Genomic DNA, 144179 nt, shown 5'->3' on the forward strand with positions numbered 1-144179 from the left:
AAACCCGAGGTGGTCACTAGGGGGCACCGCTCACGCGCGGGTGTACTCATTAACCCCGAGTGATGCAGAGAACGCTGACAATGTGGTGACAGGTACGATTTCAGTTATGTCACATAATGTTGCTGTGTTATTTGACTCAGGTGTGACCCACTCGTTTGTATCTCAGGGATTTGTTATAGTGTGCAGAGTCGAGACTTAGTTGTTAAGGGTCGAGAGTGTGGTCATGCCAATAGGGTTGATTATTGTGTGCAATAAGGTGGTTGGAGACCATCCAGTGGAGATATAGGGGAGGAGGTTACCTGCTAGACTAATTGTTCTTAAGATGTAGGGATTCGATATTATTTTAGGGATGGATTGGTTAGCATTCAACTTTGTGAGCATAGATTGTCGAAAGAAGGTGGTAGTGTTTAGACCTCTTAGGGAGCAGGAGTTTAAATTCGTCGGGTCGTGTGTGTGCTCTGCGCCACAGATTCTCTTAGCAATGCAGGTGAGAAGGTTACTCCTGGATGGCTACCCGGGTACCCAGCGTGTGTGTAAGTGGTACCAAAGGAGGGACTGAAACTAGAGGATATTCTAGTGATACGGGAGTTCTCGAACGTGTTTCCTGAGGACTTACTAGTATTGCCTCCAAATCGTGAGGTGGAGTTCACTATTAAGTTAGCACCAGGGACGACACCAATCTTCAAGGAGGTTTACCGAATGGCTCCAACTGAACTAAAAAAGTTAAAGGAGCAACTACAGGAACTTCTAGATAGTGGTTTCATCAGACCAAGCGTATCACCTTGGGAAGTGCCGGTGTTGTTCGTGAAAAAGAAGGATAAGTCGATGAGGATGTGCATCTACTACAAAGAAATTAACAAGGTGATAGTGAAGAACAAATACTCGTTAACACATATTGATGACATGTTTGACGAGTTGAAGGGTACTCAGGTTTTCTCTAAGATCGATCTATGATCTGGGTATCACCAGTTGACGGTGAAGTCAAAGGATGTATCGAAGACAGCCTTTCGAACGCGATATGACCATTATGAATTTTTGGTTATTTTGTTTGGTTTGACGAACGCACCTGTAGCATTCATGGATTTGATGAATAGGGTATTTCACACGTAGTTAGATCAGTTCGTGGTGGTATTCATTGATGACATCCTGATTTATTCGAGGAGTCCTGCAGAGCATGAAGCTCATTGAGGCAGGTACTTCAGGTACTCAGAGAGAAGAGATTATTCGCTAAATTCAAGAAATGCGAGTTTTGGCTAGAACGGGTTGCATTTCTAGGGCATGTAGTGTCCAAGGTGTGAATGTCAGTGGACCCAGGCAAAGTAGAGGCAATAGTTGATTGGGCGAGACTGAAGAATGACATGAGATTAGAAGTTTCTTAGGTCTTGTAGGGTACTATTGCCAATTCATCGTGGGTTTTTCTAGGCTGTCAGGTCCTTTGACACAACTTACAAAAAGAATAGTAGGTTTCACTGGACTAGTGAGTGTGAGCAAAGCTTTCAAGAGTTGAAGCAACGTCTAGTCATGGCCCCAGTGTTGACTATTTCATCAGTGACGCATCCTAGAAAGGGCTAGGGTGTGTTTTGATACAACAGGGAAAGGTTATCGCTTATGCTTCCCACCAACTCAAGGAGTACGAGAAGAACTACTCTACGCATGACTTGGAGCTAGCAACTGTTGTTTTTGCATTAAAGATCTGGCGGCACTACCTATACGGTGAAAGGTGCGAGATCTTTACAAATCATAAGAGCCTTAAATGTTTCTTTACCTAGAAGGAGTTGAATATGAGGCAACGTAGATGACTTGAGCTGATTAAGGACGACGACTGCACCATTAGTTACTACCTAGGGAAAGCTAATGTGGTAGTTGATGCATTGAGTCGAAAGTTAGTGGGTGCATCAGTTTCAGCAGTTGTTGTACATCATCAGATCATGATAAATCTAAAGAGGTTGGGAGTAGAGTTGGTGGATAGGGATCCATAGGCATTCATTTCCAGTTTAGTTATTTAGCCAACCTTGTAGGAGAGAATCAAAGCTGCTCAGATGAGAGACGCAAAGTTAATGAAAATCGTGGAGAAGGATCGGAGTGAGCCGCAGACGAACTTCAATGTTTCTGAGGATCAAGTTCTCAAATTTCACACCTGACTATGTATGCCTAACGATGCAGAGATTAAGATGACGATTCTAGAGGAAGCTCATCGCTCTCTCTATACTACTCATCTAGGGAGTACGAAGATGTATAGAGGTTTGCGGGAATCGTTCTGGTGGAGTAACATGAAGAGGGAAATTGCTAGATTTGTGGAGCAGTGCCTGACATGTCAGAAGGTTAAGGCAGAGCACTAAAGGCCAATAGGACCACTTTAGCCACTTGACATTCCCAAATGGAAGTGGGAGCATATCTTGATGGATTTTGTAACAAGGTTACCTGCAGTGGTGAATGGGCAGAATGTCATCTGTGTTATAGTGGATCGGCTGATGAAGATTGCATATTTCATTCTTGTCAGAGTCAGCTATTCCATGAATAGGCTAGCAGAGCTTTATGTGTAGGAGATTGTATAACTCCATGGCATCCCGATTTTTATCATTTCAGATCAAGACCCACGATTTACCTCTTATTTCTAGAAGAGTTTGCAAGATGCCATGGGATCGCAGCTCACATTCAGTACCTCGTTTCACCTGCAGATGGATGGACAATCTAAGAGAACTATTCAGACTCTAGAGGATATGTTGTGGGTGTGTGTGCTAGATTTTGGGAACAATTGGATTCAGTATCTACCACTTATGGAGTTTGCATATAATAACAATTACCAGGCCAGTATAGAGATGACACAATATGAGGCTTTGTATGGTCACTGGTGTTGATCTCTATTATACTAGGATGAGGTGGGCGAGCAGAAAATTTTTAGACCAAAACTAATTCAGCAGACCTCTGCAAAGGTCGAGCTTATTAGGGAGAGGATCAGAGCAGCACAGAGTCAGTAGAAGAGTTATGTAGATACTCACCGATGGGAGTAAGAGTTTGAGGTTGGAGATATGATATTCCTAAAGATCACCCCAATGAAAGGGGTGATGAGGTTTGGGAAGAAAGGGAAGTTAAGCCCTTGGTACATTGGGCCATTTGAGATCCTAAAAAGGATAAGTCTAGTTGCTTATCGAGTGGTGTTACCCCCAACACTATCCAGGGTTCATGATGTGTTTCATGTATCAGTGCTGAGGAAGTACATGTCAGATACTTCGCATGTGCTAAGTTATGGACCTCTAGAGATCGGAGATGCGTTAGCATATGAGGAGGTACAGGTTCTGATTCTGGATTAGAAGGTACAGAAGCTACGTACTAAGGAAATACCATTAGTGAAAGTGTTGTGTTAAAACCACACTGTAGAGGAGGTTTCTTGGGAGTTGGAGGCAAAGATATGATAGAAATACTCATAGCTTTTCAGAGAAGTTATGCCAAACAGGTAAGGCATGTTGTATAGTTTTAAGTGATTTTCAAGTATCTAGGAGAGAGTTTAGTATGAGATTGTAATCTCCCAAGACTTCATGTTGTAACCACGATCTTCCTCTACCATAAGTGAGGATAAGTAATAAACTTGGGCCGGAACCGCTATGTGGGTGGCTGCCGACTCTTTTGTAGAGTTGAATTGTGAGTTTAGAGTATGTTCAGTAACAGTTAGCAAATTTCAAGGATGAAATTCTTATAAGGAGGGGAGATTGTAAGAACTCAAACCCGAAAAATAGAAGAAAATAAATATAAAAGAGAGGGATAAAAGAAAATAAAAGAAAAAGAAGGAATTTGGTAAGTCAGAGCCCAAATCGGCGACGATTTTTGCAAGCTAGAAGAAAACCGGCACCGATTTTGGGTCAACTGGGTGAGTCAACCACAAAACCAGTGACGACTTTGTGGGAACACAGGAAACCGGCGCCGGTTTCTCTTGGGCCTGCTCACCTATAAATAGAAGTGAGCTCATTTTTTTAAGAAATTCAAAATCCTCCTCTTTTGAGCTCTGCTAAGGTTTTGGGTTTCTTCCGTCAAAAGGCTCCGACGGGCTCCCTCGTGCTCCCGGATCATTCTCTTCTTTTCCGGCTTGCCAGATCTTATAGTTTGACCGGTTCGAAAAGCTAGGGTTTTAAGTTTTCAATCTATTTCGGTTCCTGTTTGGAAAACAAGTAAGGGGATTAAGTTAATGTAGCATTTTAGTGACTTTGAACTGTACAAAATGTTTTTGGAGTAAGTAAGTATATTTATGTTTTCAGTTATTCTTTTGAAAACCGACGGTTCCAAAATGACCTTTTTTTCAAACCTAGGATATGCTATGATATTTTGAGTAAAAATAAACGGTGGAAAGCTCGGTGTGATCCTACAACCATTTATACAGTGTTCTTCTTGTTTGCCTACGGGTTATATTTTAAATATGGAAAATTGTGTGGCAGGTGAATACTATTGTGAGAGTTATGGTAATACCAAAAGTGAGAATATTTGTGAAATACTGAATTGTTGGAGAAATGTATTGGAACTATTTAAGAAATGCACGGACCTTTATGAGAGGGTTAAAGGCCGAGTTTTACCAGACGACCAAGGGCCAAAGTTTTATTCAGAGGCTGAGAGCCGAGTTGTAACAAAGGGCCAAGGCTCGAGTTTGTATTAAATGGCACCAGGTTGGGGTTTATAAAATGACAGACTTTATATGAAATGAGTTTAAAGTACAGTTTTAATTACTTAAATTGCATGATATGCTCTAGGAACCCTAAGGACTCAATTGTTTTGAGCATGGTACCGTTGCTAGAGAGAGTTTCACCAGTTGACCATGTGTGCTCACACTAGACTCAAGAGTGGTGTTGGGTGGTCCAGCCGATTGACCAAGGTAGGGGTGTTACCTTCCCTGAAAGTACGTACCCGAAGTGGTAAGGCAATTGGACCCGCAAGAAAGCTTGCAGAAGCTTGCAGACATAGTTAGCAGAGAGTGACTTGGTATGGGTTGATCTCCCAGGTTTTAGTCCAACCTTCGGGCAACACAACCCTAACCACATGGGTTTATACGTGGCGTTTAGTTCCAGGGAGAGTCTTTTGTGCATATCTATATATTTATGTAAATGATGTAATTGTTTTTAGTACTGATTTATAGTGTGAGAAATGAGCAATGAGTATACATTCTATTTTCAGTTAAAAGAGAGATGTATGACTTTGTATACACTGAAATGCATGTTGACCACTCATTGTTATTAACTTAATCTTCCTTACTGAGAGGTGTCTCACCCCACTATACAACATATCTTTTCAGGGAGTCACCGAGATCGAGTTTAGTAGGAACCAAGGGGTGAAGACTAGTATAGTTTCTTTTTGAGAGTGACTGTAAGAACTCATATGTGAGTAGTTTATGTTATAAGCCGCTGGGCTTGTATTGTGGTCGTATGGATCAAGTTAGTTGGCTTATTATTCTGAGATGTACTATGAGAATGAAAAAACCTTGATGTATGTTGATGGTTAGACTCTGGTAATAGATTATGGAGAATGTTTTATTTATTCCGCTGCATGTTTTATATTATAAGATGGTATCAGTTACATAGACATCACTAAAGTAGCACCTTGGGCCCGAGAGGGGTTCGGGGTGTAACACCCCGACCCCGAGGGGCCTGGGATATTAACTCTTTACTACTGATTTACAGCGGAAGCAAATAAACTCGATTCTTATTAAACCAGAGCACTAATTATTCATGTTACAATCACTTATTTCAAAAGAAGAAAATTACACAAACGTAAATATCTGAAATCATACTAAAGTTTCTAAGTAAATCTTTATTTTTCTAATCCCCACCCGCATGCTTGCTAAGCCTGATTTCCGACATGTCCTTCAGAGTTATCTGAAATAAAATATGATTGGGGTGAGACGACGCTCAGTAAGTAAATAAGATTATTATTAGTGTGTGGCCAAAATGAGCTTTTAAAGAATTTCGTAAAATAATATTTAATACTATAACTTCAAGACTGCTTTTAGAATAAACATAAATTTAAAAATTCCTGCATAAAACTTTTGTCATCAATTTTAACAGTAAATTTTTACAATCATATACTATAACTGTTAAATTAAACTTTTAACTTTAAAACTGTAAAAATATTTAATGATAAACATACATATACTTTTCCTTATACGTTTTCCTTAGATCGTCATTTAAGCACCAAAATGATCCTTTTCACGTAAACTTACACTTTCCCTTCAAATCATCAGTAACTTTGTACACGTAATTAAATATGTATAAACATATATTGTAAAAACCACCCTTAGGTCTGTTTGCCGTAAGTCATGTTTACCCCCATGACTGGGTTGTGCGGTCCGAAGACTGGACTTAGCTGGCTGGCCGACCAAACTAAATCAACGTACGTAAACTTTAAGTGAGATTTTCCTTATTAAGTCCTGGTCCGGAACCAGGTGTGCACTCAGGAGAAATCCACTAACATAAATAACCACTCTGTAAACAGTGTGGGTGCACTCTGATCCGTATAAACTTTAAGCTGCGGTACCGAGCATCTGTAACTTTAAACTTTCGTTGCCATAAGGGGTTTTCAAATCATCTTGTTATAATTTATGCAATTTAAAAATAATATCGTGAAAATCTCATCTTTACTCATATTTTCATAAAAATGCAACGTATAAATAAACTCATGCCACACAATTTTTGTGTTAAAAATATATATAATTTTATTTTTGAATAGAAATAAATGCTGAAAATTTACCCGAGGGGATTGGAACATTTCTTAACCCAAAAATAGATGCAAGTATATTAAAGATAGAACTGGTATAATTAAATATGCGTGAAAATAAACTCATGAAAATTTTGTGGAACTAATTGACATAATTAAAATTTACGTACAAAATAAACTCGGGTATGAATTTAAAATAAAAAGAAACTAACATAATCAAAATTTACTTACCTTCTTCTTTTACCGCGTGCTACGAACACAATAACTATCTTTAAAAAATGAGATCGGAAAGAGTAGGTGATTGAGAACTTATTTAAAAATTCTCTCTCCACCACAATTTCTTTCACTCACTAATCCTTCTCTTCCTTGGAAAATTGTTGTGAAAAATGAAGGTTGAGAGCTCCCTATTTATAGGAAAATTTTGGGGAAGAAATAGAATTTATAAAAGTGTGGGGAGATGGGTGAAATTATAATTTTAAAAATTAAAGAATGGGCAAGGGATGGGCAAGGTATGGGTTGAGTGGAGGCTATTTGGGAGTGCTTGCCACCATTCTCACTAAATAAATTTTTAATTAATTACTTACCTTATTAATTAATCCATTACCTAACTAATTATTTTATTATTTTATTATTTTTTTTAATCATTATTATTATCATTGTTATTAATTTTAAACTATATTTAGTATTTATTTTATTTTATTTTATTTTTGAACAAGAATTAAATTTAAATTTTAAAAACTCATGTGGGCCCCACATGGTCTTGTGGGCCCCATGTAGTCTTGTGGGCCCCACACAATTTCGAGACCCAAATGGATCGTATGTAATTCCAATAACTCTTATACGATTTTATGCATCCTGCATAGTTTTGAGACTTGTGAAAACCTTCATACGGTTTCGGGACTCATGTGGGCCCCACACAGTCTTGTGGGCCCCGCATAGGATACCTATATTATTATTATTTTATCATATATTTCTTCAAATTATATCAGTTAAAACATTGTTTTATGTACTCATTTACGTATATAAACAATGTCTTGTGGCTCCGGGACTCATGTGGACCCCACATAGTCTTGTGGGCCCCACATATGATACCTATATTATTATCATCTTATTATGTATTTCTACAAATTATGTCTGTCAAAACACTATTTTATGTATATATACTTATTTACGTATACAAACAGTATCTATCCTGTTTATCCTATGAAATTCCATTTTGACCAGGCCGACCTCCAGGGAGCGACTGAGCCGCAATGGTCTCTGAGCACTCGCTAAGACAAGGTCTTTCTTAGGCATCAAACATGGAATCAAGGACCCTACAGAAAAATACTTCTGTATTGATATTAACTTAATGACTATTTTTATTATTTTATTATTATTGTACTTTAATCATATATATATATTTTTGGGTCATCACACGGGGCATTACATGGATGCTCCCCATCATGTGCTCCTACAACAAAATATGTTTTAAAAGTATGAATAAGTTAATGATAAAGTCAGGGTCTGTTCCTTACATGCGTTTAGTAATTTTTGTAGTCACCACTGTCATGTGTAAACTTGCGGTTCTACTCATGCAGCGAATCATGATGGGCCGGTACCGATATCATGATGGGCTGGTACCAATCATTATATCTATATTTCGCTTATGGAGTTGTATGCCTAGGGAGTGGAAGCTCCCTCAGTATGTAGATGACATTGTCCAGTCTATGTTGCCACATCTGGACGGTAAGCTCGCACTTATTGCGCCAGTTGATTTGATGACTGTCGCACTGATCACAGTTGTGTAGATCCGAATTATGGTTTTCGAGGTCGTAACCTATTTGAACTGGACAAAGGATCTGCTACCTCAGCCCAAACTGTCGCATTACACGGTCTGAAAAGTGTCACTCCATGATCCGAAAGCAAATCATAGGAGTACGAACAAGCCAAACTTGTACACCTATGAGGCATATAGGGGGGAGATTCGCGTAGACATCCCGCAGTGTACGACATCCATATAAACTGCTAACAATGAATTTATGTCAGAAAATTACTATGAATAGTAAATTTTCCGAACCCATATTGAACGATTCAAATGCAATAAATACAGTATTACTTGGTCCTCATGCATCATATCAATGTCATATCGATATGACCGCAGAGTATGCTGAGGGACGTGCGCGGCATGAAATGAAGCTCCCCAACTAACTGCAAGTGGGAACAGGCCATCGTCGACATCAGCAGGTAGATGTGGTAGGCCAACTCTGATTGGAGCAAGAAAGGGCATACACTCCCATGCCCAAACCTGCAAAAGAAATAGCACACCTCCAACTGATTGCGCCTGCCCACGACCAACCTGGCATATCTCTCCATACAGTCATACAAGGGCAACGCTACCCCACCTATACTTCAACGCCCTCTCCAAGTCACTTAGCAGCGGGAGGAACATCAGCGACGCAGAGTATTATGACTTGTTCGTGAACAACAAGTCGCACATCAGACGTAGTATGTACCCTTGAGCATACTACAATACAGCCTCCTCAAATGCTTCATCAGCAAAATTAGGTAAGTTCCCATCCATCCATGTCATAGACAAGGATGCGCCATTTCATCTACTCCGGCCAGTTGGGGGTTGCATCCAAGTAGGCTTTGACACAGCATCTCCCAATCGTGTTGCATCGTGCCCGTAACAGCGTCGCCATTAATGGATAATCCTATGATTGCGACATGCTGCAATGTTATCGTCGCCTCACCACAAGGGAAATGAAATGTGTGCTTCTTAGGCCTCCAATGATCTAACAATGCACTAATTAAATAATAGTCTAAGTGAATGTATTGAATTTGGTACAGTGGATAGAACCCTACTCGTTGAATCCATGGAATGCTTCTAGGATGGACATGCCACATCGTCTCTAATATGCGCACACAGTGATGCCCTTTAAAGGCATCAAAATGATCCTCCTCCTATGCCCTGTAGGAAGGATGTACAGTTCCCAATGTCAATATAGATGAATCAAGTGGACCAAACTCCATTTCTATGTATTAAATATAGTGGGAAGTGTGTAGAAAAAATAAGTATTTATCAGTTAGAGGTTAGTTGGAGGATGATATGAATATACATAGACAAAAAAATTTTAAAAATTTTTACACCCCTTTACATACACATGGTCGTGCCATACAAAACCACCCCCCTCCTTTCTCTCTTCTCTCTCCCCTCTCCTGACAACCATTAATGACATATCCCCTCACCCCATTTTTTTGTGTGCATGCAGACATCCCCCCATCCCCTCTCTCTCTTCTCTCCCCTCCCCTCTCCCCTCTCTTCCGGTTTCCCACTAACGCAACTAACGCGTGCGTCAGCCTTGTCCCCCACTCCCCATTTCTTTTTTCTGACAGATGTGACTCCCTTTCCCTCTCTCTTCCCCCCTACATTACTGACTCCCCCAACCCCTCTTTTTTTATCCGGCTGACACACACATTTTTTATAAAAAAATAAAACTTAAAATGACTTCCTAAAAGTCGATCGGATATAATTTTGGAGTTTTTTCCTATTTTATTATTAAAAATAAATAAAATATTAAATAATACTCTTATTGGGAAAAAATTTTCCACACTAATTGTTGACCTTATAGGTCAAACCTAGTTTTGATAATGACAAATACCCTAGTATTTGATAGCTTTCAAGTTTGTGTGCTGGTTTATATTATCAGATCATATGCTGACACATGAGAAGACTTGAAGACTAAAGCCTTTTGAGACTAATATTGTTTTGTAACTTTAATACATTATTTTGGGGTTATATAATTAGTAAACTAGGTTATACGGTCTGTTAATATCTCTGCATTGTCAATGCACGTAGGTATTAATTTGAAGCTCTCAAAAAAAGGGGACCGTAGTTTGACCATTGGGACCGAATGACTTCAGGCACTTCCCCCCCCCCTGGTCACTCGATGCAGATTTTTGGGCGTTACTTAAAAAAAGACCTAGCGTCCACAGCACTCACTTTGCCAAAAAAAAAAAGAAAAATCCCCATTATAATTTACTATTATTCCACATGGAATTAAAAATAGGATTTAATATTTTACAAAAATGGAACTTACTTCTTCCTGTAATGAAAATATTATAAGTATTCGGGCGACTGAAACCCCACCTTGCGTTTTTTAAAAATCCTTCGGGGCAACGAACCCTTGAACAAGTCACTTTGTTGGACTTTTCGTCGGCGCCACCGACTACATTTTGAGCGTATTCTCCTCGGGCACCCGAAAACCTTTAAAGGACACTTTCACCCAAAAACCCGGGAGGGGGGGAGAGGGGGGAGAAGAGATCGAAACCTTTTAGTTTTCAAAAAATTAAGACCCCCAGGCGACAAAAAACATAAGAGGGAGTTAGGGCTATCAAACCGGCAAAAAGACAGGGCAACCCAAAAGTCAAGAAACAAAATGTTTCCGAACTTTGTGATTCGGGAGTCGAAACACGACATAGGGCGGATTGAACTCAATTCGTGGAATATCTTTTAAAAGCTGTGTCTGTTTGGCGACCTGAACCTAGGTTCAGCCCACCGACCTCGGTGGGCTATATGCTTTTAAAAAGTATTAAACGCTCTAAAAAACACAGGTTTAAGTTGGGGTTATTTTAATGACGCTTTCAAAACATTTGGGAATCTTTTCTAATTATTCCCAACACAGTTTCCCCCCCATGGCGGTTATAATTAACCTTGCTATTAATTATGGGTTCATTGGTGGAGGATTAGCAGAGAAATTCATTACAAAATCCTCTCTACTTCAAAAAATTCCTATTTCTTGCCCAAATATTCTCAATTTTCTATTCCCCTTGTACATTCTAGTATGTGAGAGTATATTGGTTGTACTCGTATTGGCTAATAATCCAAATGTGCTTGTGTCGATTGAAGTTTATTGGTGGCGGAGTTTTAGCTTTTAGGTTTATCCACAGATTTTCATAACTCTAAATCTAGTGTTGGGATAACCTTAGTAAGCTTAAGATAAGAGATGTGCAGTGTTATTTAGTACAAATTGTCCAATTTTTAGCTTAAGCCTTGGATTTTGCTTGTGCCAAAATATTTTTCAAAAACAAGCAAAACTATTTTCAAACTAGTGTAATTATTGTGCTTTTATTTTCATTGGAGGGGGAAAATCCTTTTTGAATTAGTTTTGATTATTGATTTGTATACTTGGAATATTGATGTGCTTATGAAATGGTTTTTGATTCCCAAGGATTACTGCTTGTTGTGAACACTCTTGAGCCATATTAGCGATCATATAATGGTTGAAGTGTAGGGCTTGCCACAAAAATACACACCACTGAACTTAAACATTTCCTACAATGTTGATGTGTTGGTTGATTAAGTATTAATGGTAGCGTATTGGGTACATATCTGTTTACATGGGGGAAAGCATAATCACACTGTACCAATGGTTTGATTGAGAAAAAATATTGTAGTATTTACCAGGCACGGGCTTTTTTGAAGCGGGAGACTAGCGCTTTTGATGAAAAAATGTCTCGGGATTTGGATTTGAAACCCGGTTCAGGAAAGTCAAGGTGAACCATAATGGTAAAAGGGCAATTTTGTTGGTTGAGGTGGTTGCCCTCTTTTTCTGTTTTTTTTTTAATTTTATTGACCTAGTTAAGGTTGATGGTTCAGCCTGTTTGGGTAATTGATTCTGGTTGTATTTAAGATGCAGCTCCACCCGTTTTTTGTTAATTTTAAACGTTAGTTAATTTTTTTTATTTTTTTTTGTTTTATTAGTGAAGCCATATTAGTTAGAATTCTCGGGATTGCGAGCTAAGAGGCGGGGCAGTAACAGAATAGATACAGGAGGTAGGGGCGGCACATTTGCCTTGGGCGATTAACATTATCGTGTGTCTATTTATTTTATTTTGGTTCTATTGGTATTTCTGCAACTTTTTATATTTACCGGCCACGTGTATGTTATGGTGTGAATGATGCGTATTTTTTAGTGAATTTTAATTTTCACATCCTATATATATCTGTTGCATTTGGGAAAACAAAAAATTGTCATATAGTAGACAGGAAAAAAACCTTAAGGTTGTGTAAATAAATGCCTTTCTGGATAAGATTTAACATTAGGGGAAAAAAAAAATTAAATTTACCAAACCAATTCACACCCCCTCTTGGGAATTAACACCCCAACAGGCTAAAACTTACTGCTCACGTATTCTCCCAAGCTGATGGTTGCGAGTCGATTATTTTTGTAAAAACCGATGGGTGAGTGGGGAAGGGTTTTTAAGGCATGGGCACGGAAGGCTGATCAAATCTGCCGGGAGCGGGGGGGAGAAAAGCTGGTGACGCACAGTGGGGCAGGGGGCTCAGCAAAGTCTCGCCAGCACCAAGCTGCTGGAAGATCTTAATGTTCCAGCATTTGGGGGGAAAAGGCGACACGAGGCCGAAAAAAAAATCCTCGGGGCAGCCACCGAAAGCTGCGAGAGGCGTTGGTGGTGGGCGTTGGCGTGGTGTGGGGGGTGGGGTGTTAGCGTGTTTGGGTGGGGTATTTGCTGTGGGTTGTGGTTCGGGGGGGAGGGGTGTGGTTGGTCGGTTTGTGTTTGAAGGTCTGAGGGGTTGGGTGTTGTGGGGTGTGGTGTGGGGGGGGGGGGGGGTGGGTGGGTGGTGGGGGTGGGGTGGGTGGGGGTGTGGGTGGGGGGGGGGGTGGGGGTGGGGGGGGGGGGGGGGTTGGGGTGGGGGGGGGGGGGGGCGGGGGGGGGGGGGGGGGGGGGGTGTGGTGGGGGGGGGGGGGGGGGGGGGGGGGGGGGGGAGGGGGGGGTGGGGGGGGGGGGGGGGGGGGGGGCGGGGGGGGGGGGGGGGGGGGGGGGGGGGCGGGGGGGGGGGGGGGGAGGGGGGGGGGTGGGGGGGGGGGGTGGGGGGGGCGCGAGAAAAGGGGGGCCTCTGTCTCTTCCTCTTTTTCGCCCACTTCGTTCACTCCGCCCTCCTGGGGCCTGTCTTCCCGTTCGTGGTTTCGATTTTCATTTGGGTGGGTCCTCACCCCCAAATCTCATACCTACTCCCCCTTTGCGGGGTGCCGGGTTCTTTCTTGCTCGTACCCCTTGTTGGGCGGGGGTCCCCTGGTCTGGACTCCCCCTGTAGCCGTTTACGGATCCGGATGATTGTCCTCCCCATCACTACCGGCTTTTGTCCCTGGCCCTCCTTGTCCCTCGGGGCCGGTCGGGGGGCCTCCTGTTGTGGGGTCTCCCGTTCTCCGATTGGGTGTGCCCCTAGTTGGATCCCTCTCTGAATATGGTTCTTTTTGGTTTGTTTGTGCCTCTACTGGTTCCCTTCGTCATCCCGCGCTCTCCATTCTTGTGCTCCCGGGTCTTGCGTGAGGTGTTGTGGCAGTTGTGATAAAATGGAGAATCTCGCAAGTCTAATCCTGCAAAATTTGCTTCCGTGTAGCTCATTCTCTTCCCTAAGTGCTTCAGGGGAAGAAGACCATTTGCAAGGAGGGGAGAAAACAGAAGGCAAATGCAGGAGAGGGAAGGGTGATTGTTCGCGGCATGGTTGCATGGGTCCAACGTTTCGCGTCTTGCAGGGGTGGACCGTCTTTTGGGCGCAGGTGACCGTCAACGGCGGGAAGAAAAAAAAAGAACAAAATATTAAGGAAAGAAGGACAGATTGGGGGGGTAGGGGGGTAGGTATTTTTTATTAGCAAAAAAACGTGAATTTCATTTTTACTTACTAAGGTCGAATTTGTTGCAATTGAGTTGGAAATTTATTTTCATATAAAACTTGGTTTTGATTTTTTCGGTTTCATTGCTTGCATCTGGATGAAGGTTAGTTTTACATTTATTGCTTTTTAGATATATATTTTTAATGTTCTGCCGGCTTTCAAATTTATGTTCACATACATTAATACTAGGAAAATATTTTTGTAAATAATTTAGTAGGTGTACATGTATATCTAATATTTGCAAGTTAAAGTACTGCTATATTTGGCATGGACATACATTTTGCGCAAATTCGGATTCCCCAATCTTCATATTTGTTGCAACAATTAATAATATTAATAAAATGTTTTTAATTTTTTTAAAAAAAAATAAACTATTGAAATAAAATAAGAATGTTTTTGTGATTTTTAGAGAGATGGTAAACTCCTCCATAATCTATTTTGAAATGTTGGAATGGCATTTTTCTGTCTCAAAGGTTATTTTCATTCTTCATTGATTAAATGGTTGTGTGCCAACTACCGTACCTCAAACTCCCAATTAACTTCAACGCCAAAAATTAAAACATAGTTTCTGTAATTCAAGTAATGGAGGTATATTATTTGATGTGTTTTGGGCCAGTCACACCTTTGGATCCCGACCCAACTGGACATATTATTTGGGGGCGTTGATAATATTTTTTGTTTTATTTATTGAAACGTTGACTACATATATTTTCTTTCTTATTATTATTCTTAGTTAATAAAAATAATTTTATAAATGGATGGACCAGTCACCATGTTCAAAACAGTCCTTAGTTCTACGGCTCTTTACTAATGAACATTAGGCAAATAATTCAATTTCAAACGACACTTTGTATTTAATTAATAGCTGCACCCGACCCGCCAACGCCCACTGAACGGCACCGCACAAAGGAAAAGCGGTATGTAAAACACGATTTATTAATTTATAATATAATAATAATAATAGGATGATGGATTTTTTTGATTATATTATTATATTAGTATTATTATTCCAACTAAGGGTTTACCGTTTTTCAAGTATAAGGATGTCCCTCCACAAACTAGAGCAATTTTCACTAACATTACCACATTTAGAGAGAAAAAATAAAAATAAACGGTAAATGGCTAGGCAGTTTGCCTTTGCGTCAAGTAGTTAAAATTAGAATAATAATGCACTTGGGAGTTTATATTTATATTTTCGGGTCATTCTCGACGGTATGGTTGTATTATTAGCCAATGTCGAATTTCTTTATTTCATCTTTCACAGCAGAAAGAAACAATTATTGCTATTTTATATATAATTTAACTAAAAATATATCTAAAGAAATGAGCAAAAGTGTAAAGTATTGTGTTGTACTGAACCAACATCACAACTCTCTTCATGCTTATTTGTCAATCAGATAAACAAAACACCCTTGTGTAATTGTAATAGCCCAAATTTAGATTTATCATTTTTTTTAAAAGGTTTATTGTTATTTGACCAAACTCATAATCAACTTATCCATTTATTTAGAAAAATATGTTGTAAAAGAAATATTATCATTGTCATCATTTTTAGTTACATAATTAGCAAAACTCTTTCAAAAAAGGTATAACTATGAATAATGCGTTGTGTTGTGCTTCAAAGGGTTAGCTAGGGTTCGTAAAAAAAAAAATAGTGTTTCAATTTTTGTGATTCATATTCTCTAACACATGATTTTTTTTTATCACCATTACTTTGTCAAACATTTTCTTATACAAGTAGTATTAGGATAGTCACTTTTAATATAAGTATTAAAAATACGTTGTTATCAAGTGAATAAGTCTTTTTTCTTTCTCGAGCGCGAATTTAAATGTCTCCCGCATGGATGATGCAGTGATGTGAATTGCATGCTGGTAGATATTATAGGTTCTCACATGCTCAAACTACTGTTATTACATTGCTTGCAAACGTTTCATGGTCATTGTAAAAATGGGTAAATGTTCAAATTACAGACGGCATGCTGCCGAAATTTCGGCAGGACTTTTTCCAGAAAAGTCATAAATGCATGCAAAAATATTTTTGAAGTGACGAGTGAAACATTTAGGGAAGATTGCATGCACATGAACGTAGTGAAAATAATTCTTGATTACTATTGACTTAGCATATCACTTATACATACAATTGTTGTTTTACGTAGGTCTTTTATCTTTCTCGAGCATCGATCTAAATGGCAAGAAGTTCAAACAGTAGTCCGGTGATGGTATTGTTGTACATAGGGGGTCACATTATAACTGGACCAACCGGTGTTAGTTATAGTATTCCCCCAATTCGACTTATTTGAATTGGCCATAGGTGTAAATTAACTAAATTGTATACGAAGATATATAAGTATTTGCATATTGATCCAAATCAATATGCATTGCGGGTAACCGCAAGATACCCGATTCAAGGGCATCATGATACAGTCCTCTATGAGGCTGTTCTGGTAATTGATGATTACGGTCTGCGCATTGTGTTGGATGCACACTGCGTAGGGACGACATATTTGACTGTGTAATTATATGTCGAAAACATTCCTAACATGGGTGTCGTCGCGGATGGGCAGACGGGAACATCTATTGAGCATGTAGTTGAAGCGGAGGAAGAAGATGCAGGACCATTCATGAGTACAGATGTTGGTGGGATGCTGTTGTGGATATGAACGAATGTTCGGGATCGTCGTTTGAGCCGCACACGTACGAAAATACCTATTATTGACATAGATGATCATGGTGTTTGCGAAGAAGTTCTAACAAAACGACTAGGATTGTTGTTCGCCATTTGTGATGTTTATTTACAAGAAGATTCATACGAGCAAGAAATTGGTGAAGGGACGAGCGAGTTCCCCGATGATGTCGACCCACCCCCCCGTGAAACGAATAATGACACATATAATGCCCAGTTCATGGACGAAAATCCTGTATGGTGTAATTGACGTAGATGCTGCAGATTTGTCACGTGGTGAGGAGCTTCCTATATGGGTAACTCGTTGGGATGGATCGTCAGAGTTGAGTAAAGGGATGCCATTCAGGTCGAAAGATCAGTTGATAGCAGCTGTGCGAATATAACACGCTCGAACGCACCATGACTTCCACGTCGTGCAGTCGACCCCACTATTATGGGTTGTTAGGTGTAAGAACTTTGATTGCGGTTGGAGAGTGCGTGCAATGTATCATCAAAAACACCGATTTTTCAAAATCACTCAATATGGTGGTCAGCACACATGCTTGAACGAACTTCTCGCAGGACCATAACCAAATCACATCATCCCTCGTTGCTAGGGAGATCGTGAATATGATAAAGGGTGATGCGTCGATATCAATCGCTACATTGAAAGAGTTCATAGATCGTCATTTCGGCTATTCCATCTCATATAAGAAGGTTTGACTGGACAAACAGAAGGCAATTGCCCAAGTATTCGACAATTGGGAGATGTCTTATCAGACTTTGCCTAGGTGGATGGAAGCAATATGTGCGTATAATCCTAGTACTGTTGTCAAGTGGAGGTGGACTCCCATACTAGGTAGTGATCAGACTGCAACATTTATATCAGTATTTTGGGCGTTCGCAGCATCTATTTAGGGTTTTCCCCACTGTCCTCCTATTATATGTGTATATGGGACACACTTGTACGGTAAGTACAAGGGAAAACTCCTTATTATGACGTGTCCAGATGCAAATATGCAAATATTTCCCTTTGCATTCGCTATTGTGCAAGAGGAAAGTTTGGACACATGGAATTGGTTTCTGTGTTGTCTTTGTTCCATTACAGACAGGGACGACATTTGCCTTATATTAGAAAGGCATCCAAGGATCCTCGCTGCAGTGCATCGCAATCCCGATTGGCAACCACCACGTGCCCACCACCGATTCTGCCTTCAACACGTGGTCAGCAACTTTAGCACGGAAGTGCACAGTGTCAATCTTAAGCGTATTGCTTAGCGAGCGATAAGGGAGCATCAGGTAAAAAATTTTAACATGTGGATGGAAAGGATATTCGATGAGGGTGGGGAACCCGCGAAGACGTTTTTTGATTAGATCCCTCCTCATATGTGGACTCAGTGCCACGACGGTGGCAGAAGGTATGGGAACATGACGACTAACCTAGTTGAATGTTTCAACGCCATCTTGAAGGGCGCTCGTAACCTCCTAATCATTGCCCTTGTGTAATTGACATTTTATCGCGTTGCACATTATTTTAACAGCCGACGGGAGGCTGCTCATAACGCAATATCGGGAGGAAATGCATTCACTCCTTATATATTGCTAGCAAAGGAAAAAAAGGAAGTTAAAGGCGACCGGACATCGCGTGATGACGTTCAACCGGTCTAGGGGTACTTTTAGCATCACGACTGTGCAGTTGGGACCTCATAAAGGAAATAACGTGCAAACTCTGCACATTAAGGATATGCATGAATGCTCGTGTGTGAAGTGGCAAGCATTACACTTTCCATGCTCCCACCTCTCGCTGCATGTGCGGAGACACGATTGAATGTTATATAGTACGTTAAGTCATATTGGAGCACCGCCGAACACTATGCAACATATGCGGTGGATTTTCATCCCATTATGCACAAGGCGTACTGGCCAGCATCCTCGTTGCCGACTATACAGGCAAATCCAGCGTATGCTTGACATAAAGGTCGTCCTAGGAGCTCTCGTATACATAATGAATGGACGCAAGGGAAGGTAGAAAGAGGAGCACGTGCAGTATATGTCATCAAGAATGACATAATCGCATAATGTGCCCGAGAAGGACCCAACCTGGGGATGAAGCTAGACCGTTGCGTTGATTTCGTAGGTAGTTTGGGAATCATTCAGACCCTTCTTCTTTTGTATATACTTATTCTAATGCGATGCTGCATTTTACAGGATTGATCTAGGGCTGTCTGATCCGAGCGTATTGATGATGGGCAATGATCACAGGGCCAGCCGAGCATGGGCTGATGGGCACGTCAACCCCTTGTTCTGTCGAAGGGGCACGCAGTTTGCGGAACCCTGGTTGGAGGTAGACCCCCACATCATCTGCCTGATACGCGATGCAGGATTTTATGGCATTTATTAGATTGCCCATATCCAGCTCGATTGGCATCTCGTAATAGCTTTGGTGGAGCGATGGAGACCCAAGATGCACACATTCCACCTACCTCATGGCGAGGCGACAGTCACACTATAGGACGTCGCTGTTTTGTTCTGGTTGCCGATTGATGGGCAAGCAGTGGCTAGTCGCATTGCCGGACCAGTGAAGAGACCTACAGACCGTCAGGGACGACTTGCCCTGTGTACTATGTGTGAGCATTTGTTAGGGGTATTTCCACTTGACAGCGAGTTGGTTGGTGCACGCATCCGAATGCGGTTCCTCGAGGGAGATGCGTTTTGTTAGCTCCCGGCAGATGCAGATGCACGGACAATAGCATGGCACGCACGAGCCCACTTATTGTGTTTGATCTATGAGGTGATATTTTCTTATGTTTCGGGCAGTTATGTGCATCTAATGTTCCTTCCACTCCTTGAGGACTTCGAAGCGTGTCACTTGTACAGTTGGGGATCCGCTACTTTGGCGTGGCTGTACAGGGAGATGTGTTGCGCCGCTCACCACTTAAAGACACAGATTGCAGGCCCCTTTCGCCTACTCCAGGTTTGGGCCTGGGAGAGATTTCCTTCCTTCGCGCCTACGTGGCGAGGTTTCTTGTAGATTCAGAGGGGTCAAGACGGTTGTCCGGTTGATCCACTCCCACTCGCATACCAGTTAGTACCAACATCATTTATCCCTCTTCATTCACTCTATAAGTACTACGGATACTAATTCGTAGTACGTACAAGTCGTTACATTCGGAAACTTACGTTTCAACTTATACAGATGGAGGGACGACTTGAGGGCACTGATGGTTGCGCTTCACACATTGCCCTGGTATAGGTTTGAGTTGGACATGCACCGGAAGCATGAGGTATAAACCAATTAAAGTACAGCACATGGTATTCTTTTTTTTTTTTTCAATTATTATAGTTCGCTTAATTTTTGTTTATGTCTAAGTCCAGTTTCTATGGATGCCCTACACGGCTAAGATTCTAGTCGACCTGCCGCCTAACTATGCAAATAGGAGTGACCTGTGGGTAGCCCGAGTGCCACTCATATGCTTTCATATTATTGAGTGGTATCTCCTCGATCGAGTCATGCGACAGTTCGGGTATCGACAGGGCATTCCCGATCGATTTCTAACGTCGGGGGTAGATATAGTTGGGGATGACCTCCACGACATGGATGGGCGCGGTCGAGGGGTCACAGATTGGTCAACTACGCACATGACATTAGTCACTGCGTGGGAGCATCGGCGAGACTACATCGTACTAGAAGTGGCGGAGGACGGTCCGATGCGTCCAGATGACCCATACTTCACTTGGTAAAGGTCTATCACGCGCCGCTTCGTCACAGGACCGCTGTTGTATATTTGAACCTCGTAAGAAGACTTTAACCCACAATTCATTTTGTTATGTATACATTACGATTTGCATGCGTTAATCAAATATTTTCATATCCTGCAGGCTGACATAGTCATTGAGGCAGACCAGATCTCGTTCGATTCTACGATCCACCGATTGATGAGTGCTACATTGAACTCGTCCACAAGGACGGTCGACGGATCCCAACACGAGGAGGTCGACCTGATGTACCAGCACGAGGAGGTTGACTAGTTTCAGTATGAGGAGGACAACATGTCTCCTCTAGTCATCCAGTGACCCCCTTCTCCTCGCCACCAGTTGTACAGGTAGAGTACGTGTTCAGCCCATCAGCACCGTATACGCCTTCCACTGCAGCTGATATTGCCGCACTGTCGAGTAGACCGATTGATGCCCCATCCGACTCTGCTGCTACCCCATCGATGTCATTTTTATTGGACGATCTTTTCGATGGGGTGGAGGTCGATGCACCCGCTATGCCGCCTCATTCTCGTCCCAAGACATCATATCAGTTCTCATCGCGTGCACTCCGCATGGATGATGATTATGCAGTACTTCTTGGCGGAGATGATCCACATCCAGGACGACGAGACAGGACACTTGATGCATATGACCAGCAGGGAGAGGGTAGACGCAGACAGCAGCCACCACGACCTCGGAGACGACCTCGTTGCAGCATGGAGTAGTTTAACATTGTTTTCATTGCATTTCATTTGTATGTATATCATTGATTATTTTGATTTCATTTGTATAGTATTGATTATTTTTATTTCTTTTGTATATATCATTGATTATTTTCATTTCATTTGTATAGTCATGTGTCTTGTGCACACTTCATACTCTTGAAGTGTATTTATATAATTTTTCAAATTAAATTGAGATAAATAAAATAACATTTATTTAACTAAACAGTGAAAGATTCGACCTTTGCTCCAAAGAATTAAATACTGCCAAATGTAAAAAATGACACATAACAGTTATATATATGTTGCAACATGCAAAGTGTGGAAACCTTCACCCAAAATGACAATGGATAACAAATTTTGGTTATTTTAAGTTTGAATGGTATCGCAACATCTACAAGTGTCTGAGATTGCTGGAGGTCATAATAATCACTTTAATTTCATAGAATCGGTACCACCCTATTATTATGCTAAATGTATTTAGATCACTTAATTACTACTTGTTGATTGGTTTGTACACTAATTATAAATTCGGTTTTAATTTATCTTGACAATATAAAACAAATAATAATGTGATCTTTTTATGAGTTTATGACAAATAATATATAAAAAATTATTTTCAAAAAAATAGGAGTATGAGCTACATATATATATATATATGTATGTATATATATATATTAGATCGAGTGAAGTATGATTTTTAAGGATTTTACCCACTCAGATAAGTCGAAATAATTTTTTTTCATTTTTATTTAACTACGGCTAATTTAGTAAGTCAAATTAGATTCGTGATTATCTATCAATATCTTCTAATTTCTTTTTTTATAATGTTTGTAAATATCACGTTCTTTTTATTAATACTCCAATTTTACGATAATAGTTTGTCATTATGAATAAATTAGTTTGCATCGGTTGATTGGTTCTTATTTTTAGTCTTGTTGAAGAACATTAATAGCATAGTAACTTTGGTAAAGTCAGTGAAATTTTAGTTTATATTTTTTTTTAATACTATATTTGATACATTACTTGACTCTAAAAATATTAAATTATATTTTATTTATTTTATAATGTGTTTAATTGTTAATTTTAAATCTTACATCCAATAAATGTTTTGCAGCATTATAATTACTAGGCATTTTTATAACTTATTGAGAAATTTTATTTTTTCCAATTATATTTTTAAAAAATTTTGAAATAATACAAATTATTTTGTCATACTTATATTATTAGTTGACCCAAAACATCAAAACAATAAATTCAAAATTTTTGTTCCGTCCCTAATCCACTTATTTGACTTTAATTATTATATTAATCATATATATTTTTTTACTAAATTAATGTCATTTTAAAATATCATTCTATTAAGGACAAATTTTGTTATTCCACATGCACTTAATAGTTGACTAACAAAATATTCATTCGTCAATAAAATTAAATTATAAGAAATTTTTTAGTATTTTTTTGAAAATTCAGGGGTTAAAGTCATATTTTGAATTTTTTTTAGATTTTATCAAAATTTTTATGACAAAATACTTGTCTATAATTAATAAATTCTTTTATGTGAGAATTTTTTTTATTTTATTAATCAAGTTGCATTTGGTAATAATTAATTATTGGATAATCACTTTTCTTATAATTGAATGTATACAAACATTTTTATAATAAAATACAAATAAGTACTTTTTAATATCATAATAATATGTTATTTAAATTTAAATTTATAAAGAGTAAACAAAGCTGGTAAATCTTGCAGGATTAACCTGCGAGATTTACTCAGTGTCACGCGTCACCACCCTGTTGGGTTGAACCTTTAAATCTTACAGCTTCATGCTGCGAGATTTTCTTTACAATTGTGCTACGCATTAACTTCTCACTCGCTGGACTTTTAAATCTCGCAGCACCAAGTTGCGAGATTTTCTTTGCAGCCATGTCATGCGTCAACTTTTTATTCGTTGGACTTTTAAATCTTGCAGCACAAAGTAGTGAGATTACGTGAGTATTAGTTTGTGAATTTTTTTCCCAAAATATTATTTAATATTTTATTTTTTTTAATAATAAAACGGAAAACATTCTATAATTTTGTAGTTTTTTCTCATTGTTTATGTTTTTTTTAATATTTTTGTAAAAAACCTCCACTGTAGACCGTTCTCCTCACGACGCGGAATCTTTCCTCATCAGCATGACAAAAGGTAAAATAAATAAAATGAAAACGTAAAATCGTATCAAAGCTTCCTCACCCCCCATCCTCTGTTCTATCGTTGAGATTCGAGAGGAAGATCCAAGTTTCTCTATCCAAGTTTCTCTTTCTCTCTGGGAATTTGCAGCAATCAAGGAGATGAAGGGTCTAAGAGATTGAGGATTCTCCAGACCGCGGCTACGTTTTGCCTCTCACCATGGCTGAATCCTCCAAGGAAGAGTTCATACAGCTGATCAAGAGATTTGGGGCTTCTATCACCGTCAAGATATCCAATCTCGTCTCGATCTCTCTTCTCAATGTGGTTTTTATCTCACCTTTTTTTTTTGTTTCTGGTCCTTAGATTTTTTTGCATAGATTTACGTTATGTGACGGATCTGAGAGTCCCATAATGTTAAAATTGCTCCTTTGCGTACGCTCTGTGCTATTCTTGTGTGTGCACTTCTGATGCATTTTGCGACTGTGTGGTACTATGGTTTTGAATTTAAAGTTGTTTGAAATATATATATGTAGCAAAGTGTAAGTAGTACTTATTTTTAAGTATACTGTATACCTCAGTAATAAATCAAAAGCCAAAGTAAGCTTTCAATGAAAAGGAAGGGGCGGGGGAGGGGACGGGGAAAGAATGTTGTTTCTCTTTTCTTCCTGATATATAATATGGCTATTTGCTTTGAAATAGATCGATGCAAATTTTTTAGATGCAGAACTTGAAATGTACAACATTTTCACCCATCTAGATCTAGAACTACACCGATACGAAAGATATAACGTTTATTCAATTCTTCAGATTTTTCTCCTTCTAGGTATTGGAAGGCAGTGGTGTATTTTAAGACCTCAAGTCTTTCCCAGGGCACACCTGTTGATATTTCTACCTAATTCCATTATTGCAGGTTATAAGCATCAATTGACACAGTTACAGTTTTTATTTGCTGTCTTCATCTATGTTTGGAGGTCTTGTAACAGTTCCAAGCAACAGTCCACATCAACGGAAGTCTGGAGGCAGGCCTGTTGCCTCTGATCTAGGTGCTGGAGTTTCTAGTGTTTTGACCTTTTTATCTGCTGAACACTTCCTCATTTTGTTGAATATATTTTTTTGTATACACCTAATAGTTGTAAATATCTTTTAGGTACAAGTGAACCAGGAAATACTGTTGAAGAAGGTTTGTTGCATCCTGTAGAGGTTGATGAAATGAAGGTTGCAAGTACACCAATTAGTACGGCGGTGATATTGCCGTCTCCTATTTTTTTGTGGAGATTCAAGGTTTCTTTTCTTGTCACTTACTAAGATCATTTGTTACATATTTTCCATTATTTTTTTAGTTTTGATGATTTTTTTTTATATGCAGAGTTGTCCTGCACCTCCACATTTTGATTAATCTTAGGCCTCTTTCTGTTTAATGAGATAATTGGAACATTCAGTCCTTGCATTGGTGTCTTCTTTGTTGTACTCTCATAGAACTCCATAGTCATTTAGTCGGGATGAATGGTTAACCAATCCAAGTCTGTCCCTATTGTGATCATATTTATTTGGATTTGGAAAATTGGGACTTAAAATTTTGGATGCCTTCCAAGCATACTGCAGACCTGGGCTGATGATGGTCAACATCCCTAAATTAAAGATGCCAAGCAATAGAACCCTTAAGTGAGCCATCGCTGTTAACTTATTTAATTTGATGAACAATAGGAATTTCTTTTGACTATGCTTTGGAGGACCATCATTTCTAGTTAATGAAAATCTAGGAGGACTCCTTGTCATGGGTCACTACCTCTAACAATCATGTTCCGAAGTTATAGGAATCTTAGTTAATTTAATGGAGTTTCCATCTTATTTATTTTAGGAAAAATAAGTAACAAATAAAGCTATTTTTAACTCCAATACATGGCAAGGCATCCTACTGGGAAGTCTCGATGAACTTTGGAAGAGCCCATTGAGCACTCAATTTACTATTTCGGTCTTATTTATGTCAAATTGGTATTTTTAGTCCTCATGCAAGAAAAAGCTAATCACTCCAAGATTCCAACACAAGCTAACACAAAACATCAATATTGTACCGTGGCTTGATACCATGGAAGGCTTGAGTTGAACAAACCATTGCAGTTTCAAATTAATAAACATAATCAACTCTTGCACCATGGTTAGACACCAAAAGACACTGGAAGGCTTGAGTTAGAGGAAAAATGGGAAATTTAATTCATGAATAATATCAAAATTAAACTAGGAGACTAAAATAAATGCAGTAAAGTGATTTGGTCATGTTTTTCACTGTGGTTAAAATCCCAAGTTACTTATCCTCTTTTTGAATAGGATTTTAAAACTTGAATCGGGCTGTCTGGCTGGACTGGAATTGGTCGGTTTACTGGTCTAGGTATAGTGAGCAACCCAGATTTTGAATGAATTGGGGTCAACCCAGCCAAAATGGGGAAACCTCACCTAAATCGGACTGACCCATTGGATCAGCTATCTTGACCTGGTCCCTTTGACAAAAGTAATAGGGGAAATGTTGGGGAAGAGTATCTGAACCCAAGGCCTTAGATACAAGGAGAAAGAACCTTACCACTAGAGCTAAGAACCCTGTCTTGTAACTGTTTAACAAATCATACATACACACACACGCGCGCGCACACATTTCACACATACATAATAAATCATATATATCTATATGTGTGTGTGTGTATGTATATATATATGTATATATATGTATATATCCCCAACATATATTTTTTTTACATATTATACACACATAAAACTAATCAAGTTATCAACTTGTGCATCCTTGAGTAAATTTTTTTATTGAATAAGAGATTTTCTCACTACTTAATATTTGTATGATTTGAAATTATTATCAATAATAATATCGTAATCATTATTATTGAAGAAAGTTCAATAATATTTTTTAAAATAATGAAGAAAATAATACAAAAATTATCATAGGTGTCGCTATTAATTATTTTTATTCTAATCAACTACTAGATAATAATGAGTGAAATGTGTGTCATGTGTTCGATTATGGTCTTAAATTTCCATGAAATTGTTGAAATTTCCATTTTCTACCATTTTCGAAATCGAAAGGGCATTCAATTTCCGTTCTACAAAATTTCCATCGAAATTTCCATGACTCATCTAAAATTTATCAAAATATTGAAATTCAATGAAAATTTTCAAAATGCAACTATTGAGTGAAATCTATCACTTAATTTATCTTCTTTTTATTGAGATAAAGATTGTTTCAAGAAGGTTATGAGTATTATTAGGCTTCAGAATTTTGAAATTTTTTGAAAAAAATAAAATGTAACTTAGATATTAGCTATAACATTTTACTTGTTCATCTATGTCTAAATTATTTTTATTTTTATAATAAACAAAATTTAACTGATTTATGAATTTCATTTATATTAGTTGAATATGTTTAATATGATTATTATATTACAATTATTGCACCTTATACAACACATATTAGTCCTTGATGTAATTTACTTACAAGATTTGAGGGCCTAGATTTAGTATTGTCATGTCTACTGTTAATTTCAAAAGTTTCCTAAAAGAAATTCCATGCTTTAATACAAATTCCCATCCTTTAAAAAAAAAAAAAAATGAAATCGAAATTTACATCAACATCAAAATTCCAATTGAAATATCTGTGTTTGAAGCCTCAAAATTTTAGTTGAAATCAAAATTTAAAACCTTGGGTTTGACCCCTGGTTTGACCCACTGGGTTTAATTGGACCAACCATTAGTCTGTGTTTTAAAATCATGGTTCAAAAGTCCCCATGAGAAGGGAGCCAAGTTCACCAAAGTTGGGACCATAGTTGTCAAATCGAGATTCAAATCATGAATTGAAATTCTAATTTTGTGAATTGAAAATCGAGATTGGAATCGAATCGTATGATTCAGTATAAATTTCCAAAATAAACTCTAAATGACGTGCATATATTGATATACAAACAACAAGCAAAATAGTATAACACATTTAAATTTTGACAACAAGAAAATCATATCATTTGTATGCGTTTCCCTAAACAAATGAAAAGTAAGAGAATGAGTTGGGAAATATTAATAAAAAAATGAACTTTGTGTTGTTTAAGAGTAGGAATCAAGAAAAAAAATGATAAAAAATTAAATTTTTGGTATTTATCAACAATTTAAAAACTAATAATGTTGCATGCATATTCTTTCTCGGATTAAAAAAGAAAAGAAAAGAAATTAACCAAAAAATGATAATAATTGAACAAACTACTGAAAAAACCAACTAAATCATAACAACACAATGAAACAAGAGTATCACCATAGCAGTGAGTGTTCGGCCACTTACCATAGCAGTGAGTGTTCTGCCACTCTAAATGGCAGAACACTATACTCCTCCTTGAGTGAAGAATGATTTTTTGAAGACAACATGAGACCTAAAATTCTATTTTCTCCTCTTTTTTAGTACAAAACTGACAGACAAGGAATGGTGATGGTAATTGTGTAAAAATAAAAGCAATAAAAAAAGAAAGAAATTTTGTTTTGGGGGTTTCAAACTAGTTGGGCCTGTTATAAGATATGATAGGTTTAGAATCTTGTGAATCGATAGAGTCCAATCAAATCGTTAGATTCATAAGGTGAACTGATAGATTCGACAATGATTCAGTTGTATTTAGATTCGCTAGTAAGATTCAAATCGATTTGGTGTCGTAGTGATTCAAATCGTATGAATCGAATCGTGAATTGTAAGAATCTAACAACTATGGACGGGACACATCAACCCATGAATCCAACAATTCAAAACAAAAATCATGGCAGACAAACAGATGTGGATTATGATAATGGGATTGCACTAGGAATAGTAATTCTAGTTTCTAGAGGGCGTAGGCCTCCCAAAAGGTAACAGAGGCGTACAAAGGTTTTCTCAGGCCGGATGGAGATTGGCACTCGAGTGCAAAGGCAGAAGGGATCTTGACTGCAACACCCACCCGCCAAGGATTAACGATGAGGATTAACAATAATGGGATTGCACTAGGAATAATACTTCTAGTTTCTACAGGGCGTAGGCCTCCCAAAAGGTAACATAGGCATACAAAGGTTTCCTTAAGCCAGACAGAGATCCAAAGGCAGAATGAATCTTGACTGCAACACCCACCTGTCGAGTAGGGACGAAAGTTGCCTACCTATGTGAGTACGACAGTGAGGAGAGAAGAGAAGCAAAAGAGAGAGAGAAAGAAATAGACGAAGAAAGAAGGAAGGGGAGAAGGAGAAGTGGTGGAGAGAGAAAAGGTGGTTGGACAGTGAGGAGAGAAGAGAAGCAAAAGAGAGAGAAAGAAATAGAGGAAGAAAGAAGGAAGGGGAGAAGGAGAAGTGGTGGAGAGAGAAAAGGTGGTTGGACATTAGAGGGGGAGAGACAAAGAGCGTAGGGGCAAATTCAGTAGTCAAAAAAATTGATTCTCTTACATTCACAAGCCTATATTTATAGGAAAATAAGAAACAGTGGAGATAAAATAATCAAAAATTACAAAATGACCTCAAAGTAATTAAAATATCAAAATAAATGAATTCTTTTTCTATCCATGTATATATCAAAGTCCTAATTTCATAGACTTATGCCTTATAAAAATGTTTGAAAGGCAGCTCAAGCGACCTTGTTTATCATGTTCATTTGATTAAAATGAACTCCACTTTAGGGACTTAGATTGTAAATACCACTTTAACAGATTAGGACAAAGGACACGAAAATCATCCTTGGAATCCAATCTGCATATGAAGTAGGGTAAATGTTCCATTGAACTTGGTACCAAAAAATACCTTCATCACAAGAACTCACAAATTCATCATCTAAGTTTTGGATGATTATTAAGCCCTAGTGTCTATATTCTATGTTCTTCTGCTTCTTGTGCTACATCAAGTGGGATGCTGAAGCGTGGATGTTTCTAATTTGCCCTTTTCCCTTTTCTCTTCTTTTCTCCCTGCTGTGCTACTTCATCTTTAGGAATATTCTAATGCATGTTGATGTATTATATGTTAAAATTTGTCAATAAAATAAATTCAAATAATTTGAAAGTATTGATCGGCTGCATTGTCCAGAAGGGGGTCTTGGATCATTTTGGAGAGAAACCTCCAGAAGTCTATCCAGATTGAATGCAAGGTTTTCAAGCTGCAACTGGAGAGAGTTAGAATAGGGGTTTTCTTCATTTGCTGAAGAAGAATCTGAGATGGCATCATTGGCTTAGGGACTCACTGTTGGCAACCAGGAGGATTTGTGAGACTTTTTCCTCTGTTTTCAGTTTTTTGGAGAGATTTGATCAGAGAAGGCAATTTGGGAGGCTATGGTATTGGGTGGTGGATCAATGTGCTTGTTTAGGTTGATTTCTTGAAATTCGATTAAGGTTCAACAGCAAGGGCATATTATTTTATTTTTGGGGGGTTTGAATGGCATAAATTGGAGTTTACTTGTGCTACAAAGAGGTTGATGCTGGATCTGGAGGATGTAAACAAACTAGTTTGCAATTGACGACAAGCAAGTAGGCTTCGATGATCGTGCAATGTTGTAAAAAGAGGACAGGGCAGGAAGTGAACTAATTGTTGAGCAACAGTGTTGATTTTGCACATTTGTGACGTTTAGCAGCATTTTAGGGAGAGATCTAAGAGAGAATATGGTTGTGGCAGTTAGGTGTGAAGCAGATCTAGGGTTTATTGGGTTTCATTCATTGAAGATGACATTGGTGTAGGAAGGACCAGAGACTAGTAATGGGCTGCCAGTTCTGCAGGCTCTAGGTAAATGGATAGTCTTTCTAAACAGGCTGTTGGGCCCACAAGTAATGAGCTGAAGTTCAAGTGGGGCTCTGGGTAATGATTTGTGGGCCTGCTAGTAAAGTGAGAGGTTTATTTTAATCTTTATTGATTTGTTTTGACTGGTGGAATGCTACTGCCTACTTGCTGATAGGGGCACAAAATGAGAGCAATTCGAATGCCTTGGTTTGGGGCCCAACATTAAGAAGGTAAACGCATGTAATGTTGGCCCACATACAGCTAGAGGATGGACCATCTGGCACATAATGTTATAAAAAGTAAATTTGGCTTACATTCTAATGGGTGGGATATTTGTTGGGGTTTAAGATGTTCATTCGGGTGTTCTCTGAAGAGTATTGCTCAGATTATTCCTTGTATAAACTATGTTGTGGGAAATAAGGCTCAGATCCTTTTTCAAGAAGAGGTTTGGGTAGGCAATTGTGCAGTTTCCATTTGTTTGCCTTGTTTGTATCATCTCTATTTAGCGCATAATAATGTCATTGCTTCCTTTGTCAATTCAAATGGTCAACTACTAGAAATTTCCTCTTTTGTAGGCCTCTAAATGATAGGAAGCTGGGGGAACTCTCTTCTTTGTTGGTTTTGTTGGACTGTCATCTCTCATGTGAGAGAGATGGTTGAAGTTGAGTTTGGAATTCTACAGGTTTCTATGCTTCAAAAAGTTTCTTTGAGCATTTGACCATGTCTTCAAGTCATTTACCCTTCATCATTTTATTTGTAAAGCTGAAGTCCCCTCTAAGATAAAGACGTTACTTGGTTTGTTGTTCATAGTAGAGTTAACATGAACAATCTGTTGCAAGGTAGGAGGCTTTCAAAGGTTTTAGCTCCAGACTTTTGTTTCTTGTGTTTTGATAGCTTAGAATCTGTATTGCATCTTTTTTTCTGTTGCTATTTCCCTTGGGGGGGATCTGCAATAAGTTATTTGCTGTTTGGGGGTGAAATGTGTTTGTTCAAATTCACTGAAGGATTTATTACATATCTTTTACCGGATTTGGGAAGAGTGGAGATGGTTTTGTCTTGTGGGCTTCTGGCATGTTTGCAGTTTGATGGAGAACTTGGATAAAAAGGAATGCTCATATCTTTTCGGGTAAGAGGAATTTTGGTACTTTGCTTTGGTATAGGATTCAGTACTTGGCCTCTCTTTAGGCTTTGGAAGCAAGCTGTTTTAAAGGGGGTGCCATTCTCAAACCTCTAGAGGTTGGAAAACGTTTTTATCTTAATAATTTTTTAGTCCATTTTGGTTCTTCTTTTCATAGGAGGTTCTCATTCTCCTAATTTTAAATTCTTTCCTCTATCTATATATATATATATATATATATTCTATAAAATTTTTTTTTTTTTGTTTTTGGTTTTTTCAACTGATAATCAAGAAACCTTGGAACTATACAACAAATAGATGCAAATCAAGCTTCGATGGAAGAATTCCTCCCTTGTCAGGTATCCCCAATCTTGCTTTCAACTCTTGATTCAGATTTTCAGCAATTTCTCAAATTTTTTTTTTTAAAAAATAAATATTCTTGCAGCAATGCTACAAAATGTTGCTGTGTACCTTGGATCATTTCTACTTTGTATTTAGAAAAATCTTGCAGCAACAGTCAATCTCTTGCAATACAAATGCAACTTCTCTTCAGTTTCTTCAAATAATCGCAAGCTGGATCAAATTATTGTGGGGTTCTCATGCCAGATTTGAGTTGGGAAATCAACATCTCTGCTTCTCTGGCTAAATTGCTTGATCTGGTTTTAAGTGAAAATGGCTAAGTTGGTTGAACAACAACGAAACAAACCTGGTACTCAAGAAGGCTTGAGGCTGTGATGGAAGGCTTCTAGACAGTTGAAGGGCTGCAAGCATGGGAAGCTAGCACAAAAATTTCGATTTGGATAGAAATTTTAAGGTTCTCAATTTGCGGAAATTTTGATGGAAATCTTGATTTGATCAAAATTTTAATTTCAAATAAAGAAATGTTGGAAACTTGTAATAAATTGTGGAAATATTAGAATAGAAGATTTTGATTAATTTAGAAACAAAATAAACCCAAAATTTGCTCCTTTTCACTGTTTTTGTTTTATATTTCCAAAATTTTGACTGATGTACCTGAAATTTTGGCTAGGATATTGCAGAAATGACATTGGAGCCCTAATTCATTTTGAACACTCCTAAGATTTGAAATTTGGGGAAATTACTGAAACTTAACAACGTGATGGGAATTAGTGAAGACAAATTGACAACTGGTAGAAGTGGTTGCAATGTTTTTCTTTTTTATTAGTAAAAAAGAATGTTACTAATTGGGCATCAAGGGGATGCCAACTCAGAGTACATGCAGTCAACCACCCTGCTGGGTGTAACAGCAATCAATAATTAAATTAGGGTCATTCGCTACTTGCCCACTATGGCAGCTGGGAAACCGCAGCAACCAACTGTTCTTTTCTAATATGTAGTGGTGTATTTGAATTTTTAAAGGCTCTCAGCACACCAAAAGATAGCAAGAGGGATGAAAGGCAGAGACTTTCTCTTTTTGGTTGCCAAATCCCTTTCCAAGCAGAACTCCCCTTCCACAGAGCTAGCAGTAGCCCATTGTTGTCTGGTCAAGGTCAGAGCCAGGTTCAATGGGTTCCTGGTCCAGAAGTAGTGAAGAAGGATGTGATCAACTGACTCTGCATCAGCCAGGCAAAGAAAGCACCTGTTGGCAATGGTCAGCCCCTTTTCTGCAAGTTGTACAACGACAACAACAAAACCAAGCCTTAGTCCCACTAAGTGGGGTCGGCTATATGAATCCTTTTCCGCCAATTTATGCGATCATGGACCATTTCTTTTGATAGATTCAAGGATATTAAATCCTTACTCACTATCTCCTCCCAAGTTATTTTAGGTCTACCCCTACCCCTTCTACTGCCCCCCACAGTAACTAAGTCATTCTTCCTCACAGGTGCACTATAAGGCTTACGTCGCAAGTGTCCATACCATCTGAGTCGTCTCTCCCTTATCTTATCTTCTATAGGAGCTACACCTAACTTACCACGAATATATTCATTCCTTAATTTATCTTTCAATGTTATACCACTCATCCATCTAAGCATCCTCATCTCAACAACTTTTACTTTTTGGATATTATGTTTCTTCGTCGCCCAACATTCCGATCCATATAGCATAGCTGGTCTTATAGCTGTCCTATAAAACTTCCCTTTCAATTTTAAGGGTATTCTACGATCACATAGCACACTTGAAGCACTTCTCCATTTTACCCAACCTGCTTTAACTCTATGCATTACATCATCTTCAATTTCTCCTTCAGCTTGCATAATAGATCTAAGGTATCGAAATCTACAAGTGCTATTTATTACTTCATCATCAAGTTTAACTTTTCTGCAAGTTGTGCATGGTTAAAATCTTTTCATGTGTTGCCTCCCAGGCAAGAAAATCAACCTTTGTAGGGGTAGTTGTCTTCCAGGTGTGAAGCCATAGGAGGATCCCATTGGAGAGAGCTTCTTGTGGAAGGATCTAACTTTGAAGGCCTTGTTTCTATCCAAAGTCCATTCTGGTTCATCGGGAATGTTTTGGTGTCAGAAGTTGTAGAGATTGCTGTGGAAGTTGGTGAGAATATGGAGTTCCCAATCTGCCACATCCCTTGATATGAGATTTGAAGGTGCTGACTGTTAACTGATGAGGGATTCCTCATCGCAGGCCAAGTTGTAGATGGAAAGAAATGTGTCACTTAGAGCCCTTTGCTCACGCCAAGTATTGTGCCAAAAGTAAACGTTGCCCTCATTTCCGACTTGGAATATGATAGAGGTGAAAAATCATCCCATCCTTATAAATTTCGAAACCCCTATCCCATAGGGTCCTCTACTAGCCTGAGTGGTCCATTCATTTTGCTTGAGCCCGTATTTAGAAGCAATGATTCCCCGTCAGAGGTGGTTTTTTTCCTTCTTGAACCTCCACCATTTCCCAAGAAGGGCTTTGTTGAAAGTGTGGAGGGATTTTAAACCAATCCTCCCAAACAAATAGGTTGTTTGGAATATAAATTCCTCCCCAAGCTCCTCTAGAGGAATCTCCTTTGAATTCCTCCGATATTGGCAATTGAAATCATAAAGGAAAGGGAGACATGGGATAGACAAGAAGTTTTGTCAAGGTATTCCTGATTAGAGTGAGTCTGCCATCTATTGACAAGAAGTTCCCTTTCCTTCCTGCCAATCTTTTTTCAAACTTCGGAAAAATGGGTCCCACACTCTTCTATTTTTGAATTTGGCTCCAAGAGAGATTGAGGTAATTAATGGAGAACGTTCCCATCTTACAACCTAGAAGGCAGCAAGGAAAGGCCCACCTATGCAATCACCAACCGAAATAAGTTCACTTTTTCCGATATTCACTTTCAAGCCCGAGACAACCTCATAACCTACCAAAATGCATTGAAGGTTGAGGATGTGGAGAGGGTCACCTTTGCAAAAAATGATGGTGTCATCCGCAAAGAGAAGATGTGACACTTTCATGGACCTCCCATTCTTGCCCACTTTGAGACCTTTAAGAAGTCATCCTTTTATAGTTTTCTTCAACAAGCCTCAACGCCTCTATCACCAAGATAAACAAGAAAGGAGATAGGGGATCCCTTGTGTCAAGCCTCTAGGAAGAATGAAAGAAATTAAATGGACAACCATTTATGAGCATTGAGAAGCTTGGCATTTTGATGCATTGACTAATCCAAGTGCACCAAAGCTCCCCAAAGCCCATTATTCATAGAAGATACAAAAGAAAGTTCTAGTTGACATGGTCAAAGACTTTCTCCATGTCAAGCCTGTACACCACAACAAACGAGGGGCGGGTTGGGCTTCTGTGTGGGGCTGGGAGCCATATGGACTACTCATTGGAGAGTGAAGTCGCATGCAACCCTTGACTTGAGGGTTGATACGTACACTTATGTGGCCCTTGTGTATTACTCTTGGGGAGTGTCATCTGATACTTGAGACCATCAAGGGTGTTGGTCCTTTGTACGTTTGACTCGAGTAGTACAGGGTGTTGTTTCCCTTAGCTCATGCTAGTGGGTGGTAAGTTATCGGTGCTCTCACACGTGAATCATGTTGTGGGGATGCGAAATACCCCTAGTGTGGAATGTGAGCCGAACAACTTTATTGTTCAAGTCATAGTTCCTCAATGACAATCTCATTTGGAACAAAGGTTGTTACGCCATAAAACTTGACCTGAATTGGATATTGGAGTGTTTCCATGGATGAGAATGAGTATGGTTGAACAGAACTTGAGGTGATCTTGTCTCCGCATAGGCGAGAATCTGTAACATTTCAAGAAGATTAAGGCAAGGGTGGTTCCTAGTGGCCTTGGGAAATCTGCCACCTTGTGACAGTTGGCATTAGAGTAGGTCTATCAAAATGAGATTGATATTGTGAGCATCAACTGTGTTGTGGGAATTTGATATGTGGCATTGAGTAGGGGAAGGATTAGTTCTACCTTTGAGTGACGTTGCTCCCGGACTCTTGTCACCTAACTCATTAGGTTAATGAGGCGGAAGTTGGCCTTTTGTATACTATCTTGTGGAAATGAGGATGCTTGATGATTGTGCTCCTATACCTTGGATGAGGGGATGGAGGTTTATTTGTGGAAACTAAGATGACAAGTGTACCTGAGCCCTTGTGGCAGGTATTGAGGTGACACAATAGGATTTCTCCTATTTTGGTTGGCACTTGAAGTTGGATGACAATTTGCTGAGACTTTTTGGTGTCCTTATTCCGTAGGCAGAGGAGATATTTGTTAGAAGAGAGCCTATTTTAGTATTTATTTGGTGTAAGTGGGTTTATTTTTGTCTTTCAAGTTTTTGTATTATTAATAATATAAGAGGGGTAAGCCTGAAGCTGAATGAAGGTAATGCTACAGTGCGCTGCTGCCTCCACTTTTTCTCTCTTGCTTTCTTCATCTTTTTCTTCTCTTCTTATCTCCTCCATCTCTAAATTTTACAGCATGGCATCAGAGAATTAATCTCCTCTAAATCCACTTTATCTGACTTTTTACTTATCATAGAAAAGAGGGGATAGACCTGCGAAGTACACCTCCATGGGCTGCAATGTAGTTTTATTACTAACCAAGATAGGAATGTAGGGCTGCAATCTAGCTTTAAAGAACTTTTTTATACATGACTTTTCTTTGTGATTTATATTTCTTACTCCAATAAATAAGTTCCTGCCATTTGATTTTCTTCAACAATATCCATGAAAATAAAACAGAATTTATGAATTTCCACATCCCTCAAGTTTTGGAAACTTTTGGATGCCTTCATGCTGCTATCCTGAATTCCTGATGCTAGCTTAAAGCTAAGTGCCATTGGTGAAATGACCATACCCTCCATTTTTATGTTAGTTTATCTTATGTTTTGACATTATCGGTATTATATTTGTTCAACTTCTAAGTATTGTTTAATGTTTTATAGCGCACCAGATTTTACACTGCATATTTTCTTTGCATATTTTGATATGATCCTAATTTTTATTGTTGTTTAGGTGCTTTTGTTTATCATTTGGGGTTTCAGTTGTTGCAAGGTCAGTTCTGATTCTTTTATTCGCACTGGAGAGTGGAGACTGGTGATTAAAGGACATGACAAAATTGTATGAATCTGTTTAATTTGATCATGTGATTGGATTTTTTATTTTTTATGTACTCTCTAAAATGCAGATTGGATGGGATTCTGTTATGAGAATGAGTGCAGACTTGCAGGATTTATTTCTGTATGAGGCATTTTTGTATTATAATCCTCTTCTTCTTGTGGTGAGTTGAGGACTGTGTTCCTTTTTATAGATTGTTTTAGTTCTTACACTGTTTTTCTTTACTGAAACATTTTTATTGGTTCTAATGTTCCAGACAATGATGGTTTGGCTTTGGGGAGTAAATTTATGGGTTTTTGCCCAATCAAGTATAAGCTATGCAAAAATTTTTGATCTCGACCAAAGTCATCTTACCCACAAAGAAATATGGAAGGTATCATAATTTTGTGAATCGTGTGTGAATTTAACAGATACACAACTGTTGACCCAATTTTGCCTAATTTTATTAGATTATTTTTTGAAGCTGTTCCAGATATTACTTATCTGACCTTTTTGTACTTTCCCTTTGTTGCAAGTACTTGTGAGCCTTTTCATCCCTTTCTTCTTTGTTGTGCTATACTTCTGCTTTTACCTTTTGGTACATTTTTTTTTTGAGAAGAGATAATCTTCTCAGATTTTAGCTTCTGTGCCACATGTTTTTTAGCAGGTTCTAGATATTATTTTTGTTTGCTAAATATTTTTTTTTGGTAGAAGGAGAAATGTATTAATTAGAAGAAAGAGGGAGAGGGAGAGAGAGAACATACAGCGCAAGAAAAGGAGGAAAAGCCATTTTTTTAAAACCCAGACTGGTGACCAACCTGGTGAAGCTACTGGGTTAGTCGAACTGGTGGATCAATCTGGTAATTGAACCAACAATACACACACACACACACACACACACACATGTATATGTATTCTTATGTATATGTATGCCTATATAGATGTACATACAAATTACAAAGATACTATTTATAAATGATAATAATCAATTAAAAATAAAAATATTTAACAGCAAAATCTGAACAATTTTTTTTACCATTAATTTTTAAACATTTTTTAGCATTATAATAACAATTTTTATTATAAAATATTTAAGGATAGCAAGAAAATATTTGATTTGGTTGAAAATTATATTTATACATATATATGTATATATGTATGTGTGTGTGTGTGTCTATATATATATATATATATATTTTCATATGAGCAAACATATATTCGGGGTCTTAAATTTCCATGAAATTGTCGAAATTTCCTCTCAATCACTCTCGAAACTGAAATGGCAGTTCATGTTCATCTCACAAAATTTCCATCGAAATTTCAACCAATCATCCGAAATTTATCAAAATTTCAAAATTTTAACTATAGAATGATATTTCCTTCGAATTCAAATGTAAGATTTAAAAAAAAAAAATAAAAAATTGAAACAAAATATTATTATAAGAGGTTTTAGCAACAATATTTTATATAACCATTCATGTCCAAATTTTCTTTATTTATATAATAGATTTTATTTAATTGATTGATGAAATTCATTCAAACCAACCAAATATGTTATATTAAAACTATTGCACCTTATACACAACATAGATGTATTTAATATATAATATATTAGTCCTAAAACTTAAATTCCTTTTTAAAGTTTCATGAAAGAATTCCATGCTTTATTCCTAATTTCCATCATTTTTCAAATCAAAATTGAAACTTACATTGAAATCGAAATTTCCGTCGAAACTTCTGTACTTTTGGGCCTTTGAAATTTTAATTGATATCAAATATATTTATAATTTTTCAAAAGAATATAGCACAAAACATAATTAGGTGCAGTGGTAAGCTGCAGGTTCTCCTTTCAAGATGTACAAGGTTTGAGCTCGTTAACCAAAGTTTCATATATGATTTTATATAAGGTGACCTGGCCGGTCCAGGTCCGGCCAAGTTAGGCCGACTCACCTGGTTTTGAGTTGACCGTGGTCCGCTTCAATTCCTGGTTTTGGCAATGCACCTGGACTGGCAATGCAGTCAGTTTGGTCCAACTCAGTTGAGCTGGCTGGTCTGGTCTAAGTTTTAAAATCATTGACAAACATCCTCCTAATCATTAAAAACTAAAAAAGAAAGCACGGAAACATTGGTACAACCAAGCTTTTCCGATTCCTTTGAATAAGAGTGAAGCATACCCCTTTGAAATAAAAAAGCACAAGCTCACAAGGATGCAAGAAAGTCTATTTTATCCAAAGCAGGCTTGAAGGCAAATGTTGACCCTTGATGATCCGACTCTTTCTCTTGAAATGCACCAAGTCACAGCAAGTACAGCACAGCTTCACAAAATCCTTGCCTTCTTATTCCCCACAAAGCCCCTAAAAGAAGTAGGAAACCAGCCAAAGAATTTGCGGGCAAACTGATTTCCTTTTAAAGTCTAGACAAATAAAAAAGTTTATCCAATATACTGCGAGTGGCAGATTTTTGCAGGAAATTATGAATGAGATTCAGCACTACTTTGATGGTAATGCAAGAAAATATATGAAAGAGGTTCACCAGTACTTAACGCATCAAAATAATATCCAGATAGTATGCCTTATATAAGGCCCTCTAACCTACAACCCACTATTGGTATTACCTGTCTATGGTTTTGATTCTGTCTCTTAATTTTTGCTTTTGAAAATTCCCTGCCCCTAAAGGCCCTCTCCTTCTAACACATGTTGGGATCTTCTTCTCATGCAGCAGTAGATTCTTTTTTCAATAAAAGTTTATTTCTAACTGAATCTTCACTTTTGTGATCATTTTCTTTTCATAACTATGTCTCATTACATTGGCTTTAATGTTGACTGTAGAAGTGGTGGGATTCTGTTCTTTGCCACTTGATATTGATCTTTTGGTGCATTGATGCTTTCTGCTCATAACTTTTTTCTGTGGCACAAGCCTCTCTCTCTCTCTCTCTCTCTCTGTGCACGTGTGGCATCTTTATATTCTGTGATTTTACTCCGCACAGTGATTTTCTTAAATTTTCTCGAAGTAACACATGTTTCCATTTTTTTTAGTGTGCCACATGGATGACAATTATTGTCCCAACCAGCATGACAGCATATCTTTACCTTTATTCTCATGGAGAAGTATCATTGGCTGCATCACAACCAGTGTAATAGATGCTTCCTCTTTCATTAATAATTGACAGTTGCTTATCTTTAATTTAGTATTGTGAATCCCTGATTTGCATGATTTGTCTGTACTTTCTATATGTTATATTGTTATGGTTTTCTTTCATATGTGCTCAATCTGCTTGCTTGTTTTGCTGAGCAGCAGCAAAAACAGCACTGGCTCATTTCTGAGTGACAGATGCAGAGGCTTAACTGAGTAGTGTTGAAACCTGGTGTTCTTTATGCTTCTATCATGTTGACACTTTGTGGTTACTTAAAGATCCTGTGATCTGTGTGGATTTAGATTACTTGTTAAGGTCAATATGGCAAATATCATTTGCTCAAAAAACAGGCATACTCTTGTCTTGATTGACTCTGGGGATATTTGATGAGATCTAGTATTTAACTGTGATGTTGCCTTTAGTTATATGTCATTTGGTCCTGGTTACTTATTGCGATGATATTCTTTGATTAGATTTCATAAATTCTTTATGATATTTGTGAATGCTTGCATATTATCTTCCTTTTGTTGGCCTTTTGTGTTTATTACACCTTTTTAGATGTGTGCACACCATGCATCTACCAAGGGATTTATCCAAGCCCCTTCTGTTTCTTCTATCAAGTGGATGCCATTAACTTTCATGTTGCATCAAATTCGTTTTCAACTTATTGCATCAAATTTGTTTAGTGTGGAGTTCAATCCATTTTTTAAAATCACTTGTCAATTGCAGATTTTGCTTATAAATATTGCAAGTTTAGCTAAGCTATGGTTGATAATGCCCTACGATGATTTTTTTCCCTGGTCTATAAGTGTTGGGAAACTCAATTTGTTTCACAAACTATAAGCATATGATCTAGTGTGAATATTTAGCAACTGTAAGGAAGTTTTATATGAAGGTCTGACTGATCTAAAGAATGAATGCATTTATTAAAAGTTGAGTTCTTAATATATCAAGCATAGGTAAGCTGTGTTTGCATCTGCTCTCCATTTCTTTCAGATCATTATTAAGTACTTGGTGATGATAGAGTGTATGGTGCTATGCATTATTGATGTATCCTTTCTTGTGGATGTATTTTGTTTTGTGGGCTGGGGGGAACAATTGTGTGCACAGAAAGAAGTGTGGACTTTACTTTGTGGTACCTTTGCTCATATTAATGCTTAAGCACTGTGTTAAATTTTGCAGTTTGTTTACTGCAGGTGCTCTTATATGCTGCTGTTGCAATGGTTCTGATATTCCCTTTTGATATTTTTTATTTGTCTTCGCGCTATTACTTCTTAAGGACTCTTTGGCGGATCATTTTTCCACTACAGGCAAGTTTATTAATTGGTAATGCTCATTAAGAATGCAACAATATTTGACATTTTTTTAGAACTGATGATTATGCCATCCTAATTTTTGTATAAAAATATGATTCCACCATTGTGCCCAATTAGCAAAATTTTTGCTTCTTCTGATGATAATCTATTATGTACATTTTCCAAGTGAAATTTGAATATTATGGAGTTCAATTCATTTGAGTTAGGTTCATCATTGATCAGAAAAAATAAAAAATAAAAAATAAAAAACTGGTGTGAGTTGGCATAATTGATCTTTGTGCTAAATCTTCTTAAGAATAATATGAATTAAATATATTAGTTAGGTTGCTTCCAGAAGGCTTTGATTGTTTTTTTCAAAAAGGATTGCAAGAATGTCTCACTTTTTGTGGATTTTGTTCATAAACATGGTTTTCTCTAACAGCAACCTGAGAAATTGTAAAACAGTTGTATTTTCCAGTGTGAATCATTTGTTTTTTCCTGAATTTTGATGAGAGCTAAAACTAGTGAATCTCTCCTGTGGCCTGCTTCCTCACCATTCTTTTTCTGCTTTATTTCTTTTGTGTGGAGGTGAAGTGTCATGACATGAATGTGTACACCCTTGACCAAAAATATAAAGACACCACATCAACAAGATCAATTGCAGCCTGGAGATTGAGAAAATGCTGCTCATAAAACAAATAATATGAAGTTTTAAGCCTTATAGCCTTTACAATGCTAAGAGATGGTTTGGTTCCTTCAAAAGTTCTACCATTTCTTTACCTCAACCATTTGAAAATAGTTAGAGGAATCAATTCTAAAATCTTTAATCTCTGTCTGTCATAATGCCTCTCCAGGCCCTCCAATTGTCAAAGACACAAGCTGATGCCACCCACTGAATCCCCTCCATTGCCAAAGAACTTTTGCATGGATTTATTGTCCATGTGCAGCCAACAAAGAGATGATCCACTTTCTTATCTTCACCCTTGCAAAGAGAACGCTGACTCATCATTATACTTTTTTTTTGGGGGAAAATTTCAGCATTAAAATTCTTTACGAAGCAGCTTCGAAGTGAGAAAATGTCACTTCGGTAGGGACCACTTGTCTTGCAAATGGCCTTCCGAGGAAAAACTCATTTTTATGCTTCTTCCTCTCAATTCCCTATGTCAATGATCCTGAAGAAGATCATATTTGCTCCTTGAACTTCTCCATTTTACTGCATCCTCCCCTTACGTTGTTAAGCTTTTGCCTTACAAACATCCAAAAAACTAATAAAAATTTCCAGTTCCTGGTCCTAGTCCTACATTCTTAATAAAGGAACATCCCACATTACTCATCTCTGTGAAACATGCTAATATGGCCTGTCCAAAGCATAGTTATAAGCAAAATTATTTAGCTCGAGAAATTGCCTCTTTAAAGGGAAATTTCCACACCATATATCATGCTACAAGAATACCGATTTCTCCTACTTCAAAGCTAACATCTTCCTTTTCAACCATAAATCTCCAAAGCCATTTACCCAACAAAGCCCTATTAAAGTTGAATAAGCTGTTGACTCCAAACCTTCTTTATGATGAGGTTGTTTCACCACTTCCCACCTTTCCAAATGATACTTAAACACACCCCCGGGCGCTGGCTCGGGTGGCAAGGGCGCTCGGCTGAGCCTGTGACCCAGGTTAGCTGCTCGGGATCGATTCCTGCTGCCTTGAGCAAATCCCGATTTACCTCCCTACAGGGTCTTGGGGTGGGTTCTGTGGGGCGTGGGGATTAGTCTCGGCTGTGATGCATCCCAGGGTAATCTGGTAGATGCCGGCTGGGGACACCCGGACGATATCCAAAAAAAAACAAAATGATACTTAAACACTTCTCAATGCTGCCACAACGAAATCTCTTCTGAACATCCTCCGACCTCTTACTTATCAACAAGCCCCAAATAAGGAAAAGCTACACGAAGGAAGCAAGCAGGTTGGTTCAGAGTACTTTTAATGACTGTAACCCTTCATCCTTTTGAAAGAAATTCTCTTCCTTCCTCCTTTTGAAGACTTCTCTTCCTTATTGTACTAACACACACACATGGATATAGAACCTTTTATGTACATATGTACATATATATCCATATGCATGTGTGTATATATTTCGAATCTGTCTGCACTTTTTTTAAGAGTAACCAAAAAACCAACGAAAACTTAGTCCCATGAATAAAATAACTTAGGAGCAAAAAATCACTATAGATTTGCAAACCTACTCCACTGTGCAGTGAGGTCTTATATATTTATGTGTGTGCGTGCACATGGGCGCACATGCAATAAAAAGGCTATACCCAGTGCACAAGGCTCCCACTTTGAGTGGGGTCTGGGAGAGGTGGATGTCGGCAAGTTACCCCCATTTTTTGGAGAGGCCGCTCCCAAGTCTCAAACCCAAGACCACCCATACCGAGGTGGAGGCACTTTCCATCATATCCGTTCCATAAGGAACGATGCCATCCGTAATCAGCAAGTGACCCTCCCTTCTTTTAGTATTCCTGTATTTAAAAACATGTAAGAAATCCTTGGTCCAGTGCTTTAATCAGCATTTGCCTGAAAATCTTGATTTCTGAAGTAAAAACAGGAGGAAGAGGGAAAAAAAGGGGGAGGGGAGGTTCCCTGCCTTAGGCCCCTGGAATGGTAGAGAAAATTGGTACCCTGTTCGCGGAGAAAGCAAAAAGAGGTGTAGATATGCACCTCCACATCCATACCCTCCACTGATGCTCAAATCTCGTTCTCTTCATTATGTGGAGAAGTAAACCAACAAAAATGGTCATTGTCTTTCTCCATATCAACCGCACGCATCAGTAAATAATCCCTGAATAGCTTCACTATCACAAACTTTTCTCATAAATATTAGTGAGCATTTTGAGCATATTAATTATAATTCTTCAACCCCCCCCCCCCTCGCCCCACATTCTCCTGGATTCTCCAGTAAAAAAAGCTGTGGTGAAACCATTGGGTCCCAATGAATTGCCCCCATTGCAGTCTTTGAGTGCCATATTGCCACCACGTCTCCTTTTCAATAGGAGGTGTCTCAATTCAAATGATTGTATCATCGCCTATCTTCGCAAAATCTACCCCTTCCAATAAAGGTCGATGCTCAACTGGTTTGGTGCTTATTATTTTTCCATAAAAGTACAAATTGTCTCTTCCATCTTGCCTTCCTGTTCACAAATACGTCCATCCCACCCCCTCTTTTTTTTTTTTAATAAAATTGCACTTACTAATATTTCCTTCTCCATGGAAAAATTTTGTGTTTTGTCCCCTTTCTTTGGCTAAAGAGCTCTCAACTTTTGTCACCAAGAAATCTCCTCCATTAAAATAATGTTGGAAAGCAAAGTATCTTCTCTCTTTCATGTGCCTCAAGGCCAGGGGGACATAAATAGGTTCCACTTATTCAATGGGATGAATGGATATGATAGGATTGGACCCAACGACCTCCCAATATTCCAGTGGCTACATTGTGATTGGTATTGTGGCTGGATTGCTGGAATACTTTTGTGGTCTTTATGGATGCTTTGACTGTTCTAGCTTTGTTTTTTTTTGTTTTTTTGTTTTTAATCTTAGATCACTTATTTATTTTTAATGTGGGCAGGCTATAACATTTTCTGATTTTTTCTTGGCTGATATATTGACCTCCATGGCAAAGGTATTTATCCCGTTATCTGATTTCATAAATAGAATCCAGCATATGTATCTTAGTTCTGCTAATTTTAAAGGTGATTTTAATCATATCCATGTGTGTGGTTTTGTATTTAGTCTCTTGACTTATGGATAAATTCTGTGATATAAACAGCAATTAAATTTGTGAAAATTTTATTAAGACTAGTGGCTGATTCCCTCCATAGTTTGTTCACTGTTTCAATGGTTAAACCTTCTGACTTCGCATGGGTTTGAAGACTTTTTTAAGTCACTTTTTTTAGTTTTTGTAGTAGTCTATACAGGAATCTAAGTTGCTTTTTGGAGTTGTTGATTAATAAAATTATATATTTGAGGACTTCAGCTTCCAATATCTTTGTCTTCTATTTTGTTTGAAAGCCAAGTCTTGAGAACACTTATTTACACTAATGGGGCCACCTAACTGGTAAAGCAACCTCCAATTCAGGTGGCTTTAAGGTTGTGACAAGTCCAGTTTATCAAATGCCATGACCATACTTTAGATGGCAATCAGGATTGCCATTTTATTTTTGTTGCAGTGGTTAATTCCATAGTCTATGTGAAATGATAGGTTTGGTCTCCATATTTTAGAGATCATAAGTGTTAGTAGTTTTGAATGAACAATCTCACAGCTAAAGCATCATGATGCGTTTGATGCTTTGACATGATCTCTGCATTTGTCTTGGCTGTTGCGTTACCTGAGATCACCTAGAAAGCTGAATTGATCTCAGCTTAACATTGACTTTTTAACTTTGTGAAAATTTTAGCCTTCCAGCGGAGAATAAGAATCCTGTAGTTTCCTCATTTTGTAGGGTTGGAGACTACTAGATCTAGGGAGAGGGAGGTTTGGGTGTCTAGGTAATTTGGTATCCAAAAGAATTTCCTATTTTCCTTGGTGGGAAAGTGCTTATGGTGTTTTCCCATAGAACCTAACTCTGGCAATATTTCTAAATTTGGGCTGCAACAGAACAGCTGGGATGTAAGTTGGAGCTAACATCACTTACTCGAATCCTCGAGAATTTGTGCACAAATGTATGATATTTTCTCCCTTGATGTTTGTTGTAGGGTTGGTAATAGACAGCGAATTCGTTTTTGGTTGGATCATTGTATCATGGATTGAGGAGGCTCCTTTGGCTTACATGCAAGGTCTTAAATTTCGATTTCGACTCAAATTTCGAAGCTCCAAAAGTACGGAAATTTCGACGAAAATTTCGATTTTGATTTTGATTTGAAAAAATAACGGAAATTAGTAGTATAGCATGGAATTCTTCGTGTAACTTTAGAAATGGTTAACAAACATAATAATATAAGTTTTAGGACTAATATATTACAAATTAAATACATCTATGTTTTGTGTGAGGTGGAAAAGTTGTAAAATAGTATGTGTATCAAACATATTTGTAAGATAATGTACATTAAACATATTCAGTTAATACAAATGAAATTCATAAATCATTATTATTTATTATACAAATAATGATAATTTAGACATGAATGGTTAAATAAAATGTTATTGTAAGTTATTTTTTTCATTTAATTTCAAAAGCACTTGTAATATCTTTTGTTTCGATAAAATGAATAAAATAAAATGAGATAGAAATTTCACTTCACTCCTAAATTTCTCATTTGAATTTTGACGAATTTTCATCGTGTAGTTAAAATTGTGACAAGTTTCGCTAAGATTTCGAGATTTCGATAAATTTCGGATGATTTGATGAGATTTCGATGGAAATTATGCAAGACGAGAATCAACTGCCATTTCGATTTCAAGGGTGATGGAAATTGGAAATTTCAACAATTTCGTAGAAATTTAAGACCATGCTTACATGTACCCTCATTTTTTTGGTTATCTACTTGTATGATATGTTTCTGACCTCTTGAACGGGAGTGTACAGTCTTGATATTCATTTTTTGTGTAATTTTAGAATCCAGTGGTCAAGAGGATGATAAAGAGGTTTGATGGGTGGAAGGGGTCTCTCTTCTCTTTAGGGGGGAAGAAGTACTCTGATTCAGGCTTGTTATTCAAGCATTCCCTTTTTTATTGTATGTTTTTAAGATTCCGACAGGGAATGCTAGTAAACTTGAGAAAATCATGAGAATTTCTGTGGTCTGGCATGGGGGGATGGTTTGTATTAATTTGAGTGATTCTATATCTTTTGAGCTGTCCTCTTTAGTGGGGTGTGGTATTCTTAATTGGCCTCTGATTTTTTCAGGAGTGCCTCTAGGTGGTAATCCTAGGACAGTGGAGTCTTGGGTTCTTGTGGGGGAGATGGTGTCCAAAAGGTTGGATGGGTGTAAGGGTGTTTTTATTTTTCGCTAGGTGGGGTGTATTACACTTCTTTAGGCTTGTCTTGCTAGTTGCTAGTATCCCTCTCTCTATTCTTGTCCATTTTAAGGATTCCTGTGGGGGCAGCTAGAAATATGAGAATGTCGTGTGAGAAACTACAGTCTAGGGTGGGGAAAAATAAGGATCATTTGGTTAATTGGGAGGTTGTTTGTAGGTCTAAAAAGGAGGAAGTTTTGGGGCTTGGAAAGTTGGTGTCTAAGAATATTGCTTCAATGGGTGAATGGTTGTGCGTTTTCCATTGAGGAGTCTTCCCTTTGGCACAAAGTAGCTAAAAGTAAACTTGGCTCACTGGGTAACGAGTGGGATGCTAATTTGGGGCTGAGATATTCTTGCAACAGTCCTTGGGAGGGTATTTCACAGTTATATTTTCTTTTATTCCTCACAATAGATTTATTGTGGGTCATGGGTATTGCATTTGGTTTTGGGAAGACATTTGTTTAGGGGATAGGAATCTTCACTTTCAACTTCTTTTCCTCATTTGTATAGACTGTCTTCTTTTTCTTCTTTATTTCAAATTGGGAGCAATTCTCGCTGGATTTCCATTTTCCTAAGGCGCTTGATGATAAGGTGTTGGAGCTCACCTCATTTTGTTTGTTGGAGGGTAGTCATCCTTCTAGGATGAGCAACTATAGATCATGCATTCTTGATTCTTCATGGTCATGTTAGTCTCTTTTTGAGCATTTGATCCATAAAAACATGTCCTTCCCCCTTCATGGTTCTATTTGGAAGATCAAAGTCCCGTCAAAGATAAAGGCTTTTATTTGGTTAGTTGTTCTTAATTTAACACTAGAAATCTGTTGCAGAGTAGGGAGTCTTTTAAGGCTTTCTCCCTGGATATATTTTTCTATATTTTTCAGGATCTGTCTCTCAACTGTTCTTCCATTGCTCCTTTTTCATGGAGGGTGTGGAATAATATTTTTGGCTTATTTGGAGAGATTTGGGTTTCTCTGTAGTCGGTGAAGTATTATTTGGCTATCTCGTTTTCTGGTTTTGGAAGGGGTAAATATTTTTCAGCATGTGGAGGTGATTTTGCCTGTTTTGTGGGGGTCATGGATGGAGAGCTGTTCATAGTTTCATGGGAAAGAGGATGAATCCATGCTTTGGGATACGATTCAATATTTGGCCTCATTGTGAGCTTTTGTAATAGGCTGTTTCAGAGGAGTCTCTTTTTCCGATCTACATCGTGGTTGGCAGGCAGGGCTGTTTTGGTAATTTTTATTTTTTGTTTGTTTTTCTTCTAAGGAGGATTTCTTATGCTCTGTATTATATTTGTCGTTTTTTTAATGAAATCTCTTCTTTTTCAATTAAAAAATTATATGCATGGTTGCTAATGTCTTATAAATGTCAATGACACAGTTACTGTATCCTCAATATTCTATGTATTTTTTTTTTCCTGAATATCGTTTTTTTAACAGAATCATGACAACTACAATTATATAGTTAAAAAAAAAAAGGGGGCAGCCCGGTGCACAAAGCTCCCATGCATGCAGGGTCCGGGAAAGGGGCAGACCACAATTATATAGTGTAATAATAAAATTTGTGCAACAAAATAATTAATTTATTTAAGATAAATCTGTAAGTGGTTCATTCTTTGACAGTCTTTCAAATATTTTTTAATCTAGTGGACAATTTTAAAAATTGTCTTAAAAATATTTAAGTACCTGTGTACTAAGAAAAATTTCAAAGTTATTTTCATTGTACATAACGGATTAAATGATCTTTTGAGGCCTAAAAATGATATTAAATTTCCATGAAATTGTTGAAATTTCCGTCAAAATTCCCCATCAAAATTGAAATGGCGATTAATTTTCATTTGACAAAATTTCCTTCAAAAATTCCTTAGTGCTTCAAAATTAATCAAAATCTCAGAATTTCAGAAAAAATTGTTGAAAATTTAACTATAGAGTGAAATTTCCTGGAGATTCAACTTTGAGATTAAAAACCCAAACAAAATTTCTGTGTTTATTTATCTTTTTTCTTATAATTAGAACTAAAGTTCATTACAAGAAAAGGTTTTGAATTATAGCTTTGTGACTCTTGAAATTATATGAAAAGTTTTACTTAGATATTAGCCACAACATCTTATTTGACCAATTTTGCATTATTTATTTGTACTTTTATAATTAATAATATTTGATTGATTTAATGTTTAACTTATTTATGAATTTCATAAATTAATTGATATGTTTAGTGTGATTATTATATTATAGTTAATGCACCAAATGCGCCACATCTGTTCATGAGACATTTTATTTGTAACATTGTACTTCCAAATCTGCATTATAATGTCTAGCAGTAGTTTCTAAAGTTTCAAAAAAGAGTTCCCATGTTATAATAGTAATTTCCATCAATTTTTAAAATTGACATCGGCATTAAAAGTTGCATACTTTTGAAGCTTTAAAATTTTAATTGAAATCAAAATGTGGGACCTTGGGCCGAAAAGTCAAGACCTAGTGCACAAGGCTTCCATGCCAAATTTGAGGATCTTGTTGGGGAGGGGTGGGGGGCATGATCTATGCACCCTTACCTCTGTAAATGCACTTTCAAGGCCTGAAATCCAATAATTTTTACATTTAGCCTTGAAGTAAAATATGCTTTATAAAACCACCTATCATTTACTAATGAATTGAATTTAAATTTTTTAAAAGTGGGATTTATACTAATCTGTAGAGCTCGTAATGTCCACGCTAGCACGAAAAACTATCTTTGTTTCATAAAAATGTGAAAACTAAAAAGAGGAAAGTAATTTTTGTGGAAATTTGTAGAATTCACAATGTTAAACCTTGAGCTAGGAACAAGAACTGAGGTAATAATATATTTATATTTGTTTAGATATGTACTTGACTTTGTACATTCTTACCCTTACCATTCTGAATTGCCTATTTTGTGCAGGTAGTTTCAGATTTGGAGCGTTCAGTTTGTCGAATGATCCATCGACAGGTTAGTGTTTTTCGTTGATGTTGGAGTTTCCTCGTACTGTTAGATTAATAGCTTTAATTTCAAAGTCTTAATTTTGATTTCGACTCAAATTTCAAAGCTCTAAAAGTATGGAAATTTCGATTTTGATTTGAAAAAATAATGGAAATTAGTAGTAAATCATGGAATTCTTTTATGAAACTTTAGAAATGGTTAATAGGCGTAATAGCACAAGTCTTAGGACTAATATATTACAAATTAAATACATCTATGTTGTGTATGGAGTGGAAAAGTTGTAATATAATTTGTATATAAGATAATGCGCGTTAAAAATATTCAATTAATATGAATGAAATTCCTAAATCATTTAAATATTATTTATTATACAAATAATGATAAGTTAGACTTGAATGCTTAGATAAAAAGTGTTGCTGTAAGTTTATTTTTTCATATAATTTCAAAATTCTTGTAATAATCTTTTTATTTTAATAAAAAAATATAATAAATTAAAAGAGAAATTCCATTTCGCTCCTAAATCTCTCATTTGAATTCTAAGGAAATTTCATTCTATAGTTAAAATTTCAACAAGTTTCGGTAAAATTTGAGATTTTGATAAATTTCAAATGATTCATTGAAATTTTGATGGAAATTATGTAAAATGGAAATCGACTGCCATTTCAATTTCGAGGGTGATGGAAATCAGAAATTTCGACAATTTCGTGGAAATTTAAGACCATGATTAATTAGGTCTTTATGTGGATCTCTTTTTCTTGCCATGATTCTTGCTGCTTAATTAAACTTTCTGCCTTTCTCTTATGATCTCTCCTGAATTTCAATTTCTGGTATTTTACAAATTGTTCATGCCATTAATTTTGTTCTAACCTCAAGTCCTTGCATGTCATAAATATCTTTGAATTTAGTTGTGTACTGTTACTCTCATTTGAGAAATCTTTTTCTATTTTTTTTTAATTTGAGAAATTGGCCTTTTTTTCATTTGAGAGATCAGCCTTTAATTGTACACTGCAGTGGAGTATAGTTTACATTAAATAAATAGGTTGTTGTTTGGTTGTGCTTTAGAGTAGCAAGGAGAAATTTAAGATCAAGAAACCTTCAAAATTTTATTTTGTATGTATATATGGTATCGCCACATTGTCAAAAACTTAGGAGACATTTACTTATTTGCTTATTTATTTTTGAATTGGTGGGTGCATGGCAGGGTAGGGAGGGAGGGGGTGTTGCCCTAAAAATGAGTTTTTTCTTTGTTCATGCTACGGAGGCTCATTTTAACTTTAGTTGCATTTGTTTACTTTTTCTTTCATGCTATTGTAGTTCATCTTTTGTAAATTTGAGCATATCATCCCCTTATTGGCTTTCTTGGAATTTTTGCATCATTATAGTTTGTGGCTTTCAACTTTGAAGTAGGCTGATGCATTGGAATTTTTTTGAGAAGGAAATATAAGTTTCCATCTCCAGAAAGTTATGCATAAATCATATTTTAACTTAGTGGAACATTTGTTGATTAACTTGTTCATTCAATCGTACTATTGCTTGGGAAGGATAAGGATATCCTCTGCCATTGTAGACAGATTGTAAGGATGATGTTATCTACATTTGCACTTTGATTATGAGCTTCCTGAGTTAGTGACGCACACACTCATATGAGTATGAGAAAAAAAAAAAAAGATGGAGTTGAGGAGTTTGGAAACTTCACAATTTCTTTTTATTATTTTAAGTGGTGGAGAGGACATTGCTGTAATGTTGGGGTATTTTGTATTTGGGGCCTTGTAGATTCCAAGACTTGGTGTTAGAAGAGTAGTTTGAACTTGATGTTTGAATGTAATCATTTGAATAGGTTGTTTTATGCTTAAGCTGTAATTTAGCATTTTGCTTTCCTTGTCATGGTTTTCATGATCTCACTTTGGCACATTTCTTTTGAGGGTGGGGGAAGGGTTCTAAATGGGAATGAGAATGATGTAGTTTCTATTATTAGCTCTTTCCCTCAAGTCTTTGGCGTTGCATACTGATCAACTTGTCAATGAGCAATGAATCAAAATTTATCTTCAAGTGCAGGCACCCATTGCCCTTGTTTACCCATTGTGTACATCATTTGATCTAAGGAGTCATACTTCATTTCTGTCTAATAAGAGAAGTTAACATGTGCAGGTTGCTACCATTGCATGGTTTGAAGCTGATTCTGTTTGTGGCAGTCATTCTGTTGCAATTCCTTTGGTTCTTGTTTTGCCTTATATTTTCCGTTTGTTCCAATGTCTTCGACAATACAAGGATACCAGGGAGAAAACCACCCTTCTGAATGGTAAGCTCCTTTTTCATTATTATTAATATTATTTTTAAGTATCTATTCATTATATGCTGTATGTGGATTCTGATGAACTATCATGTACATTGGCTATCCTTATTCATTTTCAATTGTAGCTTAATTTTTAGTTTCTAGTCAGTTGTCATTTGGGAATATGCCTTTGGACATCTAGGGATTGGTCATTTATTACTGGTGGGTATGTTTGTTTGATTAGTTCTTCATGAGAGTAAAGGCAATAGGGTTGTTATCGGGGTGCAATTTCTAAAAATCCTTGTGCTTGATAGATTATTGTCGTATTGCTTTTTTTTTCATTACACCATTGATGTCATATGAACTCTTTTAGTTAAACCTTTTGAGTTTTCATGGCATTGTGTTTTTTGTACTTCATCAAAAGAAACCTCATATTAAAAGCACCTTTATCATGAAACTGTTGGAAGTATTTTATTATACGCAACAAATTAGCTATGTGAAGAGGAGGAGAAGATGATAATGAGGATTGAGTATGACAACAGTACACAACTGTTTATTTTTTGTTGTACTTACAAGAGATATAACAAATTTTATGATTAGAATGCTATGATTATATGGCTTTGATTAAGTGACTTGATTATGCAAATTAATTACAAATTTAATATATAATAAATAACATCTAAGACCTTAAATTAATAAAATGTTGGAACTTGTATAGATTAGGATTTTTTTTTTTGTGTGTTCCTAATAGTTTAATGGTATATATTATATTACTTTTTTGGTTGGCAAGAGAATTCGTTGAAGGCCATCATGGGGGTGCCACCTGTTGGGAGGACCCATACCCCCTTCCCCTACCCAAACTTATTGCACTAATTTGAAGCCTAGGACAGGTTGGTTGGGGCAACAGATCTGGATGAGATTGTTGAGAGCACTTATGGAAGAAGATAGAGATAATGCCACCTATCAAAAACAGTCTCACCACTGCTGCCCTCACCGTCAATTGCGATAGACTTGTGATGACACCCCAATAACCATTTGATATGCTGAGGATGAATACTAGAGAGAGAATGAGAAGGGAGTCAATGGGGATACAGCTTGTTCAGCAGAGAAAGATCAAGGTTGAAAAAATTGGATGACAAACATGGCAAACTTAGCCAGGTCAGAGAATGTAGCAGCAACAATGATCTAGGTTGGTCACAAGGAATCACCACCAAGAAAGGGAGGTAAAGTTAAGAGTATGGGTCTGCACACCAATGATTTTCCTGGCGATCACTTGCAACCAAGAAGAAGGAGAGCTTAGGAGACCCTCAATGGGCTCCAGGATCCCTCTCCAACCCTCATGTTAGAGTATGGTGTGTTGAAGAATGAGGGTTTTAGCGTTAAAAGCGATACCTTCTTCTACTCAGGAGAAGATGAATACATACCTATATCGGGGTTTTTCAACCATAGCTTGAAGTGTCCTCTAATTGAAGGCCACGTGTTGGAATATGACTAGGGGCTTATTTTACCCCAACAACACCCATGTACAAAACAGTATCAAACGAAAATGAGAAATCACGTGCGATGTCAAAAAATTCAATAATTGTATGGGTCTATCATGTACGACCCAATTTGCCAATTAATAGAAGTGGTAGTCCATCTGTCTTTGATTATATTCAGCTAGTTGATCCTTAAAATGTTCTTCTATTCCTTCCTTCCACACAAACCAAAAATATTAAGGGGAATAAGAATCAAAGCTTTCCTTCTTCTTGACATGACCGAATATCTTCCCACGCCTGATTTCTTTCTCAACTATCGTAACACTCATAGCAGCAACCACTATTTCTTGTCTTCCCACACCTTAATCAGTGTAGTTGCTAGATCCCAAAGATTACTAGTCCAGGAAAAATGTAAAAGGATATGATCAATTGTCTTAGCATCTTCCATGCACAAATAGCTTCTGTTGAGAAGGGGCAGTCCTCTTGTTTGGTGTTTGTTAATTATAAGGATCTTCCTAGGAGTTGCCTCCATACAAGAAAAGCAACCTTTGTGTTGAAGTTGAACACTTGAACTAGGGTTTGATTTAAGTCATAATGACATGTTAATAAACAGGTCAACCAAAACCCTACCCGTTTAGATAATGGGTTGGGCAAGTTTGGGTTGGATGACCCATTTTCTTTTTAAAAAAAAAATCATGTCTCAGAATTGTAGTTTTTTTTTTAAAGGATTTTCTTCTTAAATACTGGGATTTGAAAGTGTTACAAGGGAAAAATAAATAGGTATTTCACTTTGGTGTCTTTTGGGGACGAACAATGCTTCTTCTTTGATTGTTAGGTTCTTGTTTACCAATACTTGGGGGGATGTCTTTCTAAATGTGGTAGGTTTTAGTGAAGCCTATATCTGATCACTGCTTAGTGTTAGATTCTCATCCTCTTCAGTGGGGTCCTACGTGTTCAAGTTTGAGAATATGTGGTGAGCACATCGTTCTCTTCAAGAGTGTATTAAGAAATGATGGATTGAGTTTTTTAGGGTTGTGAAGTTTTCAAACTTATGAAAATTTGAAATTTGTGAAAAAAAAAAAATCTAGGAGGAGAAAAGAGGCCTTTGGCAATATTCAAAAGCGAAAAAGGAGGTTCTTGCTGATATTGGATGTTTGGACAGTTTGGAAGAGTGCGGGTTGTTGGTTAAGGAGGATAGGGCCTGGAGGACCTATATTAGTATTGATTTGGAAGCGAAGGGAGGATATTAGCATTGTCCATCTTTCTTTCTTCTTCTCAACTTTGCTTCTCAGCCTTTTGCACACTATACTAGAGGGGTACATCTTTCTCTTTAGTTTTTTACCGTTATCGACTCGAAAGGAATGCTGATGGTCGGGAGAAAGACTTTCGACCTAGTTATCGAAGGTGAGAGCACCAACATCCTCAGGCTCATGGAATACCCAAAGGAAGAAGAACCTCCATTTTTGTGGAGCTCGAGGAGTTTGAGTGGTTCCTTCTTGCTTAGGAAGATTTCTGGGTGATGAAAAGAGATAAGCCCACAACAACATCGTGGTTTCACAAAATGAGGAACAAGGACAAGAATTTATTGCTGCAACTAAACACGAACAAATTTGGATGGTATCTTGCTTTATTGGAGACCAACAATGGATGCTGGAGAAACTTGGTCTTTCTAGAGGGATGTGGCTTGTTGGGGTGGCCAAGAATGTCCGCTGCGGCAGCTGATCTGGGTCATCGTATGCTTCTCCCCTTGAAATGGAAGTCTTAGGCTGCTGTGCACATGAGACCAATGTCGCTCATCTTGCACCTGAAGAAGAAGATGACACCTGTCTCCCTTGAGGCTCCATTGTCTTTAAACAAGCCAATTTCAATATGTTATTGCCTCAATGCAGTAAATCCATAAAGCTAATCTTGAGCAATGACCAATCGCAAGGCATGGAAGGGTCGGGGAAGACAATTGGAGCCACACACTCATTCTTAGCGTCACCCCTGACAATATGGGCATGGGAGCATTTACCATCAGTCTCCCAGCCCCACTAACTATTATGCTATTTCAGCCCAACTCTTTCAGGTCCTTCAAATTACACCAAGGTCCAACCAGGGTAGTAGAGAAGATGGTTTGTTTAGGGGTGACTACCCCTCTGCAGGACCCTTCCTCTCAGGAAGCAGCAACTTATGAAGTAGAGGAAGATCTTAAACCAGGATCCTCCTATTCACAGGCTGCTGTCAACGATCTGGCTCTGGTTCCAGCCTCCAAAAACTACTTTGAAGCTCTGCAAAGTGCAAATTAGCCCTAGCCCAGAGGATTTGCAGGGTAGCCTCAATTTTGAAATGCTGAATGGTTTGGACCCAGAGTTCCCACTTCATGGAGCAGGTTTCTGTTGGGTTCTAAAAAAGGTGAAGATGATCAGTAAAGCCATCAGGGCATCCTTCAATTGTTTGAAGACAGGGCTCTGAGATTGAGATTGAAAAAAAAGAGAAGAGAGGAAGCGGAAACTAATTTTAAAAAACCTTTGGAAGCAACAAAAAGCTGGACACCAACAGGGAGTTAAAATGCTTGGAATATTCGGTAAAGTTCAATAAAATGGGATGATGCTTAACGTGGCGGAGGCAAGCAACAGCAGGGTTCACATTGTTTAATCATGTTAAGGAAAATCATATCTTGGAATGTGAAGAGGCTTAATGACATATCTAAAAGGAGTCTAATCTAAGTCTATTCTCAAGGATTGATGAAGTGACATTGTTTGCTTGCAGGAAACCAAAGTGGAGATGATGGACCAACTTTTAGTCAAAGATCTTTGGGGCCAGAGGGCATGCGTTTGAGTCTCCCTTGGTGCTGAAGGTAGTGCAGGGGCCATTCTGGTTTTCTGGATTCTTAATGTTGTGGAGTCGTTGGATGCTCCATTAATTCCCACTTGATTTCGTGTTTCTTTAAAAATCTGGATGACAACTTTCTTTGGATTCTCACTAGAGTGTATGGCCGAAGTGAAGGACCCTATAGACATTTTTTCTAGATCAAGTTTTTGGAGATTAGAAGCTAGTGGGACACTCCTTGAGTTATTGGAGGAGATTTCAACATGGTGGTTTATCCTTGTGAAAAAAGTTAGGGTGGTTCAGCGAACAATTGTATAGGAGAGTTTTTGGACTTCATCAATGTGAATGCCCTCATCAATATTTTGCTCATAGGTGACACTTTCACATGGTCCAACTCTAGAGAGCCGCCTACATTCTCAAGGATTGAAAAAATTCTTAGTTTCAGACGGTTGGCATACTTACATCCCCAAAGTCACTTAGAGCCTCCTTCCTAGCCCCATCTTGGATTACTTCCCTATTCTCATTGACATGGGAGGAGTTAAATAAGAGTCAACTCCTCTTCTCTTGGAGAACATGTGGCTAAAGCACGATGGTTTTGGGGACCTTGTTAAACTTTGGTGGTCTACGCTTCAAATCAAAGGAAAGCTAGCTTTGTGCTAGCATCAAAACTAAAAGGGTTGAAAGAAAAGCTAAATGTGTGGAATAAAGGCACCTTTGGAAATATTCAACCAAAAAAGGTTGCTATTCTTAATAATGGCATCTAGGAACTTTATGAGTAGGAGCTAGGTCAAGGGCGTAATGCTAATGGAAGGGCCAAAAGAGTGTCAAAAAAGAATTGATTGAGGTTGTCCACCTTGAAGATTCCTTAGGAGGAAAAAATCTGGAGCCTATGGCCCAAGGAGAGTGATCAAAACACTAGTTTCTTTCACCAAACAGAAAATACCCATCGCGGTATGAACATTGTATCGAACATAGTAATTGGGGAGAACCTTGATAGTGGATGAGAAACTAAAGAGGGCATTTTTGAGTTTTATAAAGTCCCGTATTCTGAATCCAAAGTTTGGAGACCTGTGGAGGATGGAATCAATTTTAGATCTCTTAGCTCTCCCACCATGAAGTGGCTAGAGAGACCCTTTGAATACATCCTTTAAGTGACTAGAGATTGTGATGAGGACAAAGCGCCTGACCCTGTTGGTTTCTCTTTGTCATTTTTTTAGTCAAACTATAATGGTTTCTCAAGCAAAGCATTATCAGCACCTTTGATGAATTCTTTAGATTAGGTAGATTTGTGAAAAATACTAGTGCCACCTTTATAACCTTGATTTTGATGAAAGTTTGCTCTAAATATAAAATATTTTCATCTAATCGGCTTGGTGGGAAGCATCTATAAGATCCTAGCCAAAATCCTTGCACGAGGATCAAAAGTACCATGCTATAAGTTATTGAGCATCACTGGCATGCCTTTGTGGCTTGTGGACAGATCATGGATGTTTTCCTTATGGAAGTTGTGGACTTCTATTAGAAAGAAGGATAAAGTGGTGTGGTGCGCAAGCTCGACATGGAGAAAGCCTTTGGTCACATCAACTGGAATATTTTTCCATATCTTCTTAGGAGAATGTGCTTTGGAGAGCATTGTTGCGACTAGATCAGTCATTGTGAATACTCCAAGCTTCCCAATGTTCATAAATGGTTGTTGATTTGATTGCTTTCACTCCTCTAGAGGTTTCCCCCCTTCTTGTTCATCATGGTGGTCGAGGTGCTAAGCCTCATGCTGAAGAAAGTTATAAAAGTGGGGCTTCTTAATGATTTCGAAGTGGGCAAGAACGAAGGTCCATGGAAATGTTACATCTTTTCTTTGCGGATAATACTATCATTTTCTATGGAGGTGTCGCCTTTAGCATACTCAATCTTTGATGCATTTTGGCATGGTTTGAGGCAATTTGGGCTTGAAAGTAAATCTTGGAAAAAATGAGCTTTTTCATATTGGTGATAGCAAGAGAGGGCTTTTCATTGCTAGCCTTCTGGGTTGTATGATGGGAACTTTCCCCATTATCTAGGGCTCCACTTGGAGCCAAATTCAAAGATAGAGGAGTGTGAGACCCATTATTGAGAAGTTAAAAAAAAATAAAAAATAAAAATGGCAGGATGGAAAAGGAACTTCTTGTCAAAAGGTGGCAAATTTACTCTTATTAAAAGTACCTTAACAAACCTTCCCGTCTATTTTCATGTTTGTCCTTCATTTATCGACTTCAGTAGCCAAGGGACTTGAAGAAATTCAACTTCCACCTTGTCAAATGGGGCATGATTGAACAACCAATTTGTACGGGAGGATTGGGGTTGAAGTCCCTCTACATTTCAACAAAGCCCTTCTTAGGAAATGGTTCTGGGGGTGAAGGAAAAAAACTACCTTTAGGGGAATAATTGCTTCTAAATATGGGCTTAATCATAATGATTAGACCACTTGGGCTGGTGGAGGACCATACAGTCTAGAGGTTTGGAAATTCATCAAGAAAGGTTGGGATATTTTTTCTCTATTATCAGATTTACTTTTGGCTTGATGTGTGGCGCAACTTCTCATGGATTCACATTTGGAAGGCAGCTTCCCCTACAAAGGTTGCTTTTCTTGCCTGGGAGGTAACTCATGGAAGATTTTAACCCTAGACAGCTTGCACAAAGGGGGCTGACCATCGGCAACAGATGTTTTCATTTCATGGCTGGTGCAGAATTAGTTGAGGACATCCTCCATTGCTCCTGGACTAGGAACCTTTGGAGTATCTCAGACCTTGACTGGACCATGGTGGGCTACTGCCAGCTCTGTGGAAGGGGATTTGTTGGCTTGGGATGGGATGGGATTTGGGCAACCAAAGAGGAGAATGGCTTTGTCTTGGGAAGGAAGGAACAGGAGAGCGCTCAAAAATTCAACTAAGCCTCTTCAGATTAGTAAAGAGCGACGGGTTGCTGCCATTCCAACTGGCATGGTGGCCTTGTATTGAATGACCACAATGTATTTCTAGATTTGTTACGCACTACAGGGTGGTTGACTCTGTGTACTCTGGGTTGGCATCCCCTTGATGCCCAATTAATAAAGTTCTTTAACTGATAAAAAAAAAAATCAGTTGGTGTAAAAAATCAAAGGTTAATTGATGGAGGGGGACTTTCATTCTAGATTTTTTCGGAGGTTAGCTAATCAGAGACAGAGGAAAACCTTTATTAAGGAGTTGGAGTTATATTCGGGTAGTTTTGTGAGAGATAATATTCTAATAGGAGTGGTGGAGATTTTTATAGAAATTTATACGCTGAGGATTGCCACTATAGATTGATGATAAAGGGACTTAAGTTCTATTGGGGAGTATAAAGTTTTCTAGTTGAAGAGGCCTTTTGATGTTGAGGAAGTGTAGGGGGAATGATTTTGAGATGGAAAAAGATCAGATTCCAAGGCCTGATGCTTTTACAATTGCTTTCTTCCAAAATAATTGGGAGGTCGAGAAGAGGATATAATGAGGTTTTTTATAAGTTCTATCACAATGGGGTGATGGCAGCAGCGTGAAATCTACTTTTATTGCCCTAATTCCTGAGAAAGAATAATCCAGAAATGTGAAAGATTTCAAGCCTAGCAGTTTGATTGCAAGTCTCTATAAGATTTAACAAAGATTTTGTCTAAGAGACTAAGAGTTTTTGTGGGATACACTTAATTTGGTTCAATTTGCTTTTTTGAGGATAGACAGATATTGGACATGGTTTTGATAGCTAATGAAGTGGTTAAAATATGTGAAGAGGAGGGTGGGGTATGGGTCATGTCATTCTAGAATTATATTTTTGAAGAAGTGTATGATATGGTGAGTTGGAGTTTTTGGATAAGGTATAGGGTAAGAATGGTTTTGGGATTGTTTGGAAGAAACAAACTAAGGGGTGTTTATCTTTGACCAATATGGTTGTAGTTGTGAATGGGCAGCCTAGGGATTCCTTTAGAGCTTCCAGGGGTTGCGGCAAGGGGTAGGGATCACCTTGTTAGTTGGAATATGATTGGGAGACCGGGTCTAATGGGGACTTGGTGCTTGGTATTGTGTTTTCTAATAACATTTCTTTAGATAGGAAATGGTTAAGGAGGTTCCTTTTAGAGACGAATTCCCTTTCGCGCAGGTTTATTAGAAGTGCGTTGTTCATTGGAATGATTAGGCTAATTTTTGTTGGAAATGTTCTAGACATGAAACTTGCAGTGTTGGAATAACTGCGGATTTTATGCTGAACTCTTCCTTCCAAAGCTGGTTGTGGCCTAAAAATTATGGTGAGTGGATTGTTTGAGATGAAGTTGGCATTCCTATATCTTTCTTCATTACATAATCTTGCAATAAATTTGAATATAATTTTTTGGATTTTATGACTTTTTATGATCTTCTCTAAGCAGGGCATGCCTGGTGTGCTAATTTTCGTATTGCTCAATTTTTTAGCTTAGCTTTGCAGTAAAAGTATGTAAACTAGAATGACTAATTTTTAGTTTTATTTTGCTCCCTGGTTATGAAAAGGTTGCTGCTCTATTAGTCTTTCACTTCTTTTCTGATTCCTTGTCTTTTGGTAGCATAATTGGTTCAATACTAGTCTGCACATATGTAATGTTTGTAGCTGAATCTTTTTTTAAGGTTTGTTCTTCAGATAAATCTTGCTTTTCTGAATTTATATTTGTAGACGGCTCAGTTTTCTTGATGTTTTCATCCTAGTAACAGGTAACTTCATTTGTATATTGTTGCAGCTTTAAAGTATTCGACAGCAGTACCAGTGATTTTTCTTTCAGCCCTGAAATATCATGTCTTCCCAGATAGGTGGACAAACATTTATCGACCTCTCTGGCTTCTCTCAAGTGTTTTGAATTCTCTATATTCATTCTATTGGGATGTGACTCGAGATTGGGACTTGAGGTATGCGGAAAGACTAACTATCAATAATTATCACTTTGATGCTTTTCAATGGGGTTCTTTTTTTTTTGCTAGTCATTTCTAATGGGACACTTATGTAGTATATAAGTATTAATCCCTTTCTATTTTGTTGGGCTTGTTTTGCTGAGTTCTTGCTTTGAAATCCAGTGGATGAACAAGCTGTGGACCTCTACCTCTCTTTCTCTCTCTCTCTCTCTCTCTCTCTCGCGTTGAGGATTTTTTTTTTTGGGGGGTGGGGGGGGGGGAACATGTGGCTAGTGGATATCTCTGTATTGGCATTTTCCCTGTGTTTTGAAGCTTGGAGTTCCAACTTTAGATTTAGATTTATGTGAATTTGGACGAGTCTCAAGTTTCATCCAAATCCCAACAAATTTAAATCTGATTCTTGGAATCCATACTCCCCAACAGGGTGTCAGTGTTTTCTTTCTGTTTTTTTTTTTTTAAAGATGTGTGTATTGTGATGTGCATATAACTACGTCTCTTCTATCAGCGGCTTCACTCGGATATTCAAGTTCAACAAACCTCATATTTGCTCGCACCTGTTATATGGTCGGAAATGGGTAAGGATTTGCCTATTTTAAACTCATGTTTCACTGCTATATTTCTTTTGTGATCTGGATTGATCTCTGCATTTTACGATTTATTAGACCATTCACCTGATTAGTTCTACCATAAGTTGGTTCTGGCTGCTTTGTAAAACTGGACAGCTAATTTTCTTAGAAGCAGAATGGACCAGCCTAATCTAACTACCAGTCTGATGCCTGAGAACAATGTTTTTATGTGGGAGCACAAGCATACTTAGTAAAGAGGAGATGCATGGGAATGATTTCGTTTGTTTGATTTGACCTCCAGTCACTGGTTGAATTTGCAACTGACCAGTTGACTGGGTTGATAGATAGCGGGTTCAATTTCTGATAATCATGCATAATCAGCCTCAGTTGGCATGAAAGAACTTGTGCTTTTATCTGACCAAATTATGAGGGAGGGGGGAACTGGCATAGTCTCTAACTTGTTGGGTGATCAATCCATTTATTGGATTTCTTGCAAGTAATTGTGTGTATCTATAAATTTGTAGGTTTATTTTTCAGTCATTGGAAGCAATTTGATCCTCCGATGCACATGGACATACAAGCTGTCTGCTCATCTTCGACACAATCATCTGACTGTGTTTGCAATCACTGCTCTGGAGATGCTCCGCCGCTTCCAATGGGTCTTCTTCCGTGTAGAAAATGAGTGGAACAAAATGAACTCCAAGTCAAACATTCAACTTTCGATGGGTGAAATCCCAGTCGAAGAAGAAACATTGCTTGGCACTAACAACCATAATGTATAGATCACACTAACATCATTGCTCTTTTTTTTCTGGCCTCAATTAAGGTTTCATTATAGTTGCTGTTACCTCTTGCCAATTCCATTTGATTTTGATTTAATCTCATTAAAATTTATTCCTCCCTTGCACATCTACAATTAGGTTGTGTTGAGAGCATGCATTTTGGGTTTAAATTTAGATGTACATGAAATTTTCAAAACTTGATGCAATTTTCTATTGCATTAGTTCAAAATTTCACAAATCTATATCTAAAGTTTACAGTCCAAGAACTCCCAACACACTCTGTTAAATTGTTTGGATTTTGTTTTTCTCTCACCTGCAGTTTTCCCAAATGCCTGATTTTGTACTTGTTTAGCAGAAGAGCTAGCCTTCCAGTTAAAGAGAGAAATTTAATATACTTCAAAAACATGGAATGTAGAAGAAAATGCATTATTTGATTATATCAATAACATTAGAAAACAAAGTAGAATGTGCATGAGTAACGAACACTTGGTTTGCTTAATCTTCTACTGTGTTTGGATACATTTTCTTTCCGATTTGTTTAAGGCTTTGTCTGGATGAGAAAAAACAAAGGAAAATAAAAAGAAAATTTATCTTCCATCGCATACTCTCTTTTGTATTAAAGTATCATTAAGAATATTTATTTTTTGTTCTAATATAATTAAAAATTAGGAAATGTAAAATCTTAATGATATGTAAAATTAAATTTTAGTTCATATATCATTCTTTCTTGCATTATTTGATAACAAAATATGGAAAAGGGACTCTTTTTTCCATGTTTTTGTTTCTTTTCTTATTATATTTATAAGTTTTAAACAGACCCTGTAAGAAGAAAAAAAAAAATGCATGATAATTAGTCTCTTTGGCTTTTTGCTTTGTCATTTTTTTTTTTTTTTTATGAGTGGAGAATCATGTCATGTGTTGAAGAGTAATCCCTCTTGCTTCAACGAAATTGTAAATGATGTCAATATGCATAGAATGTAATCATTTTCTTTGTTTTTATAATTTAGATCATGACAAAAGTACTTTCTAAACTAGCAATACTCAAGTACAATGAGACGATTTGGGTTCACTCTTGTTTGCACAAACAAGAGGGAAAATGTTTTTGAGAAGATCCTTGCGGCATGTGGACTAGTAAAGAATAATTTTAGTTTGCATTTTTATTTTTGAAAAAAATAAAATAAAAAATTACTCTATTTTCTAGTTTTCTAATTGTTCTATAAAAATATAAAAACCTAATTGTTTATTATTTTTTGTATTTTAAATATAATTGAAATTTTTGAAAAATGAGATGGCGCTTTGTATTCAAAAAGCTAAAACTAAAAAATGAAAAAAATTACAATTAAACAAGACAGAAGAATTTTTGACCACCAGGGACAAAGTTTTCCTATTTGTTAAGACAAAACACGAACACATCTCCCTTATGTCATTTAATGCAACTAATTGAGACCTAATGAGCTTGAGGTACGCGATCTAGCTAGCGATCTAGCTAACGTAACTCATTTCCTGTCTCTTATTTCTTCCATCCCTTTCTAAATCTACAGCATCATGTCTCTAACATGAAAGTTGGAAATTTTAACTATTGAGATATTACATAAGAGAACAATTATTGGGAAATTATTTAGATAAAACAAATAACAACCAAGGATCATTATTATTCGTAATCTAAAAGTCTTTAATTCAATATTACAAAAAGATTATCATATATGCTAATGTGAGGTATTTATATACAGATGAGGAAGAATGATTTAAGTTTAAACCTATAGTTGTACATTCAGTAAGCTCTACAAACTCTCACACTGAGGCTTCCTAGCATCTTCATATCTTCATGAGAAAGATGAAACCAATTAATTAAGGTCACTTCAATTTTATATTTTACTTTTTGTGGTCATATAGCAAAGAAACATGTGCAATAATGTATTTGGCAATATTAATTCTTTTAAAAAAAAATTGATAGCAATTTTTAGTTGTTGCTATAACAACATTAGAAAAATCAGTTATTTTCTTTATATTTATTTTTATTTTCACTCATGGTGAAATGTCAACAAATTACTTTAATAATAATAAATTCACCCTATAATTACTGTGTACACAAATTTTTAATGAAAATATTGAAGTAAAAATAAATAAAACATTGCTAAATTTTCCTAAATTTTGAAATAAAAAATAGAAAATTATCCCAAAAAAAAAAAAATCATATAATCATTATTGGGACACCAAAGAGTGAATTTTAAAATACCAATATTAATTAATTCAATTTTTTTTGAAAATTTTTTTTGTATTTTTTTATTCCAAGATACGACACATTCGAGTTCAAGAGTATATCTAGGATGTTCTTACTTACACAATTAATCTAGCCTCTGTTTTTAAGCTTGAGATCAAAGCCCTGCTCCAAGCAAGAGCTAAAGCCTTTAATCTAACAAGAGCTCGGTTTTTTGCATTCAAACTTGAGTTTTGTTCTTCTATCTGAGCTACAACTCAATTTTTATACCCAAGCAAAGTCTGATTCTTCACATCCAAGCCTAATCTTAGTTTTAATATGTGAGTAAAGATCCATTTTTTCATCTGAGCTAGGGCTTGGTGTTAATAGCCAAGCCAAGCTCGATTCTTTCATCTGAATTTGAGCTTAGTTCACGTACAATTTAGACATCAATTTTAATATCAAGTAGAGCCTAGTTTCTACATCAAAGCTGAGGCTCAGTTTCAATACTGAGCCAAAACTCATATTACATACATTCATAGGTATTTCCCAAGCTTGTCTCCTCTAGCCTTAACAATGATGAAGACTTGCTTATTAAGTGTGTTTCTTAAGGTTACTGCCTTATGTTTTCGAATTAAGATGACCTTCTATTTTATGGGTATCTCCAAAAGTTACTCCTCCTACTTTTTATGATAGTGGATACTTGCTCATCAAGGCCTCTAGCCAAGGTTAGCACCTCAAGTTTTCTAAGTAAGGCAACCTTCTCTTTTTAGGTATTTCCTAGGGTTACCCCCTTGGAAGGTAGCTTACTCTCTAAGTCTATTACCAAGGTCAATTTTGGGCTTTGATACTTTGATCATTTTGTCAAATGGGTTATTTGACCTTTTGCCCTTTGCCATTCTATCAAGCGGGCCTATTTGACCTTTTTATCTTGAGTATTATGCCAATTTTTTAGGTGGACTATTCGGCTTTTTGTACTTGGCCATTCTACCAAGTGGGCCTATCTGGACTTTGTAATTTTGTACTTTGTAGCCTCATAATGTGACCCTTTTGGGCTTAATATTCACAGCTTTATGCAATGGCCACTTCAGGCTTGCCTCTTCCTTGGTATTTTTCATGCATATGAATTGCTAAGAGTAAAATGTATCCTCACAATGTCTTTAGTGTGTTGTTCAATACTGCATATTTATTAAAACTTTTTGTTTGTATTTCTTTTTTTTTTTAACATGTAAGTTTTATCTCCAGTGCCATTACCTATTCATAAAACGGTGTTAGTCCTATTAATTTACTAATATTCTAAGGTATGTTGTAATATTAGGTTTATGCATCAAAACATTTTTTTTGGGTATATCTCAAAATTTCATGCATGCTCAATTTGTAACTACAAATTATACATATTTGTGGAATTACTGGGTAATTAATCTCCTATCAATCTCCCTATGTAATTATACACACACACACACACACACACAATTTTAGGATTGAGATTTTATTTTTTATAACTAATCTAAATGAGCTTAATTATTTTATTTCAAAAGGATTTTATCACAGTTAAAAAGACTTATACGTGCGATTATAAATTATTTATCAATTACAATATGATTTCCACGCACAAGCGAAATAAAAAAGTATGGGAGGAAGCATGTATACACCATGTGTAGACAATGATACATACTTGACACTTGATTTTTGTTTGTAGAGTATGCAAGCGGTTAGCACTTCATGAGTCTCCTTAGAAAACTTCCAACAAACACTTGGGTTACTATGTGGTAAAATGTTGTCATTGATCATAAAAAGCTTTTGTCTCAACATATGGATGAGCTTGAGAGATATATTCATTTCATGGACAAAAAATTAAAGAAAAGAGAACAACAAAAAAATTGTAGTTATTGTTTAACAAATAGTATTAGCATTCACTTTAAGCATTTTGTGGTGCTTACTCGTGCAAGTTAAATGCTAAATAGGTTTGATATCAAAAGGACTTAATAAGCCATCTTGATTATGCTCCCTTGCTGAATTAGATTTAGCATGTTTAGTGACTATATCCAATCTAATTTGCTCCTCTTTCTCATGCTATTGGGCTCTCCAACCATTGGAGCTAAGGTGCTCCTCACCTATTTTTTGGCCTTCCCAAGAATAGGAGTTGAGGTGCTCACTTTTTAAAACGTTCCTCAATATCGATAGCTGATCAAGCTACCCCAACTTCTTCATCTCTCTCTCTCTCTCTCTCCCTCCTAGGCGCCCCTAGATAATTGTAACATTTCCTAATTGATGCACCAATTTGGTGCCATAAATCAAATCTATTTTTATACAGATTGTGACAAATAGTTATAAATGAGGAAAGAATCTTGATAACCTTTAAGAACTTACTTTAATGGTTAAATTAGTATTGGAATAGGATATAACGTGATACATCATAATTTTTATAGTATCTTATTGTATAATTTTTGATACTTTTTTGGAGAAAAAATTAAGTGCTCAAATTAATGCAAGTTAATGATTGACATTTTAAAGGTTATATAGTTTAATGATAGGTACCCCCTCATAATAACAACTGCTAAATGATCTTTACCAACTTTAATGGTGTACTTTCATATTCATCCTCAATTCCTAGAGCGAAGCATGATTTTGCCTTCATCATGTGCAAAAAATTTGCCAATGATCCAAAACGGCGCCTCCTTAGCCGTTGGATGTCCCACTACGCACTGTAGACCGTCCTCCTCGGGACACACGGAATCTTTCCTCGTCAGCGTGACAAAAAGTAAAATAAATAAAATGGAAAAGTAAAATCGTACCAAAGCTGCCTACCCCCCAGTCTCTCTGTTCGATCGTCGAGACTCGAGAGGAAGATCCCGGTCTCTCTATCCAAGTTTCTCTCTCTCTGGGAATTTGCAGCATCAGGTGATGAAGGGTCTTAGAGATTGAGGATTCTCCGGAGCGCGGCTACGTTTTGCCTCTCACGATGGCTGAATCCTCCAAGGAAGAGTTCATACAGCTGATCAAGAGATTTGGGGCTTATCTCAGCGTCAAGATGTCCAATCTCGTCTCGATCTCTCTCCTCAATGCGGTTTTTATCTCACCTTTTCTTTGTTTCTCGTCCTTTTATTTTTCGCATAGATTTACGTTATGTGACGGATCTGAGAGTCCCATAATGTTAAAATTGCTTCTTTGCTCTGTGCTATTCTTGTGTGTGCACTTCTTATGCATTCAGCGAGTTGACTATTTGGTCAACCTACTTCAAATTTGTGTTCGCTAATTTTGAGTTTCGTACTTTCTTAATTGTTAGCTAATTTGAGGTTTGTAGCTTGGATGATATAGAGGGTTCGCTTTAAGTAAGTTCCATTTCAAATTACAATTATAGATATTCAGGTCCATCCTTTAAGGGCGGTTGAGTAACAGGAGTACCAAGGGCGGTGCTTAATCTACATACTAGAAGCAAAAGTTGTCAATCGTCAAAATAGGTCTTAACCAATCAGTAAGTTCAGGGGTAAAATTCCCCAATTCTCCAAAAAATTGAGCAATTGTAGTTTTAATCTTCTCTACTTGTAAAGCTTGTCCTTTGAACCTCTGCAAAACGCATTGAAGAGCTTTCATCAAAACCTCACTTGCTTTGCCCCTCAACCCATAGTTTTTTAACATGGCAGGAAGGATTTCACATCCTTGGCCATCATCCAAGCAACATTAAACCATTGCCACACCTACCCCAGAAAACTTCCTAGCAAAATCACACTCCAGCAAGATGGCTGGGGGTCTCATGCAAAGATTTGCACATGCAGCATTGGTCAAAATTTACCCCTCTTTTCCTAAGTTTGTGTCAGGATTGCTTTCCAGGTTGCTTGAATTTGGGAAAAAAAGTCCTTGGAACCCCAGTCTTCCGATCCGAATAGTTTTCTTGGGTAGAATGACAGAGTAGTCGGTCCTTACAAGTATATTATAGCAATATTTAAAGGAAAAATATCCCTGCTGTTTTCCAGCCATCTTGTTAGATCTTCCCTGTTCTGCTGCCATCTGGTTCTATACATTTTGCCCAGCAGCAGCTTCACTTCTTGCATCTCTCAATCATGAAGATTACTTCTCATGAATAAATTCCATATAATTCCATTCTATGAAGCAGTGGAATTGTTAGTAATCAGTTATTCTCTATTCCTACAAAGGTTGAACAGGGTTGGATTCTCTTTTTTCAAAGAAGGGTTGATTTCTTGATGAAGCCAAAAAATGAATTTTATTTCTATTTTGCAAAATCTTACAAATTTGGAGAAATTGATCTCCCCATGCACGATTCCTTTCGAGGGCTGCAATTGAGCGCATGGCTCAAAGTGGATTTAAGCTTAGTTTGTTATCAAATGATCAGAGTTCAATCTTGTTTAGTTTGTTTATTAAATGAGGCTAAAACAAGTTTTTGAATAATTGGGTAAATTGAAAGACCTAATCACAATGATAGGTCTCTCTCTCTATTTATAATATATGTCAAAGTACGTACCAATGATCATAATACCTTTACTAACTCTCCCTTGTTAACATAACACACACACGCACACTAACAATGTTAAATGACTAAGATAACCATCAATAGTCTCCCTCAAGATGGGGCATATATATCATATGCTCCTAGCTTGTTACAAATGAATTTAACACAAGCAACCCCCAAGGCTTTAGTAAATAAATTAGCAAGTTGCAAATCAGACTTCACATGAGGGGTGGTAACGAGTTTTTGCACAAGTTTCTCTCGAGCAAAGTGACAACCAACTTCAATGTGTTTTGTCTGGTCATGGAAGAGTTTGTTGGAGGCAATATGAATGACAACTTTATTATCACTCATCAGCTCCATAGAATGAGAATGTGGAAAAGCCAATTCTTCCAACAGGTTCTTCAGCCAAACAAGTTCACTTGTAATGTGAGCCATGACCCTATACTTTGACTCAGCACATGACCTAGAGACCGCATTTTGTTTCTTACTCCTCCAAGAAACTAAATTTCCACCAACAAAGATGCAATACCCAGTTGTGGATCTTTTATCGGAAGATGACCTGACCCAATTTGCATTAGTATATCCCTAAATATGAGTGTGACCTCAATCCAGATATAAAAGAGCTCTCCAAAGTGCACTTTGAGATACCTCAAGATGCGATTTAGTGCATCACAGTGACTTGTTCTCAGAGAATCAAGAAACAGACCCACAACACTCATTGTGAAAGATATATTCGACCAAGTGACCATGAGACATAGTTGTCAAATCGAGATTCGAATCGTAAATCGAAATTCTATTTTTGGGAATCGAGAATTGAGAATCGAATCTAATCGTAAGATTCAATAAATTTTCCAAAATCAATTCTAAATGACATGCATATATTTGGTGCAAACACAAGTAGAAAAATAATAAAATACATTTATATTGTAATAATAAACGAATCATATTTCATGTGTATGCTTTCCCTAAACATATGAAAGGTAAGAGAATGAGTTAGGAAATATTACTAAAATAATGAACTTTATGCTATTAAGGGAAGGAATCAAGAAAAAATAATGGATAATTGAAGTTTTGGTGTTTATCAACAATTTTTAAAAAAATCATGCATACTATTTCTTGGATTAAAAAGAAAAAAAATAATTAACCTAAAAAATGATAATTATTGAACGAACTACTGAAAGAAAATTTTGAATCCTAATAACACAATGAAGCATGAGTACCACCTTTGTCAGTGAGTATTCTGCTCCTTAATGGCAGAGCACTATACTCATAGAGTAAGGACTTAAATTTCGATTTTGATGGAAATTTTGATGGTCTCAATTTACGGAAATTTTGATGGAAATTTTGATTTTGATTTAAAGAAATTTTGGAAATTTATAGTAAATGATGGAAATTTACAATAAAACTTTAAGAAATATTAAAATAGATGATTATGCTTAATATGCTATCTAAATACATTTACAAAAATGCATATATGACAAAGTTTTAGTGTGTAGGATATTAAACTGCATATCGCGAAACAAGCAATGAAGTGAAGAACATTCAAATGATTATAAAGTTTTGAAGCTATTCCTTTAATGATTTAAGGCAACAAATTATCATTTAAACAACTACATATTCAATAATATCATACATTTAATGATCTAATACCACATGGAGTTTCTTGGTGGCTCAAAGTCACCTCTCCTATCCCTATCATTGGGATTTTGAGATGACATATATTGTTTACAATAATCACTCTATGTCATATAATTTCCAAAATATTGAGTATATGTGTACATGTGTTGTTCATACTCCTCCATAGTCATCTGGTTCATGGCAATTTCTACTCGGCTAGAAGATCTTCCTGTACTAGGATGTCTTCTTGCAGGTTCTACTTGTTGTGTGCGTCCATAGGATTGTTTTGCGTTTGCAGGCTGGTCATATCCATATTCTTGGCTTGTTTGTCCATACCCATAGGCATGTGGTTGCTAATTTCCATATTGTCATACTTGCTCATATGCTTACGAAAATGGTTGGCCATATGTAGATTCTGAGGAGCTATTATGTATAGATTCATAACCATTATAACTATTAGAGTCGTGCTCTGTTCCTATGCTCATAGATTCCGAACTAAGGGAAAAGGTCTCGTCTTCTATTTGATGCATCTTTCCTTTTCCCTTTCTACGACTGTACTGCCTATCAACTAGGCGTGTTTCTCTTTGTGGACCCTCATTTCCTCCATAGTCCCTACCATCACCACCTTGCCCGCTACTATCGCCGGGGTTAGATCCGTCACTGCAAGCATCGTCGTCGTCATTATCATCATCACCACCAGAGGGCATAGTGGATAAAGTTCCATATCTAGACCCAAGATTCATTAGTGAATCATCACTACTAGATATTATTTCTTCTACCATCACTTGATTAACATCAATGCCAAAGTCATATCGTGCATGCTTGGCCATATGTGGGTGGGGACTTCCGTCTCGTTCATCAAGATGGGATGGTCTAATCCACTGGAAAAGTGGATACTCATCCTCATCACTTAATTCAACTAATATGTCAAGAAGGTCCAATGGATCTTGTTCAGCTACTTTGTCCATTTTAGCCTTCATATCTCTTATTCGAAGCTTTGTGTTGTAATAACAAAAAACAAGCTGCTGAAGTTTGGTGTAGGCTAGTCTATTTCTTTGCTTTGTGTGAATGAGTGCAAATGTGCTTTAAAAAGTTGACGAAGATGCAGTTTGTGACAAAATGCGCAATGCTAGCTTCCTTAGGATTGGAGTACTTGATCCATACATCATCCACCAATCAGCTGTGCAAGATATTTTAAGAACATAAGTTAGTACTTAGTAGATTGTACTTGAAGTTTGCAACTTTGTATTGTACATTTATATATAAATACTTACCAGGTGCCATGGTTGCCCTAAGCAGCTGCTTCTACGAAGCTTCTTTTAGCATCTCTAAATAGAATAATCTGAAAAAAAAATTGTTATTGAATAATTATACATGGATTAAGACTTATTTAATTTAATTTTTATTTTGAAAATATATCTGTTTTCGAATATGATCAAGGCCAGAGGAATGTGGCTCAAGGGTGTTAAAAACTTTATGAACTATATCAAGAAAATAAGGATCTTCCCCAACACCTTCTTTGTATTGAAATTTTGGATTTAAAAAATAAGTTGTCAATCAATTAAAGTAAAATATAAATATGTAATAAGTAATTTAATATATACATTTCTTGAAATTTATAAATATTTTATACCTACTGCATGAAGAGGATGTTCAAGGGTTCTTTCCCACCGGTCATTGATTACCTTGAGAACCCATCTTGCGCTTCTTGCACCTACTTCAATGGCCTCTTTCATCACCCTTATTGCTTTAAACACAACTTGTAATGTTGGCCACGCTTCACTATCGACTATATGCAATGCTTGATTTATAGGCTCATAAATGTTACAAACTTTTGCCACTCTATTCTAAAATTGATGGTTAAGATCTGTGCTTTTAATTTCCCTACCCAATTTTGTTCGACTAAGAGCATGCTTAGCCCATTCATCAGATGTAAATAGAGATTTTAAACCTACTCTTTATTTTTTCTAAGCTATCAAGGGCAATGTAGTTTGTAGCAAATCGTGTGGCTCCTGGACGCACAATATCCCCTTGACAGTGCTCCCTCATTTTAGCAAGCAACCATCCATGGTTATATATAAAATTAGTGATCTGTCTTCTCTGCAAGATCACTGCGCTTATTGCCTCTTTTTTTTTTTTTTGATCTCCTAAAAAATGAGATCAATACAATGGGCAGCGCAAGGAGTCCAATAAAGTTGAGTTTTTTAATTAATTTTGGACCCGCTTTCTTGTAGGCACTGCCATTATCGGTCACTACTTTGAAAATATGTTGCTTTCCTACCTCTTGCATAACATGTTTTAATATTGAATATATATATATTCATGGTCTTTTATTTTGTCAGAAGCACCTACTGACTTTAGAAATATTATGCTTCGTTTCGAGTAAATCATGGAATTTATGTTGGATAATTTTGTAGGGCTTGTCCATCCATCACAAATTATAGTGCAGCCATATGTGGCCTACTTTTTCTTCACTTCTTCTACGTGGCCTTCCATTTCTTTTACCTCTAAATCAAGGTATTTTATTCTAATTTCATATGGTGTCGGTGGATCGACTCCCGTTCCAATTGCTTGGCAGCCCCATACTATGTTTTTAAAATGAGGTGATTTTTCCTTCTTAGATGTAATAGTATCATATATAAAAAACTTTGAAATCAACCTATTCATTTCTTATTTTATTTTACCTCATTCAAATAAAATTTTCAAGCTTTTTTATTTTGCTGTGTCTGACTTGTAATGTTAAGAAGGCTTTGAAATATATGGCTCTGTTTCTGGCACTTTCACACTTTGAGATCGCCTCATTGGAGGTTGCCCTCCACTACTACCAGCCCCATAACTGCCTCCTTGTTGGCTACCTGCAAACCTACGAGATTGATCTCTTTCTCATTCCGTTTGTTTTGAAGCATACCTTTCATAGGGAGAAATGTCAAACGGGTATGCAATATCATCAGCATTGTTCTCTTCATCAATTTCCTGTTGTTGCATCAAGTTCCCACACTATTCATTTTTTATTTGCTCTATTCTTTCTATTTTCTTTGACTTAGCTGTTGTTTTTCTTTCTAAAACAATTTTCATTTCCTAGTTAAACTTCTGGAGGTACTTTGTTGCATAATTTTATATTATGCTTTGGGTCATAATTTTCTAAGTGCATTTTTAATCTCGTTGCACCGCCACTCTTCATTTGTATTCCACAGTATTTGCAAATAAACCCTTTCTTTACATTGGGCATCGGGTACCCATGTTCCCATGCTGGATCTTGTTTTCGTCTTTCAGACATTTTTGCAAATAATTTTACTTTCCTACAAGGTTACAATGAATAAAAAATTAGGTGTTAAATTAGTCAATAATTTTAAAAGGAAATTATTTAAGATGTTTTATCAATATAAAATTAATAAATAAGACAAACATTAAAATATTAAATTAAATTTACAAAATTTAATGATAATGTACATAATTACTAATAAATTATGGAAATTAAATTAGTCAAATAATTGAAATAATTTAAACTATATTAAGCTAATAAATAGTAAATTACTTTAATTTATTTAATTACTAGCCTATAATGATTAGGTGTTAAATTACTCTAATTTTTTTTTTTAAAAAATTATTTGAATGTTACACTAAAATTTTAGAAGAGAAATATTTAGATGCTAAATAAAGGTAAATTAATTACGAAGAGAAATGTTAAATTATTAGATTAAAAATACAAAATTAATGATAATTTTTACAAAATTACTATTAAGTAATAAATTTTTGAAAATTAAAATGTTCAAATAAATGAAATAATTTACTAATTTATACTATAATAAGCTAATAAATAGTAAATTGTTCTAATTTTATTTAGTTACTAAACTTACTGTTTACTATTTACTAGCAATCTAGGATTAAGGGGGTAAATGGGAGAGGTTAATAGGGAAAATGTATCTAAGTTCTAAGGAAGGGCAATCTTGTAAATATATTGGGGAGAAGGGAGATTTTGAGTAAATAAAAAAAATATAAGTAAGTTAAAGCTTAAAATTTAAAACTTAACCAGGCAATTTGCCTTTTTTTTTTTTTTTTGTGCTGCTATTCATGGAGGTGGACTCGAGTCTCGAGTCTCGACTGGGTCGTGTCCTGTTCGCAGCTTTGTGAGAGGAAGATTGCAGGAACGGGAGGTGTTGCTTTTGGCTGCGACTTGGGAGATGGAGGTGGAGGGTGAAGCCGAAGGCTAGAGGGAGAGAGTCAAAGGGTCGAAGCATTGGAGGGGAGTCGAAGGCTAGGGCTTTTCAAAGTTCAAAGGTGGAGGCAAGAGGTAGCTGAAATCTAGGATTATTTCTTTTTGAAGTTTGAAGGTGGAAGATGGAAGAAAAAGAAGCCTTTTGTCAAGGACCTTGAGGTATGTATCCTAATGCATGCTACAAGCTAATTATAGGGAAAATTTTCCTTTTGTTTGCATTATTTTGTGGATTTTTTCACTGGTAGTCAATAGGGTCTTAAGCCTCTTGATGAATTTGTGGAATTGCTGGCTTGCATTTGTAGAGCATCTCTGCAAGATCTCTTTTTTCTTTGTCATGACTCAAGTAGTGAGCTGAGATTTGACTCAAATCTCTCCAGTCTCCACTGTATACTCATAGGTTGCACAAAAGAGCCAACAAATCACGTGGAAAAAACAAAACAAAGGCAGAGAACAGCACTAAAATTCCCCTTCAATTTTTTTTCCTCGTGATTTCCAAAAAATTTTGGCCAAAATTTTCGAAACTTTGTTTGAAATTTACCGAAATCTTGAAATCTTGAAATTTTGGGCGAAATTTTGACATTTTGACCAAAATTTAAGTCCTTGTCCTAGAGTGAAGAATGGTTTTGTGAAGGCTAGACAAGATCTAAAGGTCTATTTTCTCCTCATTTTAAGCACAAAATTGACATAGATTAGAAATGGAAGGTAATTGTGTAAAAAAAAAAGGCAATAAAAAAGAAAAAAAAAAAGTTGTTTTTAGGGTTTTAAAACTAGTTGTGTTTGTCAGGATATGATAGGTCTAGAATTGTGTGAATCGATAGATTCGGGATTTATTCGATAGATTTAGCATCGATTAAGTTGATTTTAGATTCGCTAGTAAGATTTAAATTGATTTGGTGCAGAATTGATACAAATTGTATGAATTGAATCGTGAATTGTTAGATTCTAACAACAATGCCATGGGGATAATTCAGCTTTCGAACAAGTCTTCGATATCGTCCTAGGTTGGGCAACAAATCAACCATATATGGTACTAGATTGTTGTTAGGATCCGTAGGTGTATCAATGGGTTTGGATCCCAGCAGTCCAGTCTTATCTGAAAAATCAAGAATCATACTTCCTCTGTGACAAGACGGTTTCGGTATGAGATCTCAATACTTGTATACCCAAGAAGTACTTCAATGGTCCCTAATCCTTTGTTTGAAACTTAGTCATTAGGAAATGCTTTAGGTTTTGAATACCTTTATCATCATCACTAGTAATCACATATCATCCACATACACAATAAGTAGAATCCTTTCGGATGGAGTATGACTATAAAATACAAAATGATCTATTGCACACTGTTGAAGGACAAACTCAAGTACTGCAACACTGAAGTGACCAAACCATGCCTTCGGAGACTGTTTTAAACCATATAGTGACTTCTTGAGTTGACACACTGAGCTTGGCTCTCTCTGAGCAACAAACCTAGGTGGTTTCTCCATATAGACCTCCTCTTGAAGATCACTATGTAGAAAAGCTGTGAAGATTGGTGGTGGCTAAGGAGATGAAAAAATGTATTAAGGCAAGTTTGGCTATAGGGGAGAGAATATGTCTAAATAGTCCAGGCCATACACCTGAGTATATCCCTTAGCAACAACGCGGGCCTTCAATTGAGCCAGGAACCATCTGAATTAACCTTCACAATGTACACCCAACAACAACCAACCTCACACTTATTAGGAGGAAGAGATACCAATTCCCAAGTATCATTATCTTGTAGAGCATGCATCTCTTCTATCATTGCATTCCTCCACCTAGAATGGGAAAGGGCTTTAGAAGTAGACTTGGGAAGAGTAGTAGAAGATAGGTACTAACAAAACAATAGTATGGGGGTGGCAAGAAATCATAAGAAACAAAATTTGAGATTGGATGTTGGGTACAAGTGCATTTACCTTTTCAAATAGCAATAGGAGGATCAACCACTTGGGGAAGGGATCATCTAACAAGGAAACTGGAGGTGTACCAATTTATCCCGTCTTGGATTTAATTGATGAAATAAAGGACACATGGCCAAATATACAAGGAGGAAGAGAGAGGGAAGATAATTGAATATGGGATTTTACCACGAAGGACAAAAAATGGCATTTTTGATGAGAGAGCAAGTGGTGTGCACAACATCACTCAAAAAAACTTTGGGGACATTCATTTGATACAAAGGGGTTCGAGCAACTTCAAGAATATGCTTGTTTTTCCACTCTGCGACTCTATTTTGTTGTGGAGTGTGGGCACAAGATGACTGATGGATCATGCTAGAGTTTTGTCATATAGGTAATGAATTGAGTACTAAAATACTCTTTAGCATTATCACTATGAAGTATCTTGACTTGCATATTAAATTGAGTCTTGATTTGAGAATAGAAGGCGCAAAAGATATTAAACAACTTAGAACGATCTTTAATTAAATACAGCCAAGTCATTTTGGAGTAGTCATCGACAAAAGTGACAAAGTATTGAAACCTCAACTATGACGTGACATGACTAGGACCCCAAACATTGGAATGGGCTAACATAAAAGGGCTAATGACTCTTTTGTTGACTCGGGAGGCAAAGGGAACATGATGAAGCTTTCCTAATTGACAAGACTCACAGTCAAAGTTAGACACGGAACACAAAGTAGGAACTAGCTGTTTTAACTTGCCCAATGATGGATGACCAAAGAGAAAATGTATTTGATATGATGTGGCAGCAGCACTGAAGGCAATAAGAGAAGAGAGCGGAAGCAGTAAAGTCTAGCAGCCTCACATCTTATGCCAATGGTCGTCCTCATCTTCAGATCTTGAATAAGAACAAAATCAGGAAATAAGGTTATAGAGCAATTTAGTGACTTCGTAATTTTACTAATTGACATAAGAGGTGGACTTAAATGTAGAGAATAGAAGAAAGAGAGATGGAGGGAGTAGGAATTACTATTTGTATTCATTTAGTACTAGTAGTGGACCCATTAGCAAGGGTAACATGAGGTAGATTTCTTGAATACTAGATAGTAGAAAAGAAGTTGGTGACCCTTGTCATATGGTCAGTAGTAGTAGAGTTGATAACCTAGGGACTAGTGGGAGAGATATCGGATGACATACAAATGGTATGGTTATTTTTTTGGGCAAAAGATGCAATGTGATGAGATGCTTATTGGGATGCTTGATACTGCTGGAACTTTAAATACTTCCTTTGAGATAGCTGTAGTATGCTGTTCACTCAAACAAGTAACCAACGAAGGAGACACACTTTTGGGATTTGGGAACTCTATCCCACACACATGTAATCTCGATAGAGCAACAAATCGGAAATACAAGTGGGCACCATGTTTTTTGAATTTACCAACTCAACCCCAACATACACAACCTTCAACAACCGATGCAAACTACAAGCCCACAGCATACAAATAAAAAATAGAGCAAACACCACTATCTTAGGCTCAATAAACTCAATAAACATTGACAAATAGCCTCGAGAAGGATCAAATAACCATTCCTCAGATGTTGTAAATTAGCAACTATAAAAGGTGAGATATTCAGACAAAAAATATCATGAAAAATTTCAATAATATGTTTATAAAGGGATTCAAGCTTTGCTGGAATAATTCAAGCTAGAAGCATGCCTGAAATTGGCGTTAGACGCTAGTGCATGGTGTTGCGGGCCGAATATTTCACACCTTTGTAAAAGGACCGTGCGGCGCTAGCTAAACCCCTCTTGTTTAACTAGCCAGCCTATCATTTACCACAATTCGTCCACAAAACACTTTCATTATCATTCAAGCAAATATTAGCAGAAGCAGTAAGCAACTTATGAAAGTAGTGGCGAGTAAGCAGTAAACATTGAAGCAACGTAATTCATTAACAACACCTCTTGTTAACATTGTGTGTCTAGCGAGGGAGACAAGTAGGCTAAACACGTTGACAATAGCTAGTGAGTTTTACAAGTTGATGGACGCTCACCCTCCCCTAAAGAGCTTTCTATGCAATTCTCACTCTGGCACTAAGAAACATCAAAGTGACCGAGGAGTCATACTGCCTTTTTCAGCATAGGGAGAAACTATTTCTGAAAAATAAACCTACATTAATATTTACATTATGGAAACCCATCCCTAACGCACGAGACAAGCGGTCACAGGCAAGCATAATGCCCTGAACAAGCTCGGCTCATGACGCTCCCCTACTTATGCGGCTCGTAGACTTTGACGCTTGGTACACTTCTACTTTGTCCACGAACGGTTGCATATCTTTTGCTGAAACCCAATTGATTTCTTAGTCGCCAAGGCCTTTCCACTTCACTAAAACTCCCGCCGCTTCTTCCTTGAGGATGTGAACTCTCTATCTGCAAGGATGTCTTCAACTTCACGTCTGTTAGGTTGCATTGTCTGCAATTTTGCTCTGGTTGATTGACTTCTACTTGGATCTTTTGTATTGACGTTGAATGACTTGAGGCAGCTGATGTGAAACACAGGATGCACTTTCATCCCAGTCGGAGGGTCGATTCTGTAATAGGCCTTCCCGACTTTGGCCAAGATGGGGACTGGTCCTTCATATTTGCAAAGTAGTCTCCTATCTCATCCTCGTAGTGACTTGATCTGTTCAGGCTTAAGCTTAACAAGCACCAAGTCATGTATGTTGAAGTACTACGGTCTTGATCTGCTCACTTCTTTATCCGCTTAGAAGCTTTCTCTAGGTAGGCTCAGGCAATACTTGCATTCTGTCTCCATTCTCTAGTGAAGATGTACGCCCTTAGACTCTTTCCTCTGTATGACTTGTCCACAATGTGAGGTAACAACGACTGCTGGCCTCTAACAAGCTTAAAAGGGCTCTTGTTGGTTGTTGAGCTCCTTTGGGCGTTGAAACAGAATTGAGCCACATCAAGTAGTTGCGTCCAATTCTTCTGGTTGGCGTTGACGAAATGGCGCAAGTACTCTTCCAGTAGCCCATTGAATCTCTCCATCCGTCTATTTGTCTGTGGGTGATAAGTCGAAGAGATGTCAAGATGTGAACCGACGATTCTGAAAAGTTCTGTCCAGAATTTGTCGGTGAATCTTGAGTCTCGGTCACTAACAATATCTTGGGGAACACCCCAATATTTCACAACATTCTTAAAGAACAATTGCGCTGTCTCCTTTATTGATAAATACTTTGGTGCGGGTATAAACGTACCATACTTCAAAAATTTGTCCATAACCACAAGTATAAACCCTGCATCTCCCACTCTAGGTAGGTTGGTGATGAAGTTCAATGAGACACTTTCCCATGATTTGGATGGTGTTGGTCGGGGCTTCAGCAGTCTTGCAATCTTCCTCCGCTCCATCTTGTCTTGTTGGCAAGTGAGACAAGTTCGGGTATAATCAACCACATCATCATGCATATGTGGCCAATAATACCTCTGCTTCAAGCCAAAGTGCGCTGCCATCTTGGATGTTCGGCCCACATGGTATCATGACACTTTCTCAACAATGGCTTCCTTAGATCACTAGCTTGTGGCACAAAGAGCCGGCTACCATAGGTCATAAACAATCTGTCTTCCATCCAGAACTGACATGCTTTCCCCTCCTTTGTCTGCTTCCTAAGGTTCTGCGCAACTGGATCTTTGTCTAAGTTCTCTTTGATGCATTCCCGCATCATCATGGTAACAGTTTTCACAGTCAAGTGTGTTACCATCTGCAAGGCTGCTAGCTCAGCCTTCCTACTCAATGCATCAACAACTTGGTTCAGGCGCCCCACCTTGTGCTCAAAGGAGAAATCATATTCTGCCAAGAATTGCTGCCATTGGCCGTGCTTGGGTGTTGACTTCGGCTGTGTGAAGAAGTGGCTAACACCCGAGTTATCCGTTTTCACCACAAACCTTGACCCAAGTAAGTAATGTCCCCACATGTGGAGACAATGTATCACTGCTAGCATCTCCTTCTCTTGAGCTTTGTACTTCCACTTTGCTTCACTAAGCTTACGACTTTTGTACGCAACAGGATGTCCTTCTTGTAACAAGACTCCTCCAAGGGCGAAGTCTGATGCATTTGTTTGCACCTCGAAGGGTTTCATGACATCCGAAAGAGCAAGTACTTGATCTCTCGTCATGGCTTCCTTCAAGTCATCAAAGGCTCCCTGACACTACTCTGTCCAGTTCCACCCTTGACCCTTCTTCAGTAGTTTTATCATAGGAGCAGTTCTCCATGAATACCCCTCTATGAACTTCCTATAATAGTTGGCAAGGCCAAGAAAGGAACGCAACTCCTTCATTGTTGTTGGGATCTTCCATTCTTGAATCACCCTTACCTTCTTCATATCCATCATGATGTGACCTTGTTCAATCACATGACCTAGGAATTTGATGCTCTGCTGAGCGAAAGAGCACTTCTCTTTCTTCACATATAAACTGTTCCCCTTCAGCTTGTCGAACACCTTCCGTAGATGCTCTTTATATTCCTTTAGAGTGGAACTGTAGGCAACAATATCATCCAGGTACACCATGACAAACTTGTCGAGTTACTCACGAAATACCTGGTTCATCAAGATACAAAATGTTGTAGGCGCATTCGTCAACCCGAATGGCATCACCAAGAATTCATACGCCCCATATCGCGTCGCACAAGTTGTCTTCTGCTCATCCCCATCAGCAATCCTTACTTGATAGTAGCCTGACCTCAAGTCAAGTTTAGTGAAGTACTTGACATGACTCAGTTGATCAAACAGATAAGCAATCAACGGAATAGGATACTTGTTGCGCATTGTCACCTTGTTGAGCGCATGGTAGTCTACACATGTCCACATGCTCCCATCATGTTTCCTTTGAAACAACACCGGTGCTCCGAACGGTGCTTTGGAAGGGCGAACATATCCTACTTCCAACAACTCATCAAGTTGTTTCCCCAACTCTGCTAGTTCTGGAGGCGCCATCCAATATGGCCCCGTAGCAGGTGGTTTCACTCCTGCCAACAACCCGATCTCATGCTTCACACCTCGTTGTGGAGGCAAGTTGCGGTGTTCTAACCTCTGAACTAAGCAAGCTCATAGAATGTAAATTGTACATGCGTAGGAATTCAATAAACTATTGATCTTATAACTATTCATTTTATGAGGCAGCTTATCTGGCATCACCTCCTTGTACTCATCCAACACAACTTGGATGGTCGTAGGCACCAGTTCTTGGCCTACTTCTTCATCTACCTCCACCGTGGCTAGATATGTCTGCTCACCCTTTCTTAACCCCTTCTTGAGTTGCATGGTTGAAAGGGACTTCTCATCGTCGCCTTTCTTTGCAGCGGCTTGCACCATGCACGGATGATCTCCTATTAGACATAGGGAACTAGCAGAAGGCATCAGCATTGCCATTTCCAAAATGACTTGAAAGTCATCCAATGGCAGCGCTGTGAAATTTGCATGGCCTGCCCATTGTCCAAGCTTCACAGTCACTTGCTTGGCTGCTCTCAGAGTAAGCTGGGCTACAGAATTCATAGCTTTCATGCTTCTTGTATCTTTTTCCAAGGATAAGTTGAGTCTCCTTGCTTCTGCGTATGAAACAAAATTATGAGTAGCCCCGGTATCCACCATAGCATAGGTAATCTTCCCATTGATCCTCAAGTCCACAAACATCAGTTCTTTTGCTCGTGTAAATTTTGGTGCTTTCGCTTGCTTTTTCAATGCGTTCACTAGCCACATTGCACCCATCTTTAGGGTATCCTCCTCTTCCCCATCACTTTCTCTTACCTGCTCCGCAGTGGAAGCTTGTAAGGCATTAAGTGTTGCCCTTGTGAGGGCACTCAAAAACTCTGTGAGGGCCTCGACACAAGTAACATGAAATTTTACTCTTTCCATTGGGTGTGTTGAATCCTCGAGACGATGAAGCTTCTTTTGAAGTTGATGCTTTATGGTTGGCTCCCCCACTTTTAGGTTTGCCCTTCTTGAAAGACTTTCCATTGTTTTTCCCTAGGCCAAACTTTTTGGACGAAGCGATAGTATCACTAGCGTAGTCAGTCAAGCGCTCCGCGGTAGCTTGTGCGGTAGACAAATCTTGAACTCTTTCCCTATGAAGTTTTGTTCTTGCTCACGATTTCAACCCCTCAAGAAAATAGAACAACTTGCCCTTTTTTGACATGTCCCTAACATCCAACATCAAAGCATAAAATTGTTTCACGTATTCCCTGATTGGCCTAGTATGCTTGAGGTCTCTCAGCTTTTTCCTAGCATTGTACTTAACATTCTTAGGAAAGAATTAGGCCTTAAGTTCTCTCCTCAAGTCTGCCCAACAATCCACAACACAACGTCCATTTTCAATTTCATTGTACTTATTACACCACCATAGTTTGGCATCACCAACCAAGTACATGGTCGCAGTATCTACTTCACATGTTCTGAGTCCGTCCTCATAGCGCGAAAGCACTGTTCCATATCAAACAAGAAGTTCTCCAACTCCTTGGCATCATGGGCACCCCCATTCATCGTAGATTTTGGTACCTTGGTCTTGCTAAACTCTGGAGTTTTAGAGTTTCCTATAGCAAGAACTACTAAATTCACCTTTGCAGTCAAATCAACTATTTGAAATTCCTCTGACATTTCACCTATCAAACTTGCTTGATGCTTTTGTGATCCCACCACTTCATCAACAAGTTCCTTCAATTGGGCCATCTCTGTGGTCACATTGTTGGCTGCCATCTCAGCTTGTGCTTCCAGCACACTAATTCTCTCAGCATTGGTTGGCGCCATGGTCATGTACCAAAGCATTCCCAATCCCGACAATGAAGGCAACTGAATTCACGTAGCAACCAACCGAGCTTCGATACTAGGTGTCACGGACCGACTATTTCACACCTTTGTGAAAGGACCGTGCGACGCTAGCTAAACCCCTCTTGTTTAACTTGCCAGCCTATCGTTTACTACAATTCATCCACAAAATAGTTTCATTATCATTCAAGCAAATATCAGTAGAAGTAGTAAGCAACTTATGAAAGCAGTGACAAGTAAGCAGTAAACATTGAAACAACATAATTCATTAACAACGCCTTCGTTAACATTGTGTGTCTAGCGAGGGAGGCAAGTAGGCTAAACATGTTGACAATAGCTAGTGAGTTTTACATGTTGATGAACACTCACCCTCCCTTAAAGAGCTTTCTATGCAATTCTCACTTTGGCACTAGGAAACATCGAAGTGACCGAGGAGTTTTACTGCCTTTTTTAGCATAGGGAGAAACTACTTCTGAAAAATAAACCTGCACTAGTATTTACATGATGGAAACCCATCTCCAACGTATGAGAGAAGCGGTCACAGGCAAGCATAATGCCTTGAACAAGCAATGAGGGCATGTGGGGAAGCGGTCACATACAAGCTTAATGCCCTGGTTCGTGAGGGCACGTGAGGAAGCTTCTAGATATGAGGTTTCAGTTGTGGGGGGGGGGGCCGCAGATCGACAGTGTCTGTGGGTGAATATGGTGTTGTTTTTGCAAAATCTATAGTGAATTTTGTGTTCCTAAACTAGCAATGTCACCTAGGAATTTTCTGGCGACTGCTCTTCCTTCTGGTAACTGCTGGTTGTTTTTGAGGGCTATAGTGTTGCTGGAAATTCTTCTACAGTGGTAGACATGCAGCGGATTTAGGATTTTAGGCTTCGATTTTGATGGTGGCTCTGATGGTTAGGGTTTAGGTCTTAGAATCATACTCTGATACCATGTTAAATAATTGGGTAAAATAGAAGACCTAATCACAATGATAAAGTCTCTCTCTCTATATTTATAATATATGTCAAAGTACATACCAATGACCATAATACCCTTACTAACTCTCACTTGTTAACATGCCATGCACACGCTAACAATGCTAAATGACTAAGATAACCTTCAACACAAGCAAAGTTCAATCTTCTTCAAACTTTCATTGCTTATTAATGAATTTTAGAATTGAACTTGAAATTGCTCGTTATTATAACAAACGGCTTGGTTTAGATGCAAATGCAGCCCTAGGTATAGTATTTTGATTTCTGTTCTCTATATTGTGTTGTGAAAAAATTTAGCTTGGGTGAAAATACTCGTTAAAAATAGAAAATCTAAAATGGCATTAAATTGTGTTTTAGTTTGAGCTTATAAATGAGCTTCTTAATGAGCCTAAAATGGGAAAAATATTGTGCCTCTTTTGTGAGCATTTAGTGATTATGAATGGGCTTAAACAATTAGACATGTAGGATAATATCCTTTGGCCTTTGTAGATCAAAGGGAAATCATTCAATTTGCAACTGGAAAGAGTTGGGAAATGGGATTTGTCCGTTTGGAAGAGAAATATTATTTTGGGAATTGGTGGATTAAATTTGCTATTTCGGCAACATGGGTATGCAATCGCTTGTCTTCAACATTTTTGAGATTAAATTGCTTTATTTGTTACAGTATGTTTGGTAGAGTAGAACTTTGGGTCACAAAGGCAAATTGAGATGGCGAGTTTGTGGAGTTTAGTTTATGGTCTTTTTTTTTTTTTCCTTGATAAAAAAGAAGACATATTAAGAAAGAGAATGTACAACTAAAGCGAGGCTATTAAATTCTCAAAATGAAAAGAAGAACATCAAAACAAAAAGAAAAAAAATAAAATAATAAAAAAAAAAAAATCCAAGAAAGCCCCTCCTTGAGCCTTTCCTGTCATAGTTCACTGAATACTTCAAATTTTCTAATTTCCTCTAACCCTACTACGCTTTAGATTTACCACCCCGAAGCCTAACTTCATTTCCTCCATGATCAGACAACATGAGGCCCAACTTATCCAACAAACTCTGAGTTCGAATGTCTTTCTCAGAAATTTCTTCAATTGGAGTGAGCAAACATCTTTTACCTTCACTTTTTCTTTAAAAGTATCATCCTTAAATATATTAATACCATCTAATCCTTCTAGAGGTGGAGGCAGCACTTAAGAGATATCCCTGAAAAAATCAGAAGAAGAGCCAGAAGAGAATTCTTTGCCGCTCCCGAATTGATCCAAAAGTAAACCCTTGTCACATTCGAAATCACTACTGCCTACACTATCATCATCCCAAACATCCCCCCCATCTCTTACCATCCTTGCTTGAGCTGGCCCTCTGACTGGTTGGCTCCTCCACTATACTTAAATGCTAAAGCACCTTTAGGATCTTTCTTAAGATTTTTTATTTTATTTTTGGTTTTCTCACTGGAAGAATCCCGATTATCTTCAAAATATTTCTTCCTTTCAAAACCCAATTGCATTTCCTTATGACGAGTGTAAACCTTTCAACTCTTCAAATTATTCGAGTTGACTTTTTTTTTCAGCTGAATCCCCTTCCGAGCCTACAAGAAAATCCTTATTTTCAGTTCCACCAGAATTAAAATGCTTAGAAGAAGATCCCCCAAACTCAGTCCTGGAACCCTGCCTACTGTCTTTCTTCTCCTAAATAGGAGATACATCACTATCTAGAAAATTAGTAGAATTTTTTGCAACCCATCTACTAGATTCCACCTCCCACAATTTTGTTTTATTTTTTTATTTTTTTCAGATCAGCTACTTCTCTCCTCTTGATCATCATAGATCTTGTTCAAAGACAATCGAATCGCTGAACTACATGCACCTTACTTCTGTTCTTACAAGAGATTGATTCCTGTAGCCTCACAGGTTTTCAAAAGAAGGCCTTTGTTTTGATTGCAAGCCTGACTAGGCATTTTGGCCTGCCCATTCAATTGGCCCATCTGCGATTTACCCTGCTGAATGTTCTCCTCTCTAAACTGGCCCGATAGAGAATCAAAATTTTACTTTTGGGCCTCCTTTACCAATAGGCCCATCAGATGTTTTAAAAGGCCTTTATTGCTCTCAAACAACTGGCCCATGTCTATATTGATCATCAAAGACCAGGCCCAGCCCACCTGACCTTTGTCATCCCATCATCCATGAAGAAAACCCTAGCCGCCTCTAGTCTCACCTCCTCAGCTGGAGCCTTTTCCCTTAACGACATTGATTGATTGTGCAGAGCTGTCTGCAGGATCTCCTCTTGAATAATCCCCCCACATTGAACACACACAACCTCTGGCACATACTTGGGCACATCCTTAGGAATTGTGCGAACTCCATCAGCATCAGTTTTTCGTACTACTATCGGATTGATTCTCATTACTCTTTTTCCTGCCAACTTCATCAGCACTTGGCAGACAAGAGCTCACCAAAAGCATCGAATTTTCCCCGAAATGAGACCATCCTTCGCCTTTGGACCCTTCAGGGACAAAGAATATCTTTTGCCTCTTCATCTGTGCCCTAATGCCAGAAACTTCCCTGCCCTTGTAGCATGAATCACCATCCAATAATAAAAAAAACCCACCCAAAGCTATGAAAACCCTTGCTTAAACTTCCAGAAAGAGATGAAAACCCCTGAGAAAACCATGTTGCTGCAACTAAAAAAAATTGAACTCACCTATTGTGCTGCCAATTCTTCTTGAGAATGAACAAAGCTTCAAACTTCCCTACTTTATCCAATATCAGATCAAAGTATTTCTCTTTGATCTGGACTGAATGAATCCCCATCGTCAATAACTAACAGCACCAAGGTAACAATCAAAAGAGTGAGAAGAGCAATTGGGAGGTCTTTGTGTGTGTGTGTGTGTGTGACAGAGAACCATCACAAGAGTGGTGTTGGAGCACTGTGAGGCAGCATTGGAACAGCGTTGGTGATGCAGCTTCCCTTTAGGAGCAGCGCCGGCCGTCGGTGGTGTAGCTTTGCTGTTGAAGCAGCGTCGTATCTGAGTGTCGGCTGGAGCTTCCTTCAACTAGAGAAAGAGGGTAAGGGAGAGGCAAGGCAATGAGGATTGGGCAGTGGAGGAGAGGAGCCAGAGCTGGAAATGAGATGGGGATTTTTCTTCCTCCTCTCTTTTGCAAGCTCTGTTCAAGTTTTTTAGCTTATGATTGTTTGATAAGGATATTATATTTCATTCTAGATGGTTTGGATGGGATGGTGAAGATATGTGGAGGAAAATGTTGAGGATTTGTTGAATGGTCCTTCTCCAGTGAGGGGTACCAATTCGAATGGTGCTCGTGTAATTTCACCAAGTGCCAATTGAAGGGGCAAGGGATATCATGAATGCTTGAGGATTCTAGAGGACTTCCTATGGAGGTTGAAGGTCAGGCGGAAGCTTGAGAAAAATAAGAGTGACAGACAAGGATTAATATCTTTGTTGATTAGGTTGGTGGTCAAGTTAGCAAAGGTTCTAATATTGAACAGATGGGGCCATATGGGGTGGTGAAAGTTCTCAAGGGAAAGTCAGCAATGTCCAAGATTTATTCTTGCTGGACATAGGGCAGAAGGGCATGGAAAAATGAAATTCTTGTGCCAAGTACTGTTCAAATGGGCAGTAAGTAGTTGAAAAGTGATAGTGATGGCAATTTTTGTATTAGGAGTATTTAAATAGTTCGAAGTTAGATTCAGTAATGAAGATTAATGAGGAAACCAGTGACACATTTGATGATGAAAGTATGTGAAATAGCTAGTGAGTTTGTTTTTGATGGAGGTCTATTTTTAGATGAATTTTGTGAACATGCAGTATTAGATTCTATTTGATCTATTGGGTGATATTTCATTTGCGTCTCCATCTCTTTCAGATGGTCTAGAAGAGGTTTCATAATCAAGGATGGTGGAACATGTAAGGGAAGACATGAATGAGTAGATTGAAGCTGGTTTGTGCACCCCTAGGTCGTTTATGGGGAATTCTAGTGAGAAGAATTTAGAGGGTAAACAATTATTGGACGAAATGGGTTTGTGGTTGTTCGACCTTGCATGCAAAGAATTTAGTGGTAAAAGTAAGGCTAAGAAGGGACAACATGAATCAGCGAACATGTGGTGTTCTATTAATTAAAAGGGGATTTCTTTGTTAGTTTCTATTAATATTTTCTTCTCCTCTGCTGCCTGCTCCCTCCCACTCCTTATATATATGCACACACACACACACACACACACATATACATATATATGCCCAAAAAATGAGTCAAATTTTGAGTCTATATACAAATAAGTTCATAAGTTTACTTAATGACATATGCCTATTGTTGAGCTTATAAATGAGCCTGTTTGTGATGCTAGCGAGTTTAGTATGATCTAGCTTGAGCTTTATCTTACCAAATGGGTTCAAACAAGCCATTATTGATCAAAGCTCACAGCTTGGTATCTTTGCATTGTAATCTCTAGATCAACTTGCTATGTCTCTTTATTGTTTAGGAAACAAATTATCTATATATAAGTGGATTGTAAGCCCTTCTGGGCAGTGTTGAATTTTGTATGTGGGTGAAATAGAGGCGTAATTTCCATACTTTAGTACAAGGTATTGGCTAGTTTCTTAAACAGGAGTTACTTGGTCTTAGCATCTTGCATCACTTTTCTGTCAAAGTAGATTGGCTTTTGAATTCTACCCCCCTTGACTGACTTTGAGGTGATAGTATTTGGTGATAGTGGGATCCAAAAAGATAGATGAATAGATATTCACTCGGTTTTTTAGCATCCTCATCAACCCTCATCTTGCAAACTTCTTTAGCTCTTTGAAATCTGGCACTTTCTGCTTTTACTAAAGAAGGGTAGGCATCTTTTTGGCAGTCTTGGATCTGAAGAAGCTCGGAGTAGCCACTCTACCTTCCTGTCAACTTTGGACATTCCGTACCCTTTCGGAAAGGGTAATGCCTAACATAGCCTTGGTTTTGTTTGAGTTGTCTTTTATCCCCCTCTTTTCACAATTTGCCTAAGAAATTTCTTGGAGGGAACTGTACATTTGATTGGATTTAGCTTGATGTTGTACTCTTTCGGTGCCCCAAATGCTTCATCTACGTCAGCTATGTGCTGACCAGCCTTTTTTACGCTTTATGAGCCAGTCATCTGCATATGATTCTGTACTGCGTTTGATCGGTTTGTGGATGACCTTGTTCACCAAACTTTGGAATGTGGCTATTGCATTTTTTAGGCCAAATGACATGGTGCGCACAATATAAGTCCCTTAGTTTTATATAGATTATAAATAAAGAGTCCTCTTCCTCCTTTGGGTGCTTTTTTTTTTTTTTTTTTTCCTGTTGTAGCTTGAGAATGTGTCCTATTACGTGCAGAAGCTCATGCGGTATGGCATCTACTAGCTAGTTTATACTCGTCAATGGGTAACTATCCTTAGGGTTGGCTGGGTTGATGTTGATGCAGTAAATGCTAACCTGCCACATGGTATTCTTTACTGGCACAACATTGACATGCTAATTAGAGTATAGGACTTCCCTAATGAAACTAGCCTCATGGAGTTTCTTCTACAGATGTTGCTTCTACTCCAATGAGCTCATCCTTAACATCCAAATTCTCAGGTTGAGTTTTCTAGCCTTTGATTTCCCTTTCGTAGTGCCTATTTAGCATTGTTGAGGTGCGGGTGCCTATGGATCACATTTCACCTAACAAGCACCAATATTGACACACAACATGGATACAACACCACACTGACACGGAGATATGAAAATTGTAAAAAAATTACTGCTAATGCTTTTTCCTTTTAGATGAAAATTGTTAAGTTAAAATAAATTTAAGATAAATCATAGGCGTCATTCTTGCACATTACACAAATAAATTTCATCTACAAGAGGAGAGGTAGAGAGCTGTGCAGCACTAATCGATGAGCGACTAAGATGTTAAGAAATTTAAAAATAAATAAACAAACACAGAGAGTTGTCACTTGTGTAAATCTTGTAATTTAAGGCTGGTGGTTGGTGAAGGAGTCATCTTGATCCCCTTTTTTTGGCTCTATATTTCTCGATGGCTCAATTGCTCTCTAGGTCATCTGAATGGATGGGATATTAAAGGATGCATGGCATTGTTGCTCATGTGAGCCTTTGGAAGTTTATTTTTGGTTGCTTGTTTCTTTTTTCCTTTTTCTTGTTTCAAAGTGGGTAATGGTAATAGAAATCAGTATTGGGAAGATATTTTGGTGGGAGAGGTTCTGTTGGAGCTGTCAATGCCTCGCCTTTTTAGATTATCTATTCTTCATAATGCAATTATCTATTCTTCATAATGCACCAATTTTAGCTTTTTTCTCTATAGAGGGGGACTCTATATCTCAGGATTTCCATATCTTCAGGAGTCTTAATGAAATAGAGGTTGATGAGCTTACTTCTTTAGAGTGCTACTCTTTTGTTCCTAATATGAGGGGAGATGCTTGTGTTTGGCTAGAGGATTCTTTGGGGCCCTTCTTTTCTAGGTCTTTCTTTACTCTTCTAAAACGTTCAACTCCTAGCCCTTTTCCTTTGAATCAAGTCATTTAGAAGTCGAAGGCTTCTTTTAAGATTTGGGCTTTCATCTGGGCATTTAACTTTCAACAAGATTAACATAAATTGCTTGTTTCAGATATAGAGACCTTATGAGGCCCTCAGACCATATATATATAAAATATTATGTGTCATTTTCCCCATAGTGCAGGATTCCCTTCAATTTTCAGTCTAGCTTCTGACAAAGAAGCCTTAATCAGCAATCACCTTCAAATTACAGATCATGGGTTCCCTTGATTAGAAATGCCTTTGATTGGGAAATTGACGAGCTTACAGAATTTTATGGTAGCTTGTGCAAAATCAATATTGGAATAATTATATGATCCCAAGTGGATCCTGGAATCCTGGATAAAAATGGTAGATTTACAGTAAGATCGTATTACAAAAATCCCACTCATCCAGGTGCAACCAGCAGCAATTTCCATTGGAAGCCCATTGGAACAACAGCAGCCCCCGCAAAGATTGCTTTCTTTGCTTTGGAGGCAACTCCTAGAAAGATTATTATCATAGATAACCTGCAGAAAAGGGATCTGTCTCTTGGTAACCGGTGCTTCTTATGTTTGAAAAATGCTGAATCAATTGATCACATCCTCTTGCATTGCCTTTGGGCCTTAAACTTTTGGAACCTGCCACTTCTTTGATCAGGCAGCTGTGGGTTATTGCAAGAACATTGGAAGGAGAGTTATGGGCTGGACAGGTACCCACTCAAGCAAGGAAAGCAGGAAATTTTGATCCTCATTCCCCTTGCTATCTTTTGGTTTGTCTGGAGGGAAAGAAATTGGAGAGGTTTCAAGGATCAGCCAGGTCCTTACATGTTATGAAAGACCAGCATATTGCTACTGTTACTAGTTGGCATAGTGGATTGCTTTTGATTGACACTCATATAATTCTTTACTTATTTGACACACTTGGTGATTCCCTCTTGTATGTTTGTACTTGGGTGGCATCCCCTTGATGCCCTTAAATGAAATTTTCTTTCCTGATTAAAAAAATGTAGATTTATATTGCTAAATATTTAGTGTTTATCAGTTTTTAAGAAGCTTCTTTTTATTTTTCCTTCAAAATTATATAAATTTTAGTTGCATAATGTTTCCCAATTATGGGTGTAATCTGTTCTAAATGGTTTGTTTTTGTGCAAAACCAGTGGCTGAACCAAATAGTTCGATTTTTAACTTTCCAAAATTGATACTGAAATGGTGTCACCGTGGTTTGGGTTAAAATGTGTGAACTGATTTATTGGTTTGGTTTGTCAAGCCAGTGCAGTGCTGCAAGCCTGCAATGCCTCATGAAACTTAGGGTGCTGTTTTCCCACATTGTTTAGGGAGAAGGGGATTGCCCTCTTCCACATCTATAAAATCTTTCAACCCCATGCAGAATGTGTTATTTGTATTTAATCTTTGTTAAGTTGATGATTAGAATAAATTATCTTAATAAATATGTTTAGAAAAAACATAAATTGGTAAATAAATAATAAAGAAATATATAACAAAATATTTATAATTTAAATAATAAATTAATATTTCAGTGTTCGTTTTTTTTCCCCGGTTCAATTTACTTAAAACACCAAACCAAAACCAAAAACGAATTTTCAAAAAATGAAAAATCATAGCCAAAGAACCAAGCTAGAATGTAAATAGTTCGTTTTTGGCCTGGTTTTTGGTTTTTTTGGTAATTTTTGTACATCCTATTTCCAATTTCCTTCATGGATGTTCTTCATTTTCCCTAGTTCTTCGTCTTTGTTTCATGATTTCATTTAAATTCCCAATGGGACCAATATCTCTCCCATGGCTGCCCTAAATATCTGCCTAACTTACAAAAAATATCTGCCTAACTTAAAAAAGATAAGATATAGGAGGGGCGGCTCAGAATCCTCAAATGGTTTGGGCATCTGTAACGTAAGCCAAATAGTTCACCGATGGGAGGAGTGAGCTAGTCACTTTTAGTGGTTAAGGGGTAATGGTAGACATAAAATAACTTGAAATGAGATAGTAAGGATTTAATAGCCCTTAAACTGTCAGAGGAAATTACCCATGGTCATGTAAATTGTTGGAAAAGGATTCATGTAGCTGACACCTCCTAGTGGGAGTTAAGGCTTGGTTTGTTGTTGTTGTTCTAGACTCACACTAAGAGTAAGTTGGTTGTTAATGCTTCATACAAAGTTGGTGTTTGTATTAATGATCACTTATCAACTAAATTATTATATATCAGCATGGAAATAATTTTCTCCCAAATTAAAAATTTCCACCCTAATGTTGTTATCTTAAAATAAATCAGCACTAATGTGGGCAAAAGTTGATTGAGAGGGAAAATTTTGAAAAATTATCGCGTTTTGAAGGTATTGCTGGAGATACTGATATTTTATCATTCTTTTATGTCGAATGTTTATTATCTTGGTTAATAATATGGCATAAGGTTTAGTTATGTTGTAACGCAAATATATATATATATATATATATATATATTTTGCCCATTTTATAATTATTGAGTTATAATATATATATATATATTTTGCCCATTTTATAATTATTGAGTTATAAGTTAATTTAACCATTTAAAGTGTACAAAATATATTAAGTTGAGGATATGTGATGTTCTAGTGATGATGGATGCTTAGCTTCTTGTTTTTGAAGGGTCACAAACATTAGCGTCTACCGCCCCTAATTACCTATAAAGAATATATGTGTATGTGTGTGTGTGTGTGTGTATTTAAGCTTGCCTCATGGAGAGAAAGCTATATACCTGACTGTCTGGACTGACCGGTTACACAGACAAAGACAAAGCACTAAAGGATCCAAAGAGGGTGAATGTTCCAGGAGGTCCTCTCTAATGTTTAGGTCAGTCAGGTTGGGCTTTGTGCTGTGAGGCAAGGAAGGTGGGAATGAATGTAGGGTGTCAGTTTTACCTCTCCCACGAGGGTGTCTTTCCTTTAATAAATGCCTGCCCTGGCAGTTACTGGTCATTCAGCCCTTTTTAGGATGATAGTGGACAGATAATGGGTTGAATAGGCAGTTATGCCCAGTGGTGCTTATATTGTTCAGGTGGCTTCTCTTACCTCTTCTCTCTCCTTACCCTTCTCTCCATGCCTTTAGTGCCCATGTCATATGGGTCAGCTGCAATTTAGTTGGGGGTGATTTCCTGATTGGAGAGTTGTGTCCCTCATCTTATTGGTGAGTGAGAAATTTCCCCACATCAACTTTTTTCATATAGAATTGCCTAAGCACACATGGTTGGTTGCTATATGTGGATACTGGATAGAGGTGCAATCATGTGATTTGCCACTTTTTCAAAATATATTTATGGGAGTGTTGAATATGAGTTTTAATTAGGAGGTATTATTCTTTAGAGATGCTTTTCCGAACATAAATACTAATGTTGCAGTGCCTTGGGATCAAACTTAACTAAGAATATTTCTCTTGTTCCCTAAAGTTGTGTGTCAGAAAGCAAAGTAAGCATGCGTGCATAAATATGCAAAATATATTTGCTATAGCAATTTCATAGTCCACTTTTGAATTGTTATCAGGATTCTCGATCCATTGGAGCAGTGGCAGGGCTTGCTGTCGCAATAATCTTTACCTGGAGACTATTAAGATCACCTAGTCCGCATCAAAGTAGGCAACCCAAACGGCAAGCCCCTAATTCTAGTAGTTCTGGTGCTAGTTCTCATTCAAATGCAACTTTGTTACCTCCTGGAGTTTGTTCAACTTCAGAGGATTCAACAGCGCAGAATGTTATAGATGAGTTTTTTCAGCCGGTGAAGGTAAGCGCTTTTGTCTTAGTGCAGCAATTGATATCTCTCTGTTTTTTTTTTTTTTTTGATATTTGCACTTATTGTTGTTTGTTTCCCCATTTTTCAGCCAACCCTGGGGCAAGTTGTTAGGCAGAAATTGAGTGAAGGAAGGAAGGTAAAATCATCTTAGATTCTTTCATGTATGCATGCTGTAAAGAATTCATAGTTGTGGTTTGTTTTCTTATTTAGGAAGTTGGACCTGTAAAAGAGCTACTTTGATTCCCTCGCAGTTATAAATAGAACTGAAGTGCATTAAACTAGCAACCATAGTGCAGGGAAAAAAAAAGGGGGGGGGGGGGGGAATGTCCCTTCTAGTAATTTTTACGAGGTTGAAGGACAACCTGGCTTGGATTAATCTTGTGAGCACAGTTTTTATTATTACTTCATTTATCTTCTTATTGGAAAAGAGAAAAGGTGCTATTAGAAGAAATAAGAATATATGCACAGAAGGATAAGAAATCCTCCCATGATAGAAATAAAAGCCAAAAAATAAAAAATAAAAGACACAGTCAAGATAATAACGCCTGCCGGTCCTGCTGGACATTCAAAAATATGTTCCCTTGAAGCACCCTGCTGCAAAAGGCCAAAGAGAAGCCATAAACTGGATCCTATCCGAAAATTGTCTAAGGAGAGACATAGCCTTTCTCTTCTCTTTTGATGCTTGAATTCCTCTCCAGGCTCACCCTCCCACAGAGTTGGTGATAGTCCACCATTGTCCGATCGAATTCAGAGCCATATTCCTATGATTACTGGGCCAAGGGCAATGAAGGAGGATGTGCTTAACAGATTCTGCATCAGCCATGCAAAGGGGGCATCTATCGGTGATGGACAGCCCCCTTCTCTGCAAGATGCCAAGATCTTGCCATGTATTGCCTCCCAGGCAAGAAAGGATACTTTTGCTGGGGCAGCTGTCTTCCAAATCTGAGTCGAAGCAAAATTATTACTGTTAGATTCTGAAGGAAAGAGTTTCCTGTAGAAGAATCTAACGGCGAAACCCCCTTCTTATATATGTTCCAAAGACTCCAAACTGAGTGATTTGTGCTAATTTCTAATTCTATTGTATTTTTTCCCCCTTTTTTTTTATCAAGGTTTAAAAATAAATAAATTAGGATCATATCTTGAGGATTTTATAGTATTGTTATTTAGGAATCAAGATTCCAGGGTATTCTTATGGTTTTAGTATTTTAGTTTATTTAGTTTTCTTAAAATTGTTTCTTATTCTTGAAGCGTCGTAAGCCTGTAGAAGGCTTCCTATGTTTTAGTTTTGTGTGAATTTGAATTAAGTTGTCGGACGTTGGTCTTGTATCAAGTGGTATCAAAGCAAACCCTCATTGTACACAACTGTCAATGTTTTCAACAGGGTTCTTATTTTTTTCTCAGATTGCCACAACTATCAGGGTTGTATGCAAGTTTCCACTTAAAACTCGTAGAGTTTGCGTTTTTGACTTAAATAGCTTTGTGCCACCTTGATCTTTGCCTCTACTAAGTACTCATCTGCATCTGGCACCATTGTTAGCAAATCTATGCATTATGCATGACCAGCCTAACTTTTTGTTCACCACTGAAGTATGAAAAGATCCTTCCTATCTGAAGTTTAATTCCCTCAACAAGCCATAGGAGAAAAAAATGGTACAAAAACAATAGATCCCCTACAGCTCTAAGCAAGCCAACCTCAGCCCACACCAAATCTGAACCCAGAACAGAAAATCACCTTGCTTGAAGCAATTGAAGATCCTCCATCTTCTTTTTCAATTAACAAAGGTTCATGTCGACCCATACCATGCCAATGAATCCTTCTCTTTGATGCTGGTGTTCTATGCATGTTTGCTCTCAAGCCATCACCACTCATCATCAGAGAAACTGTTTTTTGGCACTCTAGGAGATCCTTTGCTGACTGAACGATGATATCAAATCAAAATCCACTTATGTATCTTCATCTAAGTGTTGCCATCAAGCCCTTTCATCGCTGTTGTTGTCATTCATCTCATGTCATTGAAGTGGTGAAGAGACCCCAATTGGTTTGAAGAAGGCAATTCAACATCCAGCTGTCACACAAAGAAGACACTTTTTAAAGATCGAGCTGGTTCACCCTAACTTCACGAAGCTGGTTCATCAAGAACAGACTTGACCGAACCAAACAGAAACAAGCTAGACGATAGAATTTTTTCCCCATAAAAAAAACATGGTGATTAATTGGGTCTTGGATAAATTAGATTCTAGGATGAACAAGCTTGATTCTATGCTTTGCACTCTTACAGCTTCCTAATCTTTTTGAATTAGAAGAGGTAGTCTTGCAAGAAAAGGCATTAGAGAGTCTTGCAAGAAAAGGCATTAGAGGAAGCTTCCATTGAGATTGAGGAACCTTTGCATCAGGAGCTTGAACTCCAAACCTGTCGAACTCATTGTTCCATGTAACCTTGTCAGTTACATCTCCACAGGCTCTTTTGACGTACAATCCTATTTTGTTGAAAAGATGGTGCATTACTTTGGTCTTCTTCAAGCCCATTACGATCTGGGTTTAGGGTTCTTCACACTTTGAATTTATAAAATTCGAGGTCAAATTCTTCCTAATTGGGGGGAGCATGATTCAACATGCAAGCAAGAACTATTTACTTTTCTAATTTTTATTGTATTTTTTTATTTAGGGTATTTTATTGAAATCATGTATTTAAGATTCTAGGGTATTTTTATGTAGAGTCAGGAATTCTAGGGCATTATTATTAAGGTAACTAGTATTTTAGGGTGTGTTTCATAATTATTTTTGTTTTCGTTTCTTATAGTGAAGAAATAGATTATGAAAATACGTTTGTTTATGTTGATAGTTTTTTGTTTCTATTGTTGATTTTCAACTGTTTTCAGAAAAAAAATTGAAGACTAGATTTTAGGGTTTTCAGCTGTTTCAGCAACTTGTTTCCATAATACTTTAATATCCAAAATTAATTTTGTGGATTAAATAATTTGTTTTATAAACAATTTTTAATTAAAATAAAAATAAAAGATCAATGATCACATGAATTTAAAACATGGATAAAATAAAAATATTTATGAAATTTCAAAAAAATAAAATAAAAATAATAAATCCATTAAAAAATATCTTTACTGTTTTCAATTGTCATGGACAATAAGATTGTTCTTATAAAATGAATTTTAAAATTTAATAATCAAGCAAAATAATTATAATAATTATTATGATATTTTAATCTATATTATTGTGTACTTTTATTATTTTTATCATATCTTTTTAGTTGTCATTTGAGTTAAGGACGAAAACGAGCATTTGTTCAATCAAGTTTTTAATTTATTTTAGTTTTGAAATATTAACCAAAAAGGTTGCTGGTTTTCGGTTTTTGGTTTCTGTTTTTTATTTTTATTTTTTGTTTTTAGTTTTTGTTTTTAGTTTTTGTTTTCAGAATTTTGACAGTGGTACGAAACGTCCACTGAGTTTATTTAGGTTTCTTAAATTAGTTTTCTTATTCTCCAATTGTTGTTATCCTATAGAAGGCCTCCTGTGTATTGTTTTATGGAAACTTGAATTGAGAATTAAGCTTTAAGATATTGGTCCAACATCATATCCCTTTTAAAAAAATCTTGGTATCACACCTAGAGAAGGAAACAGAATAGTTAAGACTTGAGAATAGTCAATATCCCTGTTAGCATTCCATCAATTATTTTGATGGCTATATTATTAGGCTAGGTAGCATTTTAGTTTATTCAGGTTTCTTAAATTAGTTTTTTTATTCTCGAATTTTCTTATGCTGACAGAAGGTCTCCTGCGTATTAGTTTTATGGAGACTTGAATTGATAATTGATCTTTTGGACTTGGGTCCTGCATAATATCCCCTTTCAAGATCTTGGTATCACGCCTAGAGTAGGAAACAGAATAGTAGAGAGAGTAATAGGCAATACCCCCTCGAGCATCATCAATTGTTTTGATTGTTAAATTTTGCGCTACTGACCTTCTGTTGAATGAGATGTTTGTAGGTCTAAGAAGGAAGGGGGTTCCGGACATGGTAAGTTGGGGCCACTAATATAATTGGTGGGTTTAGTGGTTTCCCTGAAAGCGAAGTTACTTAAAGTAAATTCAGCATGCATGCAAATTTGGGAATAAGATGTTCTTTTGAGAGTCCTTGGAGGTGTATTATGTAGATCCATTCTCTCTTTGTCGTTGCACCAAATTTTTTGTGGGTAATGGTTCTCCTTTTCATATTTGGGAACCCATTTGGTTGGGTGATTCTGTTTTCTTAATTTATTTTTCTCGTCTATATCATCTTTCTCTCTGCATAATGGAGTTATTCTTCCTTTTTTATCTCTAATGGGCATATTATCTCTTCGGATTTCCATTTTTCGTAGGTCTCTTAATGATAGGGAGGTGGAGGAGTTCTCTCTCCTCCCTTTTGTTGTTGGGTGGGGGAGGGGGGGGGGGGGTTGTCACCCCAATAGGAGAATTCAGTTTCGGGTTCTAGTTTTTTGGGGACGGGGGCTAATATTTTAGATCTTTTTTTTTGATCATTTGATTCATGAAAACATGTCCATTAGATTAAATCATAGTATTTGGAAGGCCAGAGTAGTAAGGCTGATAAGAGTTGACCCCAACAATTTCTTGTAGAGTAGGGAGGCCTTTAAAGGCTTTATCCCTGCGTGTGTGCACTTATGTTTTGACAGTTCAGAATCTGCTTCTCGTCTATTTCTGCATTGTTCTTTTTTATAGAGGGTTTGGAATAAGCTATTTAATTTATTTGGAGAGAACTGTGTTTGTCTAGGATCGATGGAGGATTTGTTGGCTATTTCCTATACAGGTTTTGGTAGGAGTAGACTTGGCTTGATTTGTGGAGGTGTGGGTTTTTTGCTGTTTTGTTGGGCATTTAGTTGTGATGGTATGCATGTATATTTACATGGAGAAAGATGATGTATACTATGCTCTAGGACAGTATTCATCATATGGCTTCGTTTTGGGTTTTTGCAGCTGGTTGCTTTCAAGGGGTGTGTTTTTCAGATTTACAGGATGGTATTCATCATATGGCTTTGTTTTGGGTTTTTGCAGCTGGTTGCTTTAAAGGGGTGTGTTTTTCAGATTTACAGTGTGAGACTGGCTGGCTTTGTTACTTTGTAATTTTTTCTTCATAGGAGGATTTCTTATTCTCCTTTTTGTGCATTCAAGCATCTTTAATAATATCCTTTTTTTTTTTTCTACCCCCCCAAAAAAAATAAAAATAAAGGAAACCTCTACAATATTTTCCATTCAAGGAATTTTTGTAGACAAAATTTACAAGACCTTGACTCCCTCAGATTTAGATTTATGAACAACGTCCCAACCCATTTATTTAGCATAGAATTCTTTGTTCTTGTAGCATGTCCTTCTTGCACTTCTTGTGGTCAGCATTTCTTGTACTGAAAGGTAGTTTTTTTGCGTTATAGAACATTTCAAAAAAAGACTTCGAACTTCTTGTGGACACAGAATTTATTCCGTCTCTTGTTACATGCTAGTAGACCTGAGCCCCTCTTGTTTGACATGCCTAGTAATCCTGAGCCAAACAATTTGTATGCCGTTGACATGCTGAGCCAATACCTATGCAACTTTCATGTTCAACTTGGATGATTAAGCTTATGAACTTTCGATAGTAAATAATCTTAGAAAATCTCGACAGTATATTTCTAAATTTCTCTGAATTTATGTATTGTTGAGCATCACCTCTTCCATCCATGTAAACGAGAAGAAAAAATCCCAAAGAAAGAGAAAGTTGAAATTGAACTCAATAGCCTGTAACATATTTGGATGACTATATCTTTCTTTAAATCTCATAAAAAAGTGTCTCTTTAGAACAAAATTTTAAAAGGTGAAGTTTAAGGCGAGGCCTGTTAAAGCATAAGCTTTAAGGCCCTTAAAGCTTGATGTACATTGTTGGCCCACAACCTAATAGTTTAAGCTTTTAGGTGAAGTGGTAAACATGGTATTAGGGCTGGTTACTAGAAGGTCCTGGGTTCTAGGCTTGTTGCCCACACATATTGTGTGGTGTTTAAAAATTATTGTATTCCCTGTAATTGATGCTATTTGTCATTGTTTATCTCTCCATGTGCTGTCTGGCTGCACATGCGGGGGAGTGTTAAAGCTTGATATACATTGTTGGCCCACAACCCAATAGCTTAAGCTTTTAGGTGAAGTGTTAATCTGACAAAGGCATTGAATTGTAAGCCTTTAAGAATTTTTTTTTTAGATAAATATGTAAATAAATTAACATTTTTTTAAAAGATAGAGAAAAATTAAGAAAAATACAAATACAATGTTTATAAAAAAATCAAATATAATTTGTAAATTACTTTTTGCCCATGCACAATATACTGACTTGAATTCATTTAGTAAATCATGACAAGAGATGGTTATAACAATACAAAGTTCACATTGTTTTCAAGATCTAAATGTAGCTGTCAATTATTTTAGAAAGTTTGAGATTCAACAGTTTAAGAAGTCAAAATCAACTCATATTATGACATTCCTTTCATATAAACATGTAGTTCAAATTTTATATCCGAATCTAACTTGAGATTCACACATCCGAAACGTGTAAGCCTCAACTGAAAAGGCACAAAAGGCATCCCTTTCATATAAATGCATTAGGCTTAGTTTGTAATGTGTAATGCATTGGGCTTTCTGGGATTTGATAATTTAGATTGAGCCTCAAGGCGTTTTAGGCATGCCTCATCTTGAGGTGAGCACCTTTTAAAACATTGCTTAATATTTGAGGAGCTGTATCTTTCTTAAAGTACTTAACAGGGGAAAAAAAAGTCTTTCTTTAGAATCTCTTTTATATTTTATTGAGGATCCATGTGTGTTATTTATTATTATACTGTCATTGTTGTATCCTGATTAGGCTTGGGCTGCTTGGCTCAAGATGCTGATTTTCTTCACTATTATTGAATTGCTTTTGTGTCGTGTATTTGATAAATATTCAACTTGTGTTAAGTTTTCATGCAACATCTGGTTGCATAACTTACTGGTTCCACTCACTTTTTGGATGTACATAGATGTAATCATTGATTTTCTTTTTTAAAAATAATTGAGGATATAATTGCTACTAATCTTCTGGCATGTTTTACCTTCTGAAGGCATTTTTCAAATTAATAGAAGGTGTTGTATGAATTGAAGTTTCATGCTTTTCATGAAATATTGGAAGGGGGAGATAAAATTGTCTTGTATCTGAGTGTGTTTTCTCTGAGTATTATCTGATTGTGAGTTGTTGTGTGCAGGTGACATGTCGGCTGCTTGGTGTAATCCTTGAGGAAAGTAGTCCAGAGGAGCTTCAGGTGGTGGGATTCTTCTTTCACATGAATTTTGGGCATGATGCAAAAATTGGATTATGATTGACTTTGTTGTTTACCTTGTTCTGTGCAGAAGCAAGCAACTGTGAGATCCTCTGTGCTGGATGTATTGTTGGAAATTACAAAATTTTGTGATCTTTATCTCATGGAAAGAGTTATGGATGATGAAAGTGAAGTGCGTACAGACCCTGTTGTCCTGACTATTACTTTTAATTACTAGTTATATCCTTGTTGTTTGACATCCTGCGTTACATGTACCACAAGTTCTTGTAGAATTTTTGAAGCTTATGTGTAAATTTCTTATAAAAAGTGGATAAACTGTGAAAAGAAATTTTCCTTTTTATTTTTTAATTTTTTTGCAACAAGATGCAAAATGTGATGATTTTGGTAATTTTTTTGCCCCAACACTCCCCCCTTCCCCCACCTCCTGAAAAAAATAAAAGAAAAATCCTTACCTTCTGGGCCTTGTGCTTCATGGTTCTGCTTCCTTCAGCACTCCATTTTCTTACTGGGACGATTTTGTATTGTGTACATCTTACCTACACAAACTACTTTTCTTGAATTTGCGTAGGTCTTCAATGGTTGGTGATAATTATATGTAACACTGAAATGAGTTATTGTTTCTTGCAAATTGATTTCTTCTGTTGGGCTTCCATAAGTATTGGTTTGCATGTGCATTTTTGTTAATATATTTTGTTACTACTTTTCTCCTTTAGTTGCTTAATATCAAATTTTCATGCGGGCCATTTATAGTGCTTTGGTGGTGGTTGTTGTTGATATATTCTTGTTATTTGCATTTATGCTGGAAGTAGTTTCCTTTATATATATGTATGTGTTTATATGTGACAAACCATTGTATGCAGAGAAAGGTTCTTACAGCTTTGGAAGATGCTGGGGTTTTTACATCTGGCGGCTTGGTTAAAGACAAGGTAACTAAGTCTGTCCTAGAAATGCATGATTTTTATTGTTTTGAGAACTTCAATTTTTAATTTTTTATTCTTTTTATTTTTGCCATTGAATTGTTGGAGATGCTGTCTGGTAATGTCTGGCAATGTCTGGCTTAGGATTGTCTGAATCCAGTCATTTCCTTGTGAAACTGTGTAGTGGTGAGATTATCATGTTTATTATTGTTAATTGCTAGTATCCCTCTCAATTTCTTGTTCATTTTTAGAATTCCGGGGCGTAGCTAGAAATATTGAGAAAATCATGAGAGATTTCTTGTGATCTAGGCTGGGTAAGAATAAGGATAATCTGGATAGTTAAGAGGTTGTTTGTAGATATAAAAAATGGAGAAAAAAAAGGGGGGGGGGGGGGGTGTGGGGGTGGGTTGGGTCTTGGAAGATTGATCTCCAATAACATTGCTTTAACAGTTAAATGATTGTGGGGTTTTCCTTCGAGGAGTCTTCCCTTTTGCACATATTAATTAGAAGTAAATTTGGCTTGCGGGGTAATGGGTGGGATGCTAATTTTGGGTTGAGATGTTCTTGTGACAATCCTTGGAAGGGTATTTTCACTTTTATGTCCCTTTTTATTGCTTATACTAAATTTATTGTGGGTGATGAGTATCGTATTCGGTTTTGGGAAGACATTTGGTGGGGGTTTCTTCACTTTTCAATCGTTATCCTCATCTGCATAGACTATCATCTTGCACAATGGATTTATTTCTTCATTTTTTGTTTCGAAGGGAGAGAAATCCTCATGGGATTTCCATTTTCCTAGGGCTCTTGATGATAGAGAAGTGTTGGAGCTCATCTCCTTATTTTGTTTATTAACGGGTAGTGTTCCTTCCCATAGGAAGGGGCTACCATCTTTGGATTCTTGATTTCAAGGGAGTATTTTGCAAGTATTTTTTGAGCATGACCCATAAAAACATGTTCTCCCTGCATCATAGTTCTATTAAGGCCAAAGTCCCCTCAAATATTAAGGCTTTTATTTAGTTGTTCAGAGTTGACACTAACAATCTGTGCATAGTAGGAGGCCTTTTGAGGCTTTATATCTGGATGTATGTTTTCTATATTTTGATAGTTCAAGATCTGTCTCTCACCAATTTCCTCCATTTATCCTTTTCATGGAGGGGGTGGTATGATATTTTTGGCATATTTGGAAAAAGTTGGCGTTATCCAGAGTCAGTGGAGGATTTTTCGGCCCTCATTTAAATATGAGCCAGCAGTGTGGCGGTGTGCAATTTTTGCTGTTTTGTGGGTGCTATCGGTGGAGAAGAATGGTTGTATTTTCATGGGAAAGTGGGTGTTTCTGTCTATGCTTTCAGATAGGATTCAATATTTGGCCTCATTGTTGACTTTTTGCGGCAGGCTGTTTTGGTGGAGTCTCTTTTTCAGATATACATCATGATTGGTGGGCAGTGCTATATATTTATACTTTTTTTGACCTTATTTATTTTCTAATAATTTCTTATGCTCCATTTTGTACTTGTTCTCTTTAATAAAATCTTTTTCTTTGTATGTGTTACACATTGCAATCGCTAGTAGAATGTAATTCTATTTTTGTTTATTTATTTATGATATAATTATTAAGATGACATTTAGAATTTCAGAATATTTTATTTAAGAAACTAGTATTTTAGTTTATTTAGGTTTCTGAAAATAATTTCCTTATTTACCAAACATTGTATGCCTATAAAGACCCACCTATTTATTAGTTTTCGGCAGAATTGAATTAAAGGACTTCCTGCATTAATTGGTATCAAAGCAGACTCTGGCCTGATATGATTGTCAGTGTTCTGGACATTTTTTGCCATTTTATTTTAAATTGCCGTACTCCACTTCTCCTGCTTCTGTCTCCCCCTCTGGTTGATCCATATCCCTTTCCATCCTAACCACCACCTGAATCCAGCACACTATTTGCAACAGTATCCCCTCCCCCACCCCCAAAAAAAGATCCCCTCCAATCTGAGGCCCAAACCGTTCAACATGCTCCCTTGATGAGCTATATTTCCATATTATAGAGCAGGGGAAAGAATCTTGTGCAGATCTGAATCCAACAACCGTAATTGAGCTAACCTCAACCCACACCAAATCTGATCCCCTCATTGAATTTTACAGATTGATTGAAGCCCTGAAGCAATCAAAGTCTTCATCTTGATTTGCAGTAGTTTGTTGTCTTTAACCTTTTTAATCATGGAATCTGTCGTCCTTTACCAAAATGTTGGACAGATTACCAATTGTGATTTTCCTCCTCACCACCAGCAGCACACCACCTGTGTGACATCTGTGCACCAGTAATGTTCTCAATCTAGACAGTCACTATTGATAGCCTTCTCTGGAGCTTCAACTACCATTTTCAACCACAGAAATTGAAGCAGGAGCCTGCTTTTCTGTGAGAGGAGAGGCGACTGAGCTTCAACCCTACCTTCAATCAGATGTGAGGATTTAAAAAACTGGACAAAATCAGTTCATTCTAGTCAAATCAAACCACTTTAGCAAACTGACCGGATCAAACCAGGATCTGAACCAGCTAGCCAGAAAAAAATAATATACTTACAAAGGACCTGTTTGATCAGGTTGTTATAAAGTTAGCTCAAATGAGTGGAAGAACATGCGGGAAAGCAAATCCAAGAATTGACCTCCTATGTAGCTTTTCTCAATTCTCAAGTTATTACACTTCAAAATGACATTGTCCAAGTTTGTTCTGAAGTTTGATGCGCTTGAGTCCAAGTTTTAGAGACTCTTATCCATTATTGAATTGGATCAAATACAAAAGGGAGTTTGGATAGTGATTTTCCTTCTAGGAGTACAAATAATGTTTGTGTCCATAATACTATACCTACTCCAGTACAAGCTTCTAGCAAACTGAATTATGGAATCGGGGACACTTTGCCTACATTCACAACAAAGGGAGATTCGGGAATGCTATTCATTTGATTCAGTCAAATCAAACATATCTTTACCTTTTGTTGTGTCTTACCATAAGAAAAGGTTGGCATGGCAGTTTTTCGTCTCAAGAGCCTTGCTTGTACCTAGCCGCACAGTTTTGTTCATTAGAGCCTACTTAGGCAGAAAGCTTCAATTATCGAGTGGTGTTTTATGAGGCATATGATGGTAGTAAAATTCATTCCAAACAATTATGAGTGAGGGTGCTTCAGATTGTGTCCATTGGGTCAACATGAAAAAATGTTAGACTCGTGTAAACTTGAGCTTGACTTGCTCGATGCTCTTTTGATGAAGATTCTCAGCCACATATTTATTTGGTTCTTTGGAGGACTTTTTTTTTATGGATTATACATTGAGCTGCAATTCTATGACTTTAATTCCATTGTTCAAGTTGTTGCCTTTGCTAGGAGTCTTGGACTGTGAAAGGAGAGAAAATATTGAAGGATGCTTATAAGAAAATGCCAGTCCTGCATGAGCCACCTCTAGCCTCTATGTTGCTGCCTGATTCCTGGAGGGTTGAATCCTTTCTGATTGAATAGTATAAATTGTGGGCGATAAAAGACACTTATTGCAATTGTCCAATCAAGACCTGTTGCCCTAGTAGAGACGACTGAAGATATGGAAGTATGGAACCTGTGCCTAGGACTGGAGAAAGCTCTGCTTATAAGATTATAAATGCACTTGGGGGATGAAAACAGAGGAGGGTGATGTTAGCTAGCATGCATGTTCACCTTAACTCAAGTTTGAGGTTTTTGGTTGGCATGGAGAAGTAAATCTACTTTTATTTTTTATATTTATGGTATTTTTAGTAGGATCAGACCTGTTTCAGGCTATTTTCTTTAGGAAATTAATATTTTAGTTTACTTTTCTTATTTTCCAAGCATTGTAAACGTATAAATGGCCCATATATATTAGTTTTAGGCGGAATTGAATATTTTAGTTTATTTAGGTTCCTGCATTGCCAGACTGTTTGAAATTATATAATGGTTGATTCCCTAGAAAATTTTAAATTTTCTCCTGTGGTTCAAAAATAGAGAAATGTAAACTGGTTCACATAAATTAGTAAATAGCCTTCAAAAGCAAGGTAGCTGTGACTGACCTTGAATAAGATTGAATATAGATGGTGGGAAGACCCAACTTGTTCTGAAGCAGCAAGCAGCTGTGGCTGCATAGAAGGGGAAAAAAATGAACTGAAATATGCATTGTTGATTGTAGTAGAAATTGCACAAGATTCACGAATTTTTGTTGGCCTTATCGGTATTTTATATTCTGCTGAACTTTTTTTAGCTGGGTCAAAGGAAATTGTTGGACACAAGTTGATGCTGTCCTGATGTCTCAATGTTGGTTTTGAACTTTTGAGGCTGAAATCTCAAGATCAACAGGCCATAGTTTAGCCCATGTTGAAAGGATAGTTTTTCTTTTAATAATGATTTTAGTGGAAAAACAGATCAACAGACTGACATAATTTTACAAGTAAATTAAATTTTGCTTGGCAATAAATTTTTAGCATTTTATCTGTTTTCTTTTTGAAATTTTTTCTCATATTTGTGCTTTTGCAGATTCTCTTTTGTAGCACAGAGAATGGGCGGTCATCTTTTGTTAGACAGTTGGAGCCAGATTGGCATATTGACTCGAACCCTGAAATTGTTTCTCAGTTGGCTGTATGTTTCCTCTTGCATGTCAATTGTGCGAGTCTGGGGCATGATTGTTTAATATTGTATTGTGTCATGTATCATAAAATAAATCTCAAGTGTATAAATGCAAAAAATGTTTAAATAATTCAAAAATATGAATTACATAAGAAACTTATCTTCATCATGAAATACAGTGTCGGAATTAGTTACCTCATAGGTTATACTATATAGTATTGTTATACAAGCTCCTGCACACATACATATACAACATGAACATTTTCAATACCCTAGTAAGCCAAAGCTTGCATAGGACAGACGTAGTTGTACAAGCTTGCAGTTATATACTTGCGTTCCAAGACAATGTATTAAAATAATTGCAATGCTTTAACTTTTTAGTTCTAAAATTTTGAGTTTGTAATTTTTATCATTTGTTGCATATTCATGTTGTTTCCATGTGCTTTTAGATATTTGTAGAAGTGTGCATTATTATTATTAGTATTATTATTATTTCAACTGTAGAATGAGTGTGTCAATTTTTTTAGAAAGATCTTGATCATAGTTTCTAGAAAAGGAAAAACCTTAACTGTAAAGTGGTTTCGACACTCCAAAACACAGTACTTTTTCATTTTAGAATACAAAATTTTAGATCCAGAATTTTAATATATTAACATATTAAAGTATTTTTTTTTCTCATTATTAATCTACTTCAGAGAAAATCTCTTCTAAAATTAGCAACTTAACATCTTCTCTTAGGAATGCAAATGCAATTACACATTTTCTGCCTACATGTTTATGTAAGCATATCCCTAGTTAATCACATTTTAGGGCATGTGCCATATCATGATTCTGTTCTTTTTCCATAAACCAGAATGTTCCTCATTACAGGTAATATTGATTTTATTTGTTCTAGAAGAAACAATCTAATAAGATGTTACCGATCTCATTAGTCTTATTTAGAAAAATGCTTAAATTTGTTTTCTTCTTCTACGTAGCTCGTGCTGTGCTACAAATTGGATTCATCAATGGCATTTATGGAGTGTGGTTACAAGCATGAAAGGACAATTCGTATTGTTTTCACATGAAATAAGTTTATTATGTTGCATCTTGAAAAGTGTATCTTAACAATTACATTTTTGTTATGTTTGAAAGCGTGAATTTCAGACCTTGGATTTGGATTTAAATGAATTTGGACAAATTTTAATGCAATTTTATATTACATCTTATTCAAATCCATACAAATCCAAATCTAAGGCTTCCCAAATATAGGGTTGATGTATTTTACTTTACATGATTTTTGATACTCTGATGTTAATACTTATCTGAGCTTTCCTTTATTTGTTGCAGAGGTTCATCAAATATCAGCTTCACATATCTCCTGTCAGACCTGAACGAACTGCCGCTAATGTGTTCTGCTCACCATCCTTGGAACAGTTTTTCAGAAGCGTTTGATGCTCAGAATCAGTAAAGATGGAAAATTTATTTTTCATGTTCAAATCTGTATGTTATCCCCTGTTTGGATTTAATGTGCATCATATCTCTCATGTCCAGCCAGTTGTCGCTTAGGTGTTAATTGGGTACTCGACAGTATTTGCCAGTTTTCAGATGAATGACCTGTCATGTACTGCTTCACTGGTTTGAAGGAAAGAAGCCTTGATTTGAAATTTGTGCGATAGATTGGCCTATGTTAAAACTTCCCAACTGTGAATCTCATAAAATGGTTTACTTTACTGACTGTAATTTTATCCGAGGATGGTTCTTTTGCAGACAGTTTCCCTAGTGTCCTATGTTACTGATTGCAAGTGAAAGAGCTTGCGGTGCCTATGTGACATTTTTTCAGTTCAATACTCTTGCCAGATGTGTCGCTGTTTCAAATCTCAGCTGTTATATTAATATATATTAGAATTCTGTGTAATGCCAATTTCCAGTGTGCTGTTTGTTTCTCCTGATTCCTTTGGCTTCTCACATTGATGTTGGGGGCTGACGATACAGCTGCCTTGAAGAAGTGTTTGATTTTAAGCCTCACACATGGAAGATGTTTGTCTTCTCATGCTGCATCCCATTCGTGCTGCTTTTCAAAGGGTAAAGGGATGTCCAGGGCCGTAATATATTTGCTTGGACAGCGTTGGATGATTTTAAGGTAAAGCATGCTTTCATATGAAGGGGAAAAAAAAAATTATCCATTTTTTTATTTCTCAAGGAATTGATAGCCACTTATCACCCTTCAATTTGCAAACTTTATGGAAATGTTAAGAGGGCCTATTTAGGTTGTGAAACAGCTTCAATTTTTGTTTTATTTTTTTTTTTAAAAAATTATAAAATCTCATCTCATTTTTCACTTTTCTTGCTTGGTGCAGAAAAGTCGAAAGGTTTCTTTTATTATGTTTATATATATAAATGTTGAAAATTTGAAAAATAAAAATAAAAATATTTGTCACCAAGTGAAGCAAATTCTCTGGATATTTGAATTTTGTGCAGGGGTCAGTTTTTTATTTTACTTGCTCATGGTGAGTTGATTTGAAGCCTGCCTTGGATTTATTTAGCTATTTACTTATTTACTAGTGAAAGTATGTGCGTTGCATGTGTAAGATTTTGTTTTTCTTTATTAATACATCCCAATCGATGCAATATTTAGGGTGAGGGCAACCTGAGAACAACATACGATGGGAAAAATACAATGCCTTGGTATAATATAAAAGTATCAACTATGAGTGACATGCATGTAACGTGAATAGAAATTTTCCTAAACCAAGGTAAATAATAATAATAATAATAATAATAATGATAATAATAATAATAATTTTTCTCCTTTAGAGTCCTGAGGGTAAGAATGTAAATAGGCAAATTTGGATTGAAAGGAGCATAACCTGAATTTGTCGATCAAGAATTATGTGCCTAGCCTAACACCTCAAATCCACCTTAGAACATCATTTATATCTCTATCCCTACTCCATTAGGATCTTGCCTCCCTTGGGAACAAGTGAATGTAGCAATGCTTGAATTCCTATCCATGCAACATAAGACAAAAATGACATGATTTCATTGTATTGGATATCAAAAAACAATCTATTTATCATGGAAGTAGTAATACAATTAGCATTATAAGTACTTTGTGAAACAAGACATTTTAGGTTCATTAAGTATTTCAAATCGACAACCATACTATTACCTACTCTTTTCCAATAAAGAATTCTCTTCTACTCAATGATCATTAATAAGTATGTCATGTGAGATAAGAGACAAATAACCTACTTCATATATTAGCTATAACAAGTTATTACCGTACATAATAGCTTCTAGATAATAGTACTTATATTTGAGTATAATATCATTATATCAAGTGAAAAAAACAAAAAACTAATGAAGAAAAAAAGGTCTTTAACTCACTTTTATACCTTGTAGGACCAAAGATCAAGACTAAAGTTGGAATTAATTAAGGAAGCTAACAAAAATTTTATATGAATTGTCTTCCATGCAAAACCCATGAAGTGAAAAAAAAAAAAAATCATTCAAGAGAAGGATTATAAAAATAGTTTCTCTACTTACAACTCACCTATATTGTGACAAGACAATTGTCCTTTGCTAAAATTAATATAAATTTATAAAATACAAAACAAATATTGACCTACCTTGAGTAAAGAATAAGATGAAACAAAGTGAGAACTTTCTCTCAAAATTTTCACTGAAATTGCAGTTGATTATTAGCATCAATATATGCTACCGTAAATGACAAAGGTAAATGTAACTCAATTGAAATAGACAACACTTTAATAATGTTGCAATGACAAATTAATGTGTGTACCTTGTTAATAATCAATCATGACCTTATCACCATATAAATCATAATAGCTCACTTCTTCAATTTTGAGGCGCAATGTCTAGAACTACAATTCAATTACAACTATCAAAAAATAATACTTGTGATAAAATATTTCATGTATCAAAATTCTAGGAGTGAATATCTTGAAAATATAAGGCATAGGAAAATTTAATAAAGTTAAATGTTAGACTTTGAAAGATCCTAATCCATCAAGAAATATAGTTTAATTTAAAACTATAAGTGGAAATACCCAAAGGATTTACTTGGTTCTAAGCACATCAAGCACACCCATAATATGAAATTTAAACGTAAGCACAACAAATTTGCATATAACAATTAGGCATACACTCATACAACCACATAGCAAGGGAAAAAGAAAGTATAAAATTTGTTGGTAATGACATGGAAAATGAATTCATGGATTTGAACTAAGGATAAGGCATACTAACTTTAATTTTTTATTACTAGGCCTCTCTCTCTCTCTCTTGAATGCGTCAAAAGAAGATATGAACAAATAAAAAATAGATATAATAGAGAATCTTGTTATTTTGAAAGGATTAGAACCAACCAAATAAAATAGATAGGAAGTACTCACAAACTTATTTTCCTAAGAAAAGATTCACCAATGGAAATTTTCAAAAAGAAAACCTAGAAGAAGCATTGCATACTACTCCCCACATTTTGCAAATCTTGAGTTTGGCAACATATTCATGCAACAACCTAGCCAAGAAAAGAAAAAAGAAAAAGAGGTATAAACCTCATTGATAATGACATGAAAGATTTATACTTATATATGTTCTATATCAATCTTAATAGTTGAGTTTCATGTGATTAGTTCTGCTTTGATTGAGTGTGATCTTATCTAGGAAAAAAAAATATGCACAAAAGAAAATCTAAAAGAAGCATTGCATACTACTTCCCACATTTTGAAAGTTTGAATTTGCCAACAAATTCATGCAACAAACTAGCAAAAAAAAAAGAAAAGAAAAGGAAGAGGCATAAACCTTATTGACAATGACATAAAGGATTTATACCCAGATGTGTTCTATATCTACCTTGACAGTTGAGTTTCATCTGATTAGTTTTTCTTTGATTGAGAGTGCTCTTATCCCGAAAACATAAAAAAAAACACGTACACACACATTATAATAATATACAAGTGCATAAATAAATTTCAATTTCAAAATGATCAAGAAACAAAGATTCCATACGAGTCATGCATTGTCGAGAGATGTATAATAATATTTTTTTTACACTAATAAATCATTTATTGTCAGATAGAATAGACACATACGCAAAGTTGAAGTGATATGTGGACATGGTTGTCCTACACATAATAAAATTATTATCATTTCTTGAAATTGGAAGGTCAATGGGCATTGGAGCTAGGGATGAAAATTCAAACACCCAAGGAGAAGAACAGTCACCAAATCAATTACGTAGTGAAGATGAGAGGATAACGTCAGTTATGCCATTTGAATTTTCAGGGCATAGATGGAAATTGCTTGGGATGGCAAAGATTAATGGGGGCATCATGACATTTATTAGTGCACAATAGTGTTGGGGTTTGTCCCACATCAGTTGTGGAAGGGGTTTGGTGGTCAATTATTAAGTGTGAGGGAAAGCCTTACCCCATGAGCTAACTTTTAGGGTTGAGAAGGTTCAAGACCACCCAACACTGGTATCAGAGCCCATGGTTTCTCCTTGGGATGGTGGGCATGTGGTGCTGCCAATTTGGTGAGCCCAATTTGTGTGGAGTTTGGAGCCCGATCCCAATTCGTGATGAGTTTGGAGCACGATGTGTGAGGGGGAGATTGTTGGGGTTTGTCCCACATCGGTTGTGGAAGGGACTTGATGGTCACTTATTAAGTGTGAGGGAAAGCCTCACCCCATGAGCTAGCTTTTGGGGTTGAGAAGGCTCAAGACCACCCAACAAATATGAACTAATTATTAATATTTAGAAGGAAGAGTACTCAAGGGTATCTCAGAAATTTTAAAAATTGACACTTGAAAACTATCAAAAATTGGTGTTCTCTCTTTTAGAAGTAGTTTAATATATATTTTTATAGAACATAATTCATAAAAGCGGCATCGGCTCAACATGCGTAGTTCATTACTTAAGAAATGACATGGCATATGTGTTCATGTATTAGTCCATTTTATTAGTGTTCTCATAGAAATATGGTTATTTGTGTAATTAAACAATTTAAAAAAATATATTAAACTATAGTAAATTTTTTAAAAAATTCCTTGTAAGCAAAGTGATGCTAAATACATTATTAAATGATTCTATGTTTATTTCTGGCTATATTCTTGTTATGGGGTTGATGTTATTAGTTAAAAATCCAAATAGTAATTTATACTTGTAGCCTTAATTAATGACGAAACAAGTTGTTAACAAGATCTATTATTTGAATGTTTGTGTCACCACAAAAAATAAGATTATTAGTGACAATTTCAAACCATCACTAATAATCACAAAGCTGTCACTAATAGTATTAGTGACGGTTCAATCAGTATTAGTGACAATTTGAAATTGGTCATCATATTTGTAGTTACTAATACTTATTAGTAACGAATTTATAAACCGTCACTAAAAGTCTAGTATTAGTGATAGTTCTATGTCGTCGCTAAAAGCCTAAAATCGTCACTATAAAATCTACATATTCTCGGCTCAAAATCGTCACTAAAGCCCAACAGTTTAATAACCGTCACTAATATGACGCTCTTAGTGACGGTCAATAAACCGTCACTAATAATATCCTATTAGTAATGATTATAAAACCATTACTAATATTTGGACTTAAGTGATGTATTTGAATCGAGAAAATGCTGATTCTATAGTGATGGTGTTAGTCTTTTAGTGATGATTTAACAATCGTCACTAATACTTTGAAATAATCATTTTTTTTTTAAATTCATGTAAAAAACCTGTAATTACATTTTAGCATACACAAAATTAAACCAGAATTACTAAAACATTCATAAATTATTCAAAATTAAAATAAAAATTATTTAAAATTCAAATACATTCAAATACAAATTGAAATTAAAAATAATAATAATTCTGCTCAGATAATAAAGAATACAGGAAAAGTGTCAAAAGTTGCGCGCATTCGACCCAATTGTAGCACTTGACATCGTCATAGAGTTCTGATAACTACAAACCCTACAAAATAATAATTATATAAGAAATTAGTATACAATGTTTGAACATGTATGTATATACTATAATTAAAAATGATTTGATAGCAAAATTATCGGACATTCTGACATAATGTAAAAGAATGATACAATTGTAAATAACTAAGTTTGATAAGTCGGAATTCACCCCACTCGGTTCAGACCTCGTATGCCCGAATTGTAAGCTAAGTGCTTAAAATGAACTAAGTTTACTAAGTTTGTTTGTATTCTAACTTTGCTTCTAAGTAAGGAAAAAGCTCCCCGAGAGGGTTTTTGGGCACCTCAAATTTGGCACGTCCAGGTCAATGTGACGGACGTGTCAGGACTGATCCCACTCGGTTTGGACCTTGTATGCCCGACTTGGACACCTGAGTGCTTAAAATGAACTAAATTTACTAAATTTGTTTGTATTCTAACTTTACTTCTAAGTGGGAAAAAGCTCTCAGGGAGGAGTTTTTGGGCACCGTAAGATCCGGCACGTTCAGTTCGATGTGACGGATATGTCGGGATTGACCCAACTCAATTTGGACCTTGTATGCGCGAATTGGACATTGGGTGGTTAAATTCAACTAAGTGTACTAAGTTCGCCTCTAAACGCATAATTTTCAATTGTCATGGAATTTTTGGGCATCGTCAGCTCCAACACATCAAGCTCAATGTCACGGACGTGTCGGGACTAACCACACTTAGTTTAGACCTCGTATGCCCTACTTGGACACCTAAGTACTTAAAATGAATTAGATCTAGCACATCCAGTTCGATGTCACGGACGTGTCGGGACTGACCCAACTCAGTTTGGACCTCGTATACCTATTTTGGACTTGTTTTGTAGGTCATACCGTTCAAACTTGGGAACCGACAGCTCATTTTATGTAGGTTTAGTTACCGCTGGTTATTTTACTTACTAGTATGGTGGTGGTAGTTGGTTTATGACAAAAATAGGTGTATTTTACGTTTTGTGCAGCTTGAACTCCATTTTGACTTGTTTTGTTGGTCATATGGTTCAAATTTGGGAACCGTTGCCTCAATTGATGCAAGTTTAGTTCCTACGGGTCTTTTTTCTTATAAGTATGGTGGTGGTAGTTAGTTTGTGTCAAAAATTTGCATATTTCACTTTTTGGGCACCTTAAACCCCATTTTGACTTGTTTTCAGGTCTTGCGGTTTAAACTTAGGAATCGTTGCCTCATTTGATGCTGGACTAGTTCCCACGGGTCATTTTACTTACGATCATGGTGGCGGTAGTTGGGTTGCAGTAAAAACATCTACATTCCATGTTTTGAGCACCTTGAACCCCGATTTTGACATGTTTTGCAGGTTATATGGTTCAAACTTGGCAACTGTCAGACCATTTGACACATATTTAGTTCCCATGGGTCATTTTATTACGAGCATAGTGGTGGTAATTGGTTTGCGATAAAAACATGCATATTCCATGTTTTGGGCTCCTTGAACCCCGTTTTTTTTTAACTTTTTTTTTGTACGTTATATATGGTACAAGCATAGGAATCGTTGACTCGTTTGATGCAGGACTACTTCCCACGAGTCATTTTACTTACGAGCACAATGGTGGTAGTTGGTTTGCGGCAAAAACATCTATATTCCGTGTTTTAGGCACCTAGAACCCCAATTTTGACTTGTTTTGCAAGTTATATGGTTGAAACATGGGAACCTTCGGACCATTTGACGTAGGTTTAGTTCCCATGCGTCATTTTACTTAAGAATATAGTGGCGGTAGTTGGTTTATGACAAGAATAATCATAGTACATGTTTTGGGCACCTTGAACCCCATTTTTGACTTGGTTTGTAGGCCATATGGTTCAAAATTGAGAACCATTAGCTTGTTTGACGCAGGTTCAGCTCGCATAGGTCATTTTACTTATGAGTACAGTGGCCGTAGATGGTTTGTAACAAAAACATGCATATTTCATGTACCCTATTTTTGACTTGTTTTGTAGGTCATCTGGTTCAAACATGGGAACCATTGGCTCATTTGATGGAGGACTAATTCGTACAGGTTAATATACTTATGACCATGGTGGTGGTAGGTTGTTTGTGATGAGAACAAGCATATTCCACGTTTTGGGCTCCTTGAACCCCGTTTTTTTTTACTTGTTTTGTAGGTCATATAGTTCAAACTTGGGAACTGTCAGCTCACTCGATGTAGGTTTATTTCCTATGGGTCATTTTACCTATAATTGCGGCGGCGACAATTAGTTTGTGACAAGTTAAGTATATTTCACTTTTTGGGCACCTTGAATCCAATTTTTTACTTGTTTTGTATGTCATACGACTCAATCTTGGGAACCTTTGGCTCGTTTGATGCAGGTTTAGTTCTTACAGATCATTTTATTTATGAATATAGTGGCGGAAGTTTGTTTGTGACAAAAACATGCATATTTCACGTTTCACACCTAGAACCCCATTTTTGACTAGTTTTGTAGGTCATATGGTTCAAACTTAGGAACCATTGCCTTGTTTTACGTAGGACTAGTTCCCATGGATCATTTTACTTACGAGAGAGGTGGTGACAGTCGACTTATGACAAAAACATGCATATTCCACATTTGAGGTACTTTAAACCCCATTTTGACTTGTTTTGTAGGTCATATGATACAAACATGGGAATCGTTGGCAAATTGATGCAAGTTTAATTCCCATGGGTTATTTTACTTACAAGAACGATGGTGATAGTTGATTTCTGACAAAAACATGCGTATTCCATATTTTGGGCACCTTGAACCTTATTTTTAAGTTGTTTTTTGCAGGTCATATGGTTCAAACATAGATACTGTTAGTTCGTTTCACACAGGATATTTCCCATGGGTCCTTTTACTTACGAGTATGGTGGCGGTAGGTTGTTTGTGAAAAAAAAAACATGCATATTTCACATTTTAGGCACCTGAAACCCCATTTTGACTTGCTTTGTAGGTCCTACAATTCAAACTTGGGAACCGTTGACTTGTTTGACGCAGGAGTATTTCCCACGGGTCATTTTACATATGGGCATGGTAGCGGTAGTTGTTTTGTGACAGGATCAAGCATATTCCACATTATTGGCACCTTGAACTCCATTTTTACTTGTTTTGAAGGTCGCATGCTTCAAACTTGGGAACCATTGGCTTGTTTGATGAAGGACTAGTTTCCATGAGTCATTTTACATAGGAGCATGGTGGCTGTAGTTGGTTTGTGATAAGAACAAGAATATTTTACGTATTGGGCACCTTGAACCCCATTTTAAACTTATTTCTTTTTTGGTCATATGGTTCAAACTTGGGGAACCGTTGGCTCATTTGTTGTAGGTTAGTTCCCACAAGTTATTTTACTTACAAGTATGGTGGTCGTACCTACTTTGTGACAAAAATATGCAGATTTCATGTTTTGAGCACCTAAAACACCATTTTGTACTTGTTTTTAGGTCCTATGGTTCAAACATGGGAACTGATGGCTTGTTTGATGCATGACTAGTTCCCACTGCATAAAAACTTACGAGTATCATGGCAGTGGGTTGTTTGTGACCAGAACAAGCATATTCCATATTTTAGGCACTTTGAAACCGTATTTTTGACTTGTTTTGTAGGTCATGTGGTTCAAAATTATTTGACTAGTTCCCATGGGTCATTTTACTTACAAGCACGGTGACAAGGGTTGGTTTGTGATGAAAACATGCATATTCCATGTTTGGGGCACCTTGAACCCCGATTTTGACTTGTTTTGTAGGTAAAATGGTATAAACATGGGAACCATTGGCTCATTTCATGCAGCTTTACTTTTCACGAGTCATTTTACTTACAAGTATTGTAGCAGTAGTTGGATTGTGACAAAAAACATTTAGATTTCACGTTTTGGGCACCTTGAACCCCATTTATAACTATTTTTGTAGGTCATTAGGTTCAAACATGGGAACCATATGCTCATTAAGCGTAGGTTTAGTTCTCACGAGTCATTTTACTTACGAGCACGGTGGTGGTAGTCGATTTGTGACAAAAACATGCATATTCCATGTTTGGGGCACCTTGAACCATGATTTTTAATTTTTTTTTTTTGTACATCATACAGTACAAACATGGGAACCTTTGGCTTGTTTAATGCAGGTTTAGTTCCCATGGGTCATTTTACATATAAGTATGGTGGCGGTAGTTGGTTTGTGACAAAAACATGCACATGTCACGTGTTTTGGGCACTTGGAACCGCATTTTTTCACTTGTTTTGTAAGTCCTATGGTTCAAACCTAGGAATCGCTTGCTTGTTTGATGCAGGACTAGTTTCCATGGGTCATTTTACTTACGAGCACGGTGAGAGTAGTTGGTTTGTAACGTGAACAAGCATATATATATTCCATGTTTTGAGTAGTTTGAACCCCATATTAAACTTGTTTTTTTGGTCATATAGTTCAAACTAGGGAACCGTAGGCTCATGTGATGTAGGGTTGGTTCCTATGGGTCATTTTTGTTGGAATTGGTGTGATCCCAATTTAGGGGGGGGGGGTGAATTGAGTTTTAAAATTTTTTTGGCTAAACTAAACATTTACACCAATTCACCACATATCATATCCCATTTAAAACAATAAATGTAGACATACATGCGGAACATATCTTATTTAAAATAAAGGTGTGCATGCACATAATTATAACGATAAATGAAAGCATACACATGTGAAAATTTAGGTGTAGAAATATAAATGAGATAGAGAGAGAGAGAGCGACACAAGATTTGTTATCGAGGTTCGGCCAAACTAGCCTACGTCCCTACCTTGGGCATACCCCCTAAGGATTTCACTATGTTTGCTTACTTAAATGGGCAGAGTAGAAGCCGTTTACAACCTTTCCTTATGGGGCAAGGTAAACCCCAGGTCACATTATAGGGTTGACCCCAACCTACACACCTCTCCTCAAGGGCTAGGAATACCCCAACTTAATTACCAGGTTGAGCCAAACTGGTCTCCTTTACGAGCGGAGACTCCCCAATTCAATTACGGGATGAACCCGACCGGTCTCTTTTACGGGGCAAAGACTCTCAAGTTCAATTAATGGACTAAATCCAACTGATATATTAAAAACATTTTTTGTACAAAATACATGCTTCTATAAATAGGCAAGGATGTACAACAATGAAACTCTAAAACATGCACTCTAATATGATATATAATTTGCTTAGTAGAATAAGGGTGTTTTCAAAATAATTTTTTGCAATCTTTGAATATGATATATATGATAAATACCTCAAAGATTGAAACCCTAATAAAATATTTCTTCAAAAGATATTTTCAATATGAAGTAAGAGAACCTAGGGTTTTGCTCTTCAAATAAATTTTGCACAAATAATATATATGAATATATAGAAATGATAAAAATGTTCTCCAATAAAGATGATTGAAAATGAAAAAAATATTTGGAGAATCTAGGATTTAAGCTTAAAAATAGTTGTACAATAAATAATTTCTCCCGAGAATATTTATCAGGAAAAATGATCATGAGAAACTAAAGCTACTCTAAAAAATGATTTTAAGAAATCAAAGCATGTGTAAGAGTAAGTGCTCTACAAACAAATGCCCAAAGTAAAAATACTTTCTTCTAAAATGATTTTTGAAATGAAAAAGTGAAAGAGAGTTTGAGAGAGATTTGTTTAAAAAATATGCCCTAAAGAAATTGTTGGCCCAGATATGCATCTAGAGGGGGGGGGGGGGTGAATAGACGTCTTTCGTGGATATGGAACTTTCTCTACAATCACAAAGTTTTCTTGGCAAGAGCAAGGGTATTATATCACTGTATATATTTAAAGCAAATAGCAATAAGTGAGATAAACAAGAGAGAAGGGATGAGAGAAGCTTAACACAACGATGTTAATGTCGTTTGGCACCAAGCCTACGTCCATGCCTTGAGATCAACTCAAGGATTCCCCAAATCCACTATGTAACCCTCTTTCGCTGGCGGAGAAGCCTTTACAAACCAGTTGCTCATCAAGAGCTTTAACAATGGTGCTCACCTAGAGTCACCTTATAATGGCTCACAAAGAACCTCCCAATGCAATAAATTTGAAAGCAAGTAGATACAATGTAAATGCTCCAATTTTGAGCTGAATATACAAATATAAACCTCACACTATTGTCCTTGTGAATGGTAGGTGAACCAAGAGTAAAAAGCAAGAGTAAGTGAACAAAGATAAGCCCTAGAATTTGAATGCTCCAATAAATGTACTTAACAACCAAAATGCTCAACTACTCTAGAATGAATGCACAAGACTCATATTTATGAGCAAAGGTCCGAGCAGCTCGCTGGATAGCCATTGGGCATTAATGGAGTAAAGACAAGTTGAAAAATAGCTGTTACTGTTCATTTAATGTTGCCTGCAGCCCGACACTTGTCGACGAGGTCACACCTTCGTCAATGGGTCCCATGCTTGGCTTTGTCGATAAGACTCTGTGTTCATTGACGAGGCGGTTGTTCTGAATTTAGGTGGCTCTTGGTTTATCTTCATCGACGATTACCCTGTGTACATCAATGAGACTAGCATATCTGTTCGTCGACAAAACCATGTGTTCGTTGACAAGACAACTCCTGAGATTTGAGGTCTTCTCAATATTTTCTCATCGACGATTCCCCTGTGTACGTCGACGAGTCTCTCTGTGTATTCGTCGACGAGGCCTTGTGCTCGTCGACGAGCTACCCTATTTGTGTGTTTCAAAGGAGACCTTAAATGGGATTCTAACGAGTCCAAGGGTGAACTTCGATGGAGTTAGGGTTCGTACTTGTTCAAAAATAATTTTACCATTTTACAAGATGTCTTGTTTTGATAAAATATGTTTTGAAAACATTTAGGCATCTTGTGCAGTCTAAGGTGACTTGGTGTGCATGTGTGGTGTCAATGTCTATGTTCTAGCCTATCATATGTAGTTTGCTTATCTCTTGCTGATTACTTTTGAACACCACCACACACAAAGGAGTTACAATAACAAGCTTTCCTATACAATCACACACAACCCAAAGCTTATACACGCAATGTAGGAACCATAAATGCTTTGGCTGAGTAGTTGCATTCCGGACGTGTCATATGCTGAACTTTGTTGATGGTCATTTGCTCTTTGTTGGTTTGATGCATGTTTAACCCTTATGTCTACTTTGGAACTTCCCTATGAATCTGAATTGAACTCGAGGAAAGAATGTTAGCATACTTAAGAGCCACTAATGGGTTGTTGTTATCAAAACAAGCTGGACAGAGAACGCTTAGCCACTAGGGCTAACTTTCTCCCCCCTTTTTGATGATGACAATCCATTGGTGTTCTTTTTGACAATATAATTTCCTAAACAAAAATGCTCCCGCTTAAACTGTGCGTATATGTTAAAACTTTTAACAATTCCTCCCCTTTAATGTATGCACTATGTGATAATCATATTTAATTTTGGAAAGGGGACTTAAATGAAATTTTGGCAGCATGCCGTATATAACTTAAGAATTTTCCATGTTTTAAAACCTACATAAATTTAATATTTTACACAAGCAATTCAGTATTTTCCATTCAAGATAGGCATCTTAGTATTTTTCATTCAACACAAGCATCCCAGTTATAACATGATTCCATTCATGAGTCCAAGATGATTACAATGATAGGGGAAAAAATTAAATGGTTATTGATTTGCATCAAAACCTCAAAAGTGATGCAAAGTCGTGAATATGTCTAACACAAAAAGGAACCATCACTATATCAAAAAATGTTCATAAAATGTTAACCTACATCAACTTACATCAACCTACATCATAAATATCATCATACATCATATATATATCATCAAAGTATCATCTCCGCCTTTGCCATAATCAAAAAGTAAGGGGTGACAACCCCAAATTTATTCCAATGGATGATCTAATTTGGTGAGGAGAGCGGCTAGGGAGTTATCAATAGAGTCAAATCTGGAATCAAAGGAGGCAAAACAAGCACTGTTTTGAGTTTCTTGGAGTTCTAGGGATGCATCGATTGAATCAAATTAGGAACGATTGCGCTGATCAAATTGTGCTATGGCAAACTGGAGACCATCAAGATGCTCGATGATGGGATCAACCTGTGGTGTCTCAGGGGCTGCAGCCTCATCCATAGCGACTTTGATCTCATCGACCGGTGCCCTCCTCAGTGCTCTGGCTTTTTCCCAAGTATTTGTTTCTTCATTTTTTTTCTAAACACATGTGATGGAGAGTGGTCTCAAAGTAGACATCATCCCTAGTGGGGACCACAGAAGGTATGCTAGCGCCAGCTAGATCAAAATGCTCAAGAATCCTAGTTAGAAGCCTACCATAGGGCAAGCATCCTCCTTGCCTTTTGACGCAATCCTACATATTTTGTATAATGATGGACAACAAGTAGATTCCTCTTCCATTCCAAAAGCAGAACATAGCAGAAATGTCACCCACGGTTACCCAATCATGCCCACTAGTTCTTGGAGAGAGGTTGTAGATGATCATATGGTGAATTACGTGAAACTCGACTATGAGATCCTTGCTTTTGGGTTTGGCCACTTCGAGAATCTAAGGATTTCCCATTACTAGCTTCAAGGCCTCATGGGGATTGAACCAAGCATAATAAGTGGGCCACAAGGCTTTGGGAAGGCCTTGGATGGGATAAAGTTACATAACAGGATAGTTGATAATAATTGATTAGTCAAATGAATAAGCTTTCCTCTTATAGTGGAGTATGCGGTGCAGCCCCGGGTGGATGGGACAAAATTGGCATATAATTCATGAACTAGGTCGGGATAAAATGGCTCACTCAGGGAGAACAAAGCATCCTACCCAACAACTTTGATTTTTGGTAGCAAGGCTAGGGAGTTTGCTTCAAGAAAATCTAGGGCAATGATCTTACCATGAATGATGGGTTGTTTGGAGATGTCATTGTGGTACCAGTAGAAAGATTTAGGCGACACGAAGCAACGGTCAGCTTTGGCTGTGGGCTTTCGCGATTGCTCACTAGAAGGGTTGGAGGATCCTTCACCTTGCTCCAGTTGAGAGGAGATAAGAGCTTGCTTCTTTGATCGGGGGGCCATTTGTAGGGATGATTTGAAGGGGATAGAGGTGTGTGAGAGGGAGAGAAGGTTGAGAATGGGACACGACTTTGAAAGGTTGGGCGTGAAGGGGAGTGGCCATGAGTGGAGAGAGCGATGGAGGGTTGTGTAGGCTTTGTGGAAGATGAAAATGGAGGAGAAGGGATTCTGGAGGGAAAGAGGAAGGAGAGTGGAGATCAAAAGACGAGAGAGAGACCAACGGTGTGAGAGCTAGGTTTAGGGCTCGAAAGATGAACAATATGGAATTTTATTTTTAAAGTCCCTTGCCGACACTCATCGATGAGTGTCGATTGGACGTCGACGAGTATATGCTAACGTCGCGTCTACGAGTGGAATTTGGTCGTGGACGAGGTTCTACTGACATGTCATCGATGGGAGCCACTGGCTCGTCGATGAGTTTAGAGGAAACTGCAGTTCATGAGTTTAGGACAACCATGAATTTAAAAAAAAAAAAAGGAACGAAATGGGTTTTGAGGGTACCTTTGCAACTTGTCAATCTAAGGTCATGCCAAAAGGAATGTTAAGATAGGTCTGTTGGAGTGCACATTCCTAATTCACGTCGGATTTTACAGAACCTTTCTTCGTAGTTGATTTTTTGTATTTACGTATACTAATTCAACGTCCCCTTTTTGAATATGATCTCAAATAAAATGGTGCTATATCTCAATGTGTTTGGTCCTAGAGCGTAGGCACGAGTTTTTCGATATATTGATGGTGCTACTATTATCACAATGAATTGGAGTACCCTTAATCAAAACTTTAAAATCCTCAAGTTGTTGTTTCATGTTTAAATCTTGAGTACAAAAACTATCAGCTACAATATATTCAGCCTCGGTGGTTGAAAGAGCAACCGAAGTTTGCTTTTTGCAAAACAATGAGACAAGCGAATGTCCTAGGAAGTGACATGTTCCACTAGTGCTTTTTCTATTGGTTTTGCACCCTCTATAGTCAGCATCCGATTAGCAGGTGAGAACAAAGGGAGCATTCTTAGGGTAAAAGAGTCCTAAGTTATGCGTTCCTGCTAGGTACCTAAAAATTCTTTTGACGACATGAAGATGTGACTCTTTGGGACATGATTGGAATCTAGTACATAAACAGACACTAAACATAATATTAGGTCTGTTGGAAGTGAGATACAACAGACTACCAATCATCTCTCGGTAAAGCTTTTGGTCAACATTCTTCCCTTTTTCATCATTGTCAAGTTTCGTTGGTATGCTCACAGGGGTTGTTTTAGATTTTCCCATTTCAAGACCAAATTTCTTAAGCATGTCCTTGACATATTTTGCTTGATTAATAAAAATTCCATGTTACATTTGTTTTATCTATAACCCTAGGAAGAAGGTTAATTCACCCATCATACTCATCTCAAATGTTTCCTGCATAGTTTGGGCAAATTCTTTACACATAGTCTCATTTGTAGCACCAAAAATGATGTCATCTACGTAAATTTGTATGACTAGCATATCATTTTCCTTATGTTTCAAGAAAAAGGTGGTGTCAAATTTTCATCTTGTGAAGCCATCTTCTAAGAGAAATTTGCTTAAACGTTTATACCAAGCTCTTGGTGCTTGCTTAAGTCCATATAGGGCTTTTGAGAGTTTGTATACATATTCAGGATGTGTATGATTCTCAAATCCTAGAGGTTGCTTAACATAGAATTCTTCATTTATATACCCATTTAGAAAGAGACTTTTTACATCCATTTGAAATAGTTTGAAATCTTTGTAGCAAGCAAAGGCTAATAACGTCCTAATGGCTTCTAGTCTAGCTACAGGGGCATAAGTCTCATCATAGTCAATACCCTCTTGTTGGTTATACCCTTGTGCAACCAATCTAACTTTGTTTCTTATGATGTTGTAATCTTCATCTTTCTTATTCTTAAAAACCCATTTTGTGCCTTTTATTGTAGTGTTTTTGGGTTTAGGAACTAAATCCCATATTTTGTTTCTTTTGAATTGGTCTAGTTCCTCTTGCATGTCATTTATCCAGTTTTCATCATTTTCTGGCTCCTAAAAGTTCTTAGGCTCTAAATGGGACACGAAAGCTATATGATTACTTCCACTTCTTAAGTGAGATCTAGTGCTGACTCCTTGGGATGGATTACCTATGATGAGATTAGTTGGGCGATTCTTAACAAATTTCCAAGCTCTTGGAAGTTTGTCATTTTCTTCTTCCGGTTTCCTAGACTCTTCTTGAGGTGATGATTTTTTATGATCATTTTTTATGTCTTGGCAACCTTTATCTTCTTCATTATTTATTTTAAGTTGATCAAGTTCTTTTTCAATTCTAATAGAGGTAGCTTGATCATCTTCTTCTATGTCAACAGTTGCTTTGGGTGTATATGGGTTAGTTTCATAAAACAAGGTGTGTAGATTCTTGAATAGTTTGGGTTCTTTTATTATAAGCTTTGCTGTTCATTGCATACCCTAGAAAGATTCCTTCATTGGATTTTGAATCAAAATTTTCTAGGTGATCTCTATCATTTAATATGAAACATTTGCATCCAAAGACCTTAAAGTGTGAGATGTTTGGTTTTCTACCTGTCCATATCTTGTATGGGGTTTTTTCTATTTTGGATCTGATGATGACATGATTACTAACATAGCAAGCTGTGCTAACGGCTTCGGTACAAAAATATTTTCGAAGATTATGTTCTTTAAGCATTGTCCTAGCCTTTATTGGAGTGTTCTGTTCTTTCTCCCAACTACTCCGTTTTGTTATGGAGTTTTTGGTGCGGAGAAGTTGTGTGAATAGCTATTTTCATTACAAAAGTCTTCTAATTCTTTGTTTCTAAATTCTCTTCTCCTATCACTCCTAATGTGAACAATTGGCATTCCTTTTTCATTTTGAATATTTCCAAAAAAATGAACGAAGGCACTGCAAGTATCACTTTTGTTTGCAAGAAAGGTTACCCATGAAAACCTAGAGAAATCATCAACTATCATAAAAGCATACAATTTTCCACTAATACTTGCAATATAATTTGGTCTGAGAAAATCAAGATGAATCAATTCTAATGGTCTTGTTGTGGATATCATTTTCTTGGTTTTGAAAGATGATTTAACTTGTTTTCCATATTGATATGCATCACATACTTTGTCTTTTACATAATTGTCTTTTGGTAAGCCATTCACTAGTTCCTTAGATGATAGCCTATGCAATAAATCTATGCTAACATGACCTAGCGTCCTATGCCATAACCAACAATTTTCATTCGTTCTAGCCAAACATCTAACGTCACAACTTTTAATGTCATCAAACTCAATTGTGTAGATGTTAGAATCATGCTTGCCTACTAGTATGGTATTTCCTATCAAGCATTGGGTGGATTGAAATATACTCAATATGTTATATTTAAGTGTATCTATAAGAGCAACATTTTCAATAGCCAAGGATGAATTACCTATTTTACCTTTGCCGATGATTCTTCCTTTAGCATTATCTCCAAACGTTACCAACCCTTCCTTCTTGTAGGTGAGTGAGATGAATTTTCTTGCATCTCCCATCATTTGTCTTGAGCAGCCACTATCAAGGAACCATTTTTTTATTGTAGAGTTTGTCTTCAAGCATACCTCATTGTGTTCATCCGCCATAAAGCATAAGTTTGCAACTTCTTCTTTGTTTTCTTCATCGGTTGATGTTCCATCCAACTTATCCCATCCAGTTGCGTTCATAGCTTTAAACTTATTTTTGTCTTCTTGCTGGTTGTTGCCTTTGTTTTTGAAGAGTGGACAGTCAACCATACGGTGCCCGATCTTTTTACAGTTATAGCACCTTATGCTTGATTCTCCTTTCTCCTTTTGCTGGCCACCTCGTTTGTTCATCAAGAAATTTTTGAATCTTCTTGTAAGGGGAGCAACTTCATCATCATCGTCATTTTCTTCTTCCTCCAAAAGTTCCTTTTATTTTCCAGCTTTTAGAGCAATTTTGGTTGCCTTTTTTGGTGCCTTAACTTCTGCAGTAGCGTTTTTATTTTTGATCTCATAGGTCATAAGAGACCCAATTAGCTCATTGAGAGTGACCTTTGATAGGTCCTTTGCCTCCTTAATTGTTGTGGACTTTGTGTGCCAGGATTCAGGTAGAGAACGAAGGACTTTCTGCACATTATCTTCCATAGAATATTCCCCACCAAGGACTTTTAATCCATTCATAATATGTGTAAAGTGAGTAAACATAGCAGTAATCGACTCACCCTCTTCCATTTTAAACATTTCGTATTCTTTAACTAACATATAAATTTTTGATTTTTTTACCTGGGTTGTTCCTTCATACGCTACCTGAAGTTTCTCCCATATTTCCTTCACCGTGTTGCATCCGCAGATCCGGTTGTATTCTTCATCGTTTACAACAAAATAAAGGAAGTTTTTCGTCTTGAAGTTTAGTTGTGCTAGCTTTGCATTAGCCTCAGAAAATTTCCTAATCGGTATGACATCACCTTCCTCGTTTTTGAAAATGTAATCACCTTTGGTGATGACATTCCACATTCGGTAGTCATATGCTTGGATGAAGATTGACATTCGGTCTTTCCATGCTGGATAGTTAATTCCGCAGAACTTGGGAGGATGATCCATAGATTGACCTTGGGCAAACATATCCGCCATTTGATCTTTGCGCCTGGAAATTACTTCGAACGTTTAGTGACTGATGCTCTAATACCACTTGTTGGCCCGGATATGCGTCTAAAAGGGGGGTGAATAGATGTCTTTCATGGATATAGAACTTTCTTTACAATCACACAGTTTTCTTGGCAAGAGCAATAGTATTATATCACCCTATATATATGAAGAAAATAGCTATAAGTGAGTAAAATAAGGGAGAAGGGATGAGAGAAGCTTAACACATCGATGTTAACGTGGTTCGACACCAAGCCTATGTCCATGCCTTGAGACCAACTCAAAGATTCCCTAAATCCACTACGTAACCCTCATTCCCTGGCGGAGAAGCCTTTACAAACTAGATGCTCACCAAGAGCTTTAACAATGGTGCTCACCTAGAGTCACCTTATAATGGCTCACAAAGAACCTCCCAATGCAATACATTTGAAAGCAAGTAGATACAATGTAGAATGCTCCTCTTTGAGCTGAATATACAAATATAAACCTCACACTACTCTCCTTGTGAATGGTAGGTGAACCAAGAGTAAAGAGCAAGAGCAAGTGAACAAAGATAAGCCCTAGAATTTGAATGCTCCAATAAATGTACTCAACAACCAAGACGCTCAACTACTCTAGAATGAATGCATAAGGCTCATATTTATGAGCAAAGGGCCAAGCAGCTCGCTGGATAGTCGTTGGGCATTAATGGAGTAAAGACAAGTTGAAAAATAGCCGTTACTGTTCATTTAATGTTGTTTGTAGCCCAACACTCCTCGACGACATCACGCATTCGTCGATAGGTCCCATGCTTGGCTTTGTTGACTAGACTCTGTGTTCGTCAACAAGGCGGTTGTTCTGAATTTAGGTGGCTCTCGGTTTATCTTCATCGACAAGTACCCTGTGTATGTCGAAGAGACTAACATATCTGTTCATTGACGAAACCATGTGTTCGTCAACGAGACAACTCCTGAGATTTAAGGTCTTCTTGATATTTTCTCATCAAGGATTCCCCAGTTTACATCAATGAGTCTCTCTGTGTATTCGTCGATGGAGCCTTGTGCTTGTTGACGAGCTACCATATTTGTGTGTTTCAAAGGAGACCTTAAATGGGATTCTAACGACTCCAAGGGTGATCTTAGATTGAGTTAGGGTTCACACTTGTTTGGAAATAATTTTACCATTTTACATGATGTCTTGTTTTGATAAAATATGTTTTGAAAACATTTAGGCATCTTGTGCAGTCTAAGGTGATTCGGTGTGCATGTGTGGTCTCAGTGTCTATGTTCTAGCCTATCGTATCCAGTTTGATTTCTCTTGCTGATTACTTTTGAATACCACCATGCACAAAGGAGATACAATATCAAGCTTTCCTATACACTGACACACAACCCAAAGCTTATACACACAATGTGGGAACCATAAATGCTTTGGCTGAGTAGTTGCGTTCCGGACGTGTCGTATGTTGACCTTTGTTGATGGTCATTTGCTCTTTGCTGATTTGATGCACGTTTAACCCTTATGTCTACTTTGGAACTTCCCTATGAATCTGAACTGGACTCGAGGAAAGAATGTTAGCATACTTAAGAGCCACTAATGGGTTGTTGTTATCAAAACAAGCTGGATAGAGAACCTTTAGCCACTAGGGCTAACATAAGTGATTTTTGTAATAAAAAATGTTTGGGGGAACTTTGATTGACAAAAGATTTGATAGAAAATAATAGCTAATCAAAGTTGCTAATTTTGGCTTATAAAGGGGTATATATAGATTTTCAGAAAAATATTATCGTTAGAGACACGCTGGGTTTTTTCCAAATTGTTTAATTAAAAATTAATTGTGTTTAAGTCCTTAAAAAATTCGGAACCCGAGAGGTTCGGTCGGCTGATCTTCAGTGTTGGTCGACCAAACACTCACAACCAATTTGTTTTTGGAAATAGGTTCGGTTGGCTGTGGGTGATGACCGGTTTGCCTAGCCAAGGAAATTTGCCAAATCTTTGTAGGTTTGGTCGTCCTGACCTAAGGCCGGTCTGCCTATTCATAAGGGTCGGTCGGCCGAGGATTTTTTGAACCATAAGGTCGGTCGGCCAGGGGCAGTAGAAAAGTAAAAATTTTAGGTTTGGTTTACCATGGAAGTTATGTTCAAATTTGGTTGATCGACCGAGCTTTGATCAACACTTTGACTTTGGGCAAACAGTGCGTTAGTCGATTGAAGGGTTATAACACATAACTGGTCGGTTGATCGAGGCTTTTTAATTAAGCCCAAATTTCCAACTTTGGTTGACTGAAGTTTGCCCTAAGATCTATCTATGGTCAATCTGAGCATTAAGTTATATCATGCAGATGCATGCATTATTACAGGCCGAATTATAAAAAATTAAATGCATTTACAATTCAACACATGTCTTCTTCTTTTTGCTCTTCTATTCATGGATTACGCCAGTATGATGTGAGTTTTAATTCCTTTCTGACTTCCATCTTCCTCTTCTGTGTGTGCATTTTGAATTGTAAACTTGCTCAAAACACTAGGCACACACATTAGATCCAAATGTTTTGTCAGCATCAAAATAGGGATCGGACTCAAAAAGTCATCAATTTTACTTATGAATTTGCTTGCAATAGCTGGTTTGTGACAAGAACAAGCATATTTCACATTTTGCACCTTGGAACCCCATTTTTGACTTGTTTGGCAGATCATACGGTTCAAAACTAGGAACCGTTGGATTGTTTGAAGCATGATTAGTTCCCACGAGTCATTTTACTTACGAGCACGGTAGTGGTAGTTGGTTTATAAAAAGAAATCAATGCGGATTCTAGGGTTTTATAAAGTTAGAGTATTGTAACAGTAGTTGGATTGTGACAAAAAACATTCAAATTTCACGTTTTGGGCACGTTGAACCCCATTTTTAACTTTTTTTTGTAGGTCATTAGGTTAAAAACATGGGAACCATCTGCTCATTAAGCGTAGGTTTAGTTCTCACAGGTCATTTTACTTACGAGCACGGTGGCGGTAGTCGATTTGCGATAAAAACATGCATATTCCATGTTTTGGGCACCTTGAACCCTGATTTTACTTTTTTTTTGTACATCATATGGTGCAAACATGGGAACCTTTGGCTCGTTTAATGCAGGTTTGATTCCCATGGGTCATTTTACTTATGAGTATGGTGGCGGTAGTTGGTTTATAATAAGAAATCAGCGTGGACTCTAGTGTTTTATAAAGTTAGAATATTAATGATGGTTTAAGGGTTGAAGGGTAGAAGTAGACCTAAAATAAATTGGAATGAGGCAATGAAGAAGAATCTAATAGTTCTTAAGCTAAATGAGGAAAAGGTTCTTGATCATGTGAATTGATAGAAAATGATTCATATAACTAACTCCACCAAAGGCTGTACATCTTAATTACCTTTCCTAGTAATAATTTATATGCTTGCTCTTGAGGTGCTTTTATTAATCCTTTTCATATTCACATCTTTTTAATTTGATGTATTGTGTAAATATTTATAGTATGTTGGAAAGCACAAAATGAATATTTTATCTTACTTATAATAAAATTGCAGCGTACACCAACAACTAAGTGCACATGCTTGAATGCTTAATAATCTTCATATCCATGCACTCTTAATTTACAACACAAAAACAAATAAAGTTACAATTAGTTAATAATGCATCATTCCTTCTAAATATAAACAAAAAATTTGAATGAAAAAAGCCAAAGTGAACATCAAACAAAAAATTTCTTTAGACTCCAGCATCAAAAAGGTATAATACAATAGAGTAAAATTGACAAACAAATATATAAAACTGTAGCAACGATAGTCTTACAATCAGTGACGATTTGAGTTTGGTTTAATTAAACACCAACAATCCTATGCCCCAATACAAACTACCTTTTACATACCTTCTAATGAGAGGAGGAGCCACCCGCATCATCTGGACGAGATTGGAGCATCATTTGTTCAATCTACGCTTTCCAGTTCTTCATGGCTTCCATCTCCACTTTCCAGGTGGACATCTCTTCTTTCATATGCTGGTTCTCTGCTCCCCAGGTGGACACTTGTTCTTTCTGTTGCTAGTTTTCCATTCCCTAGGTGGACACTTGTTCCTTCAGCTACTAGTTCTCTGCTGCTGGTTCTTTATTTCCATCGTCTGCATTCAGAGAACCATATCCTCTGCTCGAGACTTGGCAACTTGAGGCACTTGGTCAATCTCAGCACGAGATTCTGCACTCGAAGAAGATGATGATGTTGAGGTGATGTATCCACTGCAAATACCATCCAATCAGCCCCCCGCTCGTTCCCCAAGCACCTAAGTGCAGATCTTGTCATCTGTTATTGGTTGACTCCCCTTTGGAATGGATGTATTCCTCAGCTCGACCATATTTGTCTATTTTCAGTTATGAAAATGTAGAAAATGCATAAATAAGAATACAAATTTGACATTTTGAATAAAATAATTAACTAAATAATATATTTGACTTACATGTTTGCTCTGCGCACCCTGGTGCCACTCCCCTAATGGCTTCTAAAGTGTTCTTTGATAAAGATCCAGCCTCAGCTCCAGTTCGCCAGTAGCGGGTTCATGCTACATTGTCATATAAAATGTCATTAATATTAATTTGGAAGTGTAAACATAAATAACATTTGTCATGTAATGCTTAGATAGTTTTATAGCAATTACCTTTCGATGATTGATGAATAGCTTCGACCCACTACAATGCGTCGAATCTAGTTGTTGCGGTTTGCAGCTTTTTTTGCATAGATAGCCTACAAAAAAGATGTAATGAATTTTCATTAGCTACATTAATATGAAAAAGAAGTTATTATAATACAAACACATCACCTGATAGCTAGGGTCGCGAAAATGGTGACACACCACCTCCCAATCCACCAAGGAGATCTTATCGCATGGGTGTGCTTCAGCCTGATCTCCCATCTTCTTAAAATGGCCATGCATTTTGCTACGATAGCTCTTAAACCGAGTGCATAGCTGCACGTTCACCACCTTTTTGACATGGTCAGCGGTGAAAATATCCATATCAAACTCTTCTTGCATATGAAATACATATAAAATGTTAGACAGTTAATTATGTAGTATATTAAAAGTAAAAGAAATGGTTTAGGGTTACTTACCAAAATGCGCTCGTAGAGAACCAAGCGCTGACCCTCCATCACCTTTGGCCAGGTGAAGTAGGTGACTAGAGAATATTGTCGACATATAATGTCGAGCTTCCGTGTCCAGACTGAGCACCAATCATTAAGCGGGGACGTGTAGCCTAGAGGAATGTCGATCTGGATCTGCTGCCTAGTCCTCCCCAGGTGCTTTCTGAGCACTGTGTTCTTTGTTGCACCACGGCCTGATGTCATCATCTGTGTCATAGAGGTCGATGCTGAAATAAGAGTTAAAGAACAGTATTGTGATTATACTCGTGTACGACCATCAATATATTATTCTAAATCAAATACTCATAACCTTACTAACGCTACTCATTATAGTAGGCAACTCACTCTTGGTTTGATCCCCAATTGATGGATCCATGTTGGGTCAAGCTCCTGAGGGCTCAGACGGTGTCGCATCAGGATTGACGTCCTCTGTCGGTCTTGAGGATAACCTATCACCCTCACGGGATGATGTCGTGGAGAGCCTAAACTAAACTAAGCGACGACGACCTCCTGGTGCCATGTGATGAGTCCCAAAAATGCATAATTTTATAACCTCAATTACCTTTGTTTATTCTCTTTTATCTTGTAGGTAACCCTTTGTTAACATAGTTCAGAGTTATGTAAGGTTTTTTTGTGTTATAGGAAATACAGGGTAAAACCAAGGAGTTAAAGCATTACAAGAAGCCAAGGGAGAATTAGGAAGACTTAAAGCTCAACTTAGATGTTCAACCAAGTCCTGAGAGCCTAGAATCATTCAAGGAAGAAAGATCTTCTTCGACTATGTGGGAAGACTAGCTACCTACAGGTGCAACCAAGGCAATAGATGCAAACTCCAAGGTTCAAGCCTGAAATAGAACAACTGCAAGGTTCAACCAAGTCCTCGACATAGTGATCCTCTAGGGCGACTAAGACCAGAAACTGAAGTTGACTAAAGACAGAACTACAAAGAGTCCCGACCAAATGCTCAACCAAAGAGACTATTATGGGTGGCAGAGTTGAGTTCCTAAGAATTCCTGAAGCTCGAGATCCTATAAGTCTCGACCATCGACTTGACCAACAAAACCTGATTGTGCGACTATGTCGAGAAGAGCTGAATTCAAATCCCTGCTTTCCCAGGAGCTTTGACTAGGGCACAACCGAGGAAGAACTTGGATGTGACCTGGTCGAAATTGACGATTTGCATCACGAGATACTTGCAGAAGTTGCCATTTTTGAATTTCAAATCTTGTAAACCCCAATGGGTATATATAGTAGCTTCGACAATGAGCTTAGGGTTCCTTTTTGGCCTCTCTTCGGTTAGTGACAGACTTAAGATATCATTGAGAGCCTGATTATGCATCAAAGTTGCGTAATTAAATATTTAAATGCATTAATTAAATGTCACTATTTTAATTAAATACTTAATTATGTCCCATATTTTAATCAGTGAGCTCATTTAATAATTTTAAGATAATTATCCTATTTTGTTAGAGATTTACGAATATTCATGTTTAATTATCGCAGGATAAATTTTTTGAAAATTTGGAGAGGTCAAGCGTTTAATGTCTCGGGCCATGCATGCAATAACAAGGAGAACATGCCATGAAAAATGATGTAAATTGAGGCGTTGAGTGCAAAAAAAACAAAGCTAATTGGGCGATTATGGACAGTTTCGACATTGCTTCGTAATCTATGCATAACTCTCTCATCCAACCTCTGATTCATATGATTCAAGATTCTGTAGAAAGCTAAGAAAAATCTATACACCTTTCATCCCCATGCATTTTGAGAGATACTAGTTGTATCAAGGTCAAAATCGGACGTGAATTTACCATACATTGTTTTTATGGACTATTTTGACATTGTTTTGTAATCTAGGCATAACTTTCTCATCCAAGCTCTAATTGAGGTGATTAATAATGATATGGAAAGAAAATAAAAGTCTCTACAACTTTCATGTTTTGAGTTTTGAGAGATACTAGCTGAAGGAAGGTCAAAATTGGGCTTGAAAGTGAAGGGCAGCTAGAGCCGAATTGAAAAAAAAAACCCATGTACCGTTGATTTGACCCAGCCATGCAAGAGACACGGAGAGGGTAACCATACGCTGGGTGCTGGAACCAGCCTTTAGGGGGGGATTAAAATGCCTTTTAAAAAAGTTGCTTTTAGGGTGTATTAAAGAGGATAGGTAGCTAGGTTCTTCTTTTTATTAGGTTCTTTTTTTTTTTTTTTTTCCTTTCAAGCAACAAGAAGTAGGTTTTTTTTTAGGGGCTTTGGCAAGAGGCAAAAAGGGAGGTCATGTGCAGCAACTCTTTGGGGGCTCTTTCCCACACCACACGACTTGTTCTCTCTCTCTCTCTCTCTCTCTCCTTCTTCTCTTCTTCTATAATTTTTTTTTTCTTCTTGCATTTAAATACTTGGTTAATTGTTGTTAATTTTCAGTTGAATTTTAATTAAAGTTTTGAACTTTTAAATTTTTGTTGGGTTATTATTATTAAAGTCAATTTATTTTTTCTCTCTTCTAATTTAGTATCATTATTAGAGTTAATTTTGGTTGGGTTATTTTTCATTGTTAAAGTTCAAGTTGATCTCTTAAAAAAATCTTCTTTAGGATTTAAATTTTTTCGGGTTTTATTTATCTTAAGTTTGGTTTATTTAAAGTCCGAGTTTTTATTGTGTTTTAGTTTATTGTTTAAGTTGTTAAAGAAGCAAGTTTGTTTCTTTTGTTGGACCTAGTTTAATCGTCACTTAAGTTCTTGATTGTGTTAAAGTTTAGTTTTTTTTTTTTTTTGGTGTTTGATTGAGCTTTTTAGAGTTGCATGCTTAAGTTACATAGTAAAGTTATCATCTTTAGGCTTTTTGTCCAAAGTTTCAGACGTGAGATTTGTTTCTTGCCTGAATGATTAAACGTAGGATTATGTTTGGCATTTAATTTTGTCATCGTCTATCTCATTGTTCTTGTTCCCCGTTTCTCATTGTTAATTTAGTGTGTGTTAGGTTCATAAATTAAATTTCACATTGTTTTAATTTAGTCACAAAATCTCAAACATCCCAAGAAAACGAATCTGAACTATGTTCAGTAAACTTTTCTTTTCTTATTTTCTTTTAGGTTTACACAAAATTTGGAATTAAACTGCATTCCCCAAGGAGACGATCGGGCCCTTGGACTAATTATTGAATGACCGAACTCCTATACTTGGGATAGCTTCTAAGCTGCTTATTTTTTGAGTGAGTCAAGTTTTTGACGCCGTTGCTAGGGAATGTCAATTTTAGTTTCAAACTAGTGTTTTTCCCATTATTTTAATTCATCTCATGAAAAAAAAAAGGAGAAAAAAAAAAGAGTATTGAAGAAAATATGGCTGCACTGCACAATTTTATGAATTTTTTGCAGCTTACATGCACCACTGCACCATCTTACACTGCTTTACCTAATGACGCACTTAATTTCATGATTTAGCGTGGGAGGACATCATTGATACCTCAGTTCTATGGGGCAAAATTTGAGTGCCCTTATCAGCATTTGGCTGAGTTTGAGTTGACTTGTAATACTTTTTTTCCTAGTGTTAGAACTGATGAATTTACTAGACTTCGTTTATTTACTTCTTCTTTGAAGCGTAGAACAAATACGTGGTTTAATTCTTTGATGCCTTATTCTGTCTCTAATTGGGCTGATATGGAACGTGAATTTTTGCATAAGTTTTTTCCCTCATAGAGAATTCAATTTTTGTAGGAACAAATCAGTCAGTTTATGCAGAAGGGTGACGAGACTTTTCAAGTTTGCTGGGGGTGGTTCAAAAATCTAATAAATATTTTTCCATATTACGGGTTTGAATCAGGGAGGTTAGTCAATTTTTTATATACAACTCTTACTCCTAATTGTAAACAATTTTTCCAGACTATGTGCAATGGAAAACTCTTCAACAAGAAACCAGATCAGGCATTATCATTCTTTGATTACTTAGTTGAAAGTGCCCAACAATGGAATACACGATATGATCAAGCACCAATGACAGTACAACCTCCTAGCGCAATCAGTGGTGGAGGTAAATATGAGCCAACATATTATCCAGACGCTCCTCCACATCAGTGTCTGCCACAACAGATCTATCAGAGTAAAGCACTTTTAGGATTTCAATCTAATAAAGCACCTGTTCCACCAACAACATCTTTTGAGGATAGCATGACACAAATGGCTAATACACTTCAGGAATTTATGCAGATTAATACTTAGACCATGAATGAATTGTGAGACACCATTAATGAGATGAGCACGTAGTTGAATATCTTAGAAAAAAAGGAATTTATGGTAGAACCTCATCCTAATCCTCAAGAATACCAGAACCAACAGCAACAAATACATAATGTTTCTCTTGATACAGAAGAGGTCGTTATTATTTTGAGAAGTGAAAAAGAAGTTTCCCAACCTGAGATACTCATTGAAAGACAAACAGTTGTCTTGACACCTGAAGTTACGGCTGAGACAGAGGAAGTTAAAAAAAAATCATAGGAAGTGAGCATAGAAGTGAAGAAGTCAGTTAATGAGGAGGATGAGATTAATAAGGAGTACCAACCTGTGGTACCTTATCCTTAGAGATTGGAAGCCGTAGAACTGTCACTCCCTACTAGAGTAAATGTCAAGGAGTGCAATGCTTAAGCAAATCCCCACAGTGGTAAGGTGATTGGTACACCTAATAAGGAAGTTGAGCAAAATGGTGAGAGTTTAAATTTCAAGGAAACAGGTAAAAATTTTAATGTTGATACTTCTAAAGAAACAAAGGTAACTGCTCTAACAACTTTGCCTCAAAGACCAGTTCTTAAAGAAGTGAATTTCTTGGAAAATATACTGAATAAAGATCCTTTCTTGTTAAAACAATGAAGGCAGTTTGCATATGTTTTGTCTGGTACTGTAGAAAGTATTGATTTATTTGAGACTAACTTTTGTGCAGGTGACAAGACTGATTCATTGTGGTAACTCAAATTTTGAGACTCGTCGATTCAATGTATAGACCTGCACCCATTAGATGAAATTCTTCCAGAGCCTCCGCCAGACAGACTGTGATGTTTTTCTTTCCTTTATTTTCATTTTGTTTTACCTTGTTTTATTTTTAGTTTATTTTTAGGTACATTTTTCCTTAGTTTTAGTTTTTATTTTCCCTTGCTTCTCCACCTAGGTGTGTCTCAACTTCCCTCTTTATTCATTCACATTAAGGATAATGTTTCATTTTAGTTGGGGGGGGGGGGGAGAGAGAAAATTTGCATATGCAATTGGGTGCTACTCATTTTATGATATAATTAAAAAGAAAGAAAGAAAAAAAAGAGTATTGAAGATGGATGATTATGCCATGTTTAACAATGACTTATACCCTTCATATACTTGCATATAACTTAGAAGTTACACACTTAGGTTATTTATGTATAGTTTCTCTTTATATGACTAATCTAGGAATTGTAATTCTATGTAGGTTGACTAGTACAACTCTTGTATTTACATGATATCTCATGAGCCTGAAAATACACGTTCACATGACTTGTAACACTTAGGGTTCCTTGTGAGCACTGAGAGAGCACCTGTGGTGACTTTGACACCTTGTGAGGTACTGTTGAGCCATTTATCGTTCTTTTGAGTTTTTGATGTCAACTCAGAGTTCATGAAACTCAACTTTCCCCCCCTTTTTTTTGGATAATCTTTGTACACTAGTATTGATTTTTGACTTGCTAGTATAGAGGTGACATCCAGTGGGGAGATATAAACCTAGGCCTTGTAGCTTACTCAAGATGTGAAGGCTGAGCCACCCCTATAAATAGACTTAGTTCATGGACTCCTATTCGAGCTTAATTTACATGGGTGATATGAAGACAAAAAAAGAAGTGTTATGATTGTCCTAACTGACTATGAAAAGATAGAAATTGAAGAATGAGCAAAAGAAAGAAAAAAAAAAGAAAAGAGAAATAGAGATGCACAAGAATGAAGTGAAAGATTAATACCTGCTCCACACAACTACCACAAAAAGTTAGGGACACGACACATGTTCTTCATATATGAAGATTCTTCAATCGCCTAATGCTCCAAATGTATTCACGTCTAGTTTGTGAATAAGTTTATCTAGGGTGATCTTAGTTGGATATGGAGAGTAGGTGAGAAGATGTTAGGGTGAAGGACTCGACACCTCACAAATAGGCTGGATCCTTTTCAGACTAGTCCACTCCAGACATTTAGCATTTGTTCCTTGCAATAAGTGGGATGTTTGATCATGACACTCCTCCTCACATATGATGAGTGAACCTATCCTTTTTTAGGGTTTTTGAGGGTATACCAATTAGGCCAAGCCAAAACGACCGTTCTGTAGATGTCCGTGGATATCCTGGGTGTAACAAGCCATACACATTACACATGCCTCGAGATTTTACCTATTTATACTCGAATTTATATGGTTTCATTAACTCTGAATTGTAATTGCTGGTTAACTTTATGTGAGTATACTATTCTTAATGGCTATATATGACTATGTAATGATGAAACTTAAATGAATGACTTGCTTCGGAGTTATGTGAATTGTGCAAGAATCAGCTTATGTGCAATCTGGTGGTATTTCCATATGTGAAAGGGTATATTTGGGTTGCATGTGCATTCATTTAATATTCATTGGAATTAGTATTTGTGGGTACAACCATGGATTTCATTCATGTTATTTGCTAGAGACTACAAAATGTTAGTTGGGGGGTGTGATTACGCGTCAAAGTTGCGTAATTAAGTATTTAAATGTATTAATTAAATGTCACTATTTTAATTCAATACTTAATTATGTCCCATATTTTAATCAGTGAGTTCATTTGATAATTTTAAGATAATTATCCTATTTTGTCGGAGATTTACGAATATTCATGTTTAATTATAGTAGGATAAATTTTTTGAAAATTTGGAGAGGCCATGCATTTAATGTCTCGGGCCATGCATGCAATAATAAGGAGATCGGGCCATGCAAAATGATGTAAATTGAGGCATTGAGTGCAAAAAAGCAAAGCTAATTGGGCGATTATGGACAGTTTCAACACTGCTTCGTAATCTATGCGTAATTCTCTCATCCGACCTCTAATTCAGATGATTCAAGATTATGTAGAAAGCTAAGAAAACTCTATAAAACTTTCATGTTTTTAATTTTGAGATATATTAGCTGTATCAAGGTTGAAATCAGATGTGAAGTTACCATACGCTAATTTTTATGGACTATTTCGACATTGTTTTGTAATCTGCACATAACTTTCTCATTCAAACTCTGATTGAAATGATTAATGATGATATGGAAAGTCAAGAAAATTATCTACAACTTTCATGTTTTGAGTTTTGAGAGATACTGGCTTAAGAAAGGTCAAAATTAGGCTTGAAAGTGAAAGGCAGCTGGAGCCGAATTGAGAAGAAAAAAAAAAACCCATGTACCCTTGATTTGATCCGACCATGCAAGAGACATAGAGAGGGTAGCCATACACTAGGCATTGGAACCGACCTTGGGGGGGATTAAAATGCCTTTTAAAAAAGGTTCTTTTGGGGTGTATTAAAGAGGGTAGGTAGCTAGGTTCTTAATTTTATTAGGTTTTTTTTTTTTCAAGCAACAGTAAGTAGGTTTTTTTTAGGGGCTTTGGCAGGAGGCAGAAAGGGAGGCCGTGTGCAGCAGCTCTTTGGGGGCTCTTTCCCACACCACACGGCTTGTTCTTCTCTCTCTCTCTCTCTCTCTCTCTCTCTCTCTCTCTCTCTCTCTCTCTCTCTCTATATATATATATATATATATATATATATATATATTTTCCTTCTTCTCTTCTTCTCTAGTTTTTTTTTTCGTCTTGCATTTAAATACTTGGTTAATTGTTGTTAATTTTCAGTTGAATTTTAATTAAAGTTTTGAACTTTTAAATTTTTGTTGGGTTATTATTATTAAAGTTAATTTATTTTTTTTCTCTTTAATTTAATATCATTATTAGAGTTAATTTTGGTTGGGTTATTTTTCATTATTAAAGTTCGAGTTGATCTCTTAAAAAAAATCTTCTTTAGGATTTAAATTTTGTCGGGTTTTATTTATCTAAAGTTCGGTTTATTTAGAGTCTGAGTTTTTATTGTGTTTTAGTTTATTGTTTAAGTTGTTAAAGATGCAAGTTTGTGTCTTTTGTCGGATCTAGTTTAATCGTCACTTAAGTTCTTGATTGTGTTAAAGTTTAGTGTTTTTTTTTTTTTTTTTGGTGTTTGATTGAGGTTTTTAGAGTTGCATGCTTAGATTAAGTAGTAAAGTTATCGTCTTTAGGCTTTTTGTCCAAAGTTTTAAACGTGAGATTTATTTCTTGCCTAAATGATTAAACGTAGGATTGTGTTTGGCATTTGTTAATTTAGGTGTAATCCCAAGAGGGGGGTGAATTGGGTATTTTTAAAAACCTTTAATATTATTTACCACTTAATCCCTATTTTTATATTTAACAAATTAATTGCAGGGATTTAAGACTAATTTAAATTATTATATCAACGAATTCTATTTACCCAATTAAATGTTAAGTGTGAGTGGAGTTATTCAACATACATATACAAGATAGATAATGAAATATGTTGCGAAAAATAAAAGGAGTAAAGGAAGAGAGAAGACAAACACAATTTTTACGAGGTTCAGCCAACCCGGCCTACGTCCTCGCCTTGAGCAACCAACTCAAGGATTCCACTAAATCCCTGCTCCTTTAACCGGGACGGTGCTTCCCTTACATTCGCTGCTTACATGAGGTACAACTTCCTCCTCGCCCGGTTCACAACTCGAACCGTGATTACAATATAGAATTTCAAATCTGTAAAACAACTCAAGATTTGATTCTAACAAAACTAGTGAGTACAATTGAAAACCTAACACATATCCATATGATGAAACTTGAAGCTCAATATGTATGTAACGATATAATTGTTATATGAATGATATGCTTCCACACAAATTTTCTTTTATCAAATCTCCCAAGTAGTGATATAAGTAGAAGCTTTGGAGAAATTAGGGTTCTAGTTCAAATTACTAGATGCATGAATACCAAATATGATCTTATTAAAAAAAATTTCTTGAATATTATGAAGCTCTAAATTAATAAGTTTTCTTCCAAGTATCCAAACATAGTATGCTCTTTGTACTATGCAAATATATATATACGATATGATTTCCAAAGATCAAAAACCGAATATAATAGTTTTAGAAAATATCCTTCAATAATATATATAGTTATTAACTCTAAGGATAATCAAGTGGTTTTGTAATATCGAAAATATCGAGTCTTTAATTGAACACACACTTGAATCAAAACCATTTAACCAATGGCAAAAACTTTTCTCAAATAGTGATCTTGTCAAAACAATTTAATATAAGCACACTCAAGATCAATCTCTCAACTAATATTCAATAATGGATTTTGAGATGAAAATACTCTTTGAGAAGAAATAATAACAACAAAATCGATTTAGATGAAAAACTCTATAAGAGTGAATATTAACAAGCAACTCGATTTACCAAACCTCAATACCAAAATGAAAGTACAACGATTGCTAGATTGCCTTTGGAAGATCAAGATAGCCTTAGCTTAGATTTGACATATAAACCTTGAAATCCCAAGCAAAAACTTTAGCAGTGTGATCAAAGTTCTCCCAAGTTGTACTAAAACGCACAATATGCTCAATCGTATGCCAAAGATCGTTTCTCCTTTCTTTTTCTTGGGGCACTAGGTTTACA

At 36.9% G+C, this 144179-nt stretch overlaps 2 protein-coding genes across 11 annotated transcripts; both read left to right on the forward strand.

The window, feature by feature from the left end:
* Positions 1-23613: 23613 nt before the first annotated feature.
* Positions 23614-63393, forward strand: LOC131149768 (uncharacterized). Of its 6 annotated transcripts, none has more exons than XM_058100503.1 (15): positions 23614-23701; positions 23837-24010; positions 24597-24729; positions 24834-24967; positions 36983-37063; positions 37155-37247; positions 37341-37457; positions 40099-40194; positions 41393-41506; positions 45110-45163; positions 50411-50458; positions 52598-52748; positions 61758-61923; positions 62432-62501; positions 63017-63393. In XM_058100503.1, the coding sequence occupies exons 3-15, from the start codon at positions 24648-24650 to the stop codon at positions 63272-63274; spliced, it is 1464 nt and encodes a 487-aa protein (XP_057956486.1). In that variant the 5' UTR covers positions 23614-23701; positions 23837-24010; positions 24597-24647; the 3' UTR covers positions 63275-63393. The 6 variants fall into 6 exon arrangements, with proteins under 6 accessions (XP_057956486.1, XP_057956487.1, XP_057956489.1 ...); XM_058100504.1 differs by having other exon boundaries at positions 36983-37021; XM_058100506.1 differs by having other exon boundaries at positions 23657-24010; positions 36983-37021.
* Positions 63394-68136: 4743 nt separating this feature from the next.
* Positions 68137-110575, forward strand: LOC131149770 (peroxisome biogenesis protein 22). 5 transcript variants are annotated; one of them, XM_058100510.1, is made up of 8 exons: positions 68137-68538; positions 95559-95795; positions 95893-95940; positions 103068-103124; positions 103213-103314; positions 104003-104068; positions 108589-108690; positions 110008-110575. In XM_058100510.1, exons 1-8 carry the CDS (start codon positions 68434-68436, stop codon positions 110110-110112), a joined length of 822 nt encoding a protein of 273 aa, XP_057956493.1. In that variant the 5' UTR covers positions 68137-68433; the 3' UTR covers positions 110113-110575. The 5 variants fall into 5 exon arrangements, with proteins under 5 accessions (XP_057956493.1, XP_057956490.1, XP_057956495.1 ...); XM_058100509.1 differs by having other exon boundaries at positions 68253-68538; positions 103068-103127; XM_058100507.1 differs by having other exon boundaries at positions 68233-68538; positions 108589-110575.
* The last annotated feature ends 33604 nt before the right edge of the window (positions 110576-144179 follow it).

This window comes from Malania oleifera, chromosome 2, assembly GCF_029873635.1.
Source record: "Malania oleifera isolate guangnan ecotype guangnan chromosome 2, ASM2987363v1, whole genome shotgun sequence".
Taxonomy (NCBI): domain Eukaryota; kingdom Viridiplantae; phylum Streptophyta; class Magnoliopsida; order Santalales; family Ximeniaceae; genus Malania; species Malania oleifera.

Bases quoted from the DNA above. Each gene is read 5' to 3' on its own strand.
- LOC131149768 (XM_058100503.1), top strand. From the start codon at position 24,648: ATGTTTGGAGGTCTTGTAACAGTTCCAAGCAACAGTCCACATCAACGG. The intron at 61,924-62,431 runs GTATGCGGAAAG...CTCTTCTATCAG, and splicing joins ACTCGAGATTGGGACTTGAG to CGGCTTCACTCGGATATTCA. The intron at 62,502-63,016 runs GTAAGGATTTGC...ATAAATTTGTAG, and splicing joins TGTTATATGGTCGGAAATGG to GTTTATTTTTCAGTCATTGG.
- LOC131149770 (XM_058100507.1), top strand. From the start codon at position 68,434: ATGGCTGAATCCTCCAAGGAAGAGTTCATACAGCTGATCAAGAGATTT. The intron at 95,796-95,892 runs GTAAGCGCTTTT...CCCATTTTTCAG, and splicing joins AGTTTTTTCAGCCGGTGAAG to CCAACCCTGGGGCAAGTTGT. The intron at 103,125-103,212 runs GTGGTGGGATTC...TGTTCTGTGCAG, and splicing joins GTAGTCCAGAGGAGCTTCAG to AAGCAAGCAACTGTGAGATC.